Genomic DNA, 103,373 nt, shown 5'->3' with positions numbered 1-103,373 from the left:
ACGCTCCGTGCTTCCGATAGCATAGTAGCCTCACTCACTCTCTCTCTCTCTCTCTCTCTCTCTCTCTCTCTCTCTCTATATATATATATATATATATATATATATATATATTGATCACTTGTTAACTAGATAAGTACCATTTTGGTACTTCGGTTCAAAGATTGGTATTTAATTTTTAAAGTGTTTGGTGGAATATATATACCATAGTACCAAAACATCAATTAAAAATATTAAAATCGATCATGTCCATATATCCAAGTAAAGATTAGCCGGCTAAAAGATATTATTATTTTTTTGCTTCCAAATTCTAATACCAAATCCTCCTACTATCAACTTTTTGGAGGAGTAATGGAATGTGACATAGGGCTCATTGATTAATTAATGTATTTAATTTGTTTTGTCCAACATGCATGAGAATCTTTTGACCTAAACAATATATGTAGAACAATTTAGAAAACGAAATTGAGATTGGTCATAGGACATAGAACTTGTTGTTCAAATAAATCCTTTTTTTCCCATATATAGTAAACATTTGAACAAGGAATTCAAAGCCTTTTCTTGAACAATCTTTTTCATGAGATACGCAAAAAGCCAAGAAAGTTTCAAACGTTTCCTTTGAACTTAATTAGGTTAGATACCTTGATTAATTTGAGTGGAATTTCTATCTTAATATAACATCCACTTTGTTTTAGCGCCTTTTGGCGTGTTTTAATTAGTTAGGCAGGTGTTTGACAAACAAAATTTAAAGTTTTTATTGCATGAGAAACCATCAAATATTTTAAAGAAAACATTATAATAATTTTTTTTTTCGAATAGTTCTATTTAAATAACACTTTTATAGATCGAAGCTCCAAAATGCAACAAAGTGTTAAATAACGTAAAACAACCGATATGTTCTCCAATATCTTAAGCAACCAAGGAACAATGTTCTTAATATTTGTATCTATCGCTCCACTCACGTTTGTGTTCGAGATTTTTTGATAAATCCAAGACGTAAGCATGAATTAGATAAAAGAAGATTAAATAATATTAGGAGCTTGATGAAATTCGATCTCAGTACCTCAGGTTCTTAATATTCTTAATATTTTCTTATAACACAAAGGCTCTTAAATATGCCAACATTTTCTTTCTTTTGATCAGATGCAAATATACCCACATTTTCTAATATTATTGCCACGAGAAATATTCTTCATTGACTTGTTGTGTTGGAGCATTGGTTCCTTCATCTAAACTTTGTTGAATTCAATTATATAATATTTACACTCTTTAATGACAAGAAGAAAAATCCAAACTTTTATACAGTGGACCACTAAAAATCCGAAACTTTATTAAGAACAAAAAAAAGTTTACTAACCCTACTTTGAAAACCTATAATTAATACATGTTACAAGAAACCAACATATATAGGAGATAGATTCCATTAGCCGCACACTTAGAATAATATTTCATATAAAATATATACATGAAGATGCCCTCTTGAATTTCTACATTGGTATCCTTGGAAATCTTGGTTAGGTGAAACCTAACATTTTGGTGACCCACTTGAATTGACAATTCAAAATCAACTTTATTTTTTTAAAAAAAAAGAAATTTTAAAATAATAGAATGTCGGAGAGGAGAAATAGATAGGGGATATATGCATAAAGCATCTTCATGCATAGCAAGTTATATATATTCCCTTATTGGGATTAATATGAAATATTTGACCAAGTCTTAGTAAAATATTATATATTAATTTCATGTTTAGGAGATCAATATTGGTTGCTTGACTCTATGTTAGATTGTGTGGCACGTGCCAAGTCAATTTCTTTAATAGTTTAGTTTATAATTAGTAAATTTATATAATGATGGCACTTGTTAATTGTGATGGAAAATGTTGAGGTAGTTATTGTTACATATATAGAGAGAGAGATTCCCCTGCCTTCGTACTTATAAGTTATTTTCGGTTATAAGTTAAACATTATCTAGAGCATTTAGAACTTCTAAAAATCAAATTTTATTATTTTTTTGATATCATTTACCTTACGATTAAAAAAATCTTAAAATTGATAGTTTTTAACAGTTGATATAAGATACTTGCTAGTTTAACTGTGTTAAAGAATCAAAATCGGTTGAATTTTTTATAGAAAACTATATTCACTATCTAGATAAAGATCAATAACTCTGATCATAAATTGAAGTATCCTAATATCAACTGTTAAATCATATTTGACGATATGAATTGTTGATTAATTCAGAAGCTTTATCATTGAAAACAACTTATGAGTACGAAAGGCTCTATACTTATAAAGAATATAGTNTGATCATAAATTGAAGTATCCTAATATCCATTTTTAAGACATCGTTTGATTCTGACTTTTTATTTTATGCTTACTTAATGGATTTTATTATGATTTTAAAAAATTACGAAATTTATTTTCTATAAGTTTTAAATACTTTAGATCATATTTGACGATATGAATTGTTGATTAATTCAGAAGCTTTATCATTGAAAACAACTTATGAGTACGAAAGGCTCTATACTTATAAAGAATATAGTAGCCCTACTCTCTCTCTCTCTCTCTCTATATATATATATATATATGAGATTGATTGATTCAGTAGGAAATAATTTAGAAATAGTCTTAATATTGCCCTAACATATAAACTTGAAGTATCAAATATGGATCATAGAGCGGCTTTATAGTACTAAGTTTAATGCAATATATATTACCTATTAAATCAATCTAATATGAAATTGCTAAAAATTAGTATTAAAAGTTTATTAACACTCAGAAAAAAAAAAAACCAATGCAGCTAGGATGTAATACAGATATGCTTCTCAAATACTATTTTTTTCAAGCAAAGTTAACACAAATTAAGCAATCCATTCTTTATTATGTCACATATGAGAAAATTGCTTAAACATTACACTATAATATTCTACAAAGGAACCTCAATATATACTACATCAAAGTGGTTAAATTACAAGAAATAAAAAAAAAGATATATCACAAATATTCAAGATATCAAAAAAAGCATTTAACAAATAAATAAGTAATTAATTAAACTCCAATTAATCACTCCCTGCAACTCCACCCAGAAGCTGTTATTAGAAGCCTCTCTTGCCACCCTAGAGATATCTCTCTCCCTTCATCTCTCACCAAAACCCTAAATCCCCCACAATTAGAACCACACCCCATTGTTGAACCATGGCTTTTGATCTTCAGTAGTAGCTTTGCTTGGCTCACTGTTCTTGAACTTAGCTTCATCTCTTCAAACCCTACTCTCTCCATCCTTTGTTTCAAACTCTCCACCTTAAAGTGCCCTTCTCCATCCTCTTGATCCATACCACACTTTATCTCTCTGCCCAAATGGTTCTTCTCAATGCTGAGCCTCTCGACGCTCTCCGGTGGGAGGCACTCGTTTAACGAGTCGAACATGGCGGCGTAGTAATGCAAAGACTCCATGAATCGCGATACGAAGCTTCGCGGGCTTTGGTTACCTTCCCTCTCTATTAACACAACCAAAGATGGGTGCAATGAGTGTATAGTAGCCAATGTATCATGCATCTCGTTAGAGCTACTTAGTTTTTGGAGATAGAACACTAAGTTTACCACGAGAGTCGAGTACTTCTCAATCCTAATATCATTGCATGTCGAAGAACCTCTCAAAATCCCCTCAAATTTGAAGAACAAGTTATTGCAACCGCTCGCGAAGTTAACCAACCTCATTTCGGTTTCTTCGAGCTCGTCGACGCTTCTTCCGAACCCTGTTATGCGAAGAGAGATCGGTTTGCTACTACTGGCCTTATCGGATAAAGATTGGATCAAAGAGGGCCATTGGAAGCCATATGATACGTCGAAATCGATAACGTGAATTCGACCTCCGTTGCGCTTCTCTTCGTTCTCGAATGCCTCGACTATCGCTTGGTTCGCCGTGAAGTGCGCGAATTGGTAGTACGGCGAAGCTCGGTAGAACTCGGTGAACGCGGAGAACTCCTCTTCGGGCGTCGGAGAAACTACGATAGAGTGGTAAAGTGGAGATCTCGGAGAGGGAATTCTCACGGATAAGGCATCGGCGAAGTAGGCCACGACTCGTTGTATCGAATCGCCATGGAAAGAAGCATTCTTGTAGATCTCATGCAAAGCGTCGACGGCGGAACTCGTGTTGTTTTTGTTGATCGCGGTCGCGGCGAATAGAAGCAGATGAATGAGTTGTAGGCCATTTGTAGTACCTTCTAGCGCCCCATTTGATCTCTTGGGGTCATGTTTTAGCATTTGATCCCTCATGTGGAGTAAGTTGAAGAACTTGTTGTCTTCTACATCTTGCATGGTGGTAACGTTGCATGCTGGGTTCGAATATTCATGATCATCTTTTGCCTTTCTCTTCATCTTTGTTGTGTTTGTGCACCATGAGCTATTGAGGCCTAAGCTTAGGCTCAGAAGCTCCTCTCCAGCCCCTTCATTCATATTTGTCACGCCTATCTGTCTGTCTATCTATCTATCTATCAATTTCTATAACTCACCAACACCAAAAATAGGAGGAAATTAAATTCCCCCTGTGAGGAGAGAGAGAGAGAGAGAGAGAGAGAGAGAGAGAGAGAGAGAGAAGGGGAGGGAGGAGTTGGCTTTGGGTTCCCTGAAGCATATTTATAGACTATAGTAAAGGAACATTAGGTGGAAGGTATCTTCTTTTCCAAAAGATGTTTCTATACATATCTCTCTCTCTCTCTCTTTCTCTCTCTCTCTCTATATATATATATATTTAAGGGAAAAGTTCAAATACCATTGTGTGGTCTCACATTTTTCACTTTAGTATTCTATGATTTAAAGTGTATCACTTTCGTACCCTGTGGTTTTATTTTTTTCGTTTTATTATCCTTTTTGCTAATTATTTTTATTAAATCAGTGACAATGTTAAAACTAAAGGGTAGTAGAGTAAATTGTTGGATGTGGCCCACGTGATATATTCAAGGCGATCCATAAAGATACAGTCAATCTATTTAAGTCGATCTATAAAGATACGATAGATCTTATGGTTAGGATGTATCTAGACACGTTCTTGATGGACGGACGTGATTTAACATTCTTACATTAAGTTATATATAAATATGTAACATACGGGAGTCCCGGTCTAACCCTAATCGAATTGTCTGTAATGGCTCCATCTCCAGGATAAGGAAATTAGACTCTGAAACATCCCGCTACTTTGCAGATCGCGAATGAGAACGAACCACGAGCAAAGATCGCCGCTACAAATCGGGTACACAAATCAAAATCATGACAGAAGGTACGATCTAGTTTCTCATAAAGTTTCCTACATAAATATTCAATAAATTATAAATAGGGTACCTGAAGTTTTTTGTGTATGATTTAACGAAAAGTTATAACAAAGAGGCTGACAAAAAGAGAAAAATAAAACCATTGGGTACTAAATTGATACATCCTAAATCACATAATGCTAAAGTGAGAAACTGCATAGATGGTATTTAAAGTTTACCTTAAATTAAAAATAATAATTAATAAATAATACGGCTTATATATGAATTTTCTTCTCCTCTTGGATTCCGGGGTACGCTGGGACGGTGGAGTTGTCCTCTCTCTTTGTTTTGTGCGTTGAGTGTTCAACTCTTACGTATACATGGATGTCGTTGCACCAGGGGCATTTTGGCGAGGAGAGAGAGAGGTGTACACAAGTATATATATATATATACCTATCATGTACTGCATGGACCTCTAATACCTATGACACCCATCACGTAGGCCTCAAAATATATGTACGTAATTCTGTATTTCCAACACCAATTACTTACTTATAAATCAACAAAGTTAATTTTTCAGACTACTTGACGTAGATATATAATAAAATTTCAAAATATGTAACCTTCATATATAAATACTTTTCAAATATTGCAAATTATATCTACCAATTTAGATTTTTTTAGACAGATAGTAAGTTTCTTTTTGAGGTACAGACTATATTTATTTTTAATTTTTAAATAAGGTAAAAGAATATATTATTATTGCTTTCTTAAAAAATATTGAATATTAATAAAGATTAGACACGTGTGGTAACAATAGTTGTTGTGGGATTAAAAGGAATGGAATGGGATGGAATGAGAATGAAATGGGATGGGCTCCAAAAGGTCAAAAACAAAAAGGAACTAAAAAGGTATCATTTGAGGGAGCGGACAAAGGAGAGCGGGATAAGAGGGGGTGGGGGGAGGAAAGAGCGCGGAGGCATCATCAGGGCGAGCGATTGATTGATTGATCCGTCGCGGCGACACGCGGATCTTCTTGTCGCCTTGTCCCGCTTTCTAGAAGCACCCGATCCCACCACCCCAAATGATTCCCTTCTTTCTATGCTCTCTCCTCTTCTCGGAAAGAGAGAGATGCTCAAAATTAATAAATAATAGATAAAAAAAAATGCATGGGTAGTCCCTAGACTGCCCGAATAGTGCAATTTGGTCCTTATATATCTGTTTTCCGGGTTTTTTTTTAGTATTTAGCTCCTTAACAATTTTTTTTACAAATAGTCTCGTAAAATTTATAAATATAAAACTGACTCTATCTCTGTCACGTGAACGTTACACAAGTTTTATATTAAAAGAAGAGTTTAAATTGAATACGATGAATCTACTCATCATGTTTAAACATTTACTGTATTTTTCTACCATAAAGGTGTGGTGATGGTAGAATATCCCATGAGAACTCCGAGGTCGTGGAGGGCGGCAGAGGAGGCATATTGTCCGAGGAGAGAGGATGTAGCGTATGTGGCGAGCAGCAGCGGTAGAGAGCTCGGGGGGGGGGTGGTTGGAGAGAGAGAGAGAGTGAGATGGAAAAAGCTCGGGGAGAGAGAGGGGAAGAGAGATCGCGGAGAGGAGTTATACATAACGCTTAAACACGGAGAACAACTCATTCAAATACGGTGAATGATTTGTTGTCTTAAACTTAAACTCCACGCCGAATATGGCATTTGTGTGGTGCTCACATGACAGAAATAGAACTAATTTTGTAAATATAAATTTTATAGAGCTATTACAAAAAAAAAAAAAAATGTAAAAAAACTAAATGCAAAAAGAGCCCCTCTTTTTCTATTTAAATATCTTAATTCTTGTAGCTTCGTTACAAAACAAATTAAAATTAACTGCTTATTGATAGATAGAAATAAAATGATTAGACTATAAAAACATGTTTTCGACTAAATGTAATATATGCGGAAGTTGAAGAACTAATAATATGCAGCAAAAGGTACTCGGACTAAGGTACAATATTAGAACAATGCAGGAACGACCTGTAAGTTTTTACCCTAATAAGATCTTTGTTCTCATCCATCGTCCAAACTTTCTACAACTAGGACCACTTTTCTTAATAAAAGAGAAAAAAAAAAATCCTCCCGGGGTAAAGAACAAAAAAGTTGGTTGCCAAATTGCTGTGGCGGCATGTTTCATTGGGAATTCCGGATTCCTTTCACACAGGTCCAAAAACCCTGTTGTTTGTTTTCATACCACATGGTATTGCTTAATCTCTCCAATTTAGCTTTTTGTATGAAATTGCTACAACCAGGGTATGGGGAACTAATACGAGAATGTTTGAACAAATAAAAGAGGCTGTGAAATTCCCCTGTGATTACCTATTCTACACCTCACGAGTGACGAGACATGAGTAGCAGTTTCTGAGAACAGGTGTTCACATAAGGCAGTAATCTGTTGGAAAAAGCATCAGCATTTTGATTAAAATCCCCTAAAACAAAAAAAAAAAGAAAAAGAAAAAGAAAAAGAAATGTTTGCTGCAGTAAAAATAGACTTCAAAATAATCGACTAGAGTAGGTAAGATAACAGGAAATGCAGCATATATTCGTTGACCACACAAGTTGAATATTTTAAGCTGTGCATAGACGATACCGTAGAAGCGACTTGTTGTTTCTGCTGTTAGCATCTTCGGACTCACCTTACATCGGCTTTTTTGGTTGTCAAAGCTGTGTGGAGCATAAGAATATCTCAAGCTTGAGATTTCTCTTCCTCTAGCAACAAATAAACAATGGAGTTCACGACTTCGTTGTTGACGAACGTGGACGTCTGGAACGGGAGAATTATATGGCGTCTTAGGTCAAATTAACATATTAATTAAAACGGATGAAGAATGAATATAATACTACCTCAGGCTTTTTGATCAATTCTTTGAGAACGGCATCGAGCGTTCTGCGGAGTTCTTTGAACAAAACAGCAACCTGTGCAGGGGCTGTCAACTTTATCCAGCCGTCTATCATGACCGATGCAGCCTGTAAAAGTGATATAGCTCATGATTCTTAGCTTTTCTACGACATCAAAGGTGCAAAACTTGCTCCCATATCCAACATTCTCACAAGGAGAAAAAAAGGGTAATACATTCCAATGGAAAAGAAAAAGCTCAGAAAAATTTAATTGTAACTTAGATTTTTCTCTTGAAAAAACATGCTCTAACAAGAATGCTATATATTCTCTCGAACATGAGAAGAATGCAACATATGCTAATCGAACACTGAATTAATATTGCCAAAGAGACATCACCTGATGTTGGACAACCATGGAACCACCGAACAGAAGAATGGCGTAAGGAGAGATGATGCTAGTATCTCGTAAAAATATCTTGGTAGTCTCAACCTGCAAAATGAAAGTTATTTGTAATAATAAAAACCTCATCTTGTTTAAATTTTATCAAGTTTTTAGCGACAACCTAAAAGTTTTACCTTCTCAAGGAAGACAAGAAATGGATACCGAGCACTTTTCAAGCTATGGTTTACGGAAGAAGGATGTATGTGAACTTCTCTTTTTCCATCGTACCAAAGCGGCCGGTCTTTCACCGAAAGGGAATCAAAAAGAGCTTTATTTCCACCTAAAGAAGACCTGTCAATACCTTCTATAGTTGCAGCAACATTGGGATATAGGCCTGCACATATAATCGACTGCACACAAAAACAGTTAGGAACATCCACAAGTGCAAAGAAATAAGTGGTTCAAAACCTCACACTTGAAATAGATCGCAAACATTATGTGAAACACACAATGTTTATGCGCATTGAGTCAAAACCAACAAAAAATTACCTTAATAACTGAAGAATGATGTGCATGCATATTGAATGACTGAGAGGCATCAGCAAACCAACCGTCAAGTTTGTCCTTCCTTTTCCCAGCACTCTGTGTCAGAGGGGGAAAAAAAATAATTTTACACAACTCTACCCTAAATGAAAATTTTAAAAATCATGCAGTGTTAACAAAATTAAAATCCTTTTATGCAATTGTAGTTAAACCTTCGTATTAATCTAAAATCTTATCCCGACTACTGTGAGGAAGATAATGAAGCCAGCTCTGATATGTTGTGATGGAAGCATCAAATATTAGCCTCACTTCTACAAACCAGAGTGAACATTGGAAAAAAGAAAAAAAAATTATTCTTGACCTCAAAATCCACCACCGACACCCAATAATACTAACATTTTGTTGATATAACTCAAATACATGTGAAGAATCAAAGCAAATGGAAAACATGAATATGAAACGGCTGAAGGATACATTGCTAGAAACGAAAAAAGATCAACTTTGGTAGTAAAATCAATACCAAAATAACTTTCGGGAGATCAACGAGCCCAATGTCTGCTAATAAACTTCCAAGTTGTATACGCATATCCCTGCCAAGTGAAACGGGGTTAGAGCACAGTAAACTGATAGAAAAATAATATTTCCCCAATTTATCTCAAATATCCAAGTTGTAACATCGAGGCACTCAAAATTACTATAATGCACCTTTATTCCACTTGCTAACATTTCATGTAACAACGAGTTAAAAGATTCCTAATTACATAGTATAATAATGCTGTAAGGAATAGATTACAGCTTCAATGAATGACATGATGCAGTCAAAGGAAATAACTCACCTGATAGTATACATAACTGAACTGTTCAAAAAGAATGACCGGCAAAGTTGCTGAGCAGCTTTTGAACCATTCTGCAATAGTATAAAAATATAGAAAAGATTAATTATTACCATAAAGATAGTGTAAGCAGATTTTGATGATGTTAATAAAATCTAACATAAGATCTATCTGCAGAAAAGAACTGTTCTAGTGTTTCAATAAAAATTGACAAAATAACTCTAACCTCGTGCAAAATCCTGGCCCACTTATTGTAGGCAACAACCATTAGCAGGTGGTCTGACTGTTTATTGTCCACATTGGAAGCAGTTCCATCCAGGCTGCTATTTAATAAAGTTTGTTTTGCTTTCTCTACATTTTGTTTCTGCATCACAAACATACACAAGTTAAGCCAATTCGAGTGAAGAAATGGCTACAAACAAAGAGATCTCAGATAGTACCTCATCTTTGGGATAGACGAAGGGAGGCTTGTAACTCAAGAATGCTGCAATCGAGAGAACTGGTGATAAGCAACCAAATATTGCACCATACAACATCATCTGCAAAAATAAATTTTAGTACGTGGAAAGAAAATATACAAAATATTAGATCATTTAAAATTGGGGTTTTTTTACATTTAGCCCCCTCAAGAAAAAATGACAAATGACCCTAACAAATTTATATTTGCATATGGCCCTTTCCTTGTCACGCAAGTGACAGGTTGGCATTTTTAAGTTGAACACGGTGATTGAATCACCATGCTCATATCCACACTCTAGTCCCTCTTTTTTCTCTTTTTTAACTAAGGGGCGATAAAAAATATAAAAAGAAATATGGTAATCCAATCACCGTGTTTAAACACGATGATTGAATTACTGTGTTCAACTTAAAAAGGCCACCCAAGTGCCCATATGGCAAGGAAAGGCTATTTATGTAAATATAAATTTATTAGAGCTATTTGTAAAAGGGCTAATACAAAAAAAGCCCTTTAAAATTATTTAAAACTAAATATAAAGTCATTTCACTGCTCACATTGAGGTCTCAATATCCCCAAGGGGACATTTCAGTACAACTGGGCTAATAAAAATGCTAGAAAAAACTTAACAGCTATACAAACTTATGGAACCTTCCTACAGAAGAATGCGAAACCAAAGTAACTTTGCAAGAAAATTTAGGGATAAAAATCTGTGTTTAAGATATGTCTAGATTTCATGAAATACATTTGCATATAAAAGAAGCTTTTTCAATGATTATAAGCTCATATGAATGTGAATAGAGGTCTTTGAACAAATTCAGTGAGTCTATTTCAGCTGGATCATCCCCAAGTTCTGATAGACTGGGGATGGTTCAAGCCTGCGAGACCGGGTCTGTTGCAGACTAGCCCAAGCGGCCAAGCCCATATAGCAAATGAGGATATTAAAAGTGGGTCAACTTAGACACAGACTCTCTCTTCACATGTCTACTTAGATATAGAAATCTCAAAAAGATTAATGACTTCAATTAGCTATTGAGTTATTCCTCTACTGTGCTCAACTTTCATGTCATCATATTAGGGCTTTCCAATGGTCAATGGAAAGTAGCGAAGACCTGTCTTGCACTCATATACATACACAAGCCTCATTTTAATCTGTCTAATCCATACTTCATCATGAGATAGCGCAAAAATAAACTAGATTTACTTAGTCCTGTAAAATACATTCAAGGACAAACAATTTTCTAAAACGAAAAAACATATAAAGGTCTAAAGCAAAAGGAGGTCAAAACATTTAATCATACCTTTCCAATCAAAACATCCACAGGTAGTTTTGCCAAATGATAACCAAGAGGTGACAATTCTTCTCCTCCTTCAAAGGCTCCAACCTAAACCACCCCAACCCAACAACCACCAAAATAAAGTGTAAATTCTCTAGTGAGATTTCATGCATTTACCAAAAAAATGCACCAATATGAACTTATCAGTCACAAACACTAACAATAGTCCAAAAGAGTATTCTAGATCTATTTGTAGTGAGATAAGGATATTGGCACTAAATTTTGCAAACTTGTCATAAGGAACAAAACAGTACCTTATATAACAAGTCAATTGCAGAGGAAATAGCTTCTTCTCGTGGTGGTTCTAATGCCTGGTAGAGTGTCATATCGATGCAAAATTAGTCACAAAAACAAACCACTGACATCAAGATGATAGAATAAAGAAACGTAGCTATGCTTCGACTAATAATTAAGTCAATAGAAACAGGCATAATGCATGAACAAAGATGAAGCCATACGGGCGTACATGTACACTTACACACACACATACAGAAACAGAGAGATCACGTACCTTCAGTAGAAAGGATTTGATATCTCCCAAAGAAAGTGATTTTATCTGTAAACACAACTCAGTCAATGGCATCCGCAACATCTCAGGCACCTGCATATATGTGAAAAAAAAAGGAGATTAAATAAGCCAACATAAGCAAATACATGATTGAAGAGTCGATATAGCAAGATTTTTTAGGCACAAGAGAAAGGAGTTGAAGCAGCCATGTAGCTATATGCTAATTGATATACTATGCAGTCATGTTGTACATAGGTAGGTATGTAGCACTGAAAAATCAACAAATATTTACACGTTGGCATCGAGGGAAGTTTCAACAAATGCTACGGTAGCACAGATAAAATATATCTTGCTTTGAGCTACAACACAGATATGCTGTTAGAAATAGAATGACGAAATGATAATTACCTGAAATGGGCGCATGAGCTTTTCAAATCGATGGCGAGTATACAAGCAAAAGCAGATTCCTGGCTTCACCCTACCAGCTCTACCACGCCTCTGCTTTGCATTTGCACGGGATATCCAATCTTCCACTATGCTTGACATTTTCTGCAACATTTAGGATACAATATCTGATTAGTGAACCTATCAGTTATATATACTTGCCTAATTGATGCTTGTTACATAACATGCTATGGCTATTCTTGAAAAGTGCTGACTGGAACTTGAAGGTTCAACAATGACTAGGTAAAATTTTCAGATTGAAAAATCCTGGAAATCCATGAGCGTGAAAATTGACACACGCTTGTGCTGCATATCCTGATAAACTTACCCATGTGATTGTGATTCAAGTATTCAAATTTTGTTACGTTCCAACTATCATTATTTTCTCAAACTTCAAAAGAGAAGAAAGAAAAAAGAAGACTAGCTGTTAACCCTATTAGTAACTTAGAATCAGTGAAAATGTGTTTGACGAATCAAACACCTCAGCCACAAACATTTGCAAATATTTCCAACTACAAGGATCATGAAAACTGAAAATTTTGATGAATACGATGGCAAGAAATATGTGAACCTTTTGTGGATTGTACCGGTTCTCCTTGTGCTTTCCACTCTCAACCACATAAACTATGTCATCAATTGTTATGCTGGTCTCTGCAATATCCGTTGCAACAATTACCTGCAGCATACAGCAAAATATTAACCCAAGATGGTTGACTACAATATGGTTTTGAGAAAACCTACTCTTGAAACTATTGAAAAGAGTAACAACAGTGGGTCGTCAAAACTGGATTACATTGTGTGTTAAATAAAGAAAAGGTAATCGAGATGTCTTCCATTTTGTAGTTCTTCATTGGCTTTATTTACCAACTAAGTTGTTGACATGGGAACACTTAATACAGTTGAAAGAACAAAAAGAACACTTAAACGGGAAGATTAGCCAAGAAGTGCTTTCCCAGCTAAAAGTATCATAAAAAATAGAAAAGGGAAGAAAATATGATTTATAATTTAAGAACTATTAGCATTTAGCAGGAACTTTTCCCCAAAATAAACAACTCAATGCAGAACTTCTGGGACAGCATTGCGGCATAAAGAATCGTTTCCTTGATCAACAAAGTACTCTCAAGTAGGATATACTATATTTCAAAAAAATATTGCTCAATACAGTAGAAAACCCAAGCAGGTAGCCCAGTCATTATGTATAGGTGAGAAAACAAATCTGATGATTGATTTTCTTCCCGAGAAACTTGTGCAACATTTTAGTATGCTAAAAAGATGTTTTATGCCACTTTTCTAAAGAATGTCTCCAAGCACAGTAATATGACAACTACCTTTCGTATGTTTTCAGGTGGAGATTGAAACGCCTTCCGTTGATCAGCTGACGCAAGTGATGAATGCAAAGGAAGAATCCAATCAGATGATACTCCACCAAAACGGAATAAGGCGGTTAATTTATCAACCAGCAACTCAATTTCAGAAACTCCCTATAGGAAAAATCAGAAGTAGAAATTAAAAAAGAGAAAAAAAGGGCAAGGCTTAATTTACAGGCAGAAACAACTAATAAAAGTAGACTCATACTCCACAAAGCTTACAGGAAGGAAAACAAGAATGGCACCAGGAGGGCAATTTTCATCAATATAGCATATCAAATCTTCCAAAAGATCAAAATCAATTGCATCTTCATTTAAGCGTTTCTGCATGAAAATAAGGTTGTAAATTTAAGTACTAAATTGACAAAAAAGAAGTAACATCATACAATTCAAACTTACAAGATTTTGGCGTGTTCTTTCACTGTAGGAGTTGTATAATTCGGGGATATAATGAGGATTAACATAATCTTCAGAAAGTAGTGATTCATCACCCCAGGAGGACATAACAAGATTCTTCTTTCCTCTATGGTTATCCACAGCACCACTACTGCGCTGTCACCACAGAAGTTCAACTTATAGCAAATGAATTGCGAAAAACTAGCCATCGGAACTGTGGCGAGAAGTTTAATGCAGTGCTCAAAACTTCAATAAAGGAGTGGAATGAAGTAAGAGTGCAATACCATGGTTAACGTAAAGGCATTACAAAAAAGCATATAATTTCATGGTAACCGTGGACTTAATATGCAATCTGGATCAAGCATTCCTTCTCCAAGAGAAGAAAAGGTTTGCAACAATATGGTTGGATCTAACATGACTTAGGATGACAGGTTCAAACTGATCTTGTTGCCCATAAGTAACATGTTTTTCAAATTAGCATAAGATTGAATGTTGTATTTGTTTAAGCCTCTACTTGTCATAGATATAATATGAGAACTCAAAATTTTCCCTTTTTTTTCACATAACCATAACATCACTACATCACATTCATATCCATACAAGAATAGATAAAAACCAAACCTTTCCTCTATTTGGTGCAAGAGATGTCCCTGATGCAGGAGAATCCCAGGGAAGACAATACTCGAGTTTTTCATAAACATCCTCAAGGAAATGAGTTGAAACTGGATGTGTCCTTCCTTCTGCTCTAATTACAGGACAACCACCAAAGTACCTTGAGAACAGACTTGCATCTAAAGTTGCAGACCTACATTGAAAAAGAACCAGAAAAGGCAGCAATCAGGCTATCAATGGTTGATCAGCAAGAGATAGAGCACTGAGATAGCATATCTGCATCAAAAAACCATATTTCAAAAATAAATAAATATAGACATACATGAGAACTACTTTCAACTTTCGTATGCCACGAGAAGATTGCTTCTCAACCAGGTCCTTCAGAACGATCAGTAGGAAGTCACTCTGAAACAGAGACCTTTCAAGATTATATGCAAATGTATATTTATTCTTCTAGAATAATAAGAGTATATGAAATAGTAATTTAGCAGTTGAAAATGTCTCTTTCCGGTAAATGAAAACACATAAATAGTGAATCTCAATTTCTTTCAATTATTCAAACGATTAATTTCAATTCATATGCAAGGAAGATCTCACTTGACGAGTTATATATGGGGTAAAATGAAATTAACGGTTCTTAAACGAACTTAAAATTTAACATGATAAAGACAACTACACCCATTGCCACCGCTACTTACCACCCATCGATGCTCTTCTAAGTGAGATTTTATCACATTCTAATATATATGGTGCAAGAGAAACATGTATGAACACATGCTGATGAAAAAGATTTGCGAGATACTTGGAGAAACATGTATGAACACATGCTGAGGAAAAAAATTTGAGAGATACTTGAAGAAACTAACACATACAAGTAAGAAAATTTTGAGAGATCCTCGGAAAACTAACCAAAAGAGATCGTTCATGTACTTCATCAACTACGACGTGAGTTACACCATCCAAGTTCTTGTTTGCCTATTAGAATCAATACCAAAAAAGCATCTATTGTCAACATTTTAAATTGATGAAATATTACAAGGTTAATAAATATGATGCGACAAGAACGAACATTGAAATCCAAAGAGTAATGCTTATGTGTTTTGTTTTTTCTGTCATCATTCTGTTAACCAAACTACCATTATAATATGAATCCAAATGGGACATAAGGCTTCTGACAGATTGTGTACAATAGATATCTGTAAAAACAAATGAGTCTCCCACTTTCATCAGAATGTCATGCAAAAGCATAAGAGGCATAAGCATAATTGAAGAATAAGAACAAGCTGTATCCAATAAAAATAACCACAATAGGCATGAACATAATTAAAGAATATGAAGAAACTCAGCCCCATACCCCACCCCCTCTTCCATGGTTTTCTATTTGCAAAACTATGCACTGATTAGATACAATAATATCAAATGCTTGTTGAGTCTCAGTTGTAAGTTCATCAATTCTTAGCCAGTCCTAATGATGTTAAGTTACGACATATAATTACAAAAGTTGAATAAAACTAAAAAAAGAAAATAAAATAGAAGTTATTCTTCTATCAGTAATTAGTTTGATAAGTTAAATTGCTAGAGTCACCACAATAATATAAGATAAAAAATCTAATCAGTTACATGATATTTGTTAACAAGAGCATCATAAGCAGGCATATAAATAAATAATATCTATTAGTACCATTCTTATTTTTTGATAGTTTTATGTGCATTAACATCCTCATCAATATCATCCTCCCAGGTTGTCCCCCCATTGAGGTTTATCAAAAGAATTTCTAAACCAATTACGATAAATCTATTAATCCTTATTCCAGGCAAATGGCACTATGCAAAACTGAATAACACAGGAAAGAGAAACACAGAAACCAAGAGAAATTCAGGAATCTTTTGAATAATTACGATGTGCCTTTTCTCATAAAGAATAAAACTTACCGACAATTTTCTAAGGAGGATGCCAGTTGTACAAAAGAGAAGTTTTGTCTTGTCACTCCTAGATAACATAAAACAGAGATTTTAACATAAGAAATATGTCCATGCATTTGAGAGCATAAACACATGGATTAAAAAATTACAGAAGTAACAGAAACCAATTACAAGTAGTGAAGAAAAGAAGGCACAGAAAAATTTGCTCTGACAGGAAAGACGTATATGCAAGTTGGCGACATAGTCCTATGCAATTTAACAGTGGCTTGTTCAACCTAAGGTTCATATGTCTACCAACTGGAGAATAAAGAGCACAATTTTAAAAGAAAATACAGACAATGCAGAAGTGTGAGCACTGCCAGTTTGCATAGTTACTAGAGTTCAGATATAACTAGCAAAAGATAAAAGGAGATAGCACCTAGCACTCTCGAGGCGAACTTGATAGCCAACCAATGAACCATCACCACCTGGTGAAGATTCACATCGCTCATCTGATACTCTTTCTGTCACAGAAATGGCCTGACAAAGAATAATTATAAATATTAATCCCTTTTGCAACACATAAAAAAATGCTACAATTAATAAGAATAAAAAAGAAAGCACTATTTCAAATATACTCTTAAGACAGAATAACGTGCCAAGTTTAAAATATAGCACAATTTAATTACTATACTGTTGAACAGTTTACAGTTAATATGATTTAGGGTAATGCATAAGGTGTATCTAAGCTGGAAGGTTGATTCTTCCTGTTTCATTATGTAAGTATTCTTTTTACGCAATATAATAAATAAATCTCCCATATCGAGGCCCAAAACTCAAAATTTACAGCATAAGTAGTACACTGTAGACCGTTAACACAATTGCATATGAGATACCTGCCTACACATATTAATGTATGTTTCACATAACCAATTAAATTCCTATCTTATCAGTTGTGAAGAAAATGCTTCTATTTGAAATCAATTAAAAAAGTATAAAAATACTCCAAAGTCCTAACATTTTTTGGGTAATCAATCATCTGATAATTAGTTCCTTTCAATAAGATGAGTAAGCAACTATAAGCATAAAAAAGCATAAGCCAGTATAGACATTAAAAAAAAAAAAAAGAAGCTAAAATTCTTTGCCTGAGTCCCAGCATCCTTTCGTTGCCAATGGCAAGTTCTACTTAAGACATATTAACAACCAGAAGGATGTTTAACATGAAGTTCTTTACCACTGCACTGCAGCAAGTCAGAAAATGAATATAACAGCTCCACAACGGTTGTATATATTTTTGCTCAATTGCAACGACATTACAGAAAAATAGAGTGCGCATATACTTCTATGACATCTAGAAACTATAGATTAAGATAAGACAAAGAGAACCCAAGATTGAGATATAACCGTACTGCTATCCTGCGTGGTTGTGTGCACACTATGTTACAGTATCCTCCAAGCCCAATGTCAATCATATCATCCAATATAAATTGAGGGACCTGCAAGAGCACCAATTGTATAATGGCAAAAAAGTGGAAATTACAAATATATATATACACATATTTACATATATAAATATACATATCTACATAAACATATACATATATATATATATATATACATATATATATATACACACACATATACATATACGTATATATATACGTGTACACACACACACACACACACACACACACACACACACATACATATACACATACACATATATATACACAAGAATTTAAATACCCATCAGCACGGACTGTATCCACCATGCCATATCATGCCAACAACACACACACACACACACACACACACATATACAAGGATTTAAGGGATCATTGGCACGGGCGGTTTCCACAGTGTCATATCGTGCCAACAAAATATCGGTATGATATAGTTCCCGTGCCGATGGCACATCTCAAAACCCTTTTTTTGAAAATTAGTAAGTTATTTTCTCAATAAAGTTGAAATGATTTGATAAAAATACATAATAACTAATTAGAATATTTTGTTGCTAAGGAAAATAAATATTTCATGCCTTGACAATATTCTGCTCTATTTGTATATCAAAAAGGATCCCAAAATCATTCACAGTATTATCTTAGACAATCAGTGGAAGATATGATGGTATATAACTAACCTGTGTTGTTTTCCCGCACCCAGTTTCGCCACAAACAACAATCACATCATTCTCATTTAAAGAGTGAAGAATATGATTTTTCAGGTTAGCTATAGGCAGAGCAGCTCTGGCTTCCAGCATTTTCTGCATTGGCAAAAGAGATACAGTCAAAGTATTAAAAATATGTAATGTATATGGAGAATATAACACCTCATATGCTAATTTTACACTAAGGAGAAATAGATGATCATCAACAAGATACCATGTACTTAGGTAGCTTCTTTTTATTTGCCAAATCATTTTTCAGTAATACACTCTCTGCTTGTTCCGGAGAAATCCGACCTAAGAAGTTAGTACAGTCAAATAATCAATATTAGTCTTGGTAACAATGAGATCATTGGAAAATTAACTACTACATGAGGTAATAAAAGAACTTATGGAAAAACTCCAGTCATTGACTCATTCAACCAGTTCAGAAGCAGCAGACAGATTTTCTACAGCCATAGCTACAAACACCCAATCAAAAACTACCATGCTTAAAACAGAGTTCAAACTATGAAAATTATCATTCCTCTGGGGGAAAGGGCATGAATGAGATTAGTATCATGCGTATCAGTCCAACATATTTAAAATAACAAAAATGGGACCACAACAGAATAGCCAACTGCAATGTTTAACCATGATTCTTTCCAAGAAATACGTCAACAACAATAATCATTCTCAACCAGTCGCAAGGTCATCATAACTAGGATAAGGCTATCAGCTCGCTAAACTAGGTGCTTCATCTTGCCCACCACAATAAAAGGATATCTGCTAAGACAACAGTTCTAACAGAATTCCATGGAAGAAAAATCTAAAGCTCAAATGATCAATATCAGTCCAAGCACTTGACAACAAAAAAGGACAGAGAAGTACAACATGTTATATGAAGTTGTATGACCACTGCGATCGTAAAGCTTCTAAGGATGGTATTTAACAAAATATCGTAGAAAAAGTACACCAGTTTTAGTCTTGAGATCACCACTATTCATTGTCAATGGAAAATATGATGATTCGTCTCAGAGAGCATACCTGCATCAGTTGATGACTTGACTATGATAATCTTTTCAGGTGGTGGATTATCTCCCGCATCATAGGAGTTTCCAAGCTTCTCACTGTCAGCAGGATTTCGGGCGCCAAAGGAAGTCGCCGACCCTGAAGCATCTGTGTTCAAAATCATATCCACAAAGCCATCTCTTCTGATATCCTCATTATCGAGTTCACTTGAGCATTCATCTGTATATTCATTAATATGAAAATAAGAAAGTCAGAGCAGTAAAAGAATAAAAGACAAATTGAAAGGGGGAGCTGATTTTAAAAAAAAAATCATACCTTTCTGCCACTTCAAAACTAATGAGGAGTATGGTTCTACTAGCATTTGGTTAAGTGGAAGCTCTGGAAAAAATTGATAAAGGGCAAAAGCTGCTACTCTATTTTGTGCGTCCTGCGAAAAAGTAGCCCAATTTATCCAAAAAATACTTCAAAAGATGGAACGCAAGAATATCTGATGTACTAAAAGTACAAAAAAAGCCAGTAACATCATTGAGGAAGAATACAAGGCCACCAAATGAACAAAACAAACCATCGTTTCCTTGTCAATCACTACAGGATCATTGCTTAGACTCCTAGAAGCAGAGAACAGCTTTAAAATAAAATCATGAAAAAACTGAGGTGGGAAAGTCATAAAAAGTAAAAAAATTGAATGAGTGCGACTATATTGGTAAAGTCATAAAAAGTAAAATAATTGAATGTGTGACTATATCATCCTTCACATATGTCTTCGCATGTGAGATAAGGGATTTTCAAAGCAAAGTTCATGATTCTAATCAACTATATAGTAAAATTTGCAGGGGAAAGAAAATTCAGTAAGACACTGAAACAAGCAAAAGTTGGTTAGAAAAAATAAATAGAACTAGAAGATAGGGAACAAGAGTACGAGACCTCAATGGATTCAAACGTTTCATCATGGTCAGGAAGCTGCATAGTGGTAAAACCTCCAGCTTTTCGACTCTTACCCCGTCCACTTGCTCCACGCAATATGCTAACAGCATAGACGAATTTGTTATCTTTCTCAGATAACTTACTATATTTTGGTGCTTCCCATCCAAGTCTTTGGCACAGTTTTTGAAGAACAGCTTTAGGTATTCTTCCAGATTCCCCCTGCGATATAAGCATCGCAAGACAACATTTGCCAACATGAATCCCGCCAGAAAGGGAAGCAAAATTTAAGAGTGAAGCCCCAATGTCATTAACTAATATTATAAAACATCAATAGTAAGACCATAATACTATGATAGTTTCTACAAGAGTGATGAAAAGCCCAAATTACCTTTTTCCATATTTCATCAAGGTTTCCTAGAGCATGCACATATTTACTGTGTGGCACCTTTTCTGTCTTTTGCTGTTTCAGTAATACTCCAGAAGAAGAAGAATCCTCAGAAAACAGATTGTCAAGTTCTAATTCCTCTGATTCCTCCTTAGTCACACAAGTTGCATTAACAGGGCTATGTAGGCTCTCCACACGATCAACAGCACCCTCTGTCTTTCTCAAAATAGAGCTGTCATTTCTGCTCTCATCTAAATGTAATTCACTTTCAGATGCAACTAAACCTAGCCGACTATCTTCATCTAACACTTTTTTTGTAGTAAAAGATTCATGGGGTGTTGAATCGCATGTTGTGACCTCCCCCATTTTTGAATAAACGGATTCTTCTTGCAATCCTGAACACAAAATTTCCTCTGATAGACCTGCAAGAAAATATATGATAAAACATTCAAAATGAAGTAATCGACCAAAGAATTAAACAATTCAGAGATCTGAGAGTAAACCTAACATAGCTAATTCCTGCTTCAGTTTGTGGATAGTATTGTCAAAACGTTTCTGGCTTTTCTTGTTTCCTTTCTGCTTTGCTTCCATAGATCCCAGCATTGCAACACGGTACTCTTCAGCCAATGAAGCAGCACGATTACTTGTGTCCTCCTCCTAACATCAAAAGCAAACACAAAATTTCCAAATTATAGGAGATCCCATAAAATATGCATTGGACAACTTGGATATTAAGAGTACAACAGCATACATGATTGTTCACCCAATTAACCGTGAAGTGCAATATACAAAGTATGCTGGTAGATTAAGAATTATAGAACGAAAATCATCAAATCCAATCCAACATACAAATTTGATCTATAAGGTTAAGAATGGCTAGGAAAAACTACTGCAAATAGCATTCTATGGCAATTAATTAAAGACACTAATGAATTTATCCATATGCAGAAAGACCTCTTATACAAATACCTCTTCTTCTTGTTCCATGTACTGTCGGATCCACTCTGCCTGAGAAGATTTTCCGTCATCTAGAGACGCTTCATCACGCTTCCCTTTCACTTTAACCGACATTCCATCCATGCCGTCTTTCTCTTCCTCCTGTTGATGCTGCGGAGCAACCCAATCTTCCCGAGCAGTAGCTATAATTTTAACTGACCCTTCTGTCTCTGAATGCACAAATTACACACTATATGTAAATTACGGAATATCATCAGTTTAACATGATCCTAAACACTTTTATTTGCCGGAAACACAAAAAGAATTAAAAGTATAGTCACTAATATCAAGCTGGTTGTTTCTTATCAAACTTCGATAGAAATAAATCGAAACTGATCAACTATACGCCATTTTGAGATAGGCTTCTGAACTCCTTTTGTATCGACACTCATAAACTTTCATTTATTTTGAGTTGAGTTATCCTAATCAATTGAATTGATAATATGTTAAAATTAAGGGCTTTACTAACTATTGATCTTTAAATACTAACAAAAAGCACACTAGTTTCGACTAAATGTTGTCGGAATCACTGATTTGTTTAGCAACAATTATCAATTTGATTGACTAAAATAACTACTTCAAAAATACCCTACGGGTGATGGGGTCACTATACTTATCATCGTGATTTATGAAGAGACTACCTCCATGAGAAGAAGAAGAAGCACCGGTCGAGAATTTCAGAGGAAGCTCGTTTCCAGGAAGATTAAAACACAACCAATCCAAAGCGCTCTCGAACGTCGCACTCTCCTACCATTGGAACAAGTAAGAGATCCCTCTTCAGACCAAATTAACACTAAATAACATACAAAAACCCTGATTCACTATGGACGAGAAATCGCAATTAAAGTCTTTGGAGGGATGGATCGAACATGGAGAGCGGAGAGGGCTCTCTCGATCTGATCGGAGGAGAAGCCCTCGAGGGAGAGATTGTCGTAGACGCTCCGAAGCCGCTTCGCCTTCGCAGTTCGCGACTCCGTCGCCGCGGCATCGGCGGAGGAGGCGGCGAAGGACGACGGTGGAGGCGGCGCCGCCGCCGCCGCCGCGGTGGCCGGGGGGAGGTCGGTGTTCATGAGGAGGCGGCGGAGGCGGCGCTCGTTCTCCGCCGAGATTTGGAGCTTCGGAGCGGGGGTTCTCGCATCGGCGGGGTAGGGTTTCCCCTTCGCCTTCGACCTCTGTTGTTGTTGCGGCTTCTTCTTCGGCGCCATTGTTGATGGAGGAGTGAGCAGAAGCTTAGACGCGCCAAGGGCTGTGTATTTATTTATTTATTTATTTTTTACATAAAGAGATCGAAACGATTCGTGCTCGAAGCGAAAGGACGACGCTTGTCGCTTTTTTGCAAAATAGCCCCTGTACAAAATCAAAATTGTCAAAACTCGGTCTAACAATGACGGGCCCATGTAAAAGTGGGTTGGTCTTTTTTCTTGGAGTTACTCAGCCCGGTTCGGCCTGGTTTGGCCTGGTCCGGCCTGGCCCGGCCAATTTGGATCGTGATTTGGGCCAGGCTCAGATCGGGGTTTGCTCGGGTCTGAGCCCGACCATGAGCAAGTGTGATTACATGATAGTAAGCTGCAAATATGCTATACCGTCGTAGGCTTTTTGAAGCTCTTCTTTTTTTTTTCTTTTTTTTTTTCTTTTTTGAGAGAAAGATAGCATTCTACCCGCTTCGTCTATTTTATTTAAAAATAAATTTAACTGGAAATGTAAATCAACTAGGATTCGAACTTGGGTCTCGAATACCAACCCATCAAGCCCTTTTGCCGCTTGCGCCAGGGACGGTCAGTAGCTTGTTTTAGTATTGAGCTCTTTCTACGAGTGTGTTGTTTGCGTATTTCGCTAGTTTTGCTATTACTTTCTCTCTTTTAGTTTCCCCCTAATGATGTATTCTTAAGAAGTTGGTGAATCATATTTTCATATTCATACCAGGCATCATAATATATTCCTTTTCGAGCAATAGTGATTATAATCGATATTACTCTGGCTAACAGTAAGGACAATTATGTGAGAGAAAGAATAAAAAAAATAAGGAGGCAAGAAATTAATTATTGCAATTTTTCTTATTATCTTATATACTATTGTGAAAGTGTTCCATAAAAAACACACACAAAAAAGTGAGAAATTTAACATTTACGTCACTCTCTTTTACCAAATAAATAATAGAATTAGGGAAAAAAAAAACAGTTCTAAAAAAGTGATTAACTTTTCATTAGACAATGACAAAATTAAAATAATTCCTTACCTAACTCTAAGTCATATTCAATAATTCCTTACCCAACTCTAATAAGTCATATTCAATATGTAAGAATAAATTAGGAGCAATAAAACAAAGCACGGCTTCGTAGTTCGTACCACCACTGATAAAATTCCTCGTGGAACGTGCCCCAAAAAGTCAACGCCTCAACTCCGGACCCTGTCGCTCTCGAGGAATTCTACACTGTCACACTTGCACCACGTCATCAATAACAAGCCAATCACAATCCTTCTTTTCAAACAAAAGTACAATAAAAATATTTTTTTACAATCATGATGGGACATATATTCTTAAAATGATTAATTTGATTGGTTTGTTACGCCACGTCACTAATATACCCGTTGCATTCTAGAATTTTTCGTCGCTCTCAACCCCCGCTTAAGAACAGGTCCATTGGTCCCGGTCCGCCACGTCAGCTGTGGACCGCTAATCAAAAACTGTGAGAGGCAAAGAAACAGAGTGGGGGCTGTAAACATGGTAGTTCCAGGATCGGAACGGGTCTCTCACCTCCGGCTCTATTTTCTCAGATCGCGACAAATTTGAAACAAACTTATTTATCTTTTATATATTGCCCGTGCTTATTATTCTATTAGGACAAATCATAACAGAAATGGATTTTTGATAAATCAGAATGAACTAAAAAAATGAACGCTTTCCGCTCTATTTTTTTAACGAATTATGACAGATTCGAGAAGAATTATTTTTTTTTTCTTTATTTTTAGCTTTTACTTACTGTCCCATCCCACTTAGGACGGATCGAGATAGGAGCTTTATCAACCCGAATTCATTTGCGTCTGAAAAATGGACCGGGTCCATGCAAATGAATGAGCTTATAATTTAAGAATTAGACCAATGGAATATTAATCAAACACGTCGTGACTCGTGAATAAACAAGCAACTCTGATACCACAACTACTTTAATTAAAAAAAATCAATTTGATAAATATGATTCAGAAATATATATAACGCTTCCATAATTAGGTTTATGTGGCCGAAGCAATTTAAAAAAAATAAAATGACGATATTGTTTAGAAATAAAATAAAAATTTAGCTCCTAAAGTTTTGCGTTTTAACTTAACTGTTTTGGTTCTCAAACTATATTTTATTTTTATGCGTAGACCATGTATATACAATGGATTTATTCTTTTCTGATGATGATTAAATTCATTATATATGTATCTATCATAAATAACATATTATTATCACTGCCATGGCATTATTCTTTTATTATAATTTGTAGATGTTAATATTTAAAAAGAAAATTGATAGGTACTAAATTAATTGTACAAAAGCAAAAATAAATTTACAAGACCATCTCGGCACAAAATCCATAATTTTATGTACACATAGAATTGAAAATATACAAAAATAAAAAGACTGGTTAAAGACAAAAACTGATATAACGATCCACACCATTCAATCTTATTTGTGTGAATATTAAGATAGCCTCTTAAATGAGTATTACAATATTCATTAGTAACATTCAATAATAATAAAAATAAAAAAATACATATATGAATGCTAGGCATTTGGTAACTTTTTTTTTGAAAAAACTTAGGTCTCGTTTGGTGTTCTATATGTTTTTTTTTTTAAATAAAACTTTGCATATCAAAAGTGTAGGAGTAAATTAATAATGAATTACTTGTAATTTTTTCATCCAAAACATTTACTTAACGAAAAAGGATAAAAATTTAAAAATAAATTTTTTATTTTAAAATTTTTGTAAATAAGGTTTAATCCACTGCATAACCAAAACAATAAAAAAAACTTCGTCTTTTAACACATTATATTATAAAAAAAAATTAATATTTTAAAAAGTTAGAATATATTGATCATTATATTTTAGGATTTTAAGTTTTTCTTGAAAAGTCGTGGACCGGGTCTTCCGCGGCAACTGGAGGTTGATCCCCGTCCGATCAGACCGGTTAAATTGCTTAGAAACTATTCCCTGGACGTGGTCCACCATATATGACGTGGACCAGTGCGAAGAGAATAAAATTAGTAAAAAAAGTATGATTAATAATAGAAGAGTAGTAATTTTTTTTTTTATCCATTTAATGCGTAGATTTTATCATTTTGTGATGTACTATCATGAATTGAAAAACTAAAAAATTACTTATAAATGCAATTTATTTATCATCAATAGTATCATAACTTAACTTCTGAACAAGTATCGGTATAAATTCTGCTATAATGTTGTTATTATTATTATATATAATTAATGAGTTAACAAATTTATATGATTTGTTAAAATACATGTATGAATCAATCAAAAGTCTTTACATTATAAGTGTCAGCACATCAATAATATAATATAATAATATCGCAATGATAAAAAAATTTAAAATATTTTTCTTAATTTACTTGATATGTGATATTGGAAGTAGAACAGATGAAGGTAGTTCACATTTAATGTAGTAAACTTGATCTACCGAACTAATTAATCGAATTAACAACCATTCCTTAAAAATTAAAGGCAATATTAATGCTTTGAGTATACATCATGTAATGCTTGTTAACGCATCATTCGTTCGATCTCATATTTTAATCAAATATTATTCACCATTATTTTAAAAATTTTGTGCATTGTAATGATGAATCGTTGATTAGATATCTTTTTTCTAAGAAAGATCTCCATTTAATTAATTTTTATCTAAAACTAAAAAATTAAAGAGTAAGTTTGATCAACTGTTTATTGTTTTTACAAGATTCGTGCATCACATATGATATACTGTTATAATTAGATCAACTTTTTATGGAAAAGCTCTCTATAAAATTTTTATTATTTATAAAACTCTATCGTTATATATGTATATACTGATTAATTTATAATACAATTAAAAGTGTCTGGTGAATCTACCACTAATAACATAATAAAAAATTCTTTGCAAAGAACCCGGGGTTGAACGGTTGGATCGAAAGTAAGAGATGAGATGGAGGGCCGATAAAAGAGGTGGTGCACAGATGCGGCAATGCACCGGGTGCAGGGAACAACGTATCACCAGAATCAGCTTAAAGTCTCAAATCCCGGGAGCTCCCAAAGTCTCAAAACTCACGTTGTACATTGGTGTCGACGTGGCCTTATGTGATTGGTGGAGATGATAAGTCCAATTTATTACAGCTAATAGATTGAAGCCACGTCTATTGTTTTCTTTAATAAGGAATCTATGGGAAAGGTAAACGCCGCGTAAATTGCACCATAGTCCCTGTATCACCCAAACATCCTAAATTGGTCCCTATAATTTTCGTCCTGCAGCTAAGGGGCTGTTTGGTTTGACGTAAAACTGGGAAAAAAAATTTTCGGTGGAAAAAAATTTTCAGTGGAAAAAAAGTTTTACGTAGTTTGGTGTTTGGTTTGTAGGAAAAGAAAACTAGTTTTCAGTTATAGTTGTTTGGTTGAATGGTTGAAAGGAAAAAATATATTTTATTATTATTATTATTATGTATTCTATATATTATTTATTTATAATTTATGTTAATTATTAGGCTATATATATTATTATTATAATTTATATTTATAAATTAAATATATTAAAATTATATAATATAATAAATTGATAAGTATTTAATGTGATAGTAGTAGTATAGTGTATTATAGTAGGCTATATATGTAATAGATCTATATTATATACTATAAAAATATATAATTTTATAAATAAGAATATATAAAATTACTTTTTCGTTGTTTGCGTTGAAGAAATAAAAATTATAAATAAAAAATTTATCATATTAGCCGACTCTAATTATCATATTACATATATTAGTATTATAAGTATATAATTTATAAAATATCTAAAATATATTATACTATACATTAATTAAGTAGTATGTATAATATTTAAATAGTATATATTTAAATACTATAAAATAATTATTATGTATTTATAAATAATATATTATATATATAATATAAAATATTACACAATAATATATTTAAATAATGAATATATATATATATAAGTTATTTAAAATGTATTATACATTAATTAAATATATAATATTAATATATAATAATATATATTAATAGTATGAAATAGTTATTATGTATTATAAATAATATATTATATATAAAATATTACACAATAATATATTAAAGAAAAATATAAATGATGTTTATAGTATAGGGATATATATATATATATATATATATATATATATATATATATATATATATATATTGGACCGCGCACAAAGAAGCCTCTGAGCCGCGATTTTGGACCTGTGCTCTCTCTCTCTCACGCGGTCCACGAGGTGATGGGCACCTCGTGGACCGTGCACAAAGAAGCCTCCTGAGCCGTGATTTTTGGTGCCGTAGTTTTCGTTTTCCGCTCGCAGCGAGCGGAAAACGAAAACTTCGGATTTTCTTAGTATGCGTAAAAATCTTTTTCCGTGAAAAACTTTTTACTAGCAACCAAACATCAAAAAGTAAAATTTTACATAGAAAAAAAATTTTCAGCTAGTTTTACAGAGTACCAAACACACCCTAAGCAAACTATTTTTATTTTATGTCAAACCAAACATAAAAATAAATTACTTTCTTACACACAGAAATATTTATTCTATACAACTATTTTCAATAACTTTACCTAAAATCAAAATATTTAGAACGATCATTTTCAATTATTTTACCTAAAATCGAACTATTCTATACAACTATTTTCAACAACTTTACCTAAAATCAAAATATTTAGTACGATCATTTTCAATTATTTTCCCTAAAATTGAACACAACTTTAGAGGTTATTTGATTAGATGTAATTATAAATACAATATAATTGAAGATGCATATAGTTAAAAATATAGCAGCTGTAATTACATGCATTCTGTTTGGTTGGATGTAATAGAAAATGTTGCAACTATAAATAATTTATTTGACTGCATGCAGTTGAGAAATAATTTTTAAAATTTTATCTTTTCATATATATATGATGGTGAAATTACCTCAAATATAAAAAAATTATTTTTTATTTAAAAAATAATTAAGGAGGTAAACATATTTGTTGTTTAAAGTTACTCTCTTCAACTACTGCAGTTGGAACTGCGGCCAATTTGAGTGTAGTTTGAACTGCTATACTTGGACCTTCTCTTACAGTTCCCACTGCAGTAGTTAGAGTTAAATATATAAAATTAAATATCAAATTTGTATTTGCATACTGTTGCAACTACATGCAACCAAACGGCTCATTCCAGATGAAACTACACTAAAGTTGAACATCTTTGAAAAAACAACAAAAAAAAAAAGTATAGGGACCTAGTCACAATTAATATCGGGAGAGTACAAGGACAATCCATACAAATTACAAACACCCCCGCCCCTTTCCGTTAAAAATCCCTTCATAGAACCAACCGATCGTGCAATCACCCATACTAAAAGCTACTACTATCCCCGCGAATCCCATCCCATCACCAAACGAGATCGAATATCGAAGAAGATGTCGTCGACGAAGCCTTCTTCGTCGCCGACTCCTCCTCCTCCTCCTCCTCCTCCGTTTTCTTCCTTCTTTACGGCGAACTCCGCCGCCGCTGCCGTTTTCGCCTCTCGCCGCGTAAGCTGCATCGCGCCGCTCGTCGTCGCCGCGCTCTTCGCCGCCGCCCTCGTCGCCCTCCTCCTCGACTTCCCCAAACTCTCCCCCTCCCTCCTCGTTGACTCCCCGGCCGTTGACTCCAGCGTCGTCGTCACCACGGCCGTTGACTCCCTCGGCTCGCGCCAAAAGGAGCGCTTCGGCGACGTGGTGGCCGCATACGGGCGGTGGGACGCGGAGGTCGGGTGCGGGCGATTCCGGGAGAAGTTCGCGCGGTGGGGGGGGAACGCGTCGGCGGTGCAGGAGTATGCGGATGGAGGGGCGCGGTGCGGGGAGCTGCGGACGCGCCACGTGAGCGTGGGGGTCAGGGGGGTGACGTGGGTGCCGGACATCTTGGACGGCGTGTACGAGTGCCGCTGCGGCCTGAGCTGCGTGTGGAGCCGCAACGTGGCGGTCGTTGACGAGGTCGACGTCACCCTCTGGGAGTCCTTCAAGCCCCCCAAGACGGTGAGATCTATTCATTTGATTACTTAATCGCTTCTCATGTGCTGGCATTTAGTTATTCGTACCGCATGAAACGACTTATACTGCACGAGATATCTGTTTGATAACACATGAGCAATTTTTACTAGGAGTTTTGAGAGCGCGCAAAATGTTTACGACTAGCATTGATCGAGCATACGATCGAATGGACGGAAAAATTCTGTGCACGAAACTGTAGAAAATTCGCGGCATTTCCCTAGTTGAATTTCTAATGCCTTCTAGTTATTTTAATCAAAAAAGAAAAGAAACAGTTAACACAGATGAAAAATTGCTGTGTTATAAGATTTGGCACTGATGTAATAATTTTCGCCTAAATTAACCAGTTATATTGGATGAAAGGGACTTGATTGAAATTTGAAAACAACATGAGGGGTTTCATTGCAAAAATTGAAAGGAGGGACCAATGCTGCAGCACTACAGCTGCATTGTAGAAATAGGATTATTTTTGAATGGTAATATTCTTTCTCCTCAAAATGGTAATGTTCATTGGTGAAGGATATTAAGATGGCAGTTAAAAGTTGGTGAGAAGCAACAAATGTGAATTCTAAATCTGATAAAAAGAATTAAGTTGATCTCTGAGATCAATAAAAAAAGAAGTGAATTGAACTCTAGGCAATTAATCTTAGACCTAATTTTCACTGGAGTATTTGAGAGTTTTTTTATCCATGCAATTTAAGTTCCATTATTAGGCCCTTTATGAAGTTGTTTGAGTTAGAGACTCATGAGGTAATGTGTTGAACATAAATAGATTATTACTTTAGAATATTTGTGTCAATTGGGGATCCTATTTAGTCATGTGGGGCCAAAAAGACAAATTGGTAGTGTTTGATTCTAAGTACATTCCCTATTTATTCATATAACATGTGCCAAAAGTGCTAGGACTTTAAAAGACGCGGACATTAACAGAGCAGATTTTATTAGGATTTTATTAGGAGTAGATCACTTTTCTAATCTTACACCTCATGGGTGTCATCTTTACTTAATAAGGGGATAATTATAAAGTAATAAATGAAAAGTAAAACTTGTAATTAATACCCGCCCCCTTATAGAAGAATACATATCCTTATTTTACATTGGTAGCTCAATTTTGGTTTTGTCCACCATAGTAAACCTTTATTTGAGCAAATTGGAATTTTTTATTTTATCATTCAAAATTTCGAGAGTTTCTTTGAATCGTCACAAATCATCCATTTGTAGGATGTTTTCCCCACTTTGTTTGAAATCTTAATGCCACATTTTCTTTTCCTTTTTTTTTTTTTCGTGCTTCACAATTATGCACATTCAAATAACATTTTGTTTTCTTTCTTTCTTTTTTTTTTTTATAGAGAAAACAAGGGGAGCCTCTTCGCGCGTTTATGGATCTCGAGGCTACTAGGCGCCCCTCGGGATTCGAGGACATTTTCATCGGCTACCACGCCAAAGACGATGTTCAGGCAACTTACGCCGGAAAAACATTCCGCATTACGCGGAGTTATCGCGTAGCGAAGGAAAAGAAAAATGTAAGTTCCAGCAAACTACCAAGAGTTCATATGCACTAAAGTTTCAAGTTCAATATGCACATCTAAGTTAGGCACAAAAAATTGCAATTGATCCTTCAGTAAAAACAATGTTAGTTCCTAATGCTTTCCTATCACATGTTTATCACCACTTGTATAGCTGTATCTCAACAAACAAGGTTATAACACAAATTTATGCTAGGAATGAAGAAAAAGAAAGCCTCCATAGAATATTACCATGCCATCAAGCTTTAAGTGAGCCCTAAGTTGTATTGTTGCTGCACTGAGAAATGGTGCTTTTTTTTGTCTTCTACATGCATATAAGAAGAAACTACTAGGAAACCAACATCTTTTAACTAAGGATCAGCAGCAACTCACAAGAAGGGTGTGTTTGGTATTTGAAAATTTCGGCCGCCGCCGTATGGATATGGTCAAAACTCAACATTGAGTCCCCTCCTAGTGCTTTTACGAGTTTGCTGCGAATGCAAACTCGCGACCACAGGACCGTCGCGGGTCCAGGGAAAAATCAGAAATCACAGTTCTCTGCAAACAATTGTGTGCTTTTGTTCAGCACACTCGACAGTGCCGCCTCTATCTAACTTATGAGTTAACACATAGGGTTAACTTAAGGGTCGTAGCGCGAAAGTTTGAGAAGTGTCACCGCATATATTGCCAAAATGTACACTAACACTAACATTCCTATGCTATTGCAGGACACTCTTGTTTACTGGTCTTCTTCGAGGTGCTTACCTCACCGAGATGCCCTCGCCAAAGCCCTCATCTCCCTCATCCCCACCCACTCCTTTGGCCGGTGCTTAAACAATGTCGGAGGCTCCGACGTAGCCCTCGACTTCTTCCCCGATTGCAAGATGGAAGAGAACCCAATCCCCCACTGGTGGGATCACCTGCACTGCGCCATGTCGCACTACAAATTCGTCCTCGCGATCGAGAACACCAACACGGAGAGCTACGTCACAGAAAAGCTATTCTACGCCTTGGACGCCGGCTCGGTCCCCATCTACTTTGGCACGTCGAACGTGTGGGACTTCGTCCCACCGAATTCCATCATAGAGGGCTCAAAATTCAGCTCTCTCGAGGAATTGGCTTCCTACGTAAAAGCACTCGCGGAGGACCCCGTGGCCTACGCGGAGTACCATGCGTGGAGGAGGTGCGGTGTGTTGGGAAACTACGGCAAGGCCCGCTTAGCGAGCCTAGACACATTGCCATGCCGGCTATGCGAGTATGTTAGCAAGAAAGGAGGGAGGAACGCGCCAGCATCCTGAGGTTATTGTTGAGATATCATGCCTTCCATTCATTGGAATAAGCACAGGTTGTATTACGGGTTTATTTGGATTATTATTCACTTTGTTGCCTCATCTTCCACATGTATATACAATGTTGCTTCGATATGATATTAGGGTCGGTTCTTTTGCTACTGTAAGATTCGTAAAATGAGATGTTAAGTCATTTTATGTAAACAAGAATTTGAGGCATAAGTATCACAGAGAGTAATTATACTGATAATCCTAATATTTTGATGAATGACACGATTCATTCCCTGATTTTTTCACTTAGAATTGTTAGTTCATGTTCTTATCTTAAAATCTGAAGATTCAATTATTCGGCTTTTATTGGTCTTCTTTTTTTTTCTTATCTTTTTCTTTTTGGGGTGAAATTTGTGCTACCGCATCTAAATATCCTAATCCTATAAAAGAAACTATTGCCAAAGAAAAGGATCTCCCTTAGACCTTAAACCTGATTAGCATTCAACTTGAGAGATACTAACATTATTTTATAGGGGAAGGATTGCAATAAAAGATTTTGAATTGAACCAAACATAAAAGATTGCTATAAATTACGTAAATGAGAGTTTCCTGTTACAATTAGAACCTGGATAGATCCTGATCCTCTATTCTTCGATATTAAACTTATTTTTCCGTGCGATTTCCTACAGATACAACATGCAATAATGTACAAACAACACATTCCTACAGGGCGGGAGCAAAGCTGAGCACCTTTCTAGTTCCGAAAGGATGGTGGGATAGGAGTTCTACAAAAGAACTTGTCTGATGCCTCTCTCCTCAGCAAGTCCACGAAGCGGACCTTCTCAACATGGGCTTCATCGCCTTATCCTCCTCAAGAGAGACCATACCCAGATTCGAGGGGTCCTCTAACATCATTTTAGCTACTAAGTAGCCCGCGATAGACCATGTTTGGAACTTCCTAGCTTGTTTGCCGATGTACCGTCCGAGCTTTCCGTCGTAGTACTCGGGCCAGCCGTCCTTTAACAGCCGGCTCTCCGCTAGGTCAATCGCTCGCCTTGCGATTTGGGGTCGACCCGTCTTGATGCAAGCCGCGGTGAGTAGCCAGAGAAGGACTGAGAAAAGAAAGAAATTGAGGGATATTAGTGGTAAGATGATCTTTTTTTTTTTTGGTTTTTTCTTCTGGACAAAACAATGATCAACTCGTTAAAGAGCTAACACAAAATACAGTAAAGGACATGTACGCGAGTGTTATAATTCCTTCCGATGATAACGGACTCTGAAGGATATATGATACAATTCATAACGGCCAGTTTGGTTCACAAATACTTCTCAATATTGAACTTGCCACCCCAAAAGAATACAGATCAAATGCCATCTAACCCCTATAAGCAATGCTTACTACATAGACCAATTAGCTGTGTGAACCGAACTGGCCGAGGGATACGAAGTGATGAGTTATAGGTTAAGACGGTAAAATGCAGGGATCAATAATATCCGTTGTCAAAATGAAAGTCGCAATGTTTATAGGGGGTTCTCTGCTTTGTTCATGTCGATTCTATAATGCACGAAAGAGAGAAAATACTGCAAGAACACAAAGTGGTCTCAATCTCACACACCTGGCCAAGATCCTCCATTATGATAACTCCACCTGGTGTTTTTTGGATCACAACCCGTGACAATGCGCCATTCATGGCTCTCAATAGCAGGATGACAAATCTTTAAAGGCATTTCACCAACTAGCTCCTCCCACCGCTCTTCGATTAGATCCATTATGGCCATAGATTGCTCTGGCGTTGCCAGAGATGACAGTATTGCGACGAAATTACCAAGCGCAAACCACCTAAAGTCCATCCTCGCCGGACTGACGTTCCCAATGAAGTATCCGCCACGTGAGGGCATAAAATCAAATACCCAATCAGGGATAGAATCGGGAATAACATTGAATTTGTTGACAGCTGTGTGGGAATATTCTTCTGTTTTGTATCGGTAAATGACATTTAGCTGCTGGAAGTCGAGCCAAAAGTAGCTCCTCATATGATAACTTAAGGCGTGCAAGCGTTGCACTATTCTCTCTATGCAGTCCTTCCCCTCGGAGTCGTGCTTAAGCATTGTAAGAGCACATCTTAGTGCCATAAAGAAGAGGGCTTGGATTTCGATAGGATAGCCATAGATACCCTGCAAAATGAATTTAATAACAGAAAAATATTAGGCATAAAAATTCAAACACTAAGCTTCTAAAATCCTCCTTTGAGAGAGAAATAGGGAGTGAAATTCCTCGTCGATTACCACTGAGCATCAGAATGAGCAATAAGAAAATCACCAATAGCAGAACTCTTTGTTTCAAATCATTGGATAAGGTATAGATCTTAGACAGAGAGAAAGAGAGAAACAATTTTCACCTACGGAGATAGTGGAAATCAATAAACAGCACATTGGCTGGAAAATAAGAAGATAAAATAACTATATGGTGCTAGACATGTGAGAACCTTAATCAAATTGATCACTAAACAGGGAAATTTAAAGAGCATAACAGGGGAATTAAAGAGCATAAAATTTCCAAGAACGTGTCAGCCAAATATACTGCATTATTAATCTCCAATGATCTCCTCTACTACATTTGAAGTACCACGAAAGAAATAAACCAACCAAATCTGAAAACTTGCTTAGAAAGAATAGCGGCAGACGGAAAGATACAAAAAGCATAACAACAGTTACAGCAAAGCTGGAGTAATGTTTAACGTACTCACCATTCTACGGTCTATCATTGAGCAACCATCAGCACAGAGCAAGGTAGGGAATGTGTCAAAGCCCTCCGACAGACATAATGTCAATATAAGCTTCATACACTTCTGGCAATCAGGTCTCTCTGCCAATGACAAATCCCCTGTAGATTTTGTATAGGCACGAAGGAGGATAATCCACCAGAAACCGGAGTCAACTGGTGCGACCCTTCCAATTGCACTCTCGCCAAAATCGGCAACTATGGTATCGACTCCCCTAGCAGGGTCATGGAGCACCTTGAAGCTCGCAGGCATGGCTCCTTCCCCGAGCTTGAAACGGTCTATTCTTTTCTCCCAGCTTTGGATCTGGACAGTTCTTAGCAGAAAGTTCTTTACTATGTCGGTTTCACCGTTCATTAGGAAAGCCAATGCACTAGGTACAAAATCCCGCACAAACACCTGCATAGAGGACGATACTTATCAAGATATGGTCATTTGTTACGAAATTTTCTTTGGAAAATGTTCACCGAAAAGCACGTTTAAACTATCAAACGATGCGTCTCACAAGCTGCAGAGAGGCATTAACCTCAATATGGGATGAATATAAAGGAAATCAGAAAACCTATAAGATCACTAAAAACAGTATAGAAAAGAAGCAATAAATATTAACTGATACGAAGCTAAAAGCACAATGAAGTGCTAATTATGGCAAATACGTATTGGATGAACAACATTAAAAGCCGCACTCATAAAATCATCTCAACATTAATGACTATTAGGCTCAACTAGATCACTTCAGCAGAAGAGCCACAAAGTCGGAACTGCTTTTCGCTAAAATCCTGAGAAGCTTCTCGCTCAAGCACAAGCAAAACGTACATCTAACTTCTGCTTTTGAAATAGAGAAGCTATCATAGAAGCCAAGCTGAACAGGTATTGATTCTAGTAAAGGTTAAGCAATTGAATGATATTATGTTAAACTACTATACTAAATCTGAGATGCTAAACTGTTGATAATAACCTGAACAGGAGAAATTGCGCAACCAAACTTATACCTGATCATAATTGAGCACCTCCTCAGAGGCGTGATCGTAAGCTGCGATCGTCCCCACGGGTTGTCCCCGGAAGTAAACCAACGACCTGCGGAGCGCCTCCCACGCCTCCGCCACCATCGGATGGGGCTCGAACGAGTTCCGAGCCGACGACAGCGGCGTGTCCAACACCGACCGCATCCCACCGGGCGAAAACACGCTATCGTAGCCGTCGATTCCCCTGACATTCCCGGAGAGCGAGAACTCGCTCATCGACCGATCGTCGAACGACCTCTGCCGCTCGATCTTGAGCCTCGGCTTGTCGAGGAGCTGCGACAGGTCGAAGTCGGCGGCGGCGGCGGCGTCCGCCATGGACGTGTGAGACGACACCTTCCTCATCCCTCCCCCCTCCATCTCCTCAGTCGATCCTACTGTTTAAGATCCGCAAGCGCCTCGATATCTGCATAAAACGGATCAAATCAAACTCAAAAAAATCGGAAAAAATTAAGCAAAATCGCATCTAAAGCGGGATTGAAGCTCCGATCTACGAACATCGAGCCACATTTCGCTATCAAGAGACGGCAGAAGGGAGATTCCCTCCGGATCCAGCAACACGAACAAGACGACACGCGGAACAGAGCATCTGGAGCCGCAGATGCGTCGATTCCGAGGCGAGTCGCCTCAAAAACGAATGGGGATCGAGCGAAAACGACAAGCATATACTCCAAAAAGTACCCCCCAAAAAAAAAATCGCGAAAAAAAAAATCGTAATAGAACGTACCTCCGGGATCCGAGGCCGAGTACGAGCGCCTCCTCCGAAGATCGCGAGGGCGCAGATCCCAAGGGGGTGAGAGGAGAGCGGGGAGAGGAGGAGGGGGAGGAGAAAAAAAAAGATGTGGATAGGGGGAGGGGCATATTTATAGGGAGAGGAGGAGGAGGAGGAGGGAGTGAATGGTCTTCGCTTCGCTTCGCTCCACTCCATCTCGTCCGTCGATCTCGCGGTCGACCTTTGACCGGCTATAGCCGGTAACGCCACGTGTTCAACGCGTATCGAGCTTCTCTCTCGTAACCGTGCACCCGTGGACCAGAGCATATTAATTCCCCCTTTTAGTTATAAATAACTACAATTTTTAGGAAATTTTATTAGTAATTAATTTTTTTTTAATATAAAACTCAATTGTGGTGTCAAATAAAAAATTTACAATATTTACTTATTATATATATATAACTCTATAAAAATTAAGCAGCACATTAGATATACTCTCGTGTAGAAATTTTTTTTACGTATCTGTCGTCTATTAAGTAACATAATATATTTTTACAAGTGAAAAAAATATATACTATAATTACTGAACGACAAAATTATCAAATTCATTAGAATTTTTTTTTTTGCTCACAAAGCCATTGACAAACCACATCCATTAATTTAGAGCATTCATAGAAATTTTTCGAAAAAATAATTTATTACAAAAATTTACTGTAAAAATTTTTTATAGCATATAATTTATTTTTCTTATTTTTGTATATTGGTATCACTATTACAGCTCAATCCAAACATAACTATAACTCAGTCCAAGCATGCCTTTTGTACTAACTCGATTGGCTAGGAGGCGAAACTACTGCCTGGACCCGGTCCACCAACTCTGTCGGCGACCACCAGCTCAGCGGATGACGTGGTGGGCCGAGTGCACATAAAAACCTTCCTCGCCACGTTGGTTGGTTTGATTGCACGAATCTCGAGGTGCAAGCTCTGGAAAGGACAAGCACGTTGTACCCAAATCCCGTGCAGATTCCCCATCGGGTGGGACCCATCGGCCACGAAAAGCACGTGCGCTCCACCCACGTGGCGGTCTCATAAAGCTCGCCCGTTGGACGCCAGCTGGCCGACACGTGGAGCTCTCTCATTGGCTCCAGTTTGCCGTGCCACGTCGGATCGGCTTTTTTTTCTTATCCAACCAATCCGGAGACGATGCGGCTCAAACTGGGCCGTAGCACATTAATTAAAAAGATAAAAAAAAAATTAAAATAATAAAATAAAAAAGAGAAAAATGCATACGCATTTTTTATGTTTATCTAAATATAAATTCCGATAAGATTCAATGCACCAATACTGTAGACAGTATTTTATATTTTCATAGTATTTTTATTATGAAACAAATCAAATCTAATAAAATTTTGAAACAGCAATGTAATCAACAGACACGATCGGATATTCACAGATATATTTATTGATCTTTGTCGTCATCTTTGTCGTCGTTCATTAATTAACTTTGATTAAATTTAATAAATATCATATGTCTCTTTCAGAATAGATCATTATTTCACTATTAAAATCAAATTGTTAATGCAGTCTAAATTTCCCTCAAAATGAGGCAAGTTTCATGCAAGAAATGCACCGAATATGCCGCACGCATTCAATGAAAAGATCAAACTAAAATTATATTTTCGTAATAAAATTGTAAGCTATACGTCTCATCACCAAAAAGAATAGATAAAGGGAATCAAATCCAACACAAAAAGGATAAGTTTCCACAAGGGAGAGGGCATTAATATGTTGTATTTATTATTGTGAGAGATTTTTGTATAGTTGTTTCTAGGTTATAACCACTATATTGTGGGGGACAACAATTGCATTGTGATTTGTTTGGGTCCAATTTAATTAAGTTCATCATGGGAAAATGAATTGTAAAAGTTTCAATCTCTATCATCCTAGAGTACAAGGCATTATGTTCGCAGGGATAATATCTAATATGTCTTTAAAATTTTTTTAAAAATATCTTGCCTATTTCTGGATGATCGAAATATTCTTATTTAGTTTTAAAATTTTTCTTCAAATATTCTTGTCCCTCACGGGTTTATTAATTGAATTGAATTTTTGAAAGATATTTTGGATAGAGGGTAAATTTAAATTTTTTTAATAGTAGTAAAGTGTAACACCCCGAAAATGATTCTGATTGTACATATAAAACCTTGTATGCTAGTAATAATAACTGAATTTAATCATTTTAGATTGGTGGTTTAGGTCCAACCAAGGTTTTAAGTGTCCGTCGGTACAGGCCGTATCTACCGTGCCGTACGTACAAACAAAATACCGGCACGATACAGATCCTGTGCCGATGGCACAGCTCAAAACTCTCTATTCTTTAAATTAGTAAGTAATTTCTCCAAAAAAGTTTAAAAAATGTGATAAAAAGATATAATAAATAGTTAGAATATTTTATTGCTAAAAAAAATAAATATTTCATACTATTATGTGTCGGCACATAAGAATTTTTTTGACCGGCACGTAAGAATTTTTTTGACCGGCACACATCGGCACGGCTCGGCATGCATCGTGCCGTACCATGCCGGTAAGTTTTTGGCACAATTCCGTGCCACGGCACTTAAATTCTTGCGTTTAACGAATTATTATTGCAAGTTTTGTAAAGAGTTATTGACAATTAGTATTTGATGTTTATTAGAGTGCGTAGCGGAAGCGTGGTCGGCCTATAACCCACAGGTCCCGAGATCAAAATTTGAATCTGATATTAATTGTAACGATCAGACCTGCTATCAATAATAACTTATTGGATCTAAACCATCGATGCAAAATACTTAAGTTCAATTATTATTACTAGCATGCATTTACTCATATAATCCAATCAGAATCATTTTCGGGGTGTTATATAAAGAATATATAAGTATAAATATATTCAGAAAGAGGCTCCAAATCTCACAATTATTTTTGATTTTTCCACACATATGAAGCAATTGTGTCCTATTTGGACACCACTTAGAAGCTTTGTACGTATCTAAATTTTGTATAATAATTTAGGACCTTCTGATTAGACATAACACGGCATATGATTTACGGTGTTTTATATGATTTTTATAGAATGCATCCTACATAATTTTTGTTCTGCTTTACAGTGAAGTGTAATCTGTAGCTTGGGTTATAACCAAACAGGCTAGTTAAAAGTTAAAATGAGAACTCTATTTTCTGTTTTTAGGATTGAATATCAAGATTTACAGGCCAAATATATTAGGCTTGTGTACCCTGTTATGCTCTTTAGATTTATAAAATATTCATTTCATAAAAGAAAATTATTTTGCAGGAGAAATCTCATTATTAAAGGAGATCATTGTTACCGATTGGTCCATCGATTGAATTTTTTTTTTTTTTTTTGTAGAGAGAAAGACAGTGCATTATCCGCTTCGTTTATTTTTTAAAAATAAACTGAATTAAAAATGTAAAACAGCTAGATTTTCGAGCTTGAGACTTCAAATCATTTAGCAAACTGTACTAGAAAAGATCAAACTGATCAATTTAAATGTTAAAGCGACTGAGATGATGGTGATCATGGTTTCCCTCGCAAGATGCATCTCATTATATATATATATAGAGAGAGAGAGAGAGAGAGAGAGAGAGAGAGAGAGAGAGAGTCCGGCTATCATACTATCAATAGCACCGAGCGTTTGGTTATGTATTCCTTTCGCTGATAAAATGAAAGGAATTTGATATCATCTAGGCCTATGTGTGAATGATAGGGCCTGATTTAACTTATGATCTTATGAAATACATACATGTTGGGTCGAGCCCTAAATCTAATACGAAGCCCAAAACTTGCATTGGGACTAGATCCGGGCTAAAAATAGTAACTTAGTGCACCAAAGTCGTGGCCAAAATAAGACAAAGTTTCTTAGGTGACATATGAATCCGCTATTTCAAATACTCTAGATCAAGTTTAACGGAGCCGATCGACGATTCGAAAGTCGCAATATCGAAAATGAGCTGGAAGCACGGAAGGCTCCGTGCTTCCGATAGCATAGTAGCCTCACTCTATATATATATATATATATAGCCCAAAACTTGCATTGGGACTAGATCCGGGCTAAAAATAGTAACTTAGTGCACCAAAGTCGTGGCCAAAATAAGACAAAGTTCCTTAGGTGACATATGAATCCGCTACTTCAAATACTCTAGATCAAGTTTAACGGAGCCGATTGACGATTCGAAAGTCGCAATATCAAAAATGAGTTAGAAGCACGGAAGGCTCCGTGCACGGAAGGCTACTATACTATCGATAGTACCAAGCCTTTGGTACTATTGAGTTTTCTACCATTAGATTTACCCTTTGATCATTTTCATCCGTTAGATTATACTATTAAACCAACCACCCACTCAACTCTAGGGGACCACTATCAATTTAACCGGAACCACTATCATCCTAACCGCACATCCTTTCATCCAACGGCCGAAAACTCAATAGTACCAAAGGCTTGGTACTATTGATAGTATAGTAGCATAATTCTATATATATATATATATATATATATATATATAGCTATTGAGAATCTCAATAGTTTGTATAAAATAGTGAAAAACAAATCACCAAACTGGTTATTAGGTGAATTTTTATTTTATTCATTGGTAAATTTTGGAGTGCAGCATTTCACTTAAACCTTTTATTTGTGATTTTATTTTTTCTTTCCCCCAAGGTTATGAATTGGGTAAAAACCTTTTATTTGTGTTTTTATTTGAGGACACACATGACATGAAAGTAGGTATGGTGTGAGGGGTACCTATAGGTAATTTTCTCTTACCTAGTAAATTAATTTTCTTGATTGTAACATTTTTAACAAAATATTCCTTCAAGAGATTATATCTCACTAGATTAAAGAATATTTTCTTATTAAGCTACCAGATTTGATAGTAGAACTATAATTTTTTAAGAGTTTGAATATGTAATTTGCAAATATTGTAAGTTAATTATAGTTCCGATATTTCGAAATGTCCCTTCCCCCCCTCGCGAACTAAACTGAGACTCGAATCCTTGATCTTCTACTGCTATTTGATAGCATTGGCGCAGGGCGGGCACAAGCCGCGCATGCATGCGTTCGGGGCCGACCAGTTCGACGAGTCAGACCCGGAGGAGTGCAAGTCCAAGAGCTCCTTCTTCAACTGGTGGTACTTCGGCATGTGCGACGGGGCCGCCGCCACCGCCACCTTAGGCATGCAGCTACGTGCAGGGCAACGTCGTCGGCTGGGGGCTCGGGTTCGGCATCCCCTGCGCCTTCATGGCGGCCGCCCTCACCGTCTTCCTGATCGGCTCGCGGGCCTACCGGTGCCGCTTGCGCGGATATCGAGGCGGATTCTTGCATGGTGCAAGGGGTGGAGGTTTACTCCCTCTTGTCATGGGTGCAGTAGTAGCGAAGTGGAAGCGAGAGAGGGGCTCATAGTGCAACAATGTAGAGATGGTCAATTTTGTGAGTAAGTTTGATTAAATTTTAAATTTTTCAAATTTATGAAATTTCTGATATTATTATATCAAGTTTTGATATTGACAAAGTAGTTAAAATCACATGAAGTTGCTCTGTTCATTTCATACTCGGAATTTCATAAAATCAGATCCTCATATACTTTTCATTTAAGGGACCAGTTTAATAAAAGTGAACATAAGGATCAAATTGTACAAGTAATGGACTTTAGTAGGGGCCTATATGTGAACTTCTCAAAATTTGGAGTGAAGTACACAATAGCATTGAAGTTCAAAGGACCTAAATTACACACACAAAAAATAACCTATGGGATTTCCCTGAATATCTATAATATTAATGTAAAATCCTCATGACAGGTTTGCTGATGGCTCAAATTGTTTGTGTGAAACCAAGGATGAGGCCGATTTCATCGGCGTCGACGACGAAATCGCCAACGTGTTCACGATTGTCGGGTTACAAGAGTTCTTCTACGACCAAGTACATGATGTATTGCGAAGCCTCGGGATCGCGCTCTATTTGAGTACCTTTGGCGGCGTCGGAGATTTTGTCAGCGGATTCCTGGTCTCCGTCATCGACAAGGCGACGGCAAGGTTCGGAGAGAGCTGGTTCTGCAATAACCTGAACTGCGGGCATCTCGATTACTTCTACTGGCTCCTCGCCGGTCTCTGTGTCATTGAGTTTGTAATCTATCTCTATTTTGCGTGATCTTACGAGTAGCCTAAAACACAACTCTTTTGTTGTAATTTTACTATAGAACATTATTATTAGCACATATAAAAGCACTTGCTCATGGGTCTCTTTAGTGCTCACATAACAATTTGATTATACAGAGAAAACAGTAAATTGCACATTATTTGAAGTCCATGTAATCTAAAACATTTGTGCACATGGGGAAGTTACAAAGTTAACCAACAATGACAAGAATCTAGTTGAAAAATACTGTAACTTCGACGAATAATAGTATAAAAATAAAAACATGAAAGCATGTTTCCTTTAGATTGGAATATTTATCTGTACAGGAAGGAGCATATCTCATCCACCATTATTCTCTGCTGCCACACAAATGGCAAATATCTAAATCTAATAACAATCCTTTTATCCAGAAAATCTCATACCATGAGAGCTCTCTCTCTCTTTTTCTCACACCCTAAGCACTTCATTTCTACCCCTAATTTTTTTTAAAAAAGAAAAACTCGAATTAAATACCCACATAAATTTAACCTCAAATCACGAGAAAAGAACAGTGGAGTGTTGCTTTGAGCTCGAGCTACTTCCTTTAATCGACGACGACGACAAAGAGGAAGTAACAACTCTGTCTTTAGAAACGGCACTAGAGCTCACCGCTAAGTCGGAGGAGGAATTTGACCGGTTGCTCTCACCGTGCCCGGGCCGCACCCAGATCTTGATATGCCCCTCGCGGCAGATCGTGACGACCGATTCGTTGGTGATCGAAAGGCCGGAGAGGGGCTCCACGTGGACTCGGTGGGCAACAACCGGCGAGAGTTTCGGGACGTCACGCATGCTTGGAGAAGGTTGGAGGGTGCCCGCGGGGATGATGTTGTTGTTTTCCCAATGAGCAGAATGGCTTCCGCTGCTATAAGTCGGGGAGCCTCCCGGGGGGTGGTAGCGGAGGGGCACGACGATTTCGTCCATCACCAAGTCCCAAAGCAGCAGCTGCGTGTCCTGGTTATTAAAATTGTTAAACAAGAATGGCTTTTGTTACAGGTAGTTAAGAGATCTCTCTTGCTCCTAATGTTATACAGAACCCCAAAGACAGAATAAACTACAGTAAGTACATAAAGACAGTAACAAAAGTTAAATGAACGACGGTTAAAAGCACACAAACTTCTCAATTCCACAGTTATGACCAAAGGGACCACCTCATGATGATAATATTGTAGGATTTGTGGACCTATTAATCTGCTGGAGCTATAATAATATGGATAGATGATGATGGTCTCTATATTCATATATTACCTGACCCACGGATCCAAAACGATACATGACGCTTTCTCCTGATTCATCTGAATTCGGTGCCGACCAATAGGAATCGAAAGCAACTCCACTAACCTGCCAATCAACTTATTAGGACATTTTAATAATATTTCAGTACGTAAGAACATATACTTGATTAAACTCACCCACGAATTATGCCCCTCACCCCAAGCCACCGTCTTCCTTTCTTCCATACTCCATACCTGTACTAGATCATCTTCACCACCCGTCAACAAATACTTCCCGTCCGGACTATAAACAGTAAATAGGACCTGGTTAGATTTTCTCTGGAATAAATCAATCTATATGAGAAACTCAGTTCCCGGAGGATATTATATGGTAACTGTAGCACATTTGTGAACCCTAAAATACTTCATACTAAGAATGTACATCAATATGGTAGAAAAAAATGAATAAACCTAAGCAAGAAAAAATGGCTGACATGGGTATTTTTGCAGATAAGGACATGGGCAGGGATGGAGAAACAAAGCCAGTTCAGGCTTATTCTTTCATACATTACAAAGCTTAAAGACTTATAACAAATGCAGCAATGCAGACCTTAGATCGAAATGCATATACTTGTATGGTGTAGCATGTACAAATAACGGAAACAAACAATATAATGAGAAATTATAGAGAACGATGGAATAAGAAGAACCAGATGCCACGTTCATATTTGATAAGCTTTCTTCAATATTCCATATAAGAAATGCAGAAAACATTAGAATAAAACCTGATGTTTGTTGTTATGTAGGAAGTTGGAACGTTTCTAAATCTAAAGCAGGTGAGAATAGTCAAGATCAGAGAAAGGCATACAGATATGAAGAGAAAGATCATCGCTAAAATGCACTGTGAAATAAATTTGCAAAACACCTACATGAATGCATTATCTCATTACCTCCAAGCACAACATAGCAAAGCACCATAATAGCTTTTCCCACCAAATATTAACTGCTCCTTTGAGAAATCAAATACTCTTAAGTAACCTGCAAGAGTAACCCCATTCTGGTTAACCAAGCATAAAAATGTTACACATACAAATAATGTATAATGATGTACAGATCTGAGATGGTAGGTCAAGCAAGTACCATCTCTGCCGACGGTGGCCAAATATGTCCCAACTGTTGAGAAAGAAATGCTATTAATTGAACCTTGACATATATGCCATCTAGCAATTGGATTGCTCTGCAAGGAAAATAGCTGAATCTAGATTAAAAAAGTTCAACACAAGCCATGAACATAAACTAAGCAATCTCGTAAATTACCTTACTCGATTTTACGTGTGCAACAGTAAACTGAGTTGGATCCTTGATGACAGGAAATGAACAATCAGCAGTTCCATCCTTGCTCTAAATAGATTAAAGAACAATCAGCGGGTAGATTGAAGAACAATCAGTGGGCAATGATACTAATGACAAGAAACAATTAAGATAATCATGCCCTACTTTTTCATAGACATACAAGTTTCCATCAGCATGGCCGGCAACGAAAGTGCCATCACGTTCTGGTACCCATGCAAGACACGTACATCGACTGTAGAAACAGTGATAGTTAATAAATGATATTTTGCACAGTTGCAATAAGTAATGCAGACATAATTATACTGAGCCAATCATCAGCAGAATTAAAGTTCATAGAGGAACTGAACCATCGACCACCCATCACCCTCATTGATGGTGCACAAATCAAGAACTGCCTCCATAGAACCAATGGGGTCATCAAAGTGAAAATAACTAGACTTCTCTTGTGGGAATGAATTTGCATTTACATTGCAATTTTAAATAAACATTATGATGAGTATCTAATCAGTAGAACGCTTATTACTATCAAACAATATAATATAATATAAAACTGGAGAAATTTGAGCAATTTCATGAAGCCACATCATCATACTTATAGAAAACTCCTTTAAAAAAACTTACAGTCCAACTTTATATTTATAAGATAGAAATATCATAGTATCTTATTTAAATTAGACAAGGTAAAAGTATATTATAATTTGATCCTATATTAACACTCAACAGAAATTAAAGTAAAGTAAATAAGATTATAGAGACATACTCAAATAACATAAAGTGCATTTTAACTAAGATAGATTTATTTGAATTAAATGTGTATAGTATTCTATCTCTTCTTTTTCTTCGTTCTCTCTTGTCCTAATATAAATAGGAGTCACCAATCCATATTATGCTTTCCTGTAAGCATCAAATAGGAGGATAAGACTAGTCATGGCGTACGATTAAGTTTGGAAGTAAACAATAAAATTGCCCCAAAAAATTTTTTCCACCTTGAGGACATAAACTTCTTGTTTTATCATCTCTAGTTTCTTTATTCTACACAAAGACTATATCATCACTTAACCTTAACCACTATCTTCCTCTCTCAACATAGGCTTTCGTAACTTCAATAAAATAGAAGTAAACAATGAAGTACGAATTTATACCATCCAACTAAAATTTCATAGCAGACCACATCCTCTATTCTACATGAGTTTATTGTAGGACTAAGAGCAGGGTAACATAATAAATATCAAGCCGGATTTTTTAGATAGGTTGCTAATAATGACTAATTGCCATAATGATTAATTACCATAATGATTAATTACCATAATGTTAGTACGATCTATATAAAGCTTTTGTGCATCCCAATCCATAGTCATTGCACCGCCTAAGCAGGAGGGTCATGGGGCTGCAGCACTATATATAAAGCCATAAATGTCGGTGCATGCCACTGAGTGCTTCTAAACTATGTTATTGTATTATCATTGATGGGTGTGCTAGAAGTGACAAACCACCGTCGTGTGAATGGTAAGAAACCTCAATGCATTGCCTCACATACGGGGTTTTGGTTTGGGGTAGTCGACATGTAGACATCATGAGAGTGTCCTTCTTACTATACTAACAGACAGGACCCTCCTAAAGGGGCCTTTGTAAGCCTCCTTTTGATCGCATGCAAATAATATGGTAAGCATTTTTTAGTAAGAAAAGTTATAGTTATAACAAACATTGCAACACCCATATATTACTGATGGTCATCATGGTAACAGAAAATGATAAGATCACAAAAGCACAAAAAGCTAAAAACTTTGCAGATATGTACCGCAAGATATATAAAAGAAAACGACAAATACGAAATCTATCACTGGTGAATTTTGTTAGAGTGGATAACTCTAAAAACGCTTAATTGACCTTCAAAAAGAGACCTTTTTATTCATTTATATAGTCAAGTTCTATCACGATAACTTCAAGATCATATATAATCTCTAACGATTCAAACTATAGAGTAACAGTGGACAGTACATGCCTATTATTAATCACGCCTTCTTTGTTAAAATGCTGAGATGCCACAAGCTTCCTCCCAGGATCTTGCAATTGCTGTCTGAGTGACACCAAATATACTATAACAGCACAAAAAAGAAGTACAAAACTCACAATAAGATAATATGATAGTTAATAACATAGTAAACCAAGTTAGTAAGCAACTTTCCCCACCATCGCCGGAGTGAAGCCCAATGAGCAAATCATGCCCATCCTTTGCCTCGGGATCAAAGGCGTGGCACACCGGGTTCGAGTTGCTAAAATGGATGGACTTGATCGGATCCTGCGATAAAACCCACTATCAGTGATCATGCAACAGCATAAGGAAGCAAGTAGACGAGTAAAAGCAGAAACTTTGTCATGTGAATTGAGGTCACTGATGAAGAGAGTATCCGCCGCATTGAAGATAAGATAAGTCCCCTTGCCATCATAATTCGCGGTGATCTGAGAACAGCTCGATCCAGCCGAAGCTCCGGCCGGCCCTCCGATCCTACTACTCCCCGATACGCCGCGACTCGCACCATTCCCCCCAACGAAGCTAAGAGCGCGACTACCGTTTCCGGCTCCGAGGAGCCTCGCCGCCGCCGACCTCACCCCACCGCTCGAGCTCGAGGTCGACGGCGCTGCCGAATTCTGATTCGGAGGCTTCTCCTTCAAGTATGCAACAGTCAACTACCAAAGAACACGTAAGATCAACAACAGCCCTAAAATTGGGACCCCAAAAGCCCTAACCCTAACCCTTGAGCGGTACCTGCGAGACGGTTCGGCCATGGGAGTGGTGGGGCACGGCCGCGGGGTGCGACTTCTCGTACAGGAGCTTGTATCGGCCCTCGGGGGTCTTGAAGTAGGTCTTGAGCGCCGGCGATTGGGAGTTCGCGGCGGAGGACGACGCGGCCATGGTCGGCGAAGCTACAGTTTCCGAGATTGCGATAATGGCCGCAACACGATCATCCTCTCCCTCTCCCCCGTCTCGTTCGCACTCTGTTAGGAGAAGATAAGGATTGGGGAGAAGGAGCGTTAGGGTTTTAGCGATGGAGATGGTTGAGAGGAGAGGGTTAGGGTTAGGGTTTCTTCGGACTCCTCTCTTCGTCGCTCGTGAGATCGTTAACGGCTTCGACGCGAGAGAGAGAGAGAGAGAGAGAGAGAGAAGGAAGGAGAAGAAGAATTGGGAGAAGAGGGGGAGAGATGTGACCCCAAAAAAATAAAAACTCAAAAAGAAAATTGTATGAAGACCCCTTAACTTTGTTTTGTTATTACATCCCTCCAGTTTTGAATTTTAAGAATTGAGATTTAGGTTTAGTTTGGTATTGTATGAAGCTTATCTGACCGTATTAGATAAAATAAAGTTGAATAAAAATATATAGTGATATACTTTTGCGTTTTTAGTGGGATCGCAAAAAATATATCGTAACCAATTTATCGCGATATATGGAACTTAATAATACGTACAAAAACAAACACAGTAATTTTTTATCGTACTTTCTCACTGCACCTAACGTTTTTTCGCAATTCCATCCGAAGCCTTACGCTTAATTTGGTATTAAGATCTATCTAAGGTTATTAGATAAAATAGAATTGGGATAAAAGAATATTGGAATATGCTTATGTATTTTTTGGTGCGACAGTGAAAAATATATCGTAACCGACTAATCGCGATATGTGAAACACAATATTACGTAAAAAAATAAATAGAATATTTTTTCATCGTACTTTCTCATCCTACGTAAAGCAAACAATCCCAAATGAAGTCTCAGTTAATTAAATTAAAAATGTTATAAAATTTATGTATCTTACTGAAGATAATAAATATAAACCTTTTTCAGCCAATAAAGCTAGAATCATTAGAAATTAACAAATTAAAAACAGTAGAGGGGCCAATGTCAAAATAGTAGTTTAGTTGAGGGGGTTTTTGTACATTTTCACCGTAGGGGAGATCTGGACCGTCCGATGAGGGGCTTTTCGGTGCGAGAGTACGTAGATTCAGCGGTGGACGGTGGTGGTTGATGGATATCCCATGGTGTGACGTGGGGAGATCTGGACCGTTCGTTTGGGGGGAGCTGTAAAGGTTGGTTTGGTCAACTTGATCGGATTGTCAATGGCGTCGCTGGGCCGGAGTGGGCTTTATGATCGGACGGTTGAGAATGAGAACACGTGTCAACAAAAAATGATGTAATATTAAAAAGGCTATGATGATGTAATCATTATTCGGCCTAGGGCCTTTTAAGGATATAGAAGCTTCTTGAATAGTAATAATAATAATAAGAAAGCTTAGCAATTTTTTTTTAAAAAAAAAAGAGAATAAAATCTTGTATTGTTCCTTGATTTGGTACCCTTTATTTTCCTTTTAATATTTTTTAAATTTCTAAATAGTCACATCTATTCTATTTCATTATTTAATTACATAATAACAAGATGTTTTCTTGCACATGCATTTTGTTTTAAAAAAACAACATCTAGACTCTGGACAAATAAAAAGTCTCAAAAAGCACTTCAGCAAAAGCTCTTTTTTTGTCCTTCAATTTCCCACCATTTCAGAATCCACACAAACAGCAAAGAGAACTATGTAATACACAGAACAAAATTCTGACATGGAAATTCCAAGACAACCATAGTTTCAAGCTTGTAACATGGGCTAATTAGCTAATAAACTGTTGAATAAATAATGTGATACATGTGATCTACACAAAGAGATTGTTCTACAAAAGTGTCAGTCTCTGCAAAATGCGAAGAAATGTCGCCAAGATAGATAGATAATAAGATCTCGCACTCAGTCTTCTTTATCACCTGGTGAATAACCTTCACCCTGGCTCGCTCTCTCGGGTATGGGTTTATATGAGCTTTCGGGTTCGACGCGAGCTCTTCCTGTTTGCGGAGAATCATCTGCGCTTTTGCTAGTCAAATGTTGGATAAGCATGAAAAGAGCGACCGCGAAGACGATAATGTAAACCGTGTTGATGTTGATTAAGGAGTGAATGAAACCGAGCAGCGAAGGGCCGCTGATCTTCTTCGTTATAGTTCTTCCTTCTCGGTATCCTTCGAGAAAACGGCTTATCTGGGAGCCTTGATCCTCCTCCTCTAGCCTTTCCGAACCAACAACCTTTTCACCAAGAAGCAGTTCGGTAAGATGTCTATAACTTATTGGACCGTTGGTAAGCATTGAAATGATTCGCGAAGAAGATAAACTACCGAAAATTCTCATTTGATGTGAACAAGTAATCTACGCGAGGTACGTAAACACTAATGATATAGAAGCACTTCTCCCTCTAATACAAATTTTGTTACTATTAGTCCATTTCTTATCCTGTTTACCTACGCAACATTCACTTGTAGGTTCTTATTCCTGTTATAACAAAACCATTTCTATTTCCTTCTTTCTACTATATGACATCAAAGTTGACATAGCACCATTTTCAAGATCTATGTGACTAAATGTTTTATGATCTCCAGTCAGGTCTAACTTGCAGAGAAAAATATGAACAAATCACTATCTTAAATTATTGAGATTCTTCCTTAAGAGCAGTTGCAGACATATTCATATGAGAAAGACAGCAACATTCAGTGACTAGTGAACAATAAGACCTCTAGGAATTTAACTGAAAAGAATTGGCAATATTAGTGAAAAATGGAAAACCATGTTTTAAAAAAAAATTTATACGAGTAACATTCTTGAGAGAATAATCTCAACTTACTAGTTGATATTCCTCATTCCCGTCCCAAACAAGCAATTTTGGAAGTTGCGAGCTCTTGGAGATGCCAAATGAATCAACAAACTCTTCCCACTGCTTGAATCCAACATAGCCGAATATTAGGTCACGATTTGCAGTAGCAGCAGACTTCAAAACTTTAACTAAATTCACTGATTTTTCATCGAACTCATCCTGCACAATCGTCAGAACGATTTTCCTCTCTTCATCAGTCAACAACTTCAGTGTTTCCGAGTTAACGGGAACAGTGAGAGGAAGCAGGGCTTGCTTTATAAAATCTTCCAAGAAATTCCCTACAAGCTCAACATGACAATCTAATTACGCTACTATGGACAAAAGCATATGCATGAGAATCAGAAATGAAAAAATTGAGATACTTGTATTTTGTGCCAAATAAATTCAGTAATGTAAATGGAGGAGTCTTATAATGGCTCTGTTCAGCTTGAATGGAGCTTCTGTAGAAGTGATGTTAAGACAAGCTGTTCGAACAACCAACAATTTTTTTTTATTAGTATCTTCTACAGCTTTTTGCTACAGCGGAAGCAGAAGTTTCAAATAGAGGTTTTTCTTTTGGAGTACAAAAGATCGTTTTAGCTTCGCATCACAATAAAAGCTCCGAACAATTTGTTAGCCAAACTCTTGATTTCTTGAAGCTTCTGCTTTCTCACGGAGGAGCCATTTCAAAAACCACATCACATATGTGCTGATGTGCATGGTTCACTTCTGACCAACTCTCACGCCCCCGAGCTCATTTCAAGACCAAAAAATAAATTAGGATATGGGTTAGCCAATTTACCTTCAAAAGGGCCATAGAAGACATTTTGCTCATTGTATTTCGGCTGAAGGGATACCAATGCCGGGACCTTATCGAAATCGTAGAAAACCATCATATCCTCAGAGAAATCTTTTGCAACTGAAAACCATGCTTTTTTCTTGTACTTACTTCCATAATCAGTAATTACAGATTCATTCAACCCAAAGCCTATGAATATAGGAAAATTCATGCCAACTGTCTCAATGAAGCTACGGACTGCAGAATCTGACTCGAGGAGAGAAACATTGGGTGCAACAAACTTCTTAAGAAAACGAATAAGCAACTCAGCCTTTCGGGGTCCTGTATATTCAACAGGGATACCGTGCATAAAGAGCTTCAGTGTAGGAAATCCACTGCATTAAGAAATAGAAATTAAAGGAAATAAATAAGTTTGCTGTACAATTAAACTTTTTTAAAGTGCATATACAGATCTAAATTAAACAGATAACAAAACTTCTTGTCTCATCGAGATTCAACTGAAAAATTTAAGGAGAGAACAACATACTCAATTTCATATTTGGAAGCTAGTCTTCTGTACTTGTCAGCGTCTATTTTAGCAATCACAATAGGTTCATTCAGCCCAGCTAACACCGGAGCAGCTGCATCTAACTGCAGAAACACCATAAATCAAAAAATTATCACCTCTCCCTTTGAACTGAAAGTTCGGCTAATAGCACAGCCTGAAAGTTATCATCTCAAATATGGAAGTCTATATCACCTCTTGTTTAGAAAAGGATCATTTTATTAGTTAGTTGGTTGTTGAGAAGGTAAGAAAAAAATAATCTGGATTTTTAATGATAGACAAATTATCCTGGAGGTGGAATAGACTTTCTTGAAAAATCATGTCATTGGTACTGCACTATGGATTCTTACGTCGTAATCACCAAACGAAACCCCCCGTCCATCAAACTGATAACCGTATAACTTGTTCTCACATCCAAACAAGCCCTTCTTTATTTACGGTTTGGGGGTGTTTGGATTGATGTGATAGCAATTACTACCATAAATCAAGTCTGGTAAGAGTAGAAACATTAGTTCTGGCTTCGATCAACATGACGTCGAGGAGGTCCACCGCTTAGTCATGGGCCCAATTCCATGAAAAATAGCTTAACCTCCAAAATGTAGCCCACGGCTAGGCAGACGATCTCCTTGGTGCTGTTGTGGTCAATGGTGTAACTATGTTTTCTATTTTCACTAAAATTGATGTATGGTTTAGTCGCAATTATGTCAACAAAAGCGCAACCATAGTAGAACTTTGACTTCGCTCGCATTTTCAGCTCTCTACACATTTCCCGGTTTTTAGTACTTGGATCAACCTATTACCAATTGTCCTAAAATTAGCACCGAACACTCCACAATTAAACACTTAATTTCTCTTCATTTTTAGAACAATCGCACCAAAAGGATCACCAGGAAATCCAAGATTCCCATACAATTTCCTATTAGCAGCATTATCTCTGGTAATTAACAAAACTAACGGAAGGGAATCGATCAGAGCACTAAATCAGTTTCAATTTACAAAAGGCCCGACCCATAACCATAATTTACCGCACAAACTAAGCAAGATATCATAGTTTTTCGATCTCTCGCATGAAAAGGAACACAAACCTCAGATCAATCCAGATCCTGCATCACCGAGAGAGAGAGAGAGAGAGAGAGAGAGAGAGAGAGAGAGAGAGAGGTGGGGATTGGGACCTCGGGGGAGAGGCGTTTGCAGTGGCCGCACCAGGGGGCGTAGAAGTCGACGAGGATGAAGTCGAAGGCGGCGACGGCGGCGTCGAAGGTGGACTCATCGAGCTCGATCACGGAGCCGTCGACCGGGAACCCGCCGGCGGCGGCGGAGGCGGCGCCGCCGCCGAGGAGCGCGGCGGAGGAAACCCTAGCCCAGATCCACAGTAGGAGAAGCGGGATCGCCGCGGCTAGGGGATCCGCACGGCGAAGCGTCGCCATGTGCGCCTCCTCCTCGTTCCGTTTTACTACTACTTCGCACTTCGCACTCCGCACGGGGTTATTTACGTGAATCGCTCATGGGCAAATTGTCAAATACGTCGTGCGAATAGGAATTTTCGATCTGGTCTAAGGATTTTCCCCTTTTTTCTTTTTATTTTTGGGCCATAACAGTTTTAGAATTTATGCCAAAATAGTGTTTTATAAATAAAATTCTCACAAATACATAAATTTGACTATTTTGTTTTCATATTGTCAATTTAAACCGTTTTTAATTCAATAAAACTTTACAAACCCTGCCGAACATTATTATAGACTATAGTTATGCACAGTTACGCACTTCTCCATTACTCAAATAAACTCAAAATGAGAAGTACTAGATCTTAAAAAAAAAAAAACAAAAACTTTAAACACCTGGTGATCTAGAAATAAGATCTAGAAATAAAAACACGAGATAACCGCGAAGTGTAACCAAGGTACAATACAAGCACGCACTAATACACTATCTTGGCCACAACCTACAGATTACGTGGTAAAGCATCCGTTCATCAAATTTAAGATTGCAAGAAAAGGTAAAAAGAGCAAATAAAATCGAATGGCTTCGACATCGCCGTGCAAGGAACATCGAAATTCTTTGTTGTTTCCGACATTCAGAGACAATCACACAGAGCCGGTCTTCTTCTGTTGGAAGATGACGGCGAAGACGGGAACGGCGACGCCGATGCTGAAGGCCGTGAGCACCGAGAGAGTCATCTTCAGCTTCTGGTGCTTCATCCGGTCCAGGTTGTACATGTGCTTCGCGTGGAGGTAGTACGGCTCGTCGTGTGCATGCGCGCCCATTCTCTTCGCGCCGGTGCCATGTATTCCTCGAGAAACTGATGCATGAAACAAGTGATATAGATTGCAAGAAATATATATAAAGTAAATGCGGCGAATCCACTGACTCAGGTCAGGTTAATCGATAAAAATTCCGAGAGAAAACAACATGGCTACGATTATGAGCTCAAACTAGTAGGTGGAAACAAGACGTAGGGTGCTTATCTTTCTCAAAAAAAATGAAAAAAACAATTCCTTGACCAAACCCTCCGCAGTTTCAGTGATCATTTACGACAAATTTGAATCTAATAAAAAACGAGCTAAAATGGTTCTGAAGCTCATCAAACATGTCCAGGACCTCTGTTAACTGAGAAATGAAGATCTAGCCCCAGTTCGTTCAACATATTCCCAATCCAAAGAGAACATTTCCCGACTCTTTTAACATTTTTGCTATCACTTGCTATGTCTTACTTAAAACCCAGAAAATGTACAGAAAATATCAAATGGAATGGTTGATTTAGAATAATTTAAAACCACGTTTATGATTGAGCATCTCACTGATCTTAGGACACTACTGTAGGCCACATAATTGCGTGCCAATTCAGTTAGGTCAATCTATTTGTATCGTAGGCACATCGATGCACTATAACATGGGTTCAAGACTTCAAGTATCAACCAAATTGACAATATCGATGCGGTAAGGGAATCAAAAACAAATTTATGTGGTGTGAAACATAAAAACCTGTCTAAAGTTCCTGAAAAGTTACATCGCGGCGCTAAGCTGGTTAAATCTAAAGCTATACAGCATAGAAGGCTCGTCGATGCACTATCATATGGATCAAAATGTCAACCAAATCAGCTATATTAGCTATGCATTAAGCCTAGCAAAAAGCCGAGGAGGAGATAAATCACAACATAGAACATGATTAAACTTCCATAAAACAACAAGATAGGAAAGTAAAAAACTTAATTACACTTCAACAAACAAATTAGCTACTCAACTAGTCCATCTAAGTACATAATTGCCTCATCTTCTTATGCCGCAATTATACCAAATCTAAGCTATACGTACACCTTGAGAGGACTCAGTATTGTTTTAACCTGTACTCTAACATATAGCTCGACGTAGCGATGAAGCAAACATCTACAATTACCTAAAATCATACTAAACCCCAATTCTATACTTCTATAGAAAACAAATACTTGTAAAATGGAGATGAATCACAACATAAAACCTTATTAAACCCTAATTACGTACCACGAACAAATTGCTCAATCGATTATGGAGTATAATTGCGAAGAAAAAGGAAAATACAACTAAAATCAACCATACAGACGCATTATAGAACTAAAGCTAACCCTAAATACTGTATAAAGCAAATCCCTGCGACATAGATAAAAAATCACAACCTAGAAACCTGATTAAACCCCAATTACACCCCACAAACGAATTATTAAGTCGATTATCGAGTAGAATCGGGAGGAAAAACGAAAATACAACAAAAATCACCCAAAATCAACCATTCCGATGCATCAAAGAGCTACATCAAAAGCCGACTACAGTAACAAAACAAATCCCTGCGTCATGGAGCAAAATCACAACATAAAAGCCCGATTAAACCCTAATCACACGCCACATACGAATTATTGGGTCGATTACCGAGTTGAATCGGGGAAAAGGGGATTGTTTGTTACCTGATTTGGAGAGGGGGGATTCGGAGGAGACGAAGAGGTTGATGCGCGATCGGAGAGCGTTGTTGAACGCCATTGTTGCTACCGCGGATTTGTGCCTCGCTCTTTGATTTGGTTTTGCTTTTGAAGAGGTAAGAGGGTGGGGCGTAATATGCACGCATTTTAATGCGGAACCCCAGGATTATTCTCGAAGATGGATAATCCCACAACACTATTTTCAATATTAATTCATATGAAAAATAATATATATATATATATATATATATATATATATATATATATATATATATATATATATNTTATGTTTTTGTATGATGTAAATAGTAGTTGACCCCCAAGGTTACTTTATAAGAAGAGTAACAGAAAGAGTAACACACATTACAATAAAAAAACTTCGCGGAAAAATTTCAATGAAAAAAAGTTATTCACTTTTTCTTTTCAAATCTATTACAATAACACTTATATAGAAGATTTTTAGAATTTGATTGGTTTTACTTTTACTTTACTTGTAGCAATAGCATCATTTTGTAGATTATTTTGCATTCAAAATTATTATTGTAGTATATATATACTTAATTTTAGTAGTTCTTCAGATATCACTACTCAAGCAGTAATTCGTAAAATAATACTATATCTCAGAATAAAGCAAAGAACAAGCCTTTTTTTTTTCCTGGTACATAATCATGATTAGTACAGAGCATTTGAGAGAGAGAGAGAGAGAGAGAGAGAGAGAGAGATATGTGGCTTTGATATTTGTAGTGCCTTATTAGTGTTTATACCTGCTTTTCTTTTACCTTGCAAGCTATATCACCAATGCATTAGAGAAGTTAGATAATAAGTGCTTCCATTATTCATATTAACTCCTAATAAAAATACTTGGGACCGTTTGGTTAGATGTAATTATAAATACAGTGTAGTTAGAGATGCATGCAGTTGGAAATACAGCAGTTATAACTACATGAATCTTGTTTGGTTGGATGCAGTAGAAAGCGCTGCACGTATAAATAATTTATTTGATTGCATACAGTTGAGAAATAATTTTTAAAATTTTATTATTTTATATATATGAAGGTGAGATTACCTCCAATGTAAAAAAAAAAAATAATTTTTGTTTTAAAAATATTGAGGAGGTAAGCATACATTTTATTTAAAGTTACTCTCTCCAACTACTGTAATTGGAATCACGCCAATTTGGGCGTAGTTCGAACTACTGCAGTTGGGCCTCCTCCTGCAGTTTTTACTGCAGCAGTTTGAGTTAAATACATCAAACCAAACACGAAATTTGCATTTATATGCAGTTACAACTGCAATGCAGCTACAACTACACGTAACCAAACGGCCATTTTGCCTTTGTTTCTTGTGATAAATTACTTTTTTAAGATTTTGGAAACAGGTTTTTTTTTCTCATTAAATTTCTTCAATTGTAACATCCTCTCTCCACATTCTTGCCCAGCATTTATGTACAAAAATGGGCCTACAAATTAGCTGGGCTCTCAACCCATTTGGATCTACATTTAGGCCCAGTTTTTTTTTTGTATTTTGTATTTTGTATTTTGTATTTTTTATGACTTATACTAAGATGGAGTGACATTGAAAACTTGAAATACTAGTATTTGAATTAAAGTCTAGAACAATAGTACCTTTTCTTCCCCCTTTTTTTTTTTTCTTTTTTCTTTGATTTTAGAGATAATAAGTGCAGCAGATATCTTGTGACCTCGTGTGGAGGATTTTTCTGACCACTTCTTAATGGAGCGCTGTATGCAGTTCACCCAAAAAAGAAAGTGAGCAAAATGGTAAAGTACTTTTATTATTAAGTTAAGAGAAGTGATAACCTAAATAATGATGTTACAAAAGTACATAAAAAAAAAAGTTGCCACAATTTACTAGTTTTTAAATTTTTGTCCCCACCCTTTTTCTAAAACCATAATTATCCACATTAATGAAGCAAGCTCTTAAGCATAATTCCACCCAATGGTACGATCAATGGTAGTTGATTGTTTTTTAATACTAATAACTTTAATTATAAATAATAATTGCATGTGCTTCGGATCCTTTGCCAAAAGTCTAATTCTAATTATTGCAAATCAAGTACAAAATTAACATTAAATTGAGTTTAATAGAGCAAATGCATTTCTATTAAATTAATTAGATGAAATTTTAGTACATTATTCAACTATTGGACATTGGAAAATAGGTCACTAATATATTTTTTAAAAATGATTAGAGTGTCTTAACTACTAATTTAATTGATTTAGAAATGCTCAATCAAAATCATTAGGGGCCTACTATGACCAGATAATTCCAATTGAACAGTATATTAGTTGAAGGTGCCCAAATCAACAAAAAAAAAAAAAAGAAAGTATTTTTTCCAAAAAAAAAATTAATATTTAGAATTTCTTTTCTTACTAACAACAATTATTCGAGGATGATCGTACATATATCCAATTAGCCAAAACAGAGACTCGGTCAAAATTATAAGAAATATACATTTTTATATTTTTTAATAGAAGTATAAAAGTTAAAAATTAATTACTATAGTTATCGACTTAACAAATCTTACAAAAATAAAAAAAATTATGTTTTTTTTTCAAATAAAAATGTTCAAAATTTATCTAAATTACAAACTATTTTGAATCGACTATCCAATCTTTTCGAAATTTTAATTTTACTATTTAATCTCCCAATTTGTTTGATTTAAGTTGGTTAATGATACTTTAATTTTAAAATTAAAATACGTGGTTTACCATTGCAAAATTATGTAGTATATATTTAGTTATAAATTTATATTGTTGGTTGACTTAAAACAAATAAATTAAAATTTAATTTTTTACATTTTATTCTTATTTTTATCTATCCTCTGTATTTTTGTTCGTTCTTTGGATATGGGTGCATTTTTTTTCCTCACGCTCATGGGCGGCGAGTACCTCCTTGATCGTGACCTCGTCCTCTCCGTCTGGCATCTACTCTATCTTCACCCGCATCCGCTCCGAGTTCTCTTTCTTCGGTGCCGGCGAAGGCGGAGGTGGAGGCAGAGAATAGAAAAAGGAGACGGCGCTGCCTTTGTTATTGTCACCGGGGGCTGCCGGTGTCGGCAGATGAGGAGATGGAGAAAGAGGACGCCCTCATTGCCATCGCAGACCGCGAAGACAGTGGAGGAGGCGACGAGGGTTGGAGAGAAAAAAAATAACAAAATAAAAAAAAGTAGAGAGAGAAAGAAAAGGAATAAGGGTATTTTTGTCCGATGTCGATAAATCTGGTCCAAATCTGCAAAATTGAAAAAGATGGTTTAGTTTTACAAAAACTCAAAACTTATGAATTGTTTATACAAATCCGTCTCTATAATCTATACAAAAATAATTTATAATTCATAGTAATTTCCTGTATTTTTACTTCTTTTTTTTTAAAAAACTTCTTAAAACTTAGTTTGGTATTGAGGTCTATCTAACGCTATTAGATAAAATGGAGTTAAAGAAAAAGCATATAGGAATATGTTTCTGATAGATTTTCTAAAAACTCCCGTATATTATATAGTGAAATACAATCCTCTTTTTAATAATATAGTAACCATTAAGAATAAGTACAAATCTAAATTTAAATTTATCCATTCCTTAATTGGTTAGATCGATTAAATTCTAATTTAATTCGACTTGAATTTTATATTAATTTAATTATTATTTTATCATCGTTTCTTACCGCACGTAACGCAATATCTCCGCAACCCAACCCAACCCTAACTTATCCTCAAAAATCATGCATTCGTGCTCCCCCGCCTCGTCGTCCCCCCACCAACGCGCGCGACGAGCGCGCGCGTCGAATAGCGAGCGAGCGAGAGAGAGAGAGAGAGAGAGAGAGAGAGTGAGTGCTGACTAAAATATATATATACACTTAAATACATACCTCTCCTTCAATTTATCTCATTATCTCCTTCACACTACATTGCTGCAGCAGCACCACCAACAACAACAAACCAAACATACCGCCCCCGCCCCCCCCCCCTCTCTCTCTCTCTCTCTCTCTCTCTCTCTCTCTCTCTCTCTCTCTCTCTTCTCTCTACACCGATGAAACCTCGCCGGGAGACTCCGCGCCTCCGCCGCCGCCCGAGGCGGCGGCGAAGGCCTCCGCAGCCGCCGCGGCCACCCTTGTCCGCGCCTCCGCCGCCGCGCCTCCTGCTCGTCGGTCGTGTCGAGCTCCGCGTCGTCGGTCGTCGTCGTTCTCCTCCTCTTCCCCTCCCCTTCTCCGTCCCCTTCCCATTCGCCCCGCTCTCCTCTCTTTCCTCCTCCTCATTCCTCTCTGTGGGAGCGCACCCCGATCCCCAAATCCCCCGCCCGCGAACCCCAAATCCCCTCCCCCTCCTCAAAAAAACCCTCCCCCTTCCCCCTCCTCTCAAACCCTCGCCCCCGATCTCCTCCTCCTCCTCCCTCCCCGATCCCTTCGCCGCCGCCCTCGCCGAGTGCGCCCGCGCCTCCTCCTCCGACGAGATCGGGAGTCGTCGGCGGCTCCGGCGCCGCCGCCCCCGCCGCGGCGCCGCCGCCGCGATCGCGGCGCGCCTCGCCGTGCTGGATCTGCACGGATCGTGCAAGGCCGCGTGCGCCGTCGCCGAAGCCGCCGCCGCGGCGCGCCCGCGCCGCCTCGTCCGGTCCGGTTCGTTCGCCCACCTAAACCGCCCCGCCGGTCCGGTTCCAGATGAGTACGTAAGCTACTACTAGAGGTGTTATGTTATATTATAGTGGTGATGTTTTCGAATTTCGAATAATAGTCATATTTTTAATTCCGCAAGTAATTGCTCTGTAATGTTTTATTTCGATTATTTTCTCCTTAAACTTTTGCATATATTATTACATTTTAAATTTTGCAATGAATTTCCACTTCCAATGTTGTACAATAACGAGTGTTTAGGGACTAAGCTGCAAAATTGGGATTGTATAGGGATTAAATTTAGTTCTTATTGTTGTAATGTTGTTGTTGTTGTTGAGGTAGATTATATTTCTTGGTAATATTGGGTGAGGCGAAATTAAATCGAGTTAAATCCTACTATACTACTATAATCTACTCTCTTTTTCTTAGAGAGAGAGAATTAATATGTTACCTATTTCGTTTATTTTTTAAAAAAATAAATTTAATTAGAAATGTAAAATAATTAGATTATAAATTTAAGATCTCGAAAATCAATCATTAAACTCTTTGTCCCTTGTGCTTTAATAATGAGTTATGTTAAAATGGCTTGCTCCATAGGGTTTTTTTGCGATGCAATGGTTCTTGCATTTAGTTGTAGCTATATACTATAATTAAAAGCCTAAAACATTTGCTATTTCGTGGAACCAAACTATAATTAAAGCACAAGAATTGAAGCTTCAATTTGAAACGTCTTATTTCAATTACAAATACATGCTAAAATACTTTACAAACTATATAATTTAATATCTAGCTTATCTCTTTGGGCCCGTTTGGTTCGAGTTATGTAATATTACAAAGTATCTCGACATATCCAGGTATCTTGGATTTCGGCGTGAGATTACTATTGATGCTGCATTAGCGCGTTTGGTTTAATACAGTAATGTAATACTAGATTACAGTGTTTATAGCATTAATACGTTTGGTTCAGTTTATAAAATTTAGTAATCCTGACATAAAAGTATAGTTTTTTCCAAAATTGTCCTTGTTGTGGTCATTTGAATATTATTTTTTGCGGAAATGACTAATGGAGGGAAGGAGATCGTGATAATTACATAGGAGGACGACGCAATAGAAGATGATAGGTGTTCGCGAGAGAGAGAGAGAGAGAGAGAGCGAGAGAAAGCGGCGTGCGAGAGAGAGGGGGGAAGGCGAGAGAGAGAGATGAAAATAATGCTGTTAATTAGATTTGGGGTTGTTGGAGGGTAAAATTGTCATTTTACATAATATGTAGTATTAACGGGTTTCAGTAATGCAAGATACACGACCCCCCTCCCGTTAATATTTTCGATGTAATCCTGCTCGATTTGTAATGCTACATTAACGACTAGATTACATAGCGGATTAACCAAACACAGCTATCCTGGCAGGATTGCTTGTAATCCTGCCAGGATAACTCGAACCAAACGCACCCTTTGTGGTTTACATTTCTTATACTTATTTTAGGGATAATTGCCTATATATTTCTCAAAATTTCGAAAATATTTTATTTATCTCTAATTTTTTTTCTTTCCAATATACCTTTCATATGTTCATCTGTTATTTCGAAATATTCCCTTATATGTTCATCCGTTATTTCAAAATATTCCTACAGTAAACATCCGTTAAATTAACTTGGGTTAAACGTAAGTTAATATCTACCAGAATTAAAAAAAAATCAAAATGCCTTTTTTGTCCTTAACTTATTAAGGGCAAATAAAAAATGTTGGTAACGGTAAAAAGGTATATTTGAAAAGATAAAAAGTTAAAATACTTTTTATATCCCTAATTTAAAGTCAAATAAGAAAAGTTGGTGATGGCAGAAAGATACATTTAAAAGGGCAAAATAGTAATTTTTTAAAGATAACAGCTATTGCTAATAAAATTTAACTCTAGGAATATATTGGAAATAAGTTGGAACGTAAAGAGGGTATTTTTAATATTAGCCTTCAAAGAGGGATAAATCAGAAAGTCAGAAATTTTTCAGAGATATATAAGCAATTGCCTCCTTATTTTATATAGGCAATGTTTTTTATAAATTTGTGAAGTGTTGTAAAATTTATTTGCAAGTGTACAATTTTTTTTTTTTTTTGTTCGGTACTGATTTTCAAAAAATTAGTTTTTCTACAAAAATTCTTTTTCAGATTTTATAGAAAAAAAATCTTATTTTTATTTTTTTGAAATTCTGTTTGAGAAAGAAACAGATTTTAAAGGGGTTAGAATAAGTTGGAGAGGTGGAATAAGAGGTTAGAATAAGTTGTGTGGTTGTTGACTACTTTGTTGAATGAGTCTCCCCTCCTTTGGTGGAAAGAGTAAACACATATAGTAGACTCTCATGGAGTGCTCAAATAAATAATAATAATAATTAAAATCACAATAATATAACGAGAAATGATTAGGTACTTTTAAAAAAAAAAAAAAAAATCTTAACTGCTGATTAATAGAGGGTAAAAATGTAACTCTAATACTTAGCAGGTAAAAGAATTATTTTATTCAAGGTTAGTTTGGTAATTAAATAATACAATATTTAAAGAAACTTTTAATTGAGGTCCTAAATTTATGCATTAATTAGCACTAATTTAGAAAATTAATTGATTAACCAAATTTATGCAATTATTAGGCATTAATTTAGGAATCTACTTTAAATGTTTTAGTGTTTCTCAAATTATGCATTAATTTAAATTATAGAAATTTTAGAAATAGTTTTATTTCTAAATACGATGAATTTAAATTTTAAAAATTAAATACTTAAAATTTAAAAATAAAATTTAAATTAGAGGAATTTCATATTATTATTTAAAAACTAAATTTCTACAAAGATTTAAAATACAATTTATTCGCACAAGTTTAAAACGTAATGCATTAAAAACTTAGAAAGTAAGATTTCTACAACTAAATTTCTCTAGAGGAATTTCATATTACTATTTAAATTTTAAATTCAATGATTTAAAAACTATATTGAACCGATTGATTTGACTGATCAGACTTTGACCTATTCTATCAAGAATCTGATTTTAACCTATTGAACCGAATAACATTAAGAACAATTTGGAACCGGTAAAAATAATAAATATTTTAAACAAAATGATAATTTAACTATTAGAGCTAATAAATATTTTAAATATAATTTTAAACATATAAATTTAAAAGATTAGAATTATTGGTGAGAAAAAAAATAGTTAGGAATTTGAATTCAAATTTAACTAACAATCACAAAACTTATTTCCGAACTCGAAGGATTTCAAAAATCCATATCCAAATTCAAAACTTACCAATTTTTCGAAATCCAAAACCATACCTAAATCAAAAGACTAGAATTCAAACAATTATTTCTGTTTACCATATTTCAAAGTATTTATATGAAACTTAAATTTTTAAAATATAAATTTGAATATAATATTAAATTTTAAATTTAAAAGTGAAATTTAAATTTGAGAAATTTCATATTACTATTTAAAGTTTAAATTCAATGATCATATTATCAAATCATTTGAAATTTTTCTTATATGAAATGCCAAATTATGAAAGAAAAGATAGAGAGAGAAAAAGGAAACAAAGAAAAAATAAAAATTTTGAAAATATAGTAGATGTAAAATAACTAAATTGTTCATATATTAAAAGATAAAAATATTCTTTTTTGAGGTACTTGGTAACCGGTACCTTTTCCAAAGTGATCTGCTATTGCAAGTCATAATTTAAAAAAAATTAAATCTGAGCCGTTGAATATGCGTGAATGAACGATAATAAAAAAAAAAAAAAAAGTATAGAAGCATTACTCTAATATAACATATGTGTATTTTTTACATATAAAAGAAGATGTCATAATTTCCTTTATAAGTGCACAAAATGTCCTTGGTCCTCATGTGAGTGAGACTTCTATGATGCTTCCACTTCTACTTGTACTTGATTGCGTCCACTTTGATCCACTAATATAGTTAAGTTAAAATAATCCCTCTTTTTTGTCCACTATGGAGCAAGTGATAGTTTATAATCAATGAGGCGTGTTATTTAAGTTTTGATCGTGTCGTTGTGAGAGTTACTTAATTAGTATTGGTTTTGATGAGTCTTTATCATTGCATATGTTCATAGTTTCTTTTAGAAGCAAACATTGACATTTTCTTTTACTTTGATTATTTTATTTTGATTTCATATTTCTTGAAAATAAAAGATAATATACTATCCGCTTCGTTCATTGTAAGTATGAATTAGACTACAGAAGTGAGATAATAGGCTTTACTCGATACGACGAGCAAAACCTTAAAAAGAAAAAAAAAGGATTAACAAAACACGAAGTAGCTACTTTGCCGATATTATTTTTTATTTTGGTTTTGTTGGATAAGGTTTGATAATAGTTTGTGAGAGTAAAATCTAGCCTCTAAAAATGCATCTAGCTAATATCTTACAAAGTTAGATCCCGATTTATTTATTGAATCTGTATTATCTATAAAACATGTTATTCCTTGCAAAAATAAATAAAAAAATTTAAACTTTTCTACTGTATGTAACGCATATTTTTTGCCATCTAATTTTGAAATTGTAGAAATTGGTCATGCATTTCACCCTATTCAAGTAATAAAATGGGAATGTAATTTTCATTCTAAAAGACCAATTTGTTTAAATATAAGCTAGCGATGACACTATCGTAACATTATTATTTTTATTTTTTTCTCTTTTGCATGAAAATAAAACGCATCCCTCTCCTCCCATTTTAAACCGAAACAGTGAAGAGACAACTTGTTGGTTCCTTTTTATATATCTATTTTTTTTTTCTTTTCACAGATCTTGGATTTTTGTGGGTCTGAATTAAAATGACAAAAAAATGGAGGGGGAAAATGCCAAATGTCTCCCATGTTCTTTTTGTAAGAGGTGGTGATTTCGACTACCAAAAGAGGACAAGTATATGACACCTCCCTTGTGCATTTGTTTATATCAAGCGTCATTATTTTTGTCCTTTTTGGGTACACATTATATGATAATAATATCATAATAAGACATAAAATTGTTTTTTTTTATAGGGGAAAATAATGTTGGTTATGTGATCAAATGTGGTTGGTAACCTGCTTAGCCTAAATCAAAACAATACTTGTCCAATTGTGCCACCGTCCTATTACGGCACTTGACACAATAAGCTATTAATATTTTTTGTGGTAAGAATAATAATTTGATATATAGATATAAAATAAAAATTGTGAGATTTTTTGTTTATATTTCTTTATTGTTAGCTAGTTCAGTAATCATGTTCTAATCGTATCGAACACGTAAAATTACTTATGCCATATGGTATTTGCATTGTCCAAAATATTTATATTTGTGTCCTGTGTTGGTCGCGCCTAATATGCAAATTGCATTTATGGAAATATTAATTATGATTAGTACATTACTATCGCGTGATTGTATTGGGTCTATGGTATGTGTTAGTAGCTCACAGTATTATATACGTGTTAAAAAATGTACGAAGAATAATAATCTTATATTGAATAGAAAAATTAATCGTAATCTGTATATAATTTGAAGGGCATATCCAACAAATAGTAGTAAATTGGTGAGAGATTTCTAATAGAAACATATTATCATATGTTTCATTCGATATACTGAATTAATTAACTAGCACTTCTTTCAAAGCCCTAATCAACTCAAAAAAAAAAATTTAAATGGCTTGAGATTCTTTATGTTGGTGATTCTTAAAATAATACTATTGCAGGCCTTCTAAAATATTATTTTTTTATACTGTTGATATACAGACATATATAAAATTACGAATTTCAATTGATTTATATATATAACTGTTGAAAAAGTCTAAGTTGGGTAAAAGTACTTTTGTGGTCCAATGCAACAACCCAAAGTACAAGGGATCTCTTGGTTTCAGCACTTGTTGCGTGGATTGCATGAAAATGTCCCTCACCTCCTCCTCCTAGGGCTGGCAAATGAGCGAGCCGGCTCGCGTTCGACTCGCGTTCGACTCGATATTTGGCTCGCTCAAGCTCGACTTGAAATTAAATGAGCCGAGCTTGAACAAAAAAAAGGCTCGAAATTCATTTCAAGCCGAGCTTAAGTATTACTCAGCTCGTTCGAATTAGGCTCGAAAAGCTCGAAAAGCTCGAATATATATATATAGTAGAGCTACTATGCTATCGAAAGTATAGAGATCTGGTGCTTTCGATTTTTTGATTCTTACATCAATCCCTTTAATCGTTTCTTATCTTTGGATTAATATTATTATTACCTTGTAGGGACCACTCAATCCTAAGAGTAATATTTAATCTTAGAGGAGACCGCAATCATCCAAACCATACAATTTTTAACCATTTAGAATTAGGCTCGAAAAGCTCGAAAAGCTCGAATATATATATATAGTAGAGCTACTATGCTATCGAAAGTATAGAGATCTGGTGCTTTCGATTTTTTGATTCTTACATCAATCCCTTTAATCGTTTCTTATCTTTGGATTAATATTATTATTACCTTGTAGGGACCACTCAATCCTAAGAGTAATATTTAATCTTAGAGGAGACCGCAATCATCCAAACCATACAATTTTTAACCATTTAGAATTAGGCTCGAAAAGCTCGAAAAGCTCGAATATATATATATAGTAGAGCTACTATGCTATCGAAAGTATAGAGATCTGGTGCTTTCGATTTTTTGATTCTTACATCAATCCCTTTAATCGTTTCTTATCTTTGGATTAATATTATTATTACCTTGTAGGGACCACTCAATCCTAAGAGTAATATTTAATCTTAGAGGAGACCGCAATCATCCCCATTATTAAAATTTAGATCAGGTGGAAATAAAAAACATAATCAAATTAATATACGAACATTATGCTATATAATATATTAATCTGGTAAATTCAAATTAAAAATTAAATGATTAAAAACTTACATCAAAACCTTTAAATAATATCACATCTTTGGATTAATATCTATTATTACCTTGTAGGGACCACTCAATCCTAAGAGTAATATTTGAAGCTGAGAGGAGAACGCAATAATGCCAAACCATACAATTTTGAACCATTCAGAATTAGGCTCGAAAAGCTCGAAAAGCTACAATATAAATATAAAGTAGAACTACTATGCAATCGAAAATATAGAGATCTGGTAAATTCAAATTTATGAATCTTACATCAATCCCTTGAATCGTTTCATATCTTTGGATTAATATTATTAATACCTTGTAGGGACCACTCAAGTCCTAAGAGTAAAATTTAAAATTAGAGGAGACCGCAATCATCCAAACCATACAATTTTTAACTCATATTAGAATTAGGCTCAAAAAGCTCGAAAAGCTCGAATATATATATATAGTAGAGCTACTATGCTATCGAAAGTATAGAGATCCAGTCCGTCCGATTTTTTGATTCTAACATCCAATCCCTGGAATCGTTTCTAAGCTTCGGATTAAAAATATGAGGTAACTTGTAGGGACCACTCAATCCAAACAGGAATAGGGAATCGGAGAGGAGACTCCCGCAATCATCCAAACACACACAAACGGATTAACCAATTCAGATTCCGATTCCAGGCTCGAAAAGCTCGAAAAGCTCGAATCAAACATGCCCATAGAGTAGACCTACTATGCAATCGAAAGTATAGAGATCTGCTGCTTTCGATTCCTTGATTCATAACTGGACCAAGCAAGTTAATCGGTACATGCATCGTTCGAGTAATATGAGAGCAAGTACCTTGTAAGGACCAACCTCAATCCTAAGAGTTTTCCAATGGTATTTAATCTCAGAGGAAACCTCGCAATACTGATCTCTGATAAACACACAGATCTTATTAACCATTTAAAATTAGGCTCGAAAAGCAACGAAAAGCTCGAATATATAGATATAGTAGCAGCATAATATGCTATCGAAAGTATAGAGATATAGCACTTTCGATTCATTGATATCTTACATCAATCCATGTAATCGTCTCTCAGCTGTGTTGGATAAATATAATGATTACCTTCTAGGGACCACTCAATCCTAAGAGTTCAAGAATTAATCTTAGACGAGACCGCAATCATCCAAACCATACAATTTTTAACCATTTAGAAGCTTACGCTCGAAAAGCTCGAAAAGCTCGAATTCTTTTTTTGCGGTGCAGCTTTTGGGCCTGGAAGATGCCGGATAAACAACGGTGGCTGTTGGAAGGGCAGTCATGACAGAAACACCTTCTCGGCATGCCTGGTTAGTTTAGATCCATTAAGTCTGCAAAATCTGGACCAATTTTGCCTTATCCTTTATTTGATTGCTCTTTTTTAAAGTGATTCTTTTGATCTATTTATCTCTCTTTCTTAAGTGATTCTTGTAATCTATTCATCTGGTTTATTTAGCAAGTGGGAGATAACAAATGCCAATGTCCCTCTGGGCGACGGTGTTAAAACATGTGAAGGTATCATTCTTGCTTAACCACTTAATTGACTTAGAATGGGCCTCTTCCCTTATTCTAGATTTATATGGTTAGAAACATTTATTTGAAGAAATGCAAAACAAGTAAATCTGGTTGCTCAACATATCAGTGGTCGAACTATATTTCTCTTTTACATTCACAGATATTGATGAATGCAAGGAGAAGAAAGCTTGCCAGTGCCCTGAATGCAGCTGCAAAAATACATGGGGAAGCTACGATTGCACCTGCAGCGGAGACCTTTTGTACATCAGGGAGCACGATAGTTGTATCCCATGACTCCCAGCAAATAATATCATTTGATAACCATCGGAATGGAAAATTTGCAGGTAAGAGAGCAAGTGAAGCGAAAGCAACCTGGGTTGCTGTTTGGGTGATTACGATAATCTTGGCCGCTGTTGCGGCAGGAGCATATGTTGTGTACAAGTATAGATTAAGGGTAAATATGCTGACACGTTGCTCTTCATTCATATATTTTTCTTTTAGCCCACTATCATAATTCTCACTCTCTCTCTCTCTCTCTCAGTCATACATGGACTCCGAGATTAGGGCTATTATGGCTCAGTACATGCCACTCGACAACCAAGGAGAGGTCGTGAGTCATTTGCATCAAGAAGAACACGCATGAAGCACAAGTTTTGATTCGCATGTAGGATCGTCCGAAAGTTGTAAGAGGCCAACCTCTGGTCCGACTGTTTCACGGTCTATTCCACCAATATTAAAAGGTAAATAGGCTGATTTTAATGAACAAAAAATAGTATCTGTTTGACGGATCGGAGCGAGGGCTGTGTGAAATTAAACGATATTTATTCTTAGAACTACATCTTTCTGTAGCTGTACATGTATAGATTTTTTGCCCTGAATCATAATTTGCAGTTCAATTACTGTTTACAATGGAACTTTGTTCGCATCATTGTTCGACTCTTTTTCTTGTTTCTTGTTCTTTTGGCATTGCTCCGTGTTTTCATTTCTTCATAATTATACGGTATTATAAAGTTTTATTTGTNCCGAACTTTAATTAAAGCTCAGATTTAAATTCGAGTTCGAACCTAACTTTAATTAAGCTCGGCTCGAGCTCGCTCGAATGGAACCGACTTTAAGCCGAACTTTAATTAAAGCTCAGATTTAAATCCGAGTTCGAACCGAACTTTAATTAAGCTCGGCTCGAGCTCGCTCGGATTAAAGTTCAGCTCGCTCGAGCTCGGGATTTGCTCGGCGAACTTTAAGAGTTGTAATATGCTAGTTATCAAATTAAAAATATCTTGTAGTAGATATTAAACTATGTTTTTATACAGATTATCGAATTTGAGCCAAGGTAAGCTCGCTCGAGCTCGGCTCGTTTCCACCCCTACCTCCCTACCTCCTCCCTTCTCCATTACTTTCCACCCTTTCCAAAATATCACAAATATACATACATATCTTTCTCTCTCTCTCTCTCTCTCTCTCTCTCTCTCTCTATATATAGAATTGAATTGAAATATTATTAATAGCATTTAAGCTCTTTATAGGGCTAGAATGATAGTGATCCCCGGAGATTTAGTGGTGGCTTTTTTTTTGAGATATAGGTAGCACGCTACCCGCTTCGTTTATTTCATTTAGAAATAAACTTAGCTAGAAATGTAAATCAACTAGGATTCAAACTTGGATCTCAGGTACCAACAATCAAGCCCTTTGCCACTTGCTCTAAGGACGGTCGGTTTTAGTGGTGGTTTTCTTAGGATTGAGTAGGTGGTTGGTTGAATAGTATGATTTAACAGATAAAAATAGTCAAAGGAGAAGATTTAACAGCCGAAAACTTATAAGTATAAAGTGATATAATAACCGGATTATATATACATATATCTAGTTGAGTTGGAATACTATTAATAGTATCGTGCCGTACACGATACGGCACAGTATATACGGTCTGTGCCAATGGACACTTAAATCGTTGGGTAGATGCATAATGCATAGATGTAGAAATACACACGGTGCAGGCAATAATTTCTCTCAATAATAAAAAAAAAAGAACTAAAGGGCTCATTTGATAACTTTGTCATATTTTAATTTTTTTTATACACTAATTATAATTATATATAGAAATTTCTTTCTAAACAGGTGAAAAACAATAACAACACCAAACGAGGCCAACATAAAATAATTTTAAAAATTTATAGTTTTTAAAAGACTAAATTTAAATTTAACCAAAAGTTTGAGGACTAATTAATGATGCAATTTACCCCATGAATTAATCAATTAAGGAGTGGAAAGATGCAAAGTTTTAACATTTATTAATTATTTTAATCAAAATTTTCCAACAAAAACGATCTTATTTATTTAAACGAAAATTTCATTGTTGGAATCGGTTTAGTACTTCAGCTTCAAGTAGCAAATTTGCTGTTTTAAGAAGCACTGGATACACACATTCAAAATAGATGTTTACCGAAAATACATATCGAAATAGAAAAAAAAAAAAAAAATCTAATTTTTCCTTGATTTGGTGTGTAAAATGATCCCTTTTTTTCGCCGTATAATACAATCAACAATGATCCAATCTAGCATACATACAATTTTCTCCACCTTTTTACTATGCATGTGATTTTGAGTTGGATGTTGAGTCTCTCTCTACATTGAGATCATTGGTGTTTAATGTCATCCACTCTATCAATCACATCCAGAACCTTAATCCGATCGGTATCGCGATCGTCTTCAAGATTCACAAATGGCTTTTCTGATGCTGACGATGATGATGACGACGACGACTTTTTCGTAATATCCACGTCGAGTTCCTCGCTGTTACTTCTCCTGCGGGTAAGTTTCGTAAAGTCCACTTCTTCTAGCATTTCTCGATCTTCTTTACTCAGCGCGAAAGATGAGCTACCGAGATCCGCACTCTTACTTCTCCCGTGGGTATGTTTCCCGTAGTCCACTTCCCGTAGTATTTCGCGGTTGTCATTACTTGGCGCGGTGGATGAACTGCCAGGTTTCTGGGGAATGAAGGCAACTGTCGTCGATCTCTTCTGCAAAGGAGGAGAGTGCATCGGAGATTTGATCGGGGATCGGCCGCCCCCGCTCCCGGGCTGACATTCGCTTATGAGAAGGTGAACCCGCACCACCAAGTCGAGTATGTGTAACTCCGTCCTCTCCTTATCCGCATGATAGAGCGTCTCGATCTTGATTAAGTCGACCGGCCCTCCCGGCCTTCGGTTCACCTCAGTCCTGAAAGAACAGAAGTAATAAATGAACATCACATGTAGCTTACTCCACTATTCTAGGGCTTTCCTTTATCGTATATATACGCTCGCAAACATGCGAAATTGTGCAAAGACACGCCCTGTCGAGTGTATTAGGGTGGACAAATACATATTTAGGAGCACACACACAGATACCAACTCTGATGGGCGTCGCTACTTCATGTGGTTGCAGGGGAGTGCGAGCGAAAAACCAATAATTTTACTGCTGAATAAGTTCCTTACTTTGTGTTTGCCCACTCGCCGACCCATCCGAAGCCACGGTGAGCTCTGAGATTGCATTAACAACGAGTTCAATCATAATTGGAGGCATTTGCCATTCACTTAATCTAGCATTAGAAGGTGCAGTACCTTATCGTGTTATTGGCGAGGGGTACGAGCCATAGCAATGTTTTCTCTAAAGCAGCTCTCACTTGAGGTACTTCGACCTGCCAATTAAAAGAAATGACATAGCCAATATAAGATAATAATCTTTCGATAATAAGTTGGATTCTCACCATGGTTCCATTACCTCTTGTGTAGCAGTGAACGATTGCAACTTAGTTCGCAAAGCTGATTTAACACTAGGAGGCAATCCTTGGTAGAGCGCGTCTCTCGTACTTGGAGGCACCGAACATGATCGCGAAACCTTAAATAAATAATTTTTTTGTCAAGCCAACAAATTGTTTTAATTCATGATAGAGCATTTAGTGGAAAAAGGTAATAGAGAAACACTTAAGGAAATGAACACAAAGTTGATAATCACTCTATCACTCGAGGAGATACGCGACAATACCATTTCTCTATAGGGTTTAACTCAACCATTAAAGCATGCTTTATGATTTTTTTTTTTTTTTCTCAAAATGTCTACTAGGTGCCGAAGCGATGACGATTATATATCGGAGGTGACAGTAAGGAACTTCAAAAATGCACCAATGTTACAACAAGGAAATGAAAGGACTTACAAGGATATCGATTTGTGTAATTATATTTGCATAATGCAACGCAAGGCCAGCGGGCCCTAACCTCTGTCGGCTGTTGATGGGTCCTTGCACGGACACGCTTCCATCTACAAAAGAATATTAAAACATCGAGTCAATACATTTATTTCACGAAATGGATTGATTATGTCTTAGCATAACATTTGAATAGGTGTTGGCATGAAAAAGAACATGAAACAAACTCCGACTTCCATGGAAGAGGTTTGAAGAGATTTTTAAGAAGCAGGTATTATAAACGGCAATGATTAGCTATCATGAACGAAAAGAGAAATACCAAAACTTCCAAAGGCACTATGAATCTCCAAATGTAAGAAGTGAACAATGTCAACGAGCTTCTCCATGACCTGCAGAAAAGATATGCTAGTTTCAAACATTTAATTTCCTCGAGCGAGCGGTAGAGTCGACGTGCATATATAGAGCCCACTTGGCCAACTTGGAGCTTTTATGCAGAAGTGTTGTTTGAGGAGCTCTATTTGAAGAAATAGTAAACACTTTTTTCATTAAATTCTTCTATATAACTTCAAATTGAGAGCTTTTGCTTTTGCGACCCAAAGCTTATTTTAGCTTTCTGCTGCATTAAAAGCTGCAGATTAACTTTTTAGTTAAGTGAGATTCACAGAATCTTTTGCTTTTTGGAGCAGAAAAGCAGTTCTAGACGTAAAAGTCCAATAGTTCGACATCAGATAAAGTAAGGGAGTGTGTGAGAGAACAAGAGCCTTATTTGTAGCTAGCACTCGAATACGACTAAAACTCGACTTAAGCATTTTGGGCTAGTGGTCTGAGTGCAACAAGTTGTCCATACAAGTCGACTGGATTGTTACACTAGAAACCATGCCAAATGGGCATATAGCCAGATGGCATCCTTTACAAGAGTGGATAATAAATGCCTTGATTACTAGCATATATTCAACCGATTAGTATCAGTAATGCAAGCTACTTACATCAGTAATGCAAGCTACTTACATCTTCGAGTATCTTTGACCAAAGAGTTTTTTTCTTTAGGCTCCTAACATGCTTCCTTTGACTTTTTAACTCTTGCCTTAGAATTTGAAGGGTGTCCCCTACACATCAATGGCAGGAATACCATTACATAAATTACATATACAGAAGATATGAAGAACAGATAATTTGATTTATATTTTATGCACTCGATGCAGTTAAAAAAAAAAAAAAACTTTAGTAGGGACAGAGAAGGAAGCAAAATAGATAATGGAGTTGAACATTAACGTGTTAATGGGATAATCATCGGACTACATAAAGCACCAATATCCGAAAGCTTTCCTGTATTTGTTAGTTAATGCACAAGCAAACATTTCATGGTAGTATCTGTTTATTTCTTAGTTTTGGAAGCACAATATCTGCAATTTCTATTCCCGAGATCATGCCACTAAAGGTTTTGAGTGTTAAGAAGATTCAAGTACAAGACCGATATACCTCTCTGAGATGCAACTGAGTTTTCCTCCTGAAGTTTCCGACGATAATCTAGTTCGAATTTGTCTAGATCATGCATCTCGTGGTACAAATCCTAGTAAAATGAGAGCCGACCAAGTGAGAGATCTATGCCCTCATATTGAGCAACATCAATAATAACACAACATTAATGAAAACAAAGGCCATCGAAGAATGATACTCACAGCCGTGTGCCGAACCAGAGTCATCAACTGTTCCATGTTCTCCGTTGCTCTTGCTTTCAACTGCTTCTGAGGTGTAATTTCAGACTCTAGTCTACATAAACACGAGGAAAACCGAAAATGTGAGAGCTCTTATATTTCAAAATTTCAGAAAATATTTGTGCATTTATCCAAAATAAATCCCCGCACTTCATATATGCCCTCCAAAAACTTAATATCTAAGACACCCTTCAAAAGCTTTTCATCAAGTGAAACCAACTTTCGCTCATGACTTGGACAACTCCCAATTTTTGATATTTTTCTGGGTATTAAATAAAAATTCAGATTTTATAATGGTATACCTTTAAGCATATGATATCGCAGGAATAAGATTTAACAGCAAAAACTTACGTGGCAAAATAACGGTCGAGATTGTGCCATTGCGGATCTTTACAACGATTACCAAATCGAACAACCTCTAAAGAAAACACCTTCAACTCTTGCCTGCAAATTAAACATCAATACACCAAATTTTTCCTTTCGCTGACAGGTATAAGGCATTCAAATAAGAACTATAACTAGGCACTAAGGGCCTATTATATTATATACCTTTTGTCCGCGGCAGCAATCCTTAGTAACTCACTGATATCGTCGGATATCAGTCTCCGCACGCCTTCAGAAGGAAGCACCATTTCTTTCAAATAACTTACGCTTTCCTTCGAGAGAGACTGCATGAGATTGGCGCCTTTAACAATCGTATTAGCCACCTCGAAAGCCAAGATTAATATTNACCTTTTGTCCGCGGCAGCAATCCTTAGTAACTCACTGATATCGTCGGATATCAGTCTCCGCACGCCTTCAGAAGGAAGCACCATTTCTTTCAAATAACTTACGCTTTCCTTCGAGAGAGACTGCATGAGATTGGCGCCTTTAACAATCGTATTAGCCACCTCGAAAGCCAAGATTAATATTTTGTTGCCTTTGGTTGCCACCCCAGATACAAAACCGCCGCTAGGGTTCAAACTAGACATGCTGCTACCGAGCGTGTCTAGAACCTCCACCGCCTTCCCTAGTCCGGCAGTACTGGCTCTCCCTAAAAGTGAACCCACTTCAGAAACCTGAAAACGAGAGGTATAGTTACTTATTTTAAATTACTTATAATGTGGTAAACATAAGATAAAAGGTTCTGTAGACAACAATAAGTTTGGAAAATGCTGCAATGAGAGGTTCAGAAAAAATTTGCAATTGAGAACCAACCAAAATGTAAAACTACTACAAATAGGTGTTGAGTTCGAAACAAATGCATATTCGATGCAAGAGTGCGCGCTCACTCCATACATGAAAAACATGTGAAAGAATGCAAGGTTGGATAGACCTATCAGAGTCATAATGGCTTATTTTGCTTTGATCTCAGCAACTTTGGATAGCAAATGTCGCAACGACGATTGGCCTTAAGAATCTATCACCTTTATCAAGCTGATCCATTCTGCTAAAAGCCCTAAAGACAATGATGACATTCGCAAACTACAAAATGTACTTCCATTTCTCAACTATCTATTAAAAATAATCTCTAGGAAATAATAAAAAGAAAATAGTCTTTGCAACATTCGTCGAATAGCATGAAAATATATATATTCTCTAAAGAAACAAAAACCTCTTTCATGGTAGTTCCTATTTTAGAATTTTTTCAATCACCATCATGATACTCTTCACTCCATTCATCCATTCAAACAAACTATTGATTCAATTACCATTAAAATCTTACAAAATCATATAAATTCACACTATGACTATCAACTAAAAAGGATGAGCTATTCATACTTGTTTTGATTTACTCGTCGTAGATTTTTTCGACAATGCCCTAGACAATTGTGGCTCTTTTGATGCAGAAGCAGAAGCTGAAGTGCTATCGAACCGAATAAGGCCCTTTTCGGACAAATGAAAAGAGTGATCACCAAACAGGTTCTCTACATCTTCTTCTCTGATCGGGGCCGGTTTTGGCTGCATCTTTCCATTGGAGTGAAAGGGTTTAACCTCACTCTCTCCAAATCCAATGCTGTTATGGAACGAAAGCTCGGCCGGGGATTCGTTTACCGGGAATCCCTTCGAGCAAACCCCTCCCATTGTGTTGAAGTCCTCTTGGGCAATCTCAATCCTTCTCCTTGGTTTCAATGCTGAGACAAATCAACACCTGTTAGAAGAGAAATGAATGGCAAATTACAGCAAAAAAGAAACAGGGGCCACGATTGAAACTCATACTGAAGCAAGAGGTGCAATCCATCAAAACAGGTCCTTGCACATCAGGTGTTTGAAGAAATGCCCAAGAGAACACACAAGCAACAAAAACAACAACTTTTGCCCAAATCCCCAAATCCAGAGATCTAATAAAGAAGACCCAGATCCTAAATTGAGGAATTGGCCTAAATAAGTTGATAAAAATCGGATTTTGACACTGCCTAAGATGAGAAACAATAGGGAATCAGATTGAAATGGAGGAGTTCTAGTACATGGGGTGGATTTCTCAGGAAAAAAATGGGTCTTTTAATGAGTTGGGGGTGGGAGGGAATAGAGAGAGAGAGAGAGAGAGAGAGAGAGAGGGAGATGATGATGATGATGATGAGAGGTTAAGAGGGAAAGAGTTGGTGGTTTGACCTGCAAAAAATATTAGTAGGCCAACCCACACACTGACTACATGGTGGAGCTGGTCAAACTCAATGCAAAACCTCCTCTCTCTCTCTCTCTCTCTCTCTCTCTCTCTCTCTCCTCTCTCTACATATTTCTCTCTCTACAGACATGTTCTTGCACCTGGTGCATCAGTACAACTCAGGCACTGTAAACTCTATCTTAAAATCCAAATCTGATATTAATTTTGTATGATCTACAATGTACAAAGAAACTGCATAAAAAGCTAATGATATAGAAAGAATCCAAAATTTACATTGCTCTATCTTTAGGATTTTTAAACGCCAAGAAATATGATTCATAATATTTATAAAACTTATATGTCAAAAATTAGCAGTATAAAATGTGACTAATATCTGACACCACGAGTTTTGAATGCTTATTACTTGAGTATTGAGTATTTGCAATATTCAATTCATAACAAATAGGTCTCAAATTTACGACTTTTGTTATATAGCTCTTTCGAATATCTTACAATATATTCAATCAATTAAATTCTGATTGTGAAGCCTCTGCAGTGGACTTTTAAAGGTGCAATTAATTTACATGCACCAGGTGCATGTAATAGTTTCTCTCTCTCTCTCTCTCTCTCTATATATATATATATATGTATTTGGTTTCCAAAGTCAGCATAATCACCCACCAGATCAGCCACAGGAAAGGTTTTCTTTTTAATTTTTTTTTTCTGTCTCAAAAAAATTTCCCAAATCTAGCAAGATATGGAGCCCTAAATAATTTTGGTTTTTTTTAATATTTTTTATTTTATTGGGCTCGAGTAATAGATGAGCCATTAAATTTTCAGAAATTTTTGTTGTTAATTTATCTGAGGATTAGAATATTTTTGTGGATACTTAATTGTACTATTCTGATATTGCGACTTTATTTTGTAATTGTAATTTAAACATTTTAGTCTCTGGACTCTTTTAATTAATCTTGTTTAAAGAAAACTAATTAAGATAAGTAAACATTTTAGTCCATGAACTCTTTTGACCTTGTTACTGCAAAATTTTAAGTTAGGAGGGAAATTGAGTAGAGTGACCATTAATACACTCGATTTAAGTATTTGTTTAAATAACTTTAAATTAAAGTTTTAAATTAAGTTTTAATTATCTGCAATGATTTGTAATTTTTTGGCAATTAATTATAACCAACTGAATCAGATTATATATATGGCTTAAGCTAAATTTTAACCATTTGAATGGTAATAACATATATATTAAAATAATTTACAACTAGCACTAAACCATCTAGCAAATTTGTTTAAAAATAAATAAATAAAAAGAAAAGGGAAAAAGAGTTCAGGGGGGTGTTCTTAAGTAGGCTTAATTAGCTTGAAAATTGCACTGAATTAATAAATAATTAATCCTAATCTTTCAGCTTAGTGGTTCACAGAATCAAATTAGAATATGCTCCATGCATAAACACTCTTTCAAACCATTTAATATTTTGCAAAGTTTCTACTCATAAAAAGAAAAAGAAAAAGAAAAATAAAATGAAAATGAAGGGCATATATATGGTTTCATGCAATTCCTTTCTATATTAGCATTATTCACCGACGATTAGATTAAGAAAACCTTGTTCTTAATTAGAAATACCTGTTATATCTTATCTTTGAATTTTTCTTATTTAATGACTATATTTTTTTATATTTTTCCTATAAACTAATGCTCATATTTTCTCAAATAATCTAATTAATGTCTTTTTATTCTCTTTTTTTTTTTTTTCCTTGACATCTAATGCTTATTTATTTATGGAATTACCAGTGTAGAGAAGATTTTCTCCATTTACCATATAATATTAATAGTTAAAGTACGATTCGTGTATTTTTACACTCGCTTAGATAGTTTAATTTGGTTTAGCAGGAGTTTATATACAAGTATTGTTTAAATAGATTCGTCGAAACATAAACATGAATCGTTATTAAAATTCCCTCTAAAAAGTTTTCCCAACCATTCCAACTGCAATAAAAATAAAAACTTCGAACAAAAATTTTCATGAAAGTATAGAACTTTTTTTTTTTTTTTCCCCTTTTGTCAAATCTCTAATAATTGTGTTTCTGCGAGCTGAAAAAGTATTTTAGAAACTAAGCAAAATATGCACCAAAATAGGAAAAAAAAATGGAAATAATGGAGAAAGAATAGCAATTAAAAAAACGGCAGTCCATTGATAAATGTAACCTTCGATTTACCTATCATCTTTGTTATTATTATTATTATTATTATTATTATTATTATTATTATTAAATTGTTCTTCTCTTCTACTTTATACATTGACTTTTGAATCCTAATATATCTTTTATTCAACTCAAAAATCACATATAACCAAAACACCAAGTTGATAATTAACCAAGATAACGTGGTGTTCATGAACTCATTGGGAATGGATATTGGCGATATATATATATATATATAGAGTTGAGATAGAATACGATCGATAGCAAACGGGCTTCGTTGCCACCCATTTATTTTCGATGATAGAGCCTCCAAATCGACTATCGGCACCGTTGAACAGATCTATACCACTTGAAGTGTTTAGAAATCAAATTTCATACATTTTCGATATTGTTTTTTTATCCATCGAGTGGACACAAAAATGAACGGCTGAGAATGAATATTCTTTAAAAAATGATGATAGGAGTCATGTAATCAAGATCAAGAGTATACATCTTGTTTTAAGTAGTTTAAAAAATTTTCTAACAAAAATTCAATTTATTTGGATATCTTTACGCCGTTAAACGAGAAAACGTATCATATCGATCATTAAAATTACAAATTTTGAAACTCTCTGGCAAATGATGCCGAAAAGATTTAAAATTTGATTTCTAAACACTTCAAGTGGTATAAATCATGTTCAACGGTGCCGATCATCGATTTGGAGGCTCTATTATCGAAAACAAATGAGTGCCAACAGAGCCCGTTTGCTATCGATAGTATTCTAGCTCAACTCTATATATATAGAGAGAGAGAGATAGAGAGAAAGAAAGAGAGAGATGAGTTGGACTGGGCTACTATTAGTAACAAAATTCCATTGTTGCTATCAGTTTTTTAGCCTTTGGATCAACTCTTTTCATTATTTCTAACAATTAGATTAAATACTATAACCCAGTGGGGACCACTCAACCCTAGGGAGACCACTCAACTCTAACCGACTAATATCATCCCGACCCTACAATTTTTCATCCAATGGTTAAAAATTTGATAGCAAAAAGAACGTTTTACCATTAATAGTATTCCAGCCTAATTATATATATATATATATATATATATATATATATATATATATATATATATATATATATATATATAGTCTGGCTACTATGCTATCGGTAACACGGAGCGCTCCGTGCTACTAAGTTGTTTTCGATGATGCGGCTTCCAAATCGACGATCAGCTCCGTTAGACTTGATCTACACTATTGAAAGTATTTGGAAACTAAATTTCAGATTTTTTCGATATCATTTGACTAGTGATCAAAAGATCTCAAAATTGACAATTTTAATGGCCGATGTGGTGTGTTTGTGAGTTTAATGGTGTAAAACAATCCAAATGTGATGAAAAATTTATAGAAAATTCTTTTCACTAGTTAGAGTAAGATCAGTATATCTGATCTTGAATTTAAATCTTTTATCATCATTTTTATGAGATTTTTTTCAGCCGTTCAATTTTAGACTATTTGTTTGATAGGTAAATGAGATCAAAAAATTATAAAATTTAGTTTCTAAATACTTTCAATAGTGTAGATCAAGTCTAACGGAGCCGATCGTCAATTGGAAGCTGCATCATCGAAAATAATTTGGGTAGTACAGAGCGCTCCGTGCTACCGGTAGTATAAGTAGCCTTATATATATATATATATATATATATTATATATATTATAAGTCCGGCTACTAATTTCTAAATACTTTCAATAGTGTAGATCAGTCTAACGGAGCCGATCCGTCGATTTGAAAGTCGCCATCATTCAAAAACAACTTGGTAGCACGGAGCGCTCCGTGTACGATTAGTATAGTAGTTTAGTTTTATATTATATATATATAATATATATATATATATAATATATTTATATATATTATATATAGTCCGTTTATTTTCTAGTCAATAGCCCTAGAACTATATTTTCCCTTATTTCTCCTATATATATGCTTATAAATGCTGTACATGTGCTATTACAAAGTGGGCTCTTTCACACCATGGATGTATAGTATAACTCAATGCCAAAGTTTCTCTTAAGTAGAACAATTTTGTATATATTATATTTAGGCTTTTAACACATAAATTAATTGCGTACGTTTTTTTATGATTCTCCATTGTATAAATTAAGGATTGAGTTGTAAGAAGCTCTAAGTCAATATTAAGATTAATTATTAACAAGTTGAAACACAATTCGCATATACGCATTTTATCCTTTCACAATTTTTATCTAAAACAAAAAAAAAAAAGAATGATTGAAACACCATTAATCCCTCGATTTCGTCATTGGATACTAGTAAGCCATTGATCAAGTGGAATTCTATATTTTTTTTAATCTTTTAAGAATTATATACCTATCATTTTGTCAACCTCTCTCCTTGAAACTAGAAAACAAAAAAGTCAACCATTAAAATACTATTATTGAATCTTAAAGTGGAATAATATAAGCTACTTAATTGCATGCATCACCAATTGGCTTTGTCAACTCTTTGCAGCAGTGGACACAATTAATTACACATCACCAAGGTGTTGAAATATATATATATATATGCACAATATATATATTAATGTAATGTATCCATAATGATTTTACTCGTATAGTACAAATTTATTATAAAGATATAGAATAAAGGTAAAACTAACACCATGACAAATTATTCTTATTTTTTTTATCAGTTGATTGTTTAGACGACCGATACGTGTCTCCTAAATTTTTAATTTTGTAGCTATTTATAAATGTATTTTATTTTTTAAAGTTTCATTATGTCCAACTTTCAAAGGCTCTCTAGTTTTGCATTAAAAGGAAACAAAACAAAACAAAATTAAACAATAAAAAGCAATAAATACTTTGTTGTACATCTATGACCACATAGGGCCTAGACCCTACAACTACATTAGAAAATAAAACCATTGTTGTATGCCTTAAGTAATATTGAAACCCTGTTTATGAATTTATCGAATAGTGCGAGACAAAGAATATTCGCAAGTTTAATCCCTTGATTAGGTTATTTATTTATTTTTTTGCGTGATTGTTTGTTCTAATCAAGGGACAAAATGGAGAATTTTCTTTTATTTAGTTTACATCTTGTGTTGGAGAAAATAATAAAAAGAAAATCACCTCTCGCATCGATCATTAGAGCATGTCAGAGTCGGATCGAGAAATTGCAAGAGAAAAAAAAGGAAAAAAAATCTAAAATAAAGTAATGAGGTTTGTAATATTGGATAGGGTGATTTTGATATTCGCATAGCAAAAAATGTCGAATTTTCTCATGATTTTGAATTTCTATGGCTCTTTTAATATCTAAAGCTATTTTATGGAGTCAAGACATAAGGTCCTAATTTAATAACAATAATAATAACTTTGTTAAAATAGAAATACTACTTTTGTCTTTTTATTTATTTTAATGCCTTTTTTTTCCCTTCTTCTTTCTATCACTTTATGAGATAGCTCTCATATCTTGGCATTTTAATAAAGTCAAAGAAGAGGATCTTGTGAATAATATACTTACCCAAAATGTCAAATTCCAAGTGGCTTATTTGCCTTAATTTGTTTCTCTACTAGAGAAGAGAAGAGAATCTTGGTATTATAGTAACACTTATGGATAATAAAAAGAGAATAATATAAATGATATAAGAAGTTGTTTTTTTGGCGACTTGAATGCTGTTTCATTTGGTTTCTCGAATAGTTTCTATGCTCGGAAGATAAAACAAAGAGAAAAGAAAAAGGTTTTGTTTTAAAGTTTCTTTCTACTTGTGCAAAAGTTCGTCGAGAAAAATTTTAAATCGATTTTAGTTTTAATTCAACCTCTGAGTGTCAAACACGCGATTAGCTCGAGCAATTCCTATTTTCCATTCCAACTCATTTTGATTTTATTTTAATTTTTATTTTCGATTGAGAAGCAAACACATCGTAGATTAGAATTTTTTGCGGAAGTTACAACCGCGTAAGTCATGTCCTAAAGAAACAAAATATTTAGTTTACACAACAGGAACAAAATATTTAGTTTATAGGAGAATTTATGTGATTACTTTTTTTTTTATTAAGAAAAGTGTAAAACATAGTATTAATAGAATGAGTGTTAAAATTAATTCCATTTCCTCCTTATATACAATAGGTAATGTCCTTGCTGCGTTTATTGAGCCAATGGAAAATCAACACGTAAGCATCCAAGTGTCCGGTGGACCATGTCTTCCACGTCGTTAATAGACCATACACCGGATTATCTGTGGATTTTTACCTGAGCCTGGTGCCCCACGTCATCACATGAACCGCCAAATCAATTTTATGCTAATTCTTTCTTTTTAATATATAGAGTTGTCTCTCAATCAAATCATATAATTACACACATACGACTTTCGATCATCTACCTTCAAGAAATTTTTCTAAATTAAGAATCATCAGATTATATTATAATTTTTGTTTTATCCATATTTTCAATCTAATCATTTGAATAACAGATTTAATATGATAATTCATAACTGATATAATATATTAGTGTCAAAACTTTATTCGGATAAGTAATTATTCGCAACAGTAGACTCACTGCATCGTCCATGAATTGCAGTGACCGATTACCATCCTTTCACCACATAATTTGTGTAATTATTCTTTAGCCTTCGAAATAAAAAAAATATATAAAAATTTAAATGCTGGAATTTGAAAGAGAAGATGAAAGAGTGGGAGAGGAAGCTACGTGTTCACGGATGACGTGGTAAACCTGGTACGCCGGGTCCATGGGATGCCTCATACCTTCCAGTATGTTTCGCGCTTAAATTGGAGACGAACTCAAAACCCTCTCTCCTCGTCTCCTTCTCTCTCCTTCTTCTCCTTCCTCATGCAAAACCCTAATCCCCTCCCCAAAACCCTAAACCCTAAAACCCTAATTCCTCCTCCTATTCCCCTCGTCATTGGCCTTGATCCGAGCGAGCACGAAGCGAAGGAGCGAGGAGCGGGTTCTCGCCGCGCGGAGATGAAGCCCCACGCGAAGGGCTCGCCCTCCGGGAACCGTCCAATCGGCCGAGATCGGCCCCCCGCCGCCCGATGGGTCAAGGAGTGGTTCGTTTCCCCTTCCCCTTCGCTTCGATCGCATCCCCGAAGTGATTTAATCTCTTGCTGTCTTCGTTTTGTGTGCTATGATGCGATTTTGCAGTGATTTGTTCACTTTTTTGTTGATTTATAGGTGATTTGTTTGGTGATTTATGTTCGACTAATTGCTATACTAACATAATTTTGGGGCGCTTATGATCTAGGGTTCTGCAGGAGACTGCGGTGGGCGGTGGGACGTGCTCCCTGTTGAAGTGGGTCAGAGGTATTGGTTTCTCTGAACTCGTACTTTTTGATTAATGGAGGATTAGTTTTTGTTTATCCAATAATTAATCCAAAAAAAGATATTTTTTCCCTTTTTATTGTCATAGCATTGCTTTACTGGGATTTTCGGTCATCAATGCAAGTAGATACTGTTACTTATATTGCTTTTTCTCTCATTTACAATAACGTTAAGTTTGATCAAATATATATGAATTACTGAGGAAGATGCTGATTCTTAAGAATTTGGCTTCAAGACTTATTTTAAGTTGTAGAAAGTTTGAAGCATAATAGAATAGTTGATATTCTGATCGGAAAAATGGTGCATAGGTTTTCAGTCTTCTTAGGGTTAGTTCGGGATAGCGTTTATACTTCAGAAGGCCCAAAAAATGTAAAAGTGCTTTTAATGTTCTCTCCTCATATGATTGCTGCTACATATTAATAGCAATGAAGGAGAAAAGATTGGAAGTGCCTTCGAAATTTTTGGGTCCCCCCAAAAAGGGTACTTTAGCCACTGCAATACCAAAACTAGGCCTTAGTTTTGTTGGTTCTCTTAAACTCTCTCTGTCGCCGCATCAAACTCCCTCTCTCCAATGATCATTATGTGTCATATAGTTTTGCACTTACCTAATGCAGTTAATTTACCTATGTATCTACTTTTCTGGCCTTTTTTTCTTTTTCTTTTTCTTTTTTCCATTCAACTATTTCTTCCTATGTGAATGGTATTATCTCATTACCCTTTCGTATTACTTTTGAGTAGAAGACAAGTTGGAAGCTTTGCGCGAGACGTCTAAGAAACCAGAAGTAGAAGACCCAAAACCCAAACCGACTACCGAACGGCTTTATCTCTGCAGTTATGTAGGTTGTGGGAAGATTTTTGTTGATTTTAGGGCTCTTGATAAACATGTTCAAACTCATGAAGAGAGGAAGCATGTTTGTCATTATGAGGGCTGTGAGAAGGTAATATCTGCCATTCTCCTTTATGCATTAACTCTTTTGCCTAAAAAAGCTATCTGACTAATTTTCCGGTAAAAAATATACGGACCTTATTTGAACTATAGCATATTCGGAAATGGGTGCCTAAACTTCGGAAATTTTTGTTTTGAGCATCTAATATTTCATGACTTTTGATTTCAGAAAATTCTGTCAGGTTCTGTCTTATAGCCAAGTTACAACATTCCCTTAATTGCAAAGTATTTTGTCGAAAAGTTTACAGGTACCATTGAGTTCCGATTGAGGAATATTAAATACAAGTACTGAGAATAATTTTTGAAGTTCAGATATCCATTTCATAATGTGCTGTACTTCGATTTAGGTCGTACGTTTATAGCAAAATTTGTTAGCCAAGTCTAATTTTTATCTAGATTAACTTTTGTTCGAATGTGTAATAGCACTTTCTTTTTTGAGAGATAGGTAGTACGCTACCCACTTCGTTTATTTCATTTAGAAAGAAATTTAGCTGGAAATGTGAATCAACTAGGATTCGAACTTGGGACCTCGGATACCAACCACCAAGTCCTTTGTCACTTACTCTAGGGACAGTCGGTTGTAATAGCACTTTCTATATTGAGTTTTACTATTTTTCTACAGATTTGATTTCTGATCTTCTTAATAAAAATAGTTTCTATTTCCGATATTTAGAATATCAAAAGAAAAAACATGTGAAGTGTCGTAGAATCAAAGAAGTGCACATTTATCACTCTTTCTATTGCATTTGTTCTACGCCATTTTGTTTTCTTATCTAGTCAACTTAAAAAAGGACCATGTAACCTTTCGGAAGAAAGATTTACTATTGGATATTATTTTGAGTACTGTTCTTTCTTTCATTAGCACTACGAGAAATTTACCACTCCGTTTTGTTTCCCCACTCTTACTAAGATTTATACATCCTCTTGTGCAGAAATTTTCAGATCGATCCAAGTTAAAGAGGCATTTTCTTGTCCACACAGGGAAAAAGCCTTTTAAATGTCACTATGAAGGTTGTGGTAAGGTGATCATTTTACCCATTTTGAGAGCTCTATTTTCAGTTCCTACTCCATGAACTTCTCATCTTAAGGAATAATTTCAGCCGCCTACGAGTTCGACGATGTTCATTTTTTTTAAAAAACTTTTTATATTAACAAACTTAAATCATTTGCTCTCTAAACTGATTTCTGTTTGCTGAAAATGCTCTGGCCAATGCACCACTCTCCGCCAAACGATGTCTGAACGAAATCAGAACTTTGAATTTCATATTATTTATAGTTTAGTGGTGTGAGACTTGTTACAGTTAAGACGCTTTTTATGGCCATTGGCTGCTACTTGCTTTTCTTCATATGAAACTTAAAACAACACTAGAATTCACGGGCCATTATCATGCATTGTTTTTTTTCATTTGAACTTATGGCATTAGCATATTTTATTAACTAACTACTCGCTAGATTCCTATCATTGTGAGTTTTATTCCGAAAACACGATATTCTCGTTTGTTCTTTTCGTACCTGCTATAACCTTCCTAAAACAGCATGATTTCCTTTTCTATTCGAGTTGTCGAGTTGTGAGAATCTATGCTTTTATAACAGTGACTTGAGTCTATGAACTGCAGGCGTTCTCATTACCTTTCAATTTAACGAACCACTTCAGGACGCATTGCGCAGAGAACTATCATGTTTGTCCGCACCCGGAATGCAGTAGAAGATTCACAGATGAGTATAAACTTCAAAGCCACATCAAGACACGCCACGAAAAGGTAAAAGCGTCTTCTTGTGGAATTTCTCCTTATTTTTCTCCTTTTTCTTACGTTCGTTTGTAATCAACTACTTTCGAAGCTTCTACTTGCTCTCCGCTGAAGCTTTTTCTTACCAGCACTAGTATGTAGGAATCATAGCATTTACTGATGGCGTCGGAATTGTTTATCTAGATTATCCACTATAGTTTATCGATCGTACGACATAAATTTGAAATTTTAGTTCTCAATATAATCTCATCCTAGTTTTATAACAACGTAACGTCGAGTTCTACATCCAAACTTATTCGTAATGCAGTATGCGGTGATGCACAAGCCGAAGCAAACTCCGCAAGAAAAGCTGCATGGTATTCCAAACACCCCTGCTTCTGCTTCCTGCGACCGCCCTTTCGTCTGCCCGTATGAAGGCTGCAGGAAAGCCTACATTCATCGGTACAAGCTGAACCTCCATTTGAGAAAAGAACACCCCGACCACGATCCACCGCAAAATGGAAAGCCATCTCCTACTACGTCGAATGCTTTCGACCGCGCTAGCGATCAAGATGCTTATGTCGCAACGTATGGCGCTCCGAAGAGCTTTAAGAGACGCGAGCCCGGTAAAGAGGAGCACAACAAAAAGAAGTCCGGTCCGGAGGTTGTTTACGGTGAAGGCTATGATCTGAAGATTCGAACCGTGAATAATACCGTCGAGAAACAGCGGCAAAGCGAGGAGAGGTACGACGGAGACGATAGAAGCGAGGAAACGGAGGAAGAAGGAGAAATGTTTGATGATTTGGAGTATGAAGAGGTGAATAATGAGGAGACAGAGGATGAAGATTAATGCATGCACTCTTCTTTTTGTATTTATTTATTTATTTATTTTTTCTACATGTTCTTTCTAACATTATATGATTCATTAGATTATTTCTCATTCTGATAACAACATTCATTTTCTGTTAATATTTTTCTTAGATGCATAAAATTCCTGGTACATAATAATGTTCTTTTACGATTATTTTTTAGTTCAAGCATTTGGTTCATAATCATATATATATATATATATATATATAGAGAGAGAGAGAGAGAGAGAGAGAGAGAAAGAGAGAGCTCAAATGCGACTTAAAATGATTGATTTGTTTTCGCTTGTGATTATTATAAACCCATGAAGCAAACCACTCTTCTTTTTGAGCCGAAAATGATTTTTGGATAAAAATCACTTTTCAAAAGTTAGACGAAACGCCCACAGAATTTTATGCTTTAGTCTCTTGAATCTTTACATAATGCAAATAGGATTTTTACTGGTTATTTACACTGCCTAATGAGAATTCACTTGCTCAAAAAGCCGAATTTGGCTTTCCCAGGAAGCTTCTCCTCCAAAAGAATTGGAAGAAAATAGACAACTGCAGTCTTACGAAAATAAACGAAAAGCTACTGCAAGAAACAAGCGTCTTTTTCCCACTTCAAAACCATTTCTTCCGATGATGATCGGAAGAACGTATCCTGATGCCTTGGTGAAAATGTTACAACAGAGCCCTCCCAAATTTGATCAGTTAGTTCTTGCACACTCTTGCAGAATAAAAGCTATGGTATATCAACATTAAGGCCACTTCTAACACATTTCTTAAAAGTGGAAACCGTTGATCGACCGGCGGGGAGGACTCGGGCAAAATTTTTTTGTACAACCAGAGCAGTCAAAACTAGAAGTTAGTTCAAACTAACAGTTGTTAAAAGTCGGGGGTCGGCAACAACAAGCCATTCCCAGTTGTTTCTTGAAATATGAAGTCGCCGTACGTTGATTCTAACATTCGGATTGAGTTACTACTTTCACCAGGAAAATAATTCCTTGAGCCATCTGCAGTGCCCACCTGAGCATGAAGATTCATATTTTCTGATGCACCCTTGTTTCCTATCATTTTTGCTGTTCCTTCAGAACTTGGGCTACGGGGATAGAAGTCGTGATCCTTGTCGTCGTCAGCTGGGAAACAGAAAGAAACCACTGTTAGGATGTGAGGGAAGATTATTCGGGAATAGCTACTCTAGTCTAAAAAGTAGCGGCTGAAGTGTTCGGCCAAAAAAGAACTGTGAAGCATTTGTTGTGGCGGGAAGCTGAATTAGCTTGAGCCTACGAAAGCAAAAGCTTCAGTTGAAGCGTCCACTTTTGATGCAACACAGTTAGATATTAAGGGCAATTTTCTAAAATATGGTATCAGTGCTTCTTCACATAGATGTACTCAAACAACACTTCTACATAAGCCTAACAATACTTAAACAGGCCAGGAATTAAAGAACTTGTATTTTTAAGTAAAATGTTTTATCAGCAAAAGCTCACCTATCTCAGATAGGTTGAAAGTTTGGACACCTGGTACTGGAAATGTTTCATAGTTGACATCTCCAAGCTTATAAGCCCTAAGGGCCGAAGAAGTGCTTCTATCGGTTGAAATGCTTAAGCTTCCTAGGTGGCTAACTACTTGTCTGTACAAATAGTAGTCGCTGCCTTTTCCTGCTTTCACAGAAAAAAAAAAAAAAAGAAGCAAGTTTGTCCTTCGATGTATTTATATAACCGAAAAGCTTATCTGAATTTCAAGGTGAAAGGAGTTGTCCTTGAAAATAAAGTCCATAATAAGTAGAAAGGACAGGTAAACCAATCCAAATCCATTGTACAAGAAAATAAGGCAGTAAATGTTGCACCTGATCCTTCTAGTGAAGATTCACACAAGCTCTTTTTTAGCAGGATTGTTCCGGGAAATGACATCAACTTCAGCTTAGATAGCTGCATCTTTTCAGTTTCTTCGACAGGTTCAAAACCAAAAGCCGAAGTCCAGGTATCGACTAGATTCGGAATTGCACATAGAACCAGCATTTCAACTTTCAATGATCTCAGCATCTGTTTGCAAACCAGGAAGGAGTAAGCTAAAAGAGTGAGATGATACCCCAAATAATTACAAATTACGTATGGAGGATTAGAAAAGCTTAAGTATGTAAATTGTAAAAGCTGCTATCATTTGTGTCATTCAGTTCAACAGAACCAGGGAATAGTTTGATGCGCCTAAATTTGTTTTATGAAGTCCAACATAAATAGTTCTCTGTTAAATATCTTCTTGGCTCCCTAAATTAAGCAACTACTACAGGAAATGGTACTTGTGCAAATAGAAAACAAAGAAAGTTCATGCATGTTTCAAACTTTCAATATACGCTAATGAGAAAACCACCAAACGTTCCCACAGGGAATCAACCTCTAACCCTATTGTTTACATCTTGAAAAAAAAAAAGGAAAGGAAACCCACCACAACGCAAGGAAAAATGTAAAGAATAAAAACCATTAATAGCTCACGAGGTACCATTTCAATCGCAGTCATGAGACGCCTGCACATTCCTCGTCTGCGGTACTTAATACAAGTAGCAATCAGAGGCATCTCTGCTACAGCTACTCCATGCACCCTGGCAATAATTATTAGGTTAAGCCAACTTTTACCCTTCCAAATTAAGAACTCCCTTCATTCCAGTAATGTGTATAAATCTTTTTTGGAAGTTCAGAAAAGTTGAAACTTCTATGACAAACCATGCCTTGCTATATCGGGATGAAAATAATGAAATCATAAACTAGAAATGATATCCAAACATAATCACTATGAAGAATTTCCTAACATACGACACGGAAATTTTATACTGTAGCATCAGAGTTCATGATAAAATAATCTCAGAGAATGCTAAATGGATTTCTAACAAATATTTCTGAGCAAGCAAGGTACATAAAGATGAACAATTTCCTTTCAAATATGACCTGATTGATGCCACAGATATAATCTCGTCATTCTTCTCCAATACGACTGTGTAGAATCCCTTATAATTCAGACGCGCGAAGTTAGACCTGGTATCCAGATACACACTTCAGCGCACCCAAAGAGGACAAAAAAAAAAAATTATTAAAGAGACCAACAGCAAGCTGCTAGATGACATATTCATTCAGGCTTAATAGAATAACAGAGCTAAAAAGAAAAAGAAAAACTTAGGATACAAACAAAAAAAAAAAGTGAAAAGATCCTCACCCCCAATTGTAAAGAACAAGGGGAATAACATTTGTCCCTGTTCTTGGATCTATTATGGGAAGAAAAGATTGTTCAATAATACTCAAAGCGATTGACAATTTTATGTTGCACTCTGCCAGAAGTGCAATCTTTTCTGCAGATTGAAGTTTTAGATCATTGTGACTGACTCTGAGAATGCTCCAAGAGAATCCATCTTCAATGCAATTTGCCACTCCAACATGAGAGCGCAAACCTAAGTAAACCTGGTAGCAATAGCAAAAGGAATAGCTTCCTTAATAGGAGAAAAATCAAGATGTGCAGCACAAAAAGCAGTGGGGTTTAAATATATGGATAATCCTTATAATATCCTGATATAGCAACTTGTTCCCTGATATTGTGACTTCTGAAATGTACCATTTTATCCCTGATATTGTGACTTCTGAAATGTACCATTTTATCCCTTTTTTCTTTTGTAAGATGACTTCCTTGTATTAGTTTAGTTGAAACAGGATTAGAAGTTCATTATACACTATAAAGTGAACTGATGTCAATTTCTTTTCTTTCTTTAGGTCAGCAATGAAATTTCAAGACATGAGAAAGTTCAAGGATTGAAGTATTTAAGTAAAATATTCAGAAGTAAGGATTTAAGTGCTACGGCATGGGATCATGCTGAAAACTTGCTATACGGTTCGGTACATGCTATGTTCTGCCGTTGTATGCCGGTCACAAGAAAATATCTATGTGCTGACATATAATGGCATGAAATATTTATTTTCTTTAGCACCGATATATTCTAATTGCATTTTATATAGACCGGGTTGGGCCGATATCTTGTCAACACTATACGGCATAGTGGGCATAGCCTATACTGATGGGCACTTAAATCCTTGTTCAGGAACCAAGTTGCAATATTGGGGTAATACAGGAATTATCCATGCATTTTGGCCAACTTATGCAGAATTAACTGGATGAATCATCTCAAGGTGAGTGGGCATTATATGAAATTTCTTCTTCTGTCTTCTATTTTCACAAAATTTTCTGCTAAGATGCCCTGAGATTCATACTTCTGCTTTCCTGTTCCTTTTGTATACTTGTGAAGCTTATATGTTTAGCAATTAAAAATGCTTATTGGATGTCCAGCGGCTTGACTATTTTATAAAGAACACACCTGGTGACATTTTCTTCCACAAAACCAAGTATCAGAACCCACTCCCTTAATGTATATGCCATTGTCCTTTATGCATTTGACATGATCTGAAATAAAGTGACAACAACAAAGAGTGACACGATCAAGAAGACTAATGGATTAAATCATCTAACTAGAATGATTGTAGAAGAACAACTATCAACTGATGGAGCAGATTAATGTTCTAATCATATTAAGTTCTGATATTAAGATGAAAGTACAGCAGATGTGTTCAACTTTAGCAGTCAAGGATAGCATTTACATTCTCAAGAATGTAGCAAGAATAATAGGAGCTTGTTTATCAATTAGGTAATTTTCTTAGACGCAGGAAATTTGATAACAAAAAATATTGCTTTCCTTGATATGATAGGTGAACCCCCCACAAAAATATAGGATAAAGGGTAAATATCTCACAAAACAACATGAAACTACCTTTCTGACTTCAACTATAAAAAAATCACCATAACCAAGTGGTTTTATGGAAAAGTTCCATTTTGGAAGATGGTCTCATGAAGTGCATGTTCTCTACTCCTTTGGAATACAGTGATTAGCCTGTTCAGTCCATTGAATGACAACCTCAAAAACTATCGTGGTTTAGTCTGATCTTTAAATTCCTTATGCTCCACAAAGAATCATATTCTTAACTTTGTAAGCTTATCTAAAAGTAATCAGCTTGTTTTATATTCAGAATAAGCATATTAAGGAAGAAAACACAACATATTGTAGTACAATATATATAGTACATTCAGTGAATGGCAGAAGAAAATAGTAAAGCAAACAGTATATTCAGAAATAAACGTTAGTAGCATTATGACTTATTGATGAGATTATTACTAGATTAAGAGGGAAATGACTTTACATCTCTGTTCACATTGTGAGCATTCTAAATCAGCCATCATGAGCTTTTCATTAAGTGCACCTCCACAAACCCCACACGTACAACTGGGGCAATACCAGCTGCCTTCTGGAATCTCCTGATGTTAAAAACAAGAAGCAATGTCATAATAACTAAAGCAACATATAAGTAATGCAACTAGAATAAATAAGTGTAATGTAGCTAATGCAACATAAGAAATGCACAAATGTTTATTGAGCATGACCCGAATGTCAATACACTCCATAATATGATAGGATAAAGAAATGCAGTCAGTACCTGTACAATATCACAATTTAAACTGGGTACCGGAGATTTAATGTTTCAATTTCAGTACCTAATGTTTTAATAGATTTGATTTCACTACCTCTTTGTTAGATTCTAACAACGTTTCCAACTTATTTGACAGTATGTTGTGTGAAAAAAAATGGATATTCTATTGCTTGATAAAGTACTCTTATATAACGCCTCTGATGGAAAGAATTGAGTTCTGACAGATGAGAGGTAGTAGCATAAAAGGTAAAGGTTAGGTACTAAAATCAATACTGAAGGCAGGTACCGATTTCAATGTTTAGTATAGTCAGGTAGTTTCTCTAAATTTTGTTTTTAACAAAATGATAATGTGCTAAAGAGCCGATAAGAACAATTTCGGCATAGGGCAGACCTGAGAAGCTAAGCATTCTCGATGATAAGAAGCAGGGCAGTTATCACAGCAGATTAACTCACCACCATCACCACATAACCCACAACTATCATCATTCTGATCTACCTGAGCATCAGTCAATTGCATACAATCTCTCCTCCCCTTGTACTCTGTAGACCATGCCAGAAACTGAGAAAGGGTGTATGGCTTACCAGAGCCCAGGTAAAGATTTAAAGAGGAACCTCTTAACTCAGAATCTGCATGGAACTTAAAGTTGGACATAGTAAAGATCTTGTCACAACACCTACAAAGAATACCATTTCTAGTTATTCGCCCATTCTTTAGTACTAAATTGTCCTCCAGTCTTCGATATTGAATAATATTATGCACAGAACAAGCACCCATCTCAATAAGCCTATTCAATACCGTCCTTGCTCCTGTAAATAATTTCTGATCAGAGAATCTATTTCCAGTTTTTGCAGTAGCTTTTTCAAGCCTTCTTAAAGCATCTGACTTCCACACCTTTATTCTGGAAGCAGTGTTTCTGGAATGTGAAGTTTTGTTATTTATTATAATGGAAATCAGAAGGTCGTCATCATCAAAGCGGCTCTTGCGTCTTTTCCTCCGTCTCTTTAGCTTTTGAACTTCTTCGTTGGACTGCAGTTCTGGAGGCTCACCACCTCCAATAGCTACTTCACTGCAATTATTGTCCTCACGCTTGAGCTCTGTAGGAATCATCCCATCTTCTATCTGGTTATAAGGCTCTTTAGAAGCACTGTTCTTTTTTAACATAATGGAGTTTCTACAATCAATTGAAGTGGATGCGCTAGAGTTTGCTTCAACTGCATTATTTTCCATATTATTTTCACCAATGCACCTATAGTTGTCTTCGTCACTTATTTTCAAGGAAGTACCTTGTGGTTCCTCTATTGACTCTTGCCTTGCGTTGCCCTTGGTATCTTGTTTTTCTGACCCTGATACTTTTTCACTTGACTTGGCTCTTAATTCAACTTCCTCTCTTGAAGATGCATGAACAGTCGCCAAATTTTCTAAAGAAGCACAGCATTGTTTTCCCAAACTTACTGAATGTTCTAAACACTCTGAAGTTGATCCCTGTGTCAATTTTTTACCTTCATTCTGGTGAGCTGAAAGGTCAAGATCTCTGCAATTTTCACTAGGTGGACTTCTTGTTGCATATTTCTCATTTCCATTTCTCTCTTCAATTTCGGATATCTTCTTAGACTTTTTACGCGCCTTTTTATTTGAAGCAGATGTCAGAGTTCTCTTCTTATTGGATTGTGGCACCATACATTCCTTAACTATTTCTTTAGCAGGAGTCAAAACTGGACTAAATGCTTGCCAACTAAGTGGAGATTCAAGATTCTCTACAATGCTGCTGTTTACATCAAAAACCAGTAGTCCTTGAATAAGGCTTGCTTGATGAACTGAAGATTGTGGATTCTGCTGCATATTCACTCTGGTCAAGGCATTAGACATATTAAGGTTAGCAAAAATCTCTGGGCTATAGATCTGATTCTGGCCAAAAGAAACAGTTCCATCTCTGGGAAAAAGAAGGAACACTTGCTGTTCTGGCATCAGATGTCCAGGCATCTGATTTAGTGTGAATAAGCTCCCAGTAGCTCCAAAATTTGTGGAAGATCTCAGAGTACCAGCAAACCTGTCTCCCTCTTTCAAATTAAAGTTCGTATTGTCACTGCCTCCGTGAGAAACAGAGGACAGTTGAACTCCATCTTGTGCAACTTTTGCAGATCCACCCCTCTGATTTTCACTAATTACAAGATCACTCTTCTGATAAAACCTGTCCCTTTCTTGGTTTGAGTTCTTTTCTTTGTGTTGGTTAGATGTTGTTTCTTCAAATGGTTGCTTTCCTGTAAGCAAACCCTCATCTGGATTAGGTATCCCGACTTCTCTGTTTGGCTTGTGTGCTTGCCTATCCAGGCCAGCAGTGTTTGCCACAGTAGAAGCATGACATGTTGATGCTTTTGATGCTTTTGGACATGAAGATCTGTGGGGCAATTTGCACTTAAAGCATGTCTGGGTCAATTTATCGCTCAAACTTACGTTCTTGGAATTTTTGGTATTCCTATCCCTCGCATCACAAAGGCCTTTCCCTACTCGCCTAGCGAGACTTCTGATGCTTCTATTCTGTACATCTTCACCACAACAAAATTTATTTTTTGGCTTTCCGTCTCGACTCTTGTCTCCTGATTCTAAAGAAGATACTGTTCCCTTGCAAGAATTTCCCAGTATCTCAGGCTGGGTATCAGCTAGAAAAAGTGGCAGAAGACTCTTCCTAGATCTATGATGCAAAAATGTACGGGATTTTGCATGGCTATGATGAACTCTATACACATTCTTCGATCTCAAAATCATACACTGAGTAGGAGTAAAAGCACTAGTTGCACTATTCACAGCTTTCAATGCAATTCCCTCTCTTAGAGCTCTAATCATTTTATCAATGCACACCACAGCCATGAACGGGTCAAGCAGCTGCCACTGGCTCAGAAGAGTCAGAGAGTTATCTTGTTGCTGGACCTCCTCCTCAATGTAGGCTAGTGTATTCATAAGATCACAAAAAAACTCATCGATATCAACCCATTGTCTGCCACTGTCATTCTCCTTTGAGCCAGATGAGTTTGTAGATAACCATTTGCTAAATGATAACCAAGCTCTGGGGAGTGAGAATATCTGTGGCCCACCATCTGGGTTTTGATAAACATAGTCTTTCTTAGTCCTATCCTTTCTTCTTCTCATATCAATCTTCCAGTGAGCGTCAATCAAAAGACGATGTGCATTGGTACGGAGATGAGAGACAAGAAACTTACAGAGAGCCCCATTACCTGCAATGTCAATTGACTCTGAACCAAGAGTATTACAAGCTTCAGATATTTGGTCCATGGATGCCTCTGTCTTGTTAGATTCCAAAGGATTCAAACTAGGAGAAGTATTTGATTTGGATTTTGTACAAATTTTGCCATTTCTGATCTCTTTTCTATTGCTTCTGGCTTTCGAGTTGACAGCATTGTTATAATCCTGGGAAACTATTTTTTCCCTCTGACTAAAAAACAAATTGTAGCTAGATAAGAAGCCTCGCCCAAAAGATTCCACTATGCGGCATGTAACTTGTTGGACTGAGTTAGAAGAACTCGACCCAATTTCGAGGGCACCCTGCTGGAGTGAGTCAATATGGCTAATGTTGGATGAACCATGTATTGGATCCTTATTCTTGCTTGAACACTCATTCCAATGCCTTTTCAGCTGCTTTTCTGTGTGATTATAAACTTTTCGACTAAAAACATCCTCAATTATCTGTTTTTCCTCATTGGAGCCCTCAAATCCACCACTGGTCAATTCTGTGATCTTCTTTCCAAACAACATCCTCATAATATCATCCTCTTTCAAACCTTGTTCTCCATTATTGTTTTCTACAGCCATTTTGCCGAGAGTCTCAAGAACCCTTCTTACTTTGATTTATCGGATTCTTTGCGCAAGTGAAACTACATATTGCCCTGCACTATTATTCAACGGACACCATCTGAAACATCACTCCAGGATCCATCTATACCTCTCAACAAGAAGTACAGCTCCTGCTAAGTATATAAACAGAACCTAATTTAGTACGCTTACAGCATCGCGTTGTACAATCAATATGCATTGAAACAAAAGCTACAAAATATTAGAAAACACACACACAAGACCAAAAAAAAAAAAATCAAGCTTCACCATTTCAATCAATTACAGTGCACTGATAAGCAATCATGATATCAAAATCTCCAATTCTACAATAGTTCACTGCATATGATCAACATCATCCAACCAATCTCTCAAAACACGAAAACTAAACACAATAGAAAGATTGAAACACGCACCCTAACAACCCATCACCCCTACCCCACATTCACCTAAGCCCCAACCTTTTAACTCCCAAAAACACCCAAAACAACACCAAGTTCTCCAATCAGAGACGAATAAAAGAACAAGACACACATACACTCTACCACTCACATTACCAATCCAAATCCCAATTCCTCCAATCCATCACACAAACTCCCCCCATTCACCAAAACCTCACCTTTTAACTACCAAAGCACCGAAAACAACACCAAATTCTCCACGAAGCACACAAATAATCCGAATCCTGAATTCTACAATACCTCGCCCCAACCACCGCACTCAAAAAAACTCCCCTTTTCACACTCCAAAACACCCAAACCACACCCAAATTCTCCAATCCGGGACGAATAAAAGATCAACACACACACACACACACACACACTCCACCAAGCACATTACCGACCCGGACCCCCAGCTCCTCCAACATTGCTCAAAACCCCACCAAATAACTCCCCAAAAACACCCAAAACAACACGAATGTCCCCAATCAGAGCCGAGTATAGCAACAATGGAACGCATACGCTTACGTAGAATCAAGCAACGGGCGTACAGAGGGGTAAGGGGACTCATCTAGGAGGGATTAGGGTTAGGGTTTCGTCGCCATGGGAGCTCCCGATGCTTCCTCTCTCTCTCTCTCTCTCTCTCTCTCTCTATGTGAGGAAGCGCACTCTTTCTCCCTCCTCAAGCTTCGCCCACAGTTGCAACCAAATAGGATTTCCGTTACAGTTTGATTCATTTTAATATACAGGGCGCTTCCGTGTCGACGCCGAACCTCATACTCTTTCCACGTGGTCTCTTCCTATTGGCCCAACCTTGCTGACGTGGATGAAGTATTTTTTACGCCCGCGAAAGCGTTATTTTCGGGTTAATTGCACCCGCGTCCCTACAAAGCAATAAAATTACACATTAATTCTTATCAAAAATTTTTATATATATATTCCTACAAAGGTTTAGCTTATCAGTTATATTCCTTCAAAGTTGTCTAATTTTCAAATATGTTTTTATTTATTAGGCTTTGTTTGGGATTGCGGGGAGATTGCATTACGTGCGGTGAGAAAGTATGATGAAAAAATATTTTTGTTTCTGTACGTAATATTACTTTTCACATATTATGATAAGCCGGTTATGATATATTTTTTGCAGTCCGACCGGAGAATACAGAAGCATATTCCTATATACTTTTTTTCTAACTCCATTTTATCTAACATTAGATAGATTTTAATACCAAACTAAGCTTTAGTTCATCGTTAAAACTTGCTTTTCTCCAACAAAATAAATATTTCATCCTCAAATAAATATTATTTAATTATATTTGATAGTATTTATTATTTTTAATATTTGTATTTAACATTCATGTCATTTTATGTGAACCATAAACAATAAATTACAAAAAAAAAAAAGAAAAACTAATTTTTACAAGAGTATAACGGTTCAAACGGTGAAAACTAATAGTAAACTAACAGTAATTAATATATAGGAATAAATTTATATATTTTACAATTTAAAAAAAATTAAAATAAAAACTAAGAAAAAGAGTGCTTTTTTAAAATAAAAAATAATTTTTCATGCTAGTATGCCGAGAAACAAAACACCCTTAGGACAAAAAAATGGCTTTTTTATAAAATGACCCTTCAAAAACTCAAAATTGGCAAAATGACCCTGTCAAAATTTTATTTATAAAACTAACCCTCCTTTCGCCACGTGGACGCCACATCAGGATTTCTCACAAAGACGGTGAATCATTTATCGTATTTGTAATAATTTGTTGTGAAAGCGGTGAATGGTTCACCGCCTTCAGAAGGCGGTGAATCATTCACCGTCTTTAGTGCAAAATCTCTCTTTCCGCCCTTTCAAGTCCGTCGTTCTGTGCCCTTGAGAAGACGGAGAACGATTCACCATCTTCTCCCGCCTTATGAAGATATTCTGGACTTGGAAAGATTTACGCATCAGAATAGAAATTTGTACTAAAGACAGTGAATGATTTACCGCCTTCGTAAAGCGGTGAACCATTCACCGCCTTCACAACAAATATAACAAAGACGGTGAACGATTCACCGTCTTTTTGATGAATCCTTGACGTGGCCCCCACGTGGCGAAAGGAGGGTTAGTTTTACAAATAAAATTTTGGTAAGGTTATTTTGCGAAATTTGAATTTATGGAGGGTCATTTTATTAAAAAGCCCAAAAAAAACCTATTGAGGTTAAAAAAAAGAAAAGAAAAAGGGGTTTGAGAAGAGGCTTGGAGATGGGTTGTTGTTATAGTGTGCTTCTCCCTTCCCAAGGAGTTGCTCCACTTGTTCATCTTTGCTCCAAACATTGGTATCATCATACACTTATTAATTTAATTTTTTTAAAAAAAATAATATAATATAAAAATATAAATTGAAAGAGGAGGAGGGTTCCCATTTTGGGAAATGGGGGACCAGTTTGTTTTGCCACATATCTGGGGGACAAGTGAGCATTAATGGAAAGAAAGATTTGGGACATTTGAGATTTTTTTTTACGTACACATTTATTGCAATCAACTTTTTATTTTTACTAATAATTAATTATTGATTTTTTGGGGGGGTTGCTTTTTATTTTTTTAACATATTTGCATGCATGCATGCGTGCCCATGACACGTGTGGGAGCCTTAAGCACTTCTGAGTGCATAAATATTGTATGTACTAGCGAAGGACCCGCGCGTTGCGGCAGAATAATTCTACAAAAATAAATATATAAATAAAATAAATAATAGTAAAAAAAAGAGTCAAAAAAATTGTATAAAAAAATAACTAAAAAATAAACAACTATTGCTGTAATAAAATTATAAGAAAGATTACAAAAAATAAAGACAAAAATCATACTAATAAGAAATTATATATAATTATATTTATACTTATATATATTATAATTATTATTATAATTATATATAATTTTTAAAAAAATTGATTTATTGTTCTTATATTTTGCCTCTATTCTTCTTTTATCTATCTTATCCTTTTATTTTTATTTTTTTTACTTTTTTTATGTTTCATTTTTAAATTTCCTTCATTATTTTTTATATATTTTTAATAATTCTTTTATTCAGCTTAATTAAAATTTATATTGAATACAAATAATTTAACTTATTTAAAAATTATTTATATATTTTAAATTTTTATAAAAATAAATAAAAATTTAGATTGAATTAAAAAAATTTATAAATTTTTTTAATCATATATTAAGAGAACAAATATATAAAAA

At 35.9% G+C, this 103,373-nt stretch overlaps 12 protein-coding genes and 1 long non-coding RNA gene across 28 annotated transcripts; 5 read left to right on the top strand and 8 right to left on the bottom strand.

Annotated features, from left to right (window-relative positions):
• On the bottom strand, positions 2,989-4,585 carry LOC109726283 (scarecrow-like protein 23). Of its 2 annotated transcripts, XM_020255796.1 has the most exons (2): positions 3,597-4,585; positions 3,282-3,493 (listed from the first exon to the last, which is right to left on the bottom strand). In XM_020255796.1, the coding sequence occupies exons 1-2, from the start codon at positions 4,449-4,451 to the stop codon at positions 3,407-3,409; spliced, it is 942 nt and encodes a 313-aa protein (XP_020111385.1). In that variant the 5' UTR covers positions 4,452-4,585; the 3' UTR covers positions 3,282-3,406. The 2 variants fall into 2 exon arrangements, with proteins under 2 accessions (XP_020111384.1, XP_020111385.1); XM_020255795.1 differs by having other exon boundaries at positions 2,989-4,585.
• LOC109726393 (DExH-box ATP-dependent RNA helicase DExH7, chloroplastic) lies at positions 7,222-23,641 on the bottom strand. Of its 5 annotated transcripts, none has more exons than XR_002220510.1 (34): positions 23,261-23,641; positions 23,033-23,138; positions 22,365-22,561; positions 21,899-22,052; positions 21,399-21,817; positions 21,011-21,229; positions 20,402-20,513; positions 20,102-20,305; positions 19,293-19,372; positions 19,052-19,174; positions 18,321-18,407; positions 17,351-17,451; positions 16,942-16,999; positions 15,919-15,984; positions 15,332-15,414; positions 15,019-15,202; positions 14,401-14,553; positions 14,224-14,325; positions 13,963-14,115; positions 13,206-13,310; positions 12,599-12,739; positions 12,194-12,283; positions 11,937-11,993; positions 11,647-11,730; positions 10,332-10,430; positions 10,118-10,255; positions 9,895-9,965; positions 9,579-9,648; positions 9,065-9,157; positions 8,710-8,925; positions 8,531-8,623; positions 8,140-8,262; positions 7,886-8,059; positions 7,222-7,687 (listed from the first exon to the last, which is right to left on the bottom strand). XR_002220510.1 is itself a non-coding variant. In XM_020255951.1 (33 exons), exons 1-33 carry the CDS (start codon positions 23,594-23,596, stop codon positions 7,982-7,984), a joined length of 4,395 nt encoding a protein of 1,464 aa, XP_020111540.1. In that variant the 5' UTR covers positions 23,597-23,641; the 3' UTR covers positions 7,689-7,981. The 5 variants fall into 5 exon arrangements, 1 of the variants encoding a protein (XP_020111540.1); XR_002220509.1 differs by having other exon boundaries at positions 7,932-8,059; XR_002220511.1 differs by lacking the exon at positions 23,261-23,641 and having other exon boundaries at positions 7,932-8,059; positions 23,033-23,215.
• On the top strand, positions 29,914-33,742 carry LOC109726286 (alpha-(1,4)-fucosyltransferase-like). The gene is made up of 3 exons (XM_020255798.1): positions 29,914-30,668; positions 32,030-32,203; positions 32,914-33,742. The coding sequence occupies exons 1-3, from the start codon at positions 30,072-30,074 to the stop codon at positions 33,481-33,483; spliced, it is 1,341 nt and encodes a 446-aa protein (XP_020111387.1). The 5' UTR covers positions 29,914-30,071; the 3' UTR covers positions 33,484-33,742.
• On the bottom strand, positions 34,027-38,129 carry LOC109726582 (probable alkaline/neutral invertase D). The gene is made up of 5 exons (XM_020256254.1): positions 37,995-38,129; positions 37,238-37,673; positions 36,213-36,644; positions 35,082-35,640; positions 34,027-34,577 (listed from the first exon to the last, which is right to left on the bottom strand). Exons 2-5 carry the CDS (start codon positions 37,625-37,627, stop codon positions 34,282-34,284), a joined length of 1,677 nt encoding a protein of 558 aa, XP_020111843.1. The 5' UTR covers positions 37,628-37,673; positions 37,995-38,129; the 3' UTR covers positions 34,027-34,281.
• On the top strand, positions 43,081-44,176 carry LOC109726356 (protein NRT1/ PTR FAMILY 5.10-like). The gene is made up of 2 exons (XM_020255893.1): positions 43,081-43,355; positions 43,828-44,176. The coding sequence occupies exons 1-2, from the start codon at positions 43,081-43,083 to the stop codon at positions 44,174-44,176; spliced, it is 624 nt and encodes a 207-aa protein (XP_020111482.1).
• Positions 44,433-49,963, bottom strand: LOC109726604 (WD repeat-containing protein 20-like). 5 transcript variants are annotated; one of them, XM_020256308.1, is made up of 11 exons: positions 49,535-49,963; positions 49,138-49,455; positions 48,958-49,066; positions 48,770-48,863; positions 46,912-46,999; positions 46,732-46,815; positions 46,555-46,651; positions 46,365-46,452; positions 45,613-45,718; positions 45,449-45,541; positions 44,433-45,154 (listed from the first exon to the last, which is right to left on the bottom strand). In XM_020256308.1, exons 1-11 carry the CDS (start codon positions 49,679-49,681, stop codon positions 44,699-44,701), a joined length of 1,680 nt encoding a protein of 559 aa, XP_020111897.1. In that variant the 5' UTR covers positions 49,682-49,963; the 3' UTR covers positions 44,433-44,698. The 5 variants fall into 5 exon arrangements, with proteins under 5 accessions (XP_020111897.1, XP_020111898.1, XP_020111900.1 ...); XM_020256309.1 differs by having other exon boundaries at positions 44,433-45,145; XM_020256311.1 differs by having other exon boundaries at positions 46,555-46,587; positions 46,737-46,815.
• LOC109726463 (protein disulfide isomerase-like 5-2) lies at positions 51,313-55,394 on the bottom strand. Its single transcript, XM_020256049.1, has 5 exons — positions 54,997-55,394; positions 53,807-53,910; positions 53,284-53,654; positions 52,473-52,780; positions 51,313-51,880 (listed from the first exon to the last, which is right to left on the bottom strand). Exons 1-5 carry the CDS (start codon positions 55,249-55,251, stop codon positions 51,551-51,553), a joined length of 1,368 nt encoding a protein of 455 aa, XP_020111638.1. The 5' UTR covers positions 55,252-55,394; the 3' UTR covers positions 51,313-51,550.
• LOC109726464 lies at positions 55,633-57,925 on the bottom strand. The gene is made up of 2 exons (XM_020256050.1): positions 57,760-57,925; positions 55,633-56,123 (listed from the first exon to the last, which is right to left on the bottom strand). The coding sequence occupies exons 1-2, from the start codon at positions 57,830-57,832 to the stop codon at positions 55,909-55,911; spliced, it is 288 nt and encodes a 95-aa protein (XP_020111639.1). The 5' UTR covers positions 57,833-57,925; the 3' UTR covers positions 55,633-55,908.
• Positions 61,815-62,710, top strand: LOC109726355 (WAS/WASL-interacting protein family member 3-like). Its single transcript, XM_020255892.1, has one exon. It carries the CDS (start codon positions 61,815-61,817, stop codon positions 62,460-62,462), a length of 648 nt encoding a protein of 215 aa, XP_020111481.1. The 3' UTR covers positions 62,463-62,710.
• Positions 71,103-71,718, top strand: LOC109726581. Its single transcript, XR_002220567.1, has 2 exons — positions 71,103-71,244; positions 71,332-71,718. It is a non-coding gene; the product is annotated as an uncharacterized LOC109726581 (long non-coding RNA).
• On the bottom strand, positions 73,151-79,375 carry LOC109726117. 3 transcript variants are annotated; one of them, XM_020255550.1, is made up of 14 exons: positions 78,885-79,373; positions 78,447-78,799; positions 77,598-77,743; positions 77,235-77,414; positions 77,037-77,129; positions 76,650-76,740; positions 76,450-76,540; positions 75,979-76,076; positions 75,290-75,359; positions 74,980-75,083; positions 74,547-74,663; positions 74,387-74,463; positions 74,261-74,305; positions 73,151-74,003 (listed from the first exon to the last, which is right to left on the bottom strand). In XM_020255550.1, exons 1-14 carry the CDS (start codon positions 78,904-78,906, stop codon positions 73,421-73,423), a joined length of 2,070 nt encoding a protein of 689 aa, XP_020111139.1. In that variant the 5' UTR covers positions 78,907-79,373; the 3' UTR covers positions 73,151-73,420. The 3 variants fall into 3 exon arrangements, with proteins under 3 accessions (XP_020111139.1, XP_020111138.1, XP_020111140.1); XM_020255549.1 differs by having other exon boundaries at positions 77,235-77,743; positions 78,885-79,375; XM_020255551.1 differs by lacking the exon at positions 77,235-77,414 and having other exon boundaries at positions 77,418-77,743.
• LOC109726354 (uncharacterized zinc finger protein At4g06634-like) lies at positions 86,467-90,475 on the top strand. The gene is made up of 6 exons (XM_020255891.1): positions 86,467-86,552; positions 86,747-86,805; positions 87,562-87,761; positions 88,702-88,791; positions 89,386-89,529; positions 89,825-90,475. Exons 1-6 carry the CDS (start codon positions 86,467-86,469, stop codon positions 90,344-90,346), a joined length of 1,101 nt encoding a protein of 366 aa, XP_020111480.1. The 3' UTR covers positions 90,347-90,475.
• LOC109726237 lies at positions 90,951-100,828 on the bottom strand. Of its 5 annotated transcripts, none has more exons than XM_020255732.1 (10): positions 100,676-100,828; positions 96,255-99,841; positions 95,576-95,690; positions 94,699-94,784; positions 93,552-93,793; positions 93,287-93,391; positions 92,844-92,943; positions 92,194-92,389; positions 91,835-92,005; positions 90,951-91,480 (listed from the first exon to the last, which is right to left on the bottom strand). In XM_020255732.1, the coding sequence occupies exons 2-10, from the start codon at positions 99,687-99,689 to the stop codon at positions 91,230-91,232; spliced, it is 4,701 nt and encodes a 1,566-aa protein (XP_020111321.1). In that variant the 5' UTR covers positions 99,690-99,841; positions 100,676-100,828; the 3' UTR covers positions 90,951-91,229. The 5 variants fall into 5 exon arrangements, with proteins under 5 accessions (XP_020111321.1, XP_020111326.1, XP_020111322.1 ...); XM_020255737.1 differs by having other exon boundaries at positions 93,287-93,373; XM_020255733.1 differs by having other exon boundaries at positions 100,699-100,828.

This window comes from Ananas comosus, linkage group 21, assembly GCF_001540865.1.
Source record: "Ananas comosus cultivar F153 linkage group 21, ASM154086v1, whole genome shotgun sequence".
In the NCBI taxonomy this organism is placed as follows: Eukaryota; Viridiplantae; Streptophyta; class Magnoliopsida; order Poales; family Bromeliaceae; genus Ananas; species Ananas comosus.
The sequence above is the reverse complement of the archived record's forward strand: the minus strand, read 5'-3'. Positions and strand labels throughout refer to the sequence as shown.

Coding starts and splice junctions, on each gene's coding strand:
- LOC109726283 (XM_020255795.1), bottom strand. CDS start 4,451: ATGAATGAAGGGGCTGGAGAGGAGCTTCTGAGCCTAAGCTTAGGCCTC.
- LOC109726393 (XM_020255951.1), bottom strand. CDS start 23,596: ATGGCGCCGAAGAAGAAGCCGCAACAACAACAGAGGTCGAAGGCGAAG. Junction 20,306..20,401: donor AGTTTTGAAGTGGCAGAAAG/GTATGATTTTTT, acceptor ATGAATATACAG/ATGAATGCTCAAGTGAACTC. Junction 13,311..13,962: donor CACCTGAAAACATACGAAAG/GTAGTTGTCATA, acceptor TGTATGCTGCAG/GTAATTGTTGCAACGGATAT.
- LOC109726286 (XM_020255798.1), top strand. CDS start 30,072: ATGTCGTCGACGAAGCCTTCTTCGTCGCCGACTCCTCCTCCTCCTCCT. Junction 30,669..32,029: donor CCTTCAAGCCCCCCAAGACG/GTGAGATCTATT, acceptor TTTTTTTTATAG/AGAAAACAAGGGGAGCCTCT. Junction 32,204..32,913: donor TAGCGAAGGAAAAGAAAAAT/GTAAGTTCCAGC, acceptor ATGCTATTGCAG/GACACTCTTGTTTACTGGTC.
- LOC109726582 (XM_020256254.1), bottom strand. CDS start 37,627: ATGGAGGGGGGAGGGATGAGGAAGGTGTCGTCTCACACGTCCATGGCG. Junction 35,641..36,212: donor CAATGATAGACCGTAGAATG/GTGAGTACGTTA, acceptor TTCATTTTGCAG/GGTATCTATGGCTATCCTAT. Junction 34,578..35,081: donor TAATGGAGGATCTTGGCCAG/GTGTGTGAGATT, acceptor TTCTTTTCTCAG/TCCTTCTCTGGCTACTCACC.
- LOC109726356 (XM_020255893.1), top strand. CDS start 43,081: ATGCATGCGTTCGGGGCCGACCAGTTCGACGAGTCAGACCCGGAGGAG. Junction 43,356..43,827: donor TCGAGGCGGATTCTTGCATG/GTGCAAGGGGTG, acceptor TCCTCATGACAG/GTTTGCTGATGGCTCAAATT.
- LOC109726604 (XM_020256308.1), bottom strand. CDS start 49,681: ATGGCCGCGTCGTCCTCCGCCGCGAACTCCCAATCGCCGGCGCTCAAG. Junction 47,000..48,769: donor GAAGGCGTGATTAATAATAG/GCATGTACTGTC, acceptor CTGTTTCTACAG/TCGATGTACGTGTCTTGCAT. Junction 46,453..46,554: donor GGCCACCGTCGGCAGAGATG/GTACTTGCTTGA, acceptor TTACTCTTGCAG/GTTACTTAAGAGTATTTGAT.
- LOC109726463 (XM_020256049.1), bottom strand. CDS start 55,251: ATGGCGACGCTTCGCCGTGCGGATCCCCTAGCCGCGGCGATCCCGCTT. Junction 53,911..54,996: donor GCAAACGCCTCTCCCCCGAG/GTCCCAATCCCC, acceptor GTGTTTCTGCAG/TTAGATGCAGCTGCTCCGGT. Junction 51,881..52,472: donor GGAATGAGGAATATCAACTA/GTAAGTTGAGAT, acceptor CTTGGTGAAAAG/GTTGTTGGTTCGGAAAGGCT.
- LOC109726464 (XM_020256050.1), bottom strand. CDS start 57,832: ATGGCGTTCAACAACGCTCTCCGATCGCGCATCAACCTCTTCGTCTCC. Junction 56,124..57,759: donor ATCCCCCCTCTCCAAATCAG/GTAACAAACAAT, acceptor TTCATGCATCAG/TTTCTCGAGGAATACATGGC.
- LOC109726355 (XM_020255892.1), top strand. CDS start 61,815: ATGAAACCTCGCCGGGAGACTCCGCGCCTCCGCCGCCGCCCGAGGCGG.
- LOC109726354 (XM_020255891.1), top strand. CDS start 86,467: ATGAAGCCCCACGCGAAGGGCTCGCCCTCCGGGAACCGTCCAATCGGC. Junction 86,553..86,746: donor GCCCGATGGGTCAAGGAGTG/GTTCGTTTCCCC, acceptor CTTATGATCTAG/GGTTCTGCAGGAGACTGCGG. Junction 88,792..89,385: donor ACTATGAAGGTTGTGGTAAG/GTGATCATTTTA, acceptor TATGAACTGCAG/GCGTTCTCATTACCTTTCAA.
- LOC109726237 (XM_020255732.1), bottom strand. CDS start 99,689: ATGGCTGTAGAAAACAATAATGGAGAACAAGGTTTGAAAGAGGATGAT. Junction 94,785..95,575: donor CTCACAATGTGAACAGAGAT/GTAAAGTCATTT, acceptor ACTTTATTTCAG/ATCATGTCAAATGCATAAAG. Junction 93,794..94,698: donor GTGGAAGAAAATGTCACCAG/GTGTGTTCTTTA, acceptor TATTGCTACCAG/GTTTACTTAGGTTTGCGCTC.